This window comes from Symphalangus syndactylus, chromosome X (genome assembly GCF_028878055.3).
Source record: "Symphalangus syndactylus isolate Jambi chromosome X, NHGRI_mSymSyn1-v2.1_pri, whole genome shotgun sequence".
NCBI lineage: Eukaryota > Metazoa > Chordata > Mammalia > Primates > Hylobatidae > Symphalangus > Symphalangus syndactylus.
In genome coordinates this window covers 158049404-158193582 of record NC_072447.2, presented here as the reverse complement: position 1 = coordinate 158193582, position 144179 = coordinate 158049404, and the positions used below count along the sequence as shown (strand labels likewise).

At 42.3% G+C, this 144179-nt stretch overlaps 2 protein-coding genes, 1 long non-coding RNA gene and 1 pseudogene across 12 annotated transcripts; all 4 read right to left on the bottom strand.

Moving 5' to 3' along the window:
• Positions 1–22792: 22792 nt before the first annotated feature.
• Positions 22793–25186, bottom strand: LOC134736054 (uncharacterized). The gene is made up of 2 exons (XR_010119757.1): positions 24883–25186; positions 22793–23147 (listed from the first exon to the last, which is right to left on the bottom strand). It is a non-coding gene; the product is annotated as an uncharacterized lncRNA (long non-coding RNA).
• A 6199-nt stretch (positions 25187–31385) lies between these two features.
• LOC129475846 (large ribosomal subunit protein uL23-like) lies at positions 31386–31964 on the bottom strand (annotated as a pseudogene).
• Positions 31965–48173: 16209 nt separating this feature from the next.
• Positions 48174–61763, bottom strand: IL9R (interleukin 9 receptor). 7 transcript variants are annotated; one of them, XM_063634258.1, is made up of 10 exons: positions 61665–61683; positions 58700–58877; positions 57557–57694; positions 57016–57127; positions 56721–56899; positions 56006–56151; positions 55089–55290; positions 54424–54529; positions 53046–53130; positions 48174–51351 (listed from the first exon to the last, which is right to left on the bottom strand). In XM_063634258.1, the coding sequence occupies exons 2-10, from the start codon at positions 58743–58745 to the stop codon at positions 50779–50781; spliced, it is 1587 nt and encodes a 528-aa protein (XP_063490328.1). In that variant the 5' UTR covers positions 58746–58877; positions 61665–61683; the 3' UTR covers positions 48174–50778. The 7 variants fall into 7 exon arrangements, with proteins under 7 accessions (XP_063490328.1, XP_063490330.1, XP_063490329.1 ...); XM_063634260.1 differs by having other exon boundaries at positions 57557–57670; XM_063634259.1 differs by lacking the exon at positions 61665–61683 and adding an exon at positions 59309–59353 and having other exon boundaries at positions 58700–58799.
• Positions 61764–84876: 23113 nt separating this feature from the next.
• Positions 84877–142989, bottom strand: VAMP7 (vesicle associated membrane protein 7). Of its 4 annotated transcripts, none has more exons than XM_055267780.2 (8): positions 142866–142989; positions 134803–134892; positions 128728–128785; positions 126180–126317; positions 123855–123945; positions 108826–108893; positions 88879–88971; positions 84877–86755 (listed from the first exon to the last, which is right to left on the bottom strand). In XM_055267780.2, the coding sequence occupies exons 1-8, from the start codon at positions 142982–142984 to the stop codon at positions 86687–86689; spliced, it is 726 nt and encodes a 241-aa protein (XP_055123755.2). In that variant the 5' UTR covers positions 142985–142989; the 3' UTR covers positions 84877–86686. The 4 variants fall into 4 exon arrangements, with proteins under 4 accessions (XP_055123755.2, XP_055123754.1, XP_055123753.1 ...); XM_055267779.2 differs by having other exon boundaries at positions 134738–134892; positions 142866–142987; XM_055267778.2 differs by lacking the exon at positions 108826–108893 and having other exon boundaries at positions 134738–134892; positions 142866–142978.
• Positions 142990–144179: the final 1190 nt, after the last annotated feature.

Below are 144179 nucleotides of genomic sequence, written 5' to 3'. Positions count from 1 at the left end.
CATGTGGTTTTTGTCTTTGGTTCTGTTTATATGCTGGATTACATTTATTGATTTGCATATGTTGAACCAGCCTTGCATCCCAGGGATGAAGCCCACTTGATCATGGTGGATAAGCTTTTTGATGTGCTGCTGGATTCGGTTTGCCAGTATTTTATTGAGGATTTTTGCATCAATGTTCATCAAGGATATTGGTCTGAAATTCTCTTTTTTGGTTATGTCTCTGCCAGGTTTTGGTATCAGGACGATGCTGGCTTCGTAAAATGTGTTAGGGAGGATTCCCTCTTTTTCTATCGATTGGAATAGTTTCAGAAGGAATGGTACCAGTTCCTCCTTGTACCTCTGGTAGAATTCGGCTGTGAATCCATCAGGTCCTGGACTCTTTTTGGTTGGTAAGCTATTGATTATTGCCACAATTTCAGAACCTGTTATTGTTCTATTCAGAGATTCAACTTCTTCCTGGTTTAGTCTTGGGAGGGTGTATTTGTCGAGGAATTTATCCATTTCTTCTAGATTTTCTAGTTTATTTGCATAGAGGTGTTTGTAGTATTCTCTGATGGTAGATTGTATTTCTGTGGGATCGGTGGTGATATCCCCTTTTTCGTTTTTTATTGCATCTATTTGATTCTTCTCTCTTTTCTTCTTTATTAGTCTTGCTAGCGGTCCATCAATTTTGTTGATCTTTTCAAAAAACCAGCTCCTGGATTCATTAATTTTTTGAAGGGTTTTTTGTGTCTGTATTTCCTTCAGTTCTGCTCTGATTTTAGTTATTTCTAGCCTTCTGCTATCTTTTGAATGTGTTTGCTCTTGCTTTTCTAGTTCTTTTAATTGTGATGTTAGGCTGTCAATTTTGGATCTTTCCTGCTTTCTCTTGTGGGCATTTAGTGCTATAAATTTCCCTCTACACACTGCTTTGAACGTGTCCAGAGAGCCAAATCATGAGTGAACTCCCATTCACAATTGCTTCAAAGAGAATAATATACCTAGGAATCCAACTTACAAGGGATGTGAAGGACCTCTTCAAGGAGAACTACAAACCACTGCTCAATGAAATAAAAGAGGATACAAACAAATGGAAGAACATTCCATGCTCATGGGTTGGAAGAATCAATATCGTGAAAATGGCCATACTGCCCAAGGTAATTTATAGATTCAATGCCATCCCCATCAAGCTACCAATGACTTTCTTCACAGAATTGGAAAACACTACTTTAAAGTTCATATGGAACCAAAAAAGAGCCCGCATCGCCAAGTCAATCCTAAGCCAAAAGAACAAAGCTGGAGGCATCACACTACCTGACTTTAAACTATACTACAAGGCTACAGTAACCAAAACAGCATGGTACTGGTACCACAACAGAAACATAGATCAATGGAACAGAACAGAGCCCTCAGAAATGATGCCGCATAGCTACAACTATCTGATCTTTGACAAACCTGACAAAAACAAGAAATGGGGAAAGGATTCCCTATTTAATAAATGGTGCTGGGAAAACTGGCTAGACATATGTAGAAAGCTGCAACTGGATCCCTTCCTTACACCTTATAAAAAAATTAATTCAAGATGGATTAATAACTTAAATGTTAGACCTAAAACCATTAAAATCCTACAAGAAAACCTAGGCAATACCATTCAGGACATAGGCGTGGGCAAGGACTTCATGTCTAAAACACCAAAAGCAATGGCAACAGAAGCCAAAATCGACAAATGGGATCTCATTAAACTAAAGAGCTTCTGCACAGCAAAAGAAACTATCATCAGAGTGAACAGGCAACCTACACAATGGGAGAAAATTTTTGCAACCTACTCATCTGACAAAGGGCTAATATCCAGAATCTACAATGAACTCAAACAAATTTACAAGAAAAAAACAAACAACCCCATCAAAAATTGGGCAGAGGACATGAACAGACACTTCTCAAAAGAAGACATTTATGCAGCCAAAAAACACATGAAGAAATGCTCCTCATCACTGGCCATCAGAGAAATGCAAATCAAAACCACAGTGAGATACCATCTCACACCAGTTAGAATGGCCATTATTAAAAAATCAGGAAACAACAGGTGCTGGAGAGGATGTGGAGAAATAGGAACACTTTTACACTGTTGGTGGGACTGTAAACTAGTTCAACCATTGTGGAAGTCAGTGTGGCGATTCCTCAGGGATCTAGAACTAGAAATACCATTTGACCCAGCCATCCCATTACTGGGTATATACCCAAAGGACTATAAATCATGCTGCTATAAAGACACATGCACACGTATGTTTCATGCGGCACTATTCACAATAGCAAAGAGTTGGAACCAACCCAAATGTCCAACAACGATAGACTGGATTAAGAAAATGTGGCACATATACACCATGGAATACTATGCAGCCATAAAAAATGATGAGTTCGTGTCCTTTGTAGGGACATGGATGAAACTGGAAAACATCATTCTCAGTAAACTATCGCAAGGACAAAAAACCAAACACCGCATGTTCTCACTCATATGTGGGAATTGAACAATGAGAACTCATGGACACAGGAAGGGGAACATCACGCTCCGGAGACTGTTGTGGGGTGGGGGGAGGGGGGAGGGACAGCATTAGGAGATACACCTAATGCTAAATGACGAGTTAATGGGTGCAGGAAATCAACATGGCACATGGATACATATGTAACAAACCTGCACATTGTGCACATGTATCCTACAACCCTAAAGTATAATAAAAAAAATGTATATATAAAAAAAAAAATACCATTTCCCCTCCATTATACTGGCAAAAATAAAAAAAAAAGAAATTTAAAATAAAGTATTGTAAGCATATTCAAGGATTTAAGGAATAGACGATCATAAGAGTGAATATATGGAGAATCTCAACAGAGAAGTAAAAACGATAAAGAAATAATGGGACAAATTTTAGAACTGAGGGACAGAATATCTTATATAAAAATGACATCGTACGCACATACCAGTAAATTAAAGATGGCAGAAATAAACTATCAGTGAACTTAAAAAGAGATCAAGAACAATTTCCCAATACAGTTAAGAACACAGAGGAGGAAAAATAATAAAAATAGGGCCAGTCTAGAACTAATATAATTGGAGTCCTAGAAAGAGTAGAGAAGGAGAAAATGAGACAGAAAAAGCTATTTGAAAAAGTAAAGAACAAAAGTTTTCCTAATTGTCAGCATATATCAACTTACAGGTTTAAGAAACTCAAAGAACAGAATAAAAATAAAGAACCAAATGCAGACATATCATAGTCAGACCACTGGGCAAAAAAAGAGTAAATCCTGAAAGTAGCTAAAGGGAGGGAGAAAAATAATGTACACACATGGAAACAAATAGACAGATGACCTGTCATCAGAAATGACAGTTTAAAAAGCAATGAAACCACATCTTCAAAATAAAAAAAAAAGCCTGTCAACTCCAAATTCTATAACTAGAAAAAGTAATTCTTGAGAAAATAAAGATTTATTCAGATAAAAGAAAGCTTCGAACATCTGTCATTAGCAGACCTAAATACAAGAAATGCAAACGGAAATTTTTCAGGCTAAAGAAAGATAACAACAGATGGAAATTCTGAACTACAGGAAGCAAGGAGAAGCTCTAGGAATGGCAAGTGCATCAACATGAAAAACTAAGGCTTTTTTCTTTTAGTTTTATAACAAACAACTGATGGTTTAAATAAAAAATTAAGTGTACTGTTGATAATGTATGTAAACAATTCTAATTTAATAGCTCTGACAGGAGACTAAACGCAACAATTTTGCTGCAACATTTCTTTATGTTACATGAAAACGTTGACTGTTAACAGTAAGTGGACTGAGATAAGCCCAGGGTGCTGATTATAATCCCTAGAGAACCACCACATCATATGAAGACATTCTTCTAAAATGCCAATAAAGGAATTAAAATGGAATGCCGAATATTGTTCAGTTAATATAAAAAGGCATGAAAGAAAGAACAGAGGAGCAAAAAACGAGGGAACAAATAGAACATAAGAGCAAAATAGGTCGGGCGCGGTGGCTGACGCCTGTAATCCCAGCACTTTGGGAGGCCGAGGCGGGCGGATCACGAAGTCTGGAGATCGAGACCATCCTGGCTAACACGGTGAAACCCCGTCTCTACTAAAAATACAAAAAATTAGCCGGGCGTGGTGGCGGCACCTGTAGTCCCAGCTACTCGGGAGGCTGAGGCAGGATAATGGCGTGAACCCGGGAGGCGGAGCTTGCAGTGAGCTGAGATCGCGCCCCTGCACTCCAGCCTGGGCGACAGAGCGAGACTCCGTCTAAAAAAAAACAAAAAAGAAAAAAAGAAAAAAAAAGCAAAATAGCAGGCTTAAATCCAACCTTATCAATAATTATTTCAAATGTAATTTAAATACTCCAAATAAAACACAGATTGTCCATCAGTATATTCTGTTGTATGAATATACCACATTATCTTTATTCATCTGCCAATAGACATTAATAAAAGTACCTATAAGAGATGCATTCCAAATATTATGATATAGATAAGCTGAGAGTAAAATAATTTCCAAGTATACCATGGAAACAACAAGCACAAGTAATCTTATGTGGCTATATTAATAGAAGAAAAAGTAGACCTCCAAACAAGCAATATTACAACAGAAAGCTATTTCATAATGATCAAATGTCAAGTACTTATGAAGACATAATGCTATATTGCTAACTGATAGAATAACTAAAGAAAGTTAAGATAAAATAATTTTGACAACAGCTTGACCTAATCAATATTGACCAAGACGATAGAATATATGTTCTATTATGCTACACGTGAAACATTTCTCAATAGACTATAGACCACAAAATATCCCTCAAGAAGTTTCAAAACACTGTAATCATAGAAAGTATGCTTTCTGACCACAATGAAAATGAGTTGAAATGGGTAAAAACAAGCTACCCAGGAAAGTCTACACTACTGGAAGATTTAAATACACCTTAAAATGCCCTTTAGCTCAAGGAAGAAATCATGAGAAACACCTTAAAATACATTGAACTGAATACAAATAAAAATATCCTATATCAAAATGTGTGGGATAAAGTTAAGCAGACCCAGAGTAAAGTTTTTGTATAAATGCTTATTCTAAAAAAGAGAAGTTCAAAACAAGTGAACTAATTTTCTACCTTAAAAAGAAAATCTAAAACAAGAGAGCAAATTAAGTCCAAACAAAGTAGAAGAAAGGAAATAAAACAGAAATTAGAAATCAATGAGACAGAAAACAGACACAGGAGAAAATTCACATGGCCAAAAGTTAGTTCTGTGAGAAAGAAAGAAAACGCAAATTATAAATATCAGGGATTAATGAGATTGTACAGTTGTAGACACAAGGGACATTAACAAGATAATGGAATATTGTAAAACATTTTATACCAATTTTCATTACTTGGATGAAAGGGTGAATTCGTTGAAAAAAACTTATAAAAAAATTCACAAGATTAAATGGAACATATGAATTGACATTTATTAAAGTAATTAATTGTCAAATACTTGCACATAAAAACATAAAACTAAAGAAAATAAAAAAATAAGCAAACTCCAGATCCAAAGAGTTTTGCTGGTGAATTCTTTCAAACATTTAAAAAAAATAAAATGTTTAAATTATTTCAGAAATAAAGAATGGGGAAATTCCAAACTTGTTTTATGAGTCAGAATTCTGATACCAAAACTACAAAACGCAGGAATGCAAAACTGATTTCAGCTTAAAGAGCTATCACCATTCTAATCTGTGATTCTAATGAATTTGGCTATCTTAGATACTTTATACACGTGGAATCACACAGTTTGTCCTCCTGTGACTCATTTCCTTTACTTAGCATTAATGTCCTCTAGGTTCATCCATGTTGCATATTGCAGGGCTTTCTGTTTTTAAAGCTGAATAATACTCCGTTGCATGAATATACCACATTTTCTTTATCTATTGATCTGCCAATCGACATTAACCTTATTCCCACATTTTGATTTGTGTAAATAATGCTGCAATGAGCCTGAGAATCAGAGAATCATCCCAATTTCAATCCTTTCAGATAAATAACCTGAAGTGAGATTGCCAGATCATATAGTAGTTCTACTGTCTTAATTTTTTTGAGGAGCCACCGTACAGCTTTCCATAGAGGCTGCACAGTTTTACATTCCCAGAAACACTGTACAAGTGTTCCAATTTCTCCCCATTGTTAACACTCATTATCTTTTTCTTTTAATGAGACCATTCTAACAGGCTTGAGGCAATATCTCTGTGGTTTTGAATTACATTTCCCTGATGATTAGTGATGCTGAGCATCTTTTTCATGTACCTGTTGGTCATTTGGATATTTCATTTGGAGAAATATCTATTGCTGATTAAAAAAAGAAAAAACTCTCAGCAAGCTAGAAAAAGAAATTTTCTCGAAGTGATGGAAAGCATCCACAGCAAAACATATAAAAAATATTATATTTAATGGTGAAAGCGTCAATGTTTAAACCACACAGATTAGGACAAGAAAAGGATGTGTGTGTTCGTCACCTCTATTCAACATTGTATTGGTGATTCCAGATTTTGAGTATTAATATTTAGGGGACAACTGTTGTCACTGAAGCCCAAATCTTGCTCATCCTCAGAAAAAAAAAAAAAAAGTTGATTAGGTTGTATATAATCTAATTCTACTTGCTTTGGGCTTAATTTTAGAGAAATTCCATTAAGTTGCTTAATTTAAACAACTTTTGCTTAAATTAAGCAACTTAATGGAATTTCTCTAAAATTACAGCTTGTATCAACTCTAGAATTTATTGGGCACCTCCTAGGACATAAACACTGGAATTTGGTGAGAGACATCAGGTAGGAAAGAGCCTGGCTCTGACATAAATTCAACACACAGAGGGGGACACATGTTATGAGACTGACCTGCCTTCTCCATCTCATAAAAGGGGTTCTTGTTGCTGGTAACACAGATTAAACTATTTCAATTACATCCAAGATAAAAGGATTAGCAATTGTATGTAAGATGAAAAAATCACTCCACAGGAAGACAAAAGTCTCACAAAAGGATATTTAAACAAGCCAACACTTTGAAATTTAGGCAGAGATCGCGCTTTCTGGTGAACTAAAGTAGCAAGAACAAAGTAGAGGCTCCAATTCTAGGAAAAAGGGGCCCTAATAAGGTTTACGATCCAGAAAATCAAGAAATCTAGACAGAAGGATGCAGTCTCCGCATTCAAGGCAGTAGCAATACCTGGATTACGAAGCCAATCCCCAAAGCAGGAACTCATAAACACAAATTGGATTGAGGAAGAAGCTTGCCCACCAGAAGATTTAGGTTATTACAAGGTAGAATGTGATAGAGAAAACGAGCATGGGGCTGGAAACAAAAGGAGGAAGCCCCATGATTACAACTAGAATATAACTGTCAGAGATGGTGCAGAAACAAGCCTGAAGAGAGAACTCCTTAAACCCCACGTGCCTTACGTCAGGACTGATCCTGGACACAGGCTGGACAGCATAGCCTGCAAGTGCTGAGGGAGGAGGCGTGGGCTCAGCTGTGAGAAGGAGAAGGACATACATCTGAAAAGCAGATACGGGTCTTGAAATCGCGCAGAGGGTTTGGGCCTTTGTTGCTCTCTGCCAGCAGCTGCCAGTAGTTCTCACACTTTGGCTGGCATCAAAATCACCTGGGGCAGTGGTGGGGAGGGGGAGAGTGTTGTAAAACCACAAGTGACCAGGCAGAAAACACCTGTATGTTTTCCAATTCAGTAAGTACAGAAATCTTAATTGGAACAAGGTGGAGGTCAGACATTGATAGTGCTGTGGACTGCTCCAGGGACATAAGCATGATCTTTAGAGAAGTGGCTCTAACCAGTTGAGGGCAACCACTGGACAGAGAGAGGTCCAGACCAACCGTACACAGAGACATCATGCAATTACACTTTAGCAACCTCTCCAAATAACATGTCTCTTAGAGAAACTTGGCAGGTTGAAAACTAAACCATAAAATCCAGTGGCACTTATGTATCCTAGGCACTTATATTTGTCTGGTTCTTCCACCTTGCCTTTGCTTGGTTAGAATTTTGGGTAGATAAGAGGTGGACTTACATGTGCTAGTGTGAGAACTTTGATACACTCATTTAGACATTGACCTACTATCTTGATGTTTGAAAGCTACAACCCAAAGAAATTTGTCTTTTTACATAAAACAAATTCAGCCCTTGCCTTCCTTATAGATTACATCTTCCACTAGCAGTAATAAAAATGTAACAATATGCGTAAGTCAAAGTATCTTCTTAGATCCTCTGTACTGTTTTATTATTTAGTTGTGTGAATTAAAGTAACTCTCAAAATTTCAAGGATGCCTGAGAAGCAATTCATGTTCAAAGGCTGCCCTCTTGTGACAATGTGTTGTATGTTTTACTGTAAAAGTAATCTTATTTCACCTTATAACCTCTACAATCCAATTCATAACAGCATAAAAAGGAAATAAAACCTTACATAATTTTGAATTTTAGAAAGTACCTTGTTTATATGGCTCCTTTAGAGAATGAATAGTCAATTTGGTAAATATTCCAGTGAGTTGAAGGTTTGAATCCATCTCACTTAACTAGCTTGATGGATGTATTTCTAAACCTATACAACCCACTCCTCTGCTTCTAAAAAATTAAAGTTAGCTGTAGATTGAGATGTCAGTGACACAGTTTATAGAACATAACTTAGATTGTCATCTACATTACTGTAACTACAAATACCACCCTCAGATGGAAGAATCAGTTTTATCAGTAAACATCTCTAATTGAACTACAAATGGTGTATGTCTTCTGGCTTTTACAAGCTCTTGGTCTAACGCAGGGGATATATGATGTAAAAACTACGAAACAAGGCCACGCGCGGTGGCTCACGCCTGTAATCCCAGCACCTTGGGAGGCCGAGGCGGGTGGATCACAAGGTCAGGAGATCGAGACCATCCTGGCTAACACGGTGAAACCCATCTCTACTAAAAATACAAAAATTAGCTGGGTGTGGTGGCGGCGCCTGTAGTCCCAGCTACTCAGAAGGCTGAGGCAGGAGAATCGCTTGAACCCAAGACGCGGAGGTTGCAGTGAGCTGAGATTACATCACTGCACTGCAGCCTGGTGGCAGAACAAGATTCCATCTCAAAAATAAATAAATAAATAAATAAATAAATAAATAAATAAATAAATAAATATAAAATAACAGTGACTATAATGTTTTGTGATGTTAAACTTTGAGAGCTTTTTTTTTTTCTTTTCCCAAGTCCCTTTCCCAGTTTCAGGAGCAGTTATTCTAAGCTCATTGACGTAAAGGAATAGAAACAAAAGGTTTGGTGGAAAAAATAATAATCTGCTATCATTTCTGTCTTTTGTTTTTTAAAAGCTTGAGCATTTGGGAGAATTTGGAAAGATTGTGGAGTAAGTGCAAAGAAGGAATTCGCTAACAAAAATTATATAGGGTAAAATGACTTTTTTCCAGGTTAGAAAATACTCACTCCCTACATTCCTACCTTCCTTTCCCATAGTTAAGAAGAGGAAAAAGCAAAGGCCTCTTGGTGGCAGTGGTGACTTAGGCAGTTTCTTAGAAATATTCTAGAAGGCATAGTCATCTTTAAAAAAAATAGCTACAAGGATATGTCTAAGCAGAAGGGACCATGGGCCAAATTACGAGTAGACTTTTGCATTCCAGATATGGAAAAGAAGAAGCAGGAAGCCGGTGGGCCTAAACAGGCCACACAGAAATGGACAAGGAATAGGCCAGAAGCAGCTTGTGGGGACAAGATGTCAAGCCCCAAATGTTAAACCCACCATCCATCCTCCAAATTCTGGCTCTGTTTAACAAGGCTGTGGTCTGACACTAGGTGCCATCTCAGTGACTAAAGCATAATTCCCCGTCTCCTGCGAGTGTTGACAGCTGACTCCCGGCAACAACACTCACAGCACAGTAAAGTTCCTTCATCCAAGTTCATGTCCCTTCTCAAGGCATCCCACATCCGAGAACTGCTTGGTACACAAATATAATGGCCTGGCTTGCTTGCTCCAATTTGAGGTCATTAGGTAAACTCACCAAGATCCCTGTAGAGCGGGCTGCGGCCATGATAGTGATTGCATTGCAGCCAGCTTCCTGCTCTGCCCAATCCTATTGCTTTCACTCTTCGCAGGTGTTGGGAATATCCATTTGAACTTCCTTGCATGCAAATCTCCAACTCCGAGTCAGTTTCCTAGGACACCTGACTGGTGACATCTCTATCACTATCACAGTACTTAGAGGTGGAGCATCTTAAAATGATTTAAGGCTAACTGCCCTAAGAGCACAGACAGATGGTGGCTTAAAATAGAATTTAAGTGGCTTTAAAAAAAACATGAAAATAGTTGACATTGCACGCTCATATGAGCCTATGGATCAAACCATGCATATGAATTCTAAGATCCCTTGTGCAGTACATATTTGCACTGTTTATAAATGACATCCCCTTGAATTGAATTCAGTGTAATTCAAAACAGTAATTTGTGGGAAAAATTAGGTATGCAGATAGCCTAGACTCTACAGAGGCACACATCATTTGGAGAATAATAGTGAACTGGCTGGTCTATGAGGGAAGAAAACAGTGAATATAGACTATTAGTGAACAAGGATATTTTCCCATATATATTCAAATTAAGGTGAATTTCTTTACAGAATTATGCCTCAGAAAAAGTATTTCCCTATATATGAATCCTCACAAGTTTTCCCACGATGAGTACTTTTGTGATTATTTTGAATAACGAAGTAATATTTAAAGAAACTCTCTTGCCCCGAATGTACTTTATGTCAATTGATGTTGCATATAGAGATCATCAGAGTGAAGCTACAAGAAAAGGAGGAACATTACTTAGCAAAGACTTAGAGAATTAGTCCTAATAGTGTGAAATCAAAATTTCAAGTGAGGGAATAAATGCAGCTTTTAATGATTACTTAAATGAAGTTTAACTGTAGCAGGATCTACAAGAAATTGGCAACCTTTGGCTCCGGTAACAGAAACTCAGGATATACGCCTTTCAGGGCTTTTGGATTCTGCATCATGTTGAGAGAGACTCCTTTAAACAAGCAATAGGAGACTTCCTGTGACAACATAATAAATTCAAAAAGTTCTGTAACTCAGACAATGTAGATAGAAGTGAGGACTTTGGCCTAGACAGCCCTGTTCACTCTAAAGATGGATTAAACAAAGAAAAAGATATTGATATCAAAAATTCAATCGGGAATTTGATTAAAGCATTTCATTAAATGTGATAATTTCTTAGTATATTATCTCACATATGCAATTTCCATGTGTAACAAATTAAATACAAGTAAACATCTGACTATATTATCTGCAGCATAATTTACATATCAATTTACATATTCAGTTTTGCTCACGTGAAAACTTGGATCTTCTCAAGAAGAAAATTTGTGAAATCTTTAATTCCTCATCCCCAGAAATGTAAATAAGTCAATATCAATACTGTAAGTCAATGATTTGTTCCTAGGAAGACAGTAAAAGTTTTACAAAAATGCTTTAGAGCCCTTCTCATTGTAAACCTAGAAAACAGAGAAAGGCTCTCTGATGGAAAAAGACAGACCTTAGGGAGGAGGACATTGCAATGGGAACATGCCTGACAAAAGAAACTATGTAGATTCAAATGGTGAAGGAAGACAAGGTCTTTAACAGAAAAACGATCAACCTGGAAGCATGGGGGAGTAGAAACAAATAAAGGAAAAATGAAGAGGCTTATGTAATTGTTTCGATACAGTTATCTTCAACTATACAGATCAACAACAAGGTCGATGTCAGTTGAAGGTTGGGCAGGTGGTTGCTGGATAGATGTCCTCACAGAAGTGTATTTTGTGTAAGGTTGCTATGGCCTTTGTGCAAGGTTGTGGTTTTTGTGGTATTTTGTGATAGTTTTTGTTATCAGGCCTAGAAGCATGAGAACCCTCTCTTCAAGGCCTTCTCTGAATCTATTTGTCCAGGTGTTTTCTTTTCCTTTTAAACATTAGTGACAGTTTTGAATCTGATAACTTTCATATCATGATCCCTAATTTCAAAAAAAAATTAAACATGTAATTTGTTAGTGATGTATTTGATAGGCTTGGATTTGTGAGTCACCTCTACTATCTATAGTGGTAGATATATCTGAGCCTGCTTACACCAGATTTGCATCAGATTTTCTCTTCAGTGGAATTGGAAGAGGGGGTTTTGGAGAAGGGGATGAAGGAATTGTGCTGCATCAGAGGTCTCCCTCTAACACCACAGGGACTTTTCCTGTGCTCTTGCCAGGCTGTTGTATTAGGCTGATACAAAAGCAATTTTGGTTTCGTCATTGAAAGTAATGAGACCATGTGACTTACAATGTCTGTGCCATGACCAGCTTCTAATAGCCTCCGAGGACCCCTCTGCCCTGACACATACTGTCCTGGAACCACGTCTGCTCTGTAACACCTGAGGTAGCTGCCACCATGACCAATCCCTTCTCATCTTTACTCTTCATGCAGGTAACAGTTATAATTACATCTCTGTGTATTCACAGAACAGTTAGTACATCTAGGACTTCTACAAAATTTCCCTAGCTGATTTTGGTGTTTTGGTGTCCTGGCAGCTCTAGCCATGGAGGGATGATGCTTTATGAGCATTTCTGTTGAGTTTTTTGCTTTTCCTCAGAAACTGATTCCAATTTTCCCACATATGTTTGACAATTTGTTTGAACTCATTTATTCTAAACCCATTATTTTTTGTCTATTATTTAATAGGGAGGGGGGCGAGGGATAAAAGATTACAAATAGGGTGCATACAGCAGGAGGTGTACAGCCACCCTGGGATATGACTCCGAACATCCACGGAGAGGAGAGGCTGCTATTACTCCCAATATCGCAGGGGGTGTACATCCATTCTGTGACATTGTTCTTAATATTCCAAGGCAGAGAGGTTGATATTACTCCCAATATCACAGAAAGTGTACAAACCCGTGTGATATTGTTCCTATTATCCAAAAGAAGACAAGATGATATTACCCCCCATATCGCAGGAGGTGTACACCCACTCTGTGATATTTTTCGTAATATGCAGGGCGGGAGAGGCAGAGGGGCGAGGCGCCCCCCGCTAGGTGGGGACTGAGAGCCAGCCCCTCTGCCCCCCTGGCTCTTAGGACCCGCGGTGGACTCACAGCCTGTTTTCCATATTGTGACTAATATCTTCCCCTCTGGAAATTATCAACTATTTCACAGACGGGTGTACACCGGCTTTCTACAGAGGACGTACACCCGTCTGTATTCGAGTAACATCATCTTCTTCCTCCCTGAAGATTAACAACAGTATCACAGGGGTGTTTCTACTCCCTGCGATATTAATAACAATATCACAGAGTGGGTGAACACAGCCTGCGATGCTGGAATTATTATCATCCTCTCCCCCTCGGGATACTAGGAACAATATCACAAAAGGGGTGGACACTTCCTGCGATGTTGGGAGTAACGTCATACGCTTCTTCCGTGAATGTTAGCAGCAATATCACCGGGTGGCTCTACATTCATTGCTATGTTGCAGTCATGTCATACTCTACCCGCTGGATATTAGGATCAGTGTCACAGGGTGAGTGTACACCTACTGCGATATTAAAACTAATATCATGCTCTCCATCCCTGGATATCAGGAACAATATCACAGGCAGGTGTGCACCTCCTGCGGTATTAGGAGTCATAATATTGTGAATTATTAAACATCAGTCTCATTAATAACTATCAATGGTAATATTAATTCATAGTATAACGTTATTAATCAATGATTATTTTAAAGAGAGGATTATGCATGATTAGAATTATTACTATTAATGCCATTTTTAATATTAGTTATTAATCTTAATGTTTATCATTGTTTTATTACCAACATCGGGAATGAAATCACCCTGTGATATTGTTCTTCATATTATAGGGAGATATTGCTTCTAATATCACAGTGGGTGGACCCCTCGTGTGTATACTCTGTGACAGTGTTTTTTATATGCTAAGGAGGTATTACTCCTAATGTCACAGTGGGTGTTCACCCTGTGTTATCATTCTTATTTGACCTGACTGCCTTTTTTCACCCACACTACAGAAGGAATGGAACAGATAAAAAGATATGGAGATTGGACCGTGCTGCCGTGTGGCCGCTGCAGGACACCTTTACTATCCCTGTTTCTCAGGCTGTCGACGAAGGGGTTCAGCATGGGGGTGACCACCGTGTACATCACTGAGGCCACTGCAAACTTTCTGGGGGAAGAGGACACATCTGAACTGAGGTCCCCTCCAACGCCCCTTCCATAAACCCAGCAAACAACTGACAGGTGAGACCCACAGGTGGAGAAGGCTTTATACTTCCCACCTGACGATGACAGCCTCAGAATGGAGGAAACCATTTTATAGTAAGAGGAAAGGGTCCCCGAGATGGGAAGGAACCCAAATACGGCAGCAGGAAAATACATGATTATGCTATTGGTGAAGGTGTCACAACATGCAGGGTGGGGGAGTTGAGAAGGGTCACAGAAGAAATTAGGATTTTCCTCACCCTTGAAGCAGGTCGTTACCAAGGCAATCAAGTTGTGCAGCTGGGAGTCTAGAAGACTGAGAAGAAAAAAAAAAAAAAAAAGACAACCAAACTAGGAAGCCACAGAAACACGGGTTCATGATGGCCGAATGATATAGAGGGTGACAGATGGCTACAAACCGGTCATAGGCCATCACACTCAGGAGCGTGTCTCTCTTCCATGCTTCGAAAAATGGCAAACAGAGACATCTGAGTCAGGCGGCCTGCCTAGGAGATGACTCTGCCGTGAGATTGGATGTCCACAATCGTCTCGGGGACCGTGGTGGAGGTGAAACCCATGTCAGGCGAGGACAGGTTGGAGAGAAAGAAGTACATGGGGGTGTGGAGGTGGGAGTCAGGGCTGATGGCCAGGATGATGAGCAGGTTCCCCAGGACCGTGACCAGGCACATGGAAGGAACAGCCAGGCGAGGGTTGGCTGCAGTTCTGGATCCCCTGAGAGTTCTAGGAGGAGGAATCTAGAGACATCGGTTCGATTCTGTGGGTCTGCATGGTTTGGACACTTTTTGCCTAGAAAAGGGGGTTGAAAAATGGGAAACAAGTAAACCAACACGCGGCATTGTGTCTGCGTTTTGGATAGAAGCAATTCACAAGTAATGTTTTCAGATTTCAGAGCAATCCACGCTCAGCAATATTTTGCAGTTCTGACAAACTCACTTGTCTTCTAATGCTTTCATCATTGATTTCTGTGTTCTTCACTTCTTGCTGTACACGCCTGCCTTAGAGACGCTAGATTCAAGAATGTTCCAAGAACCAGATCATCATATATAACAAATGCGTAACTGCTAGAAAATACAGTCTATCTTGTCCTAAGAAAAATACGTAACAAAGCCGTTCTCTTCACTTGAAGAAAAAGGTTATCCTAATTAAAGGAAATTAAGAACTCAAATATTTTATTTTATTCTACTAGATCGATATAAATTCCCTTGATTAAGAACATTTATAAACACTGTATAGCAGCGGAGACCGGGCCGGGCGTGGTGGCTCACGCCTGTAATCCCAGCACTTTGGGAGGCTGAGGTGGGCGGATCACCTGAGGTCAGGAGTTCGAGACCAGCCTCAACGTGGGGAAACCCCGTCTCTACTAAAAATACAAAATTAGCCGGGCGTAGTGGTGCATGCCTGTAATCTCAGCTACTCGGGAGGCTGAGGCAGGAGAATTGCTTGAACCTGGGAGGCGGAGGTTGCGGTGAGCCGAGATCGAGCCATTACACTCCAGCCTGGGCAACAAGAGCAGAGAACATATCAGCTGGAAATGAAATGAAAGATGATAGTTCATAAGCAGAAAATAGTTCCACATGCCAGTTAGGTCCTAGTGATTTCATCGTTCCGTTTTCTGACTTTTCACCTTCAGCAGGAGAGTAATTGCTTCCTCAAATCGGTGGGTCTTCTTTGAAAATTCACGTCAGCTACAACTCCTGTCTTTAGCTTAGGTGGACTTAGAGTTTTCATCAGAAAGTTCGGCCGGACACGGTGGCTCACGCCTGTAATCCCAGCACTTTGGAAGGCCGAGGAGGGCGGATCACGGAGTCAGGAGATCCAGACCATCCTGGCCAACATGGTGAAACCCCGCCTCTACTAAAAATACAAAAACTTCTCCCGGTATGGCGGCGGACGCCTGTAGCCCCAACTACTCGGGAGGCTGAGGCAAGAGAATGGCTTGAACCTGGGAGGCAGAGGCTACGGTGAGCCGACATCACACCACTGCACTCCAGCCTAGGCAACGGGAGCAAAACTCCGTCTCAAAACACAAAAAACAAAAAGAATCAAGTAAGTCGAAGTCACACTGATGACAGCCAATGGTTGTGAACCAAGGAAGTGTCAATTCAAGAATTAACATAGATTTTGACTTTTCCTACCTCTTCTGTGCCAAGCAAGATACAGGCTCTGGGGAATCAGAAACAAAAGAGACTCACTTGTTCCTCTCACAATACTGAGTACTTACTGAGATAAGGACACAAGAAAATGTCCTGTCTGGAATGCAGGGAAACCGGAACTTCAGGTCAGGGGATATTTCCGTTGAACTGTATGGAGTTGAAGCTTAAAATATTAACGAGTGTATGGGAGATTCACTTTGCCTTGACTTTCCGCAGCCATCAGAGAGAGATCACGCAGCGGGCACCCACGATCAGTTTCATCATCGCTCGCTTCCATTAGATCAGCTAGAAATCAGCTCAGATGAGAGTGCTGAGTCTCAGAGGATGGACATCTCACCGCCTGCCATACAGAGAAGTAGAAAGGGTGGTATTCCAAATTCATGGCCAGACTCTAAGTCCCGGGTACTCTACTTCATGGTCTTCCAACTCTCAAAAAGTTGTGGTTTGGGTTTTGTTTTTGCTTTTTTGAGATGGAGTCTCGTTCTGTGGCCCAGGCTGGAGTGCAGTGGAGTGATCTCGGCTCACTGCAGCCTCCGCATCCCAGGTTCAAACTATTCTCCTGCCTCAGCCTGCCGAGCAGCTGAGAGGACAGGCGCCCACCACTACGCCTGGCTCCTTTTTTTCTATTTTTAGTAGAGACGGGGTTTCCCCATGTGATCCAGGCTGGTCTCGAACACCTGACCTTGTGATTCGCCTGCCTCAGCCTCCCAAAGTGCTGGGATTAGAGGGGTGAGCCACCGCGCCCAGCTTCCAAAAGTTGTAAGCAGAGCTCAGAGGTCTTAACCACGGGCAACTCTGAGGAGCATTTTTTGAAACGCTTTCCAGCTTCCTCAGTAGGAATGGAAGCCAAGGGCACAGTGAGCAGGGGCATCGGCCTGAGTGACAAGGATTTGAGAGTGCAGGATGGATGCAGGGAGAGGATCCGCCAAATGCCATGTGTCCGGACTTAGACTGCCTGGTTCAAATTGGACTTCACCCTTTTGGACTTCATGATCTGGTACAAGTCCTATGAAAATGCGTTGCTTCTTCTCTAGTCCGTAAAATCATCATGAAATGTGCACTCGTAACTGGGAAACTAGGCAGATGAAATGAAACAAGCTGCATAGAGCACAGAGCTCAGAGCCTGGCCTTTAGGAAGCCCTCAGTGAAGGTTCATGATGCCCTGGTGTCTGTCTTCATCCTCTTTATCCTCATCATCACCTTCATCATCTTTGTTGTTCTTAGGGAATAGTTTAGAGAGACTCATTCCCTGCTATCTTGGGTGAGGTGTCTATGAAAAGGACAACTCAGTGGGGGAGGAAGGCAAAAGTTTGAATAAGATTTCTGAGGCCCCCTCACCACAAGCAAGAACAGAAACTCCACAGTCTGCTGAGCTGACAGGTTGCAGCTTGGTCTCCTCCCATCTGCCCACCGCACTGTCCTGTTTGTCCTGAGGATGAGGAAACAAAGCGAGGCTCCCGAACGTCCCTCAGCTGAACTGCCCTTCCCCCCTGCCGGGCCATGACCGCGGAGAACAGGTCCACTGCCCTCCCTGCGTGGTGCACGATGGAGGCTCAGACTCCGTCCTCAAGGCTGGCAAGAAGACAGGGTGAGACATGAGCCTCCTGATACAGGTGACGGGTGTGGAGCCCCCAGGACTGGAACCTCAGACTGCAGGGCTGGAGGCACAGACTGAGTATTGACTATTCTATGGCCTGGGGGCTCAAGGCACAGAGCTCCTCATTAGCCAAAGTCGCCCAAGCTCCCCAATCTCTAAAGATTTCCTCATAAGACTGCAGGAAGAAGAAGAGAAAAGGGAGTGTCCATAGAAGCTTTGGGCTCTTCCTGTAATCAGGAGGAAGCTTGCGTGTATTCTTCGCTTCTTTCTTTTCTTTCTAAAGATCCAACTGCTTTCACTTTCATCTTTTATTATGGGAAAATATACCACGTATCAATACTAAAAGTTGTAAATAGATATGATTTCATCTAGAATGGCCGGTATAAACATTGACAATTTCCACTATTTTTCAGTTGACAGTTGAATGACATTAAGTACGTTCACATTGTTTAGCAACCATCACCGCCGTCATCTCCAGAACAGTTTTTTCTTTCAAAATGGAAATGGCACCCATTCACCAAACTCTCCATTCCTCTCTCTCGCCCACCCCGGGGGCCACCATTCTGATTTGCAACTCTATGAGTTTAACTACTCTAGGCACTTGATAGAAGTGGAATCATACCGTGTTGAATTAGTTTTTCTGTTTATTTATTTATTTATTTATTTTGGAGAGAGAGTCTTTCTCTGTCGCCCAGGCTGGAGTGCAGTGGCATGATCTCGGCTCACTGCAACATCCACATCGTAGGTTCAAGCGATTCTTGCGCCCCAGTCTCCCGAGTAGCTGGGATTACAAGCGTGCGCACCCACGCCCAGCTAATTTTTGTGTTTTTAACAGAGACGAGCTTTCAGCATATTGGCCAGGCTGCTCTCGAACTCCTGACCTTAAGGGATCCGCCTGCCTCAGCCTCCCAAAGCACTGGGGTTACAGGTGTGAGCCACTGAGCCTGGTCGTGTTTATCCTTTTGGGATTTCTTTATTTCACTGACGATAATGTCTTCAAGGTTCATCCATGTTGCAGCCTGTGTCAGAAGTGCCTGTCTGGTTTTGTTTTTTGGTTTTGTTTCATTTTGTTTTGTTTTGTGTTTACATGGAGTCTCACTGTCGCACAGGCTGGAGTGCAGTGGCACAATCTGGGCTCACTGCAACCTCCGCTTCCCGGGTTCAAGCGATTCTTGTGCCTCAGCCTCCCGAGTAGCTGGGACTATAGGCACACGCCACCACGCTGGGCTAATTTTTTGCATTGTCTTTTTTTTTTTTTTGAGACGGAGTCTCGCTCTGTCACCCAGGCTGGAGTGCAGTGGCACGATCTTGGCTCACTGCAAGCTCCACCTCCCAGTTTCACGCCATTCTCCTGCCTCAGCCTCCCAAGTAGCTGGGACTACAGCTGCCCACCACCACGCCCAGCTAATTTTTTGCATTTTTAGTAACACGGGGTTTCACCATGTTAGCCAGGATGGTCTCGATCTCCTGACCTCATGATCCGCCAGCCTTGGCCTCCCAAAGTGCTGGGATGACAGACCTGAGCAACCACATCTGGCCAAGATTTTCTTTTGTTCCCACATCTAAGTGAGGACATGTAATATTTGTCATTCTGTGCCTGCCTTACTTCACTTAACATACAGACCCTGCAGTCGCATCTATTTTTTCTGCAGTGGAGAGGATTTTATGCCTTTTTAGGCTGGATAATACCACATAGTGTGTGTATACCACAGTTTGTTCATTGAAACAAAATTCAAAAAAGCAAATATTTTTAAAATGTCTCGGAATGTGAAACTTTAGGGATACTGTGCCCATTTTATTCTTTTCTATTTCCCATTTTATTTATACATAAGTGTAGAATAAAGCAGCAATCAATGTGTGAAGAGATCTGTGACTTCAACAAATGTAAAATGAAAATGCTAAGTGGTGGATGGGCACCGTCACTCACGCCTGTAATCCCAGCAGTTTAGGAGGCCGAAGCAGGCGGATCACCTGAGGTCGGGAGTTCAAGACCAGCCTGACCAGTATGGAGAAACAATGTCTCTACTAAAAATACAAAAAAAAAAAAGAAAAGAAAAGAAAACTGAATGGGGCGTGGTAGCACATGCCTGTAATCCCAGCTACTCGGAAGGCTGGGACAGGAGAATCGTCTGAATACGGGAGGCAGAGGTTGCAGTGAGCCGAGATCGTGCCATCGCACTCCAGCCTGGGCAACAAGAGTGAAACTCTGTCTCAAAAAAAAGAAAAGAAAGAAAGAAAAAGAAAAAGAAAAGAAGAAAAAAAGAAAATATTACTCCCATTATCGCAGGGGGTGTTCAGCCCTGATGATATTGTTTTCTAATATCCAGGGAAGGAGAGTATGATATTACTCCCAGTATCACAGGGGGTGTACACCTTTTTGTGATATTGTGTCTAATATCCAAGGAAACAGAGGATGACATTACTCCCAATATCGCAGAGGGTGGGTAGCTTTAGCAGCAAAGAGCCGTGCTCTGTCAAAGAGACAGTGGCTCTCAGTTTGTTAAGCAAGTCCCTCCCCAACAAGGGCAAGGAACAGTCAGGCATGGACAAAAACTGATGAATCACTGTATGTCCTCCAACAGTGCAAGTCCCAGGCAAGCAGAAAGCTTGCTTTGCTGAAACCCCCGTGGCTCCGATGATGTCAATAGTCTTTCTGGAGAAGGGGGCGACCGGAGCGGTTACTAGCGAATTTCCCGCACCGGTATCTACGAGAAAATCAACACCTCTACCCCCGACGGTCATTCTGACCATAGGCTCTTTGGGGACACTTGAGCCCGCTCTCCCTCCGTCCAAGAACCCTTCTGCCAGGTTGAGCAGGGCCCCTTCCTCCTTGTCCAGGGCCTCCTGATCTGAGTCATCTTGTTTTCTTTTAAGCTGAGGGCATTTGTTCTTCCAATGTCCTATTTCTTTACAATAAGCACACTGGTTACGCTGCCAACTCTGACAGTCAAGCTGAGTTTCTTTCCCAGGGCCCCCCTTCCCTTGCCTCTTTGGGGGGACCCCTCTGATTCCTGAAGCTAACAGGCAGGTCGGTGTCGCCGGGCCTGACGTTCATTCTCTGTGCGGTGTTCCTTACGGCTTACTGCATCCCTGTTTACAAACACCTGCTTAGCTCTAATAATTGTGATGTATCCGTCCCTGCAAGCCCAGACTGTTTCTGCAGTTTTCTTCTCATGTCTTCTGTGCTTTGACGGACTCAAGCCATGTGAAGCATGTGCTGATTTTCAGGGCTATTGGGATCAAAGGGAGTATACATACGATAGGCCTCACACAATCTCTCATAGAATTGTCCTGGACTTGGCCGGGATCGGTGGCTCAAGCCTGTAATCCCGGCACTTTGGGAGGCTGAGGTGGGCAGATCACAAGGTCAGGAGATCGAGACCATCCTGGCTAACACGGTGAAACCCCGTCTCTACTAAAAATACAAAAAAAAATTAGCTGGGCGTGTTGGCGGGCGCCTGTAGTCCCAGCTACTTGGGAGGCTAAGGCAGGAGTATGGTGTGAACCCAGGAGGTGGAGCTTGCAGTGAGCCGAGATCGCGCCACTGCATTCCAGCCTGGGGGACAGAGAAAGACTCTGTCTCACTGTCTCAAAAAAAAAAAAAAAAAAAGAATTGTGCTGGACTTTCTTCTTTTCCCCAAATGACCTCAGAGACCTTGTTAACGTTTGTGGCCTTCTGAGCTCCCCTCTTGAATGCTTCCAAGAGAGCTTCCCTGTCTCAGTTTAGCCTTTGCATATCCTTTCATTTGGGTCCCACTGGGGGCCAGTTCCTGGTAACTGGGTCCTTCCATACTCTTGGGGGTTTTTATAATCAGCTGGTGCATGTTCCTCTAGCCACTTAGTTGCTGCTAGGAACACTCTCTGCCTTTCATCTCTGTGAAAGAGGAACATGAGCAACCGGTGGCAATCAGACCAGGTGGGGTTGTGGGTCTGGATAATAGTTTGGAGCAAATCAATTCGAGCTTGTGGCTTTTCGGTATAGGACGGGGTATGGTTTTTCCAGTTGAGAAGGTCGGCACAGGTGAAGGGCTGGTAGAGAAAAACACGCCTCTCCACCACGTGACCATCCTCAATCTATCCCAGTATACCGCTGCTCTGTCAGGGGCATCTGTATCCCTGTTCTGGGTCGTCAACGAGCTGCCAAGGGAGGGGTTTCTCCCGAGGCTTCCCCTCCTCTCTTGTCTACTCTGGGTGGCCTAGGGATACGCTTGTCTTGCGGAGGCACAAGCACTGTGGGCTCAAGAGTGGGGAGCCTCTTTCCCTGGTAAGGGGAGGGCACCACTGGGATCACTGGGGCCATCTCCTGCAATGCATCTTCTGACGTTGGGTCGAACAGAACTTGAGGAGTTGATTTCCCTGGGCGGGTGGAGCGGGATCCTTCCTCAGCTGTCTGTCCCTTGGCTACCAGTATTGCTGCTGCCTGCCCTCTTAGCCACTGTGGGGGTTCTAGCACTAGCTGTCACCAAGTGTCTATGTATGGGAAGTGGTCTAGGTATCCTTTCCCAGTTACCTTGTGCCACACTTGAGAAACAAGGGACCTGTCCAGGCTTCCTTCTGACGGCCAACCCACTTCTAATTTTGGGCAATCTATTTCCCATGAAGTTTGAAGTTCCCAGGTGGTCTGGTGGTCAGGAGTCGGCGCTCTCACCGCTGCGGCCCAGGTTCGATTCCTGGTCATGTGAACCAAAAAGTGGAGCAGGACGCGTCGTGGACACAAACCCCTCAAACGCCGGATTCAAGAAGGAAGAGGTTCCTTTTAATCGGCCGGGGGCGTCGGCAGACTCGCGTCTTAAGAGCCGAGCACCCCGAAGTAATACAGACTTCCTAGGCCTTTTCTCAGGGCTTACAACTCTAAGAGTTTCCACGTGAAAGGGTCCCGATGGATTCAGAGCACATGTGCTTAGAGTGGGGGAGGGGGGTTCATCTTTTCACCTCAGGCCGGCTCATCAGTGGCAGCGGCTGGTCTTGCCACTGACTTCAATCTTCTTGGTTTTCAACTTTTACTTCCTCCTCCTCTTCAGAGACAGGAGACAGAAAGAGAAATGCCTTCTCTCCTCAGGGCCACAGGATGATATGACTCCCAATAATACTGTGAGGAAGGTCGCAATATTACTTATCAAAATTAATAATATCAATTATTAATTGATATTAATAATTATCAATATGAATAACTGATCGTATAATTTTTAAAATCAATACCTATAATAATGATAATTAATATTCAAGAGTCATACTGACGATAACAATAAATTATTAATATTAGCTATTAATAACGCTTGATATTAATAACTGGGACTGATCATATTCATTAGAACACAGTAATATTAGCTCCTAATAATTAATATTAATAACCCGAAAACTTTTCATTAGCAATTATTTCTTAACATTTATATTGGTAATTCATATTAACGTGACTCGTAAATGAGTAACAAGTAATACTAATATGACTCCTAATACCGCAGTGGGTGTACCCCCACCTGCGATAGTGTTCCTAATGTCCAGGGACGGAGAGAGCATGGTATTACTTTCAATATCGCAATAGGTGTACACCCACCTGCCAATATTGATCCGAATAGAATCTCCAGGGGGTGGAGGACCCCCATCGCAGGGGGGCGAGGTGCCCCCCCGCGAGGCGGGGCGTAAGAGCCAGCCCCTCTGCCCCCCGAACTCTTAGGACCCCCATCACAGGAGGGCGAGGCGCCCCCCGCGAGGCGGGGCATAAGAGCCAGCCCCTCTGCCCCCAGGGTTCTTAGGACCCCCATCGCAGAGGGGCGAAGTGTAAGAGCCAGCCCCTCTGCCACCCTGGCTCTTAGGACCCGCGGTGGACTCACAGCCTGTTTACCATATTGTGAGTAATATCATCTACCCCTCTGGAAATTGTCAACTATTGCACAGACGGGTGTACACCGGCTTTGTACAGAGGACGTACACCTGTCTGTATTCGAGTAATATCATCCTCTTCCTCCCTGAAGATTAAGAACAGTATCAGAAGGGTGTTTCTACTCCTTGAGATATTGGGTGTCACGTCCTCCTCTCCCACGTTGCAATTAGAATGCTAACCCTAACCCTAACCCTAACCCTACACTAACCATAACCCTAACCCTTAACCCCAACCCCAACCCTTAACCCTAACCCTAGCCCTAACCCTAACCCCTAACCCCAACCCAACCCCAACCTAACCCTAACCCTACCCTAACCGTAATCCTAACCCTACCCCCTAACCCTAACCCCTAACCCTAACCCCTAACCCCTAATCCTAACCCTAACCCAACCCAAACCCTAAGCCCTAACCCTAACCCCTAACGCTAACCCCAATCCCTAACCCCTAACCCTAACCCTAACGCTAACCCAACCCTAACCCTAACCCCTAACACTAACCCTAACCCCAACCCCAACCCCAACCCTAACCCTAACCTGGGCCCTGACGACAACTCTAATCCTAACCCTAGGTTCCTTACTAAGTTTGTATGTACTTTGTTAATGTGGATTATTACGATTACTGTGTGAGGACTGCACAGCAGCATGGGGATTGCCAATCTTACGTTAATTTTTTTTATTGAGGCAGTGCATTAGCATTACAGGTGCTTGTGACATGAGTAATGTGGGTGTCATATTTTGGGTGTCATGTCTGCATTAGCAGTGCTGCATTTGTGTTTCGAAGCTGCAGTGTGGACCTGGCACTGTGGCCCCTTGCCTTCGCTTGGGAGAACTTTGGTGGGCAGGATTCAGAGGGACTTTTGGTTTCCCATTTTGCACACTGAACCCTTGTAACTGGTCTCTGAACTTGATTATTCAGGGCTGCAAACAGGAAGGATTTTACTCACCGTCGATGCTGCCCCGAGTTGTCCCAAAGCGAGGCAGCGCCCCCAACGTCTGTGCTGAGGAGAATGGTGCTCCGCCTTTGCGGTGTCCCCCAGGTCTGTGCTGAGCAGAACGCAGCTCCGCCCTCGCGGTGCCCCTGGCCCGCACGCCCAGGTCTGTGCTGAGAAGAACGCTGCTCCGCCTTCGCAGTACCCCGGAGTCTGCGCGGAGGAGAATGCAGCTCCGCCCTCGCGATGCCCTCTGGGTCTGTGCTGCGGCGAACGCAGCTCCGTCCTCGCAAAGGCACCGCGCCCGCGCAGGCGCAGAGAGGCGCACTACGCCCGCGCAGGCGCAGAGAGGCGCACTGCGCCCGCGCAGGCGCAGAGAGGCGCACTGCGCCCGCGCAGGCGCAGAGAGGCGCACTGCGCCCGCGCAGGCGCAGAGAGGCGCACTGCGCCCGCGCAGGCGCAGAGAGGCGCACTGCGCCCGCGCAGGCGCAGAGAGGCGCACTGCGCCCGCGCAGGCGCAGAGAGGCGCGGCGGGCCGTCGCTCCGCGGCGCAGGTGCAGAGATGTGCGGCAGCCCGGCCCCCGTGGGGAGGCGCGGCGCAGGGCAGAGATGCACAGCGGCGCGTCGCCGGTGGGGCGGGTGCGGCGCAGGCGCAGGCATGCACGCCGCCGGGCCGGGGGTTGGGGGGAGCGTTGCAGGCACACAGGTGCACATTCACACGCCGCCGGGCGGGGGTGGACGCGGTGTAGGCAGAGAGATGCACGTCGCCGGGGGTGCGGCGCAGAGACGGGTGGAACCTCAGTAATCTGAAAAGCCAGGCACTACAGGACCTGCTTGCTCACGTTGCTGTTCCACTGCGCCTCCTGCTGGCGCCTACGGCAACTGCAGCGCCCTCTTGCTTACACTGGTGGCCAGCGCCCCCTGCTGGCGCCGGGGCACGCAGGGCCCTTTTGCTCACAGTATAGTGGCAGCACGCCGCCTGCCGGCAGCTAGGGACGTTGCAGGGCCCTCTTGCTCACAGTGTAGTGGCAGCATGCTCGCCTGCTGGCAGCTGTGGACACTGCTGAGCCCTCTTGCTCCAAGTGTAGTGGCGACTGGCTCCCCTGCTGGCAGCTGGGGACACTGCTGGGCCCTCTTGCTTTTAGTGTAGTGCAGGCAAGCCCTCTTCTGGCACCTGCGGGCACTACAAGATCCTCTTGCTCCCAGTGTAGTGGCATCACGCCCCCTGCTGGCAACCAGGGCACTGCAGGATCCTCTTGCTCATGTTGTGGTACCCGTGCGCCACCTGCTGGCAGCTAAGGACACTGCAGGGCCCTCTTGCTCACAGTGTAGTGGTCGTATAGCCCTGCTGGCAGCTGGGGACTGCCAGGCCCTCTTGCTGGCAATGCCGTGGCAGCATGCCACCTGCAGGCAGATGGGAACTATGCAGGGCCCTCTTGCTCCCGGTGTGACGGCTGGGGTCCGCTACTGGCCACCTCCTGCACCACTTAAAGTCAGAGCGCCAGTTATTAAGCCCCATCAGTTCTGTAAATTCAAACTGAAATGGAGCTATTACTGGGGAGAGCTGATGTCCCAGTTCTTGTCTAACTTGGAAGAAAGATTTTCACCAAGAGGCAGTACAAAGACAGCAGATAACTTCATTCAAAAGAAATACAGTGTAAAGAGCTTATTGTAGAAAAATAGGGAGGAGTGGACTGATCGTGCATGAAAACAGCCTAAGAGTCCTGTGCAGGGAATTTTATTTTAGACTTCTTCACAGTCCTGCCTCTGTCTCAAGTCTCCACCTGTTTTCTTTGTCTGGTTTTCCTGCTACTGCCTTAGGTCCCCGACTTGCCCCACTTAGGCATGTGGGACCTCCTCGCTGTTGGTTGAGGTACATGTGTGGTGATCAATCCAAATCCACTCTGGCACCAGCCTCTTTCCCGCCATCACAGGCCGGCTGACAGCGGTCACGTTTGTACCTACTGCACTTGCCCATCTCTTTTGAATGTCCTTCTCTGCCCTAATCTGTACTTATGGTGCCAGGTTTCTCTTAAGAATGTCCCCTTTGTTGTTCTTATCAGCATGTACCTAGCAATATTCTGACATTTTTATTGCAGAACGAATGATGATTGGGGCATCTTAAGAAGAGTTCTAGGGTGTTTCTTTCTGCATAGGTACCTCTTCTCCCTCCTACCTACAATTGACAAGTGCCCATCCACTCCAGCACTAGAGATGCTACTAACGTGAATTTTTGGTGATCCCTCCAGGAGAGCCTTCCCAGGCTTTCCCTTTTTCAGGAGCTCCCCCTCCTGTTCATGTCTAGCTATCTATTCTAACGGAGCCCACTATCCTGTGTCCTTCCCAAAAATAGTGAGGGAATGATTAATTGGAAGCCATAAGAAATGACATCTGTGTAGATGAAAACTTTACAACTTACACAAATAATCACTCAAAATCATCCTTACACTAAAAATCAAAAACTATACCATTTCTAGAAGAAACTATAGAAGAAGAGCTATGTGCCTTTGGGTTTGGTAATGAATTTTAACAACTGACAGAAAAGGTTGATATACACAGAAGAAATGACAATGTGGATTTCTTAATATTCAAAGTTTATACTCTGGAAGAGACTTTGTTAAGAGAACAAAAAGAAAAGCCACATATTGAAGAAAATATTTGCAAAATACAGATCTCAGAATTTGTATTCAAAATATATAAAAATTGTTAAAACTAAACAATAAGTTAAACAGCCCAATTAAAAATGCACACAGATCTGAACAGACACCTCACCAAAGAAGATCTACAGATGCCAAGTAAACATACAAAAAGATACTCAACATAATAGAGAACTGAAAAGCGCAATGAGATAGCACAGCTGGTCTATATGTCTTAGAACTGCTAAACTCTTTAAAAAATGACAAATTGCTGGAGAAAAAACAAGAACTCTTTTCATTGCTGGTGGAACACAGTGTGTAAGACCAAAATATGCCACCCCAAAATATAATGGTAGGAAACCAGAATATGCAACCCCAATATATGTCCCTTCGGCTTAAGAATTATTCCAAGCTGATTATTTTGAAAAAAAAATTCTAACAAAGGAAGTTCTGAAAACAAAGTAGAAGTTACACTTGTGTAAGGAAAATTTACATCTATCAAGGAAATCCCCATTTAAAAGCTACCTCTCTTGACACCAAGAAGAGAAGGATAACTAAATCACTAAAGAGTCTTATCAATGGAGAACGCATGGACTTAACTCTGTATAACAAACCTCACCCTTGTCTACTGTGCATTTGCTGGTTAACTACTGCACCTCAAATCTTCTTTCTTTAAGTTAAAGATAGTATTTATGCTTGAATTGAAAGTCACTTGTGGGAGATTTACTCATTTTTCTGTGAGTATCTCCCATGTATCCATAAGGTATACATGTTTTTAAACTTTTCTGTTTTTCTCATTTTAATCTGTCAGTTTTTACAGAGGGTCCCATCTAAGAATTCCAAAAACATAGAAAATTTTTTTCCTCCCCATTACAAGTTGGGCAGTTTTTTCTAAAGCTAAACAAGTCTCACCTTACAATCCAAAAATCACATTCCTAAGTATTTTGACAACTACTTTGATGTTATTTCCAAACAAAAGCTACCACGCAATTACTTACAGAAGCCCTATTCATAATAACCAAAGGAAAAAAAAGGAATCAGAAAGTCTTACAATGGATGACTGTGTGGGAATCCACTCAGACATTAAAAGCTGTTATAAAGATTATGTAAATGAAAACATTTGAGATGCCAAAGATAAAGGAAGAAATCTTACCAGAACTTACTTTATCCAATTAAAGCAGAGCTCCCAGAAAAATACAACTGCCATTAACCCCGTCCAAGGAGTTTCTTGCAAATTCAGCTGCCATGGAGGCAGCATACTCTTTCCTATTAACACTGACAAATGAAAATGAAATCCTAAGCTCCCAATTGACTGAACAGACCCACTCTTGGCTGAAGGGACCCCAGAGTAACTTTCAAAACTGAGTTCTCAGCTTTGCTAGGATGGGATGATGGGGGTCAGATGCACATCGTTATACCCCCTCCTTTGCTAACCATGATGAGGCTTTCTTCCCTAAGGATTTAACAGAAACCAGCCCTTTCAAAGACTCCACCACTGATGTCAGCCTCTCCTTTCTTGTCTGATAAGAGACCACCCATGATGGAGAGGTTCTGGCCAGTGTACAGAGGATGCACAGAGCGAGTTTTCATGTCCTCTGCTTCACCTTTTAATGTCAGAGGGCTGAAAATTCCACCCTGGGATCATGCTAACACTACCATTTTTTTGTACATGGGACCCATGAAGAAGCAAGAAACTCAATTGTGCATGCATGCATTTCTCCTTCCATAAATATTCATGACTCCTCTTAGAGCTTATTAAATAAATGTATTTGGCCATTCCACTCAGCATAAATTACTATTTCCTTTACCTCCTCCTTGAAGCATCTGTTTCTGGCTTCTGGCTGGAGGCTATGCTTCCCAGCCTGTCAGAAGGACAACCCTGCAGGCTGCAACCCTTTATAGGAAATACATCTCTCACTGGGTGCGGTGGCTCATGCCTGTAATCCCAGCACTTTGGGAGGCCGAGGCGGGTGGATCACCTGAGGTCAGGAGTTTCAGACCAGCCTGTCCAACATGATGAAACCCTGTCTCTACTAAAAATACAAAAAATTAGCCTAAATTGACTAATTTAAAATTGACTAAATTCTCTGTTCTCAAACTTCTGCTGACTATGTGTTCCACCAATATGGAATTAATTCTACTTCCTTTCCTGTTTGGATGACTTTACTAAGAATTATTTCAAACTTTAATGGCTCCTTTGAGAAAATTTTTATCTTCAAAATTGCCTCCTTTTAGACCTTTCCTTTCCCAATTGAGTCTCTCAACTCCCTATAATCACTGAAATTTTAGGCACCCCGCTCCATGCCTTGGAGGCTCTCAATGTGCTGAAGAATCTGCAAAAGCAAACACCTGGGGCTGAAAAATAAAATAGAAAAAAAAAATAATTTCTCACCCTCCATAAGATTATACGTCAAAACAAAAAAAAAACCTTAAAAATCTCCAAAAATGCCGGTGAGAGAAAAGCTTTAGCCCTCATATGAAGAAGAAAAAAACTTGTTCCATTTTCCACATACAGAGTTATAATACAAATATAAAATGGGGCAAAGACAAAAACCAATTCTTCTATATAAACTAGTGAATTTTGTAGTTATTATAATCACATCAGTCAGGGTTCTCCAGAAAGGCAGAATCAATAGGATATATGTAGATAGACAGATGAGAGAAGATTCATTAGGGGAATTCGTTCACATAATTATGGAGGCTGAGAAGTTCCACAATAGCCTGTCTCCTAGTTGGAGAACCAAGAAAGCTGGTAGCATGGCTCACTCCAGACACAAAGGACTCAGAATCAGGGAAGCCAGTGATGTAACTCTGATTCTGAGGCCAAAGGTCTGAAACCCTGAAGTTCTGATGTCAAGGGCAGGAGAAGAAAGATGTTTCCATTTCAGAAGGAGATAATTCACCTTTCCTTTTCCTTTTCCTTGTTGTTCTATCTGGGCTCTCAACCAATTGGATGATGCCTGTATTCATCCATTTTTATACAGCTATGAAGAAATACCTGAGTCTGAGCAATCAATAAAGAACAAAGAGGTTTAATGGGCTGACAGTTCCACATGGCTGCAGGGGCCTCACAATCATGGCAGAAGGGGAAGCAAAGCTGTCCTTCTTCACATGGCAGCAACAAGGAGAAGTGCTGAGCCAAAGGGGAAAAGCCCCTTATAAAACCATCAGATCATGAGAACTCACTCACTGTCATGGGAACAGCATGGCAGTAACCACCACCGTGATTCAATCACCTCCCACTGGGTCCCTCCCATGACATGTAGGGATTATAGGAACTACAATTCGAGATGAGATCTGGGTGGGGACACAGCCAAATCACATCAGTGCCCATCCACATTGGGTCATGGTTATCTCAGTGTCTTCCAGAAACACCCTCACAGATATGCCCAGAAATTGTGTTTTACTAGCTATGTGTGTCTCTTAATCCAATTAAGTAGATATCTAAAATTAACCATCAGAATATTTATGCCCGATTCATGGCTGAAATTTCAGGATGAAAGCTATGAAATCTCTATTTGTGTTTGTATATCTATTAATGTATCTTATATATATGTGACATTTTCTTAACTCCAGATAGCATTGCAAAATTCATTTATAAAATCCTCTAAAAGTGCTCTATTCTAACTTGGCTTGGAAAAAAATAAGCATTTATAAAGAAATATTCACCAAACCCTAGAAATATAGGAAATGATCAAATGTTTTTTAAGTTAACACGATTTGGATAAAACTTAGTTAAATAAGATTAATATAATATTTTTGGTGTAATAAAACAACTACATCTTCAAAGTTATCACTATTGAATATAAAACAAACATAAATTCCTATTCTGCTTGAGTTCCAGTCCAATAAGCTAATATTATACTCACTAGAAACGTAAAATCTTAAAGCTTATAGATTTGATTCTAATTAATTTGTCATTCTTATGAAAAACGTTATTTTCTTATGGTGAAAAGATACACATATATTTAGAGTTAGCCAGCTGGACTCAGTTTAGATGATCCCAATTTTGTTGCAACATCCAAAGCATCACAATCAGGAGCCAGTCGAACATATGCCTTCTTCTCTTTATCAGGACAAATGAGGGTGGTGACCTTGGCCACATCACTGTCATAGCGCTTCTTCTTCACAGCCTGTTTGATCTGGCGCTTCTGGCTTTAACATCCACAATGAACACAAGCGTGTTGTTTTCTATCTTCTTCTGGCTGACTCAGCGGTCAGTGGAAACTTGATGACAGCACAGTGGTCAAGCTTGTTTCTCCTGGGGGTGCTCTTCCGAGGATATTTGGGCTGCCTCTGGAGTCGCAGTGTCTTGGGCTGCCTGAAGGTGAGTGACATGCGGATCTTCTTTTTTGCGTGTGGCTGTGGACACCTTAACACTGCCTTCGTGGCCTTTAAAGCCTTCGCTTTGGCTTCAGCTTTAGGAGGGGCAGGAGCTTCCTTCTTCGCTTTTGGTGCCATCTTGTGAAAAGCGAAAACCATTATTTCAAAAATAATCTGTTTACAGTAAATCTGCCTAACAGTAGTTTCCAAAGTACTTGTGGTAATTTTTAACATTACAGTTAAGCTAAGTAAAAGATTTGCCTTAAATATCTAGACCATTTATAAATAAGATACAATACTAAAACGTTAATTACTGAACATAAATAATTCACGTTTATATACTTTTGGCTTCCTATTTTTACAGAGAGACTAAAGATATTTTGGCCCATTAATAAACATCTTTTTTTCTGCCACAGTGAGAAATTGTATTATGAGGAAACACATCCCTCTAGATGTTGGGAGATGGTATATTCCTACATTTTCTAACCTACTATAGAATGCTAATATACGACAGTTTATAACTGTCTACTTCCTAGTTTTCTCTGGAAAATAAGAGATTAGTAAGTATTAAAATTATAATCAATATATGTAAATAAAACTACTAGAAATAGTAGAATAACTAGAAACAACTCTATGCAAAACATGCAAGAAAAGTAGGGCATGTTTCACAAGTAAAGTAGGATGTATTTTTTATAAGGAAAATGATACATAAGATACAAAAAAAAAGAGATACCTAACCTTCCCTGTGTTATATTTGTATGGGTAAAATGTTATGTTTTCAGAAATTATATAAAATTCCCAGAAATGTGTCAATGTCCTCCTTATCCGTGCTATGTGCCAGTATAGAGTAATGAGTCATAATTCCAATTATTATTTTAAATTTTGTGCCAGGTGCACTGGCTCATGCCTGTAATCCTAGCACTTTGGGAGGCTGAGGCGGGTGGATCACAAGGTCAGGAGATCCAGACCATCCTGGCTAACCCGGTGAATCCCCATCTCTATTAAAAATACAAAAACTAGCCAGGTGTGGTGGCGGGCGCCTGTAGTCCCACTCGGGAGGCTGAGGCAGGAGAATGGCGTGAACCCGGGAGACAGAGCTTGCAGTGAGCCAAGATCGCGCCACTGCACTCCAGCCTGGGTGACAGAGCAAGACTCTGTCTCTAAATAAATAAATGAATGTTGTATGCCACAGAAAAAATCGAATATCCTTGTCAGTTGTGGTATAATGAACTCTCATCAGATCTTTCATCACAGCCATTTCATTCTCTATGTTATTTAGATATTACTTCCCCCTGATGCTTTCCTGAAAGCTCCTGCAATCAGCTACAGGTCAGAATGTTCATCTCCAACACAGGACTCCCTCTGAGACTCACGGAAAAGCCCATGACAGGTACTCTGGTTATAGGCTTCTGATGATATTGCTTAAATAACTTTAAGACCATGCACTTGACTCAGCGAAGATCTCCAGAAGTCTGGTTGAGAAATTGATGGGTTCATGACACTGCTAACCCAAGATCCAGCAAGACTGGAATTGATTACATGGCACTGAATGAAGTGATGAAAATTGATTATAATTTTATAGCTTTTTGGAGCACTGCTGGTTCTTTAATGTTCTAGTTTCTGGATTTAAGAAATCTCTTTCTCTTAATCTAACTGTAACTTACAACAATTTAGTAGATTATACTTTTGTAAACAGAAATGAAGCATTTATCTTTTTTCCCTGCCTGATTTTTCCAGAATTTTGAAATCCTTACTGAATACTCTTATTTTCAGGATGATATAGTTGTTAGCAAAAGTCCAGTAAGAATCTATTCGCCTTATAACAGGACATAATTGGAAATTTTGGTTATTTTACTGGAATATCATATTTAGGAAGTGTACCTAAGATCAGTTATGACCAGCAATTTTAAGGAAGTAAGGTTGACTTTTATGGAGACAATGCTTACAAAGCACTGTGAGAAATGGGAAAGTTCTTCCTCAAAGATTATAAAGTCACAGCTATCCACTATTTTTACGTGTGTGTGTGTGTGCATGTGTGTGTATTCCAAACCAGTTGTCCTAGCTTGCTCCAGCAGGCCTGGACAGAACTAGACAAGCCCCAGCCCGTAGTGCAGGCCATTCCTTATTTGGAGATGCTTCCTTAACTATCCCTGGGCAACTTCCTTTTCTTTCTTTGTTCTATTCCCCTTACCTAATTAAGAAAGTTTTAAACTAACAGCCAATCAGGTAAAGTGTAAAATGTGAGGTCCTATTTCAGCCAATGGAAACTGGAAACAGCACTAGGGTAGACATATCAGGTTATAAGTAACTCTGTCTCCTTTGTTTGGTGTGCTCTTGTGGCTGGACAGCTATTGAGTAGCAGCCTTTATGCAGAAAGTAAAGCTTGCCTCGCTAAGAGATCATTTGTTTCCACGTTAATTCTTTTTTTTTTTTTTTTTTTTTGGAATACCAAAAACTTCATTCCCAACAGCACTCTGAGAAAAGCCAGCCTGATACCTAGATTACAGGGTTCGCGGCCTTACAGGTTAGTAAAGAAAGTCATTTCCTGGTAGGCCCAGGAATTTAGGGATATTTTGGGGGCTTCAAGAGGAGAGGAATTCACACAAAGCTATGAGGACTGCAGCTGAAATCTGATAGTATGTTCTTAGCTTGGCTTTTAGCCTGAATTAGACCTTTAAAAGTCAAATCTGAGATTCTGTATGAAAACTTCCAGCAAAGAAACTTGAAAGCACCTATGTGCTCATCTCCTGTTCTTGCTGCACTTATGTAAATAATCAGGCAAAATCTAACAAAACTAGACTTATTTTTAAAACAAGAATAGTCTTACTTTATCATCAAAAATGATGGTTACTACAGAGAGAAATTTTATGTTTCAATGGAAAACTACAACATGGCCGGGCATGGCAGCACATGCTTATAATTCCAGCACTTTGGGAGGCCAGGAGTTCAAGACCAGCCTGGGTGACATGGTGAAACCCCATCTCTACCAAGAATACAAAACTTAGATGGGCATGATGGCATGTGCCTGTAGTCCCAGCTAATCATGAGGCTGAGGAGGGAGGATCGCTTACACCCAGGAGGTAGAGGTTGCAGTGAGCTGTGACTGCACCTTTGCACTCCAGCCTGGGCGACAGAGCCAGACCCTGTCTCAAAAAACATTTTTTTAAAGGAAAACTATAGCTATTGTGGACTATCAGATTCTAGTCTTGTTTCTTGTTTTGGGGCTATTTTTACCTCTTTATAAACTGGATCCTGCCATCTGATGAATTTTGTCCCACAATGATACTTGTGGAATAAGAAGCCAAGTATTGTCTCTCCTACTAATATATCTATTGTCAGTTAATTTGAAGGTCTCCAGCCCTGGAACAAAGTTAGAAGAGGAAGGTTTTGCTCCCCATAATGCATAACCAAATTGTGGTACATTCATGCAATGGAATACTATTTAGCCATAGAAAGGAACAAACTATCAACTCACACAAAGACATGAGTGAATCTTGCATGCACATTGCTAAGTGGAAGAAGACAGTCTGAGGAGAATACACACAGTGTGACCTCATTTAATGAGACACTGGAGAAGGCAAACTACACAGATGGGAAGCCATTGGCTCCATGGGGTGGAGGTTTGAAGCATTCCATATGATACTTTAATAGTGGGATACCTGCCACAATGCATTTGTCAAAATATGCAGAATTTCATGGCCAAATGGGTAAATCAAACTCTATTCAAATTAAATAAAATTACTCAGGATGTGGAGTATCCCAGGACAGAATACATCATGTGAAAAAGAATTTATGCTACAAATTACTATGGTTTGGATGTGGTTTGTCCCCGCAAAACTAGTGTTGAAATTTGTCCCCCAATGTGGCAGTGTGGGGCTGTGGGGCCTAGTGGACAGTGTTTGGGTCATGGGGACGGATCCCTCATGAATAGATTAATGTCCTCCATGGGTGTGAGTGAGTTCTGCTCTCACAGGAATGGATTAATTCCTGCAGGAGTAGGTAATTAAAAAGAGTCTGGCTTCCTTAGCTTCCCTCTTGCTGTCGCTCTTGCTATGTGATCTCTGGTGCACCCCTTGCTCCCCTTCCACTTTCCACCATGAGGTGAAAAAGACTGAGGCCCCACCAAATGCAACTGCCCAATCTCAGACTTTCCAGCCACAAGTATTGTGAGCCAAATGAACTTTTTTTACTTATAAATTACCCAGCCTCAGGTATTCTGTTACAGAAGCACAAAATGGACTAAGACACAAATGTAGGTAAAAACTCACTGAAGATGCAGGGAAAATGGTGTTGACCTAAGTCACTTTGAAAATGAATAGAATCTGTAGGCTGAAGGCAAATGAACTATACTTCATCATTGGATTCCATTTTATAAAGTTCTTTCCGACAGAAGCAATTGTGAACAATTGTAAAACCACAGTGTCTGTATCTGGAATAAAACAATGACTTACATAAGTTGCAGATGGTGGGAACCAGATTTCTCACTGTTGAAGTGGGAGGTTACAAATTAGCAAGGCGAGAAGGCTAGAATGATTCCTGTGATAGTAGATCAGAGGTGGAGACATCCACGTAAACTTATGTTTAGTTTAATATAGATACACACAGTTCTACATAGAAAACTTTATAATTAGGTGTGTATAGGTAGGTTAGACACACGCATGTACTTCCTAGCATTGCTAATGAGGGACAAGATACAATGTGCTCATTCAGCAGCCAGATGTAAGTTTTCCCACCATTCTGAAAGAATCAGGCTCTTTGAAGAAATGTCTGATACTAGAACTGGGACAGTAAATATAGGAGCCAGGATAATCTGGAAGTATCTGAAAGTAAGTAAGTACAAAAAAATTAAAATATATCAAAGAAAAATGAGCCAATAAAAACAGCTACCGATGGCCAACACACGAATGAATTGTGCAACATAATGCTGCAGTGTTGAATACCAACTAAAGCTTAAAGTAATTATCTAGGTGTCTGTATTTGTATACATAGGTGAATAAGCAAATAGAGTTGCATAGAAATCTCCTTTGCAAAAGAATTCCAAATAGTTGATGTAGACACTCAGCCATCAAGAAGGTGGGGCCAACTCCTCACTCCATAAGTGTGGGCTCTGCATAGTGACTTGCTCCAAAAGAACACATGCAGTATGGACAAGGAGGAAAAATAACTTCACAGTGGAGAAACCTGACAAACGGTAGCTCTGCCAAATGATCCAAGTGAACATCAAACGTGACAGTTCACCTTGAGAACATGAAGTGACAATGGGGGACATTCTACAAAATTCCTGACCAATCCTCCTCAGCACTATCAAGGTCATCCTGAGATGGAAAGCCTGACAAACTGTCACAGCCAGGAAGAGCCTACTTGATGACTACATGTCATGCAGGATCCTGGATGGGATCCTGGGTCAGAGGAAGACAGAACTAAGGGAATGCAAATGAAATAGGAACTTTAGTTAACAATAGTCTATCAGTATTGGTTCATTAACTGTGACAAATTATGTAAGATATTAATGAGCCATGTGAGACACAAGGATAGAAGATGTTAATGAGAGGAAACTAGCTTGTGGCTACATGGGAAATCTCTGCTCTTTTTTTGGCAATTTCTATGTAAGTAAAAAAAATATGTAAAATAAAACTTTATTTAAAACACTGTTTTTTTAAACACTTCCTTGTTTAATTATTTATACCATGAATTACTAGTAATTGACACTGTTAGCTAGTCCTGTTTTTTTAAATAAGAGCGTTTATGACACAAAAAATTAAACAATGCAGACTGATATATAAATCAAAACAAATGTTCTTCACATGTTTTCTGTTACAGTAGTAACACATATGTGTTACTTTGTAAAAATATGTTCCAATGGCAAATTGATTCATTGTGATGGGATCACTTATTCCAAAGACTTCTTGTCTTTATTTTGTTCCCAAATTTTGTTCACAAAATTTATTTTGTTCCCAAATTTATTTTGTTGTATTATGGCTACCTTTTAGCCATAATACAATAGAATCAAATATTGGCCACTGAGAAAATATATTCAAAGAAAGAATGTGAACAGAACTTATGACCATGACGATTCAATGTTTTACCACAATGCTTTCTAAAACAGAAGAGTGTAAAAGGATATTCAAAGTCAATTTCCTCAGCGAGGCTTTGCAGAAAATGAGGAAACTACAAAAACAAAAATGGCAGGACATTCTATGGGTGATTTTAAATGTTGCTATGTTTTATGGGAAAAAAAAACTTTACCTTTTAAAGAATCACAAAGAATTATTGGAAACCCAAACTCTGGAATGTTTGCAAATTTAGTTGGGCTTCTATGTAATTATGTCTGTATAGGTAGCCATGAAGTTGATGATTTTTTTAAAAATCTGTGCCTTATTTGTGTAATAAAATACACAATGAATAATTAATGCTCATAGGAAAACCTTATGAAGGGAAAACAAATCTTGGGGACCCAAAATCACTAAGCTAAAGGGAAAAGTCAAGCTGGGAACTGCTTAGGGCAAATCTGCCTCCCATTCTATCCAAAGACACCCGTCTGCTCACCGAGATAAATGCATATCTGATTGCCTCATTTGGAGAGGGTAATCAGCAACGCAAAAGAATGAAACCATTTGTCTCTTACCTACCTATGACCTGGAAGCCCCCTCTCTGGCCTTCTCACCTTTCCAGACTGAACCCATGTACATCTTACCCATATTGATTGATGTCTCATGTCTCCCTAAAGTGTATAAAACCAAGCTGTGCCCCGACCATCTTGGGCCCATGTTGTCAGGACCTCCTGAGGAGGCATCATGGGCGCGCATCCTCAAGCTTGGCAAAATAAACTTTCTAAAAAATCTGAGAACTGTCTCAGATTTTCAGGGTTCACACATGTCAGGTAGGATGTCAATGTTTATAAAACAGACATTATTCTATCTACTATTAGAAATATGCTGCCAATTAACCTTAGACTTTGTCAACAAACTAAAAAATGTTGATGAGGTACAAATAATATATCTAAGCTTAAACAGTGTTGCTAGTTTTAATATACCTACTTTTCAATTTTTCAATACTATTTTTACTAATTTAACACTGTAAGAAAAATGAGTAACTAAAACATGAATAAAAGTGTTTACAGGGGGTGCACATGTTTCCTCCAGCCTCTGCCTATCCCCAGCTTTCATCCCAACTGTCCTGATGGTGGCTCTAAGCATCTCTCCTTTCTCTATACCAAGATCTCTCCCCAGAAACAAACCCAAATCTTACTATATGTTATGGCACGTTATGATGATGAGCAGCGATGAGCAGCCGAAGCCTCAAGGAAGGGATGCTTTTGTAAAACAAGACTTGTAGAACATAACGTGTGAAAGTAAAGCCCGTGGCAGAGCTCCCTCCTCAGCACACAGGGAGCAGACAGGAAGCTTTCGCCTCACCTTCCTCAATGGCCTGCAGCCATATTGGCATTCATGATAGTCATTGGTATTGTTCTCCAAATATTTTCAGTTCATTTTTTATGAATGCATTCTGACTGTTCCATCCCACCTACTTAAATTTTCCCATGGCCACATGACTTTTTTTTTTTTTTTGGTCAGTGGTGGTAAGAAGAAATACCATGTGACTTTTTCAGGAGAAATCTCCAAGAAACAGAGTTCCATTCTGCAGGCTTTTTTCTCTTTTCTATAGCAATTGGGATCTTATTGATAGTCCCTCCTTCCGTCTGGATTCCTGTGTTAGGATGACACAGCACAGAGCTACCTCTCACCTGACCCGTGATGAGATGTAAATAAATGAGGAATAAGATTTTTGAGCCACTGAAATTTGGAGGTTGTTTGTCACCACAGTTTAACCTAGCCCCCATTGACTGACGCATGGCTGAAGAATGAGTCCGAACTGGATCTGGACAAGACATGTGAAGAGCGCTCCAGGCTGAGTAACATTCAAGTGTTGTCTCAAAGATAACAGTGAGCACGGTATGTTATTGGGGTGGGTGTGGGATAAATAAGGTATATCAGGTGAGAATAATAAGAAACTCAACTTTAAAAGACGGTGCTGATTTGGACTGTGGAGAGATTCAAATGCCCTGCTTAGCATTTGAGATTGTGATGGATAAACAAACTAATTAAGAGCCCAAAATGAAAGCTTGGGATAAATATCTGAGGGTGTCTAATATACCAATTTTTCTTCCTAGAATGGGCAGAGTCCTTGACCCCCTTCTAGGGAGACTTCCAAAAGAAAAAAGACCTGCATTTCTTCAACAACCCACACTGAGAGACTTTCCTGCACTTTTGACCTGTGGCTAACACTCCTCACCTTTCATTCTGTCATCAGTGTTTTAGAGAAACACCTTTAACTCTCTATGATTTACAGGTTATTAAGTGGTCCTTACAATTCCCTCCAGAGGTGGAAAAGACTAATGATGAGGGTGTCTGAGCTCACGGCAGCAAGCAGGCATGTGTGCTCAGCAGCCACGTGGCTCATCTGCTAGGAGCTTACTAAAAACATTGCTTAACACAAGGGGAGATGCTGCTGACTCAGAGGGTTTAATTGCTCACCTACTTCTTTTTCTGCCCTCTTGGGCTCCTAAAATGAAAAGAACCCTGGGGTGATACAGTGAGTCAAAGGGGTGCCAGCCACATCACAGAAAAATAAATTCCTAAAAAATCCCTGGCCTAAGATGACAGCCTTGGCTGGATAAGTTTGAATGTGCTGATAGTGGACATGGTAGAATGAAGGTGGTTGAAATGTTCATATTAAAGAACTTCCACCCAGATTGCAAGAAAAGAGAGAGGAATGGAGATGGCAGCACGAGTCCCTACAATAAAAGCAGATGCTTTGAGATCAGTTATATTTCTTCTGATAAAAATTAAAGACAAAAACCAAAGTTTAGCCTGAGGCTACAATTAATTGGGCAATAAGCCAGAGGCACATATGGCATAGACAGACTTAAACATTTCTCCCTTATATTAATACAAATACTAAAATTACAAATACTTTGATTCCAAATAAAACAAATATTTTAAAAATTTAATGAATAAACACTGGGGTCTACAGTAGTATTTGAAGGAGATCTCACAAACAGGTTTTGTTTTTGAAGGTTAGAACTGGTGGTCGAGAGAATTCATTTCATTCCAGAGACAGAAAGAGAGGAATTTCTTGGGTTCCTTCAGGAATGCATCTAGCTTTGCCTCATCTTTGTTTGAACTATGGAGACTGCAGAAGAAAACATGAGGATTTCACAGATTTAAGGTGCGAAAAGTCACTGGGTTCTCTAAGAAGTCTGGAATTCTGCTGGAAAAATAAGTTTGTTGAGAAAAAAATGAGTTGGAAGAGGCTGTTATTGAAGTGAAGCAGAATTGTTTTTACTGATCTGCTTATTACCCATTCTGTAGTGTGGAAACAAATTATTCATGCACAAGGTCCTCTTACTGTTCCTAGAATGCAGTGGAAAGAGAACAGATTAGTTTTTCTCCCTCAGAACACAACCACTAGAAACATCCTACCTCAGATGAGATATTGCCTAATTATTTTCAAACAACAGTGAAAAATCAGGGATGTAAATATTTCTGCAAAATAAATACATGCTAGAAACAGAAGCATCTGGGTCACAGCTATATTAGAGCTACCTGTGTTCCCCTGTTACTGAGATTAAAACAAAAATGTACAATACAATCATTCACAGCGTGGGAGAGGGGAAGTTGAAGGATGGAAAGTCCAGGCATAAAAGGATTTCAGAATTTCAGTCCAGAGGGAAGTGGCTTTGTGCATTATCTGTTACTGTGTGCAAGGTGAAGTTTGGAGAATGAAAACGTGCAGTAACAAGGGCTCCTTTGTCCATCTCACTTCTCCAGATACCAAGTTTCAGACATGTTGCATTTTAATTGAAAGGTTGATATAACTTTTTTAAAAAGAACACTTGCAGTGTTCGAAATGACAAAGCCTGCTGTGAAAAAAGCAGGGAAAGGGAATTTTTTTTAAAAAAAAGCAAACAACAACAACAACAAAAACCCCACAGAACAGCAAACAACAAACAAACAAAAAACAGAGGAAGAAGTCGAACACCCTGGTCTATGACTACTTCCAGGAAGGGGCTACAAGAGGCAGTTGGAAATTCTATTTGCTTTGCAACTGTGGGTTTTCCAGCCTGCTTCCTTTCTAAAGTATATTACTCTGCTAAAGTATATTACTCTGCTTTTGGTTCATGAAGTTATCCATTTTTGGTTCATGAAGTTATCCATTTCAACATGGGGAAACCCCCATCTCCACTAAAAAAATAAACAAAAATGGCCAGGCACAGTGGCTCACGCCTGTAATCACAACACTTTGGGATCCAAGCCGGGTGGATCATGAAGTCAGGAGTTTGAGACCAGCCTATCAGCATGGTGAAACCCCATCTCTACTAAAAATACACAAAAATTAGCCGGGTGTGGTTGTGCTTCCCTGTAGTCCCAGCTACTCAGGAGGCTGAGGCAGGAGAATCACTTAAACCCAGGAGGCGGAGGTTGCAGTGAGTCAAGATCACACCACTGTGCTCCAGACTGGGCAATAGAGAAAGACTCTGTCTCAAAAACAAAAACTTTGAGAGGCTGAGGTGGGCGGATCACCTGAGGTAAGGAGTAATCCCAAGTAGCTGGGATTACAGGTGCGTGCCACCACGCCTGGATAAGTTTTGTATTTTTAGTAGGGATGGGGTTTTACCATGTTGGCCAGGCTGGTCTCAAACTCCTGGCCTCAAGTGATCTGCCTGCCTCACCCTTCCAAAGTGCTGGGATGACAAGTGTGAGCCACTGTGCCTGGCCTTTTTGTTGTTGTTGTTTTTGGTAATAGTTATTCTAATGGGTGTCAAGTGGTATCTTATTGTCGTTTTCATTTGCCTTTCCCTGATGGCTGGTGATGTTGAGCATCTTTTCATGTGCTATTTGTGTATCTTCTTTGGAGAAAAGTCTTTTCAAGTCTTCTTCCCATTATAAAATTGTGTTTTCTGTCTTTTTGTAGTTGAGTTCTTTATATGTTCTGGGTACTATACCTTTATCAGATATGACTTGTAATCTTTTTCTCCCATACAGTCGGTTTTCTTTTAGCTTTCTTGGTAGTGTCCTTTGATGTACATAAGTTTTAAATTCTGATGAATTCCAATGTATCTATTTTTTCTCTTATTTCTTGTGCTTTTGGTGTCATACCCAAGAAATCATTGCTAAATCCAATGCCAATAAACACATGAAAAGATACTTAACATCACTCGCCATTAGATAAGTGAAAATCAAAACCACAATGAGATACCATTTCATACCCATTGGAGTGACTATCTTTTTTTAAAATGGAAACTAACTGGTGTCACTGAGTATATGGAGAAATTGGAACCCTTGTGCATTGCTGGTGAGAATGTGAGATGATAGTGGTAATGGCTGCACAACAGTGTGAACACACATAGTGCCACTGAGCTACACACTTAAAAATGTTTAAAATGGTAAATATTATGTTATGTGTATTTCCCCAAAACAACAAATGCTTAAAATGGTAAATTATACCACACACAGCACAATCTTCTTCAGAACTGATCCTGAAATAGTTCCATGTGTGATGAAAGGAGATCCTTATCTCCCATAATGAGAAGTAGCCTTTTTGTTCACACTGCCACTGCATGTCCCAGGCTCTTCCACACTGACCAAGCACAATCTCACCAACCTGAGTCCACTCCCACCTGGCCCACTGTGGCTCCTTCCATCATCCTATTCCCCTATTTAACTCACCCCATCCCCTACAAACCACTGTCAATCACAGATCTTTATTTTGAGCCTATGTGTGTCTCTGCACATGAGATGGGTTTCCTGAATAAAGCACCCTGATGGGTCTTGACTCTTTATCCAATTTGCCAGTCTGTGTCTTTTAATTGGAGCATTGGAGCATTTAGCCCATTTACATAATAATAAATAAATAAAGGAAAATCAGGTGGTGCTGGGCGCGGTTGTTCACACCTGTAATCCCAGTGTGTTGGGAGGCTGAGGCTGGAGAATCTCTTGAACCCGGGAGCTGGAGGCTGAACTTGAGAGCTGTGATTACACCACTGCACTTCAGCATGGGTGACAGAGCGAGACCCTGTCTCTTAAAAAGAAAAGAAAGAAAATCAATTGAGTTTTGTCTACTGGCCATCTTCTTTTTTTTTTTGAGATGGAGTTTGGCTCTGTCACCCAGGTTGGTGTGCAGTGACACGATCTTGGCTCACTGCAACCTGCGCCTTCTGGGTTCAAGCAATTCTCCTGCCTCAGCCTCCTGAATAGCTGGGATTACAGGCACGTGCCACCATGCCCAGCTAATTTTTGTATTTTTAGTGTAGACGAGGTTTCACCATGTTAGCCGGGCTGGTCTTGAACTCCTGACCTCAAGTGATCCGCCCGCCTCGGCCTCCCAAAATTCTGGGATTACAGGCGTGAACTGGCCATCTTCTTTGCTTGCTAGCTCCATGAGTTCCGATCAAGGCATGGGATGGTGGGCTCCATTTCAGTCGTAATTTCCAAAATCTGCAGCATGGAAAAATCTAGACGCTGATTTTCAGAGACTCCCCAGGGCTGCCGCAAGGGGGCGCACGGCCCCTGGCAACTCGGAGCGCCGCGCACGCACCGCGTCTCATGCGCACGCGCACCGCGTCTCATCCACACAGCCGTGTCACTATGCGGCCACTGTGATGATTGAGCTTCCGCTCGTCAGGACCCGCATGGGAGAGGCCACGGCTTCGAGACACCTGGGGCCGCTTCCGCGGTGAGGACTGGGAGACGCTGCTGCATCTCCGGGACACCTGGGGCGGAGGCCAAGGTGAGGAAAAGGCTTCCCGCCCCCGCTGTGAGTGCGGCGGAGCGAGTGCGGCTGCGTTTCCCGTCGTGCCGTTTGTAGCAGGACCTCAATTTGTAGGAGTGTCCCTTCATGGAGGCTTGGGCGGGTCACCCCCAGCGCAGGCCAAGATGTGGGTTACGGATGTGAGTTTCTTTCTGGGAAGAGACCCTGGTACCTGGAGAGGAGGAGGAACGCGGAGACGCTGTCGGGAGATCAGGTACTGGTAGGCATCACAGCCTGAGGCCGAGGAAACAGGCCCCCCCCCGGGATCAGTGCTGGATGTTTGTTTTTGGTTTTGTTTTTTGTTTTTTTTTTGAGATGGCGTCTGGCTCTGTCGCCCAGGCTGGAGTGCAGTGACGCGATCTCCGCTCACTGCAACCTCTGCCTCCCTGGTTCAAGCGATTCTCCTGCCTCAGTCTCCCAAAGCTGCCACTACAGGAGCTTGCCACCACGCACAGCTAATTTTTTATGTTTTGTAGAGACGGGGTTTCACCATGTTGACCAGGGTGATCTCAATCTCCTGACCTCGTGATCTGCCCGCCTCCGCCTCCCAAAGTGCTGGGATTACAGTTGTGAGCCACCGCGCCCTGTCCTCTTTCTGAGAGGAAGCCTCACTCTGTCGACTAGGCTGGAGTGCAGGTGTGCAATCTCTGCTCATTGCAACCTCCGCTTCCTGGGCTCAAGCGATTCTCCTGCCTCAGCCTCCCAAGTAGCTGGGATTACAGGTGTGCGCCACGGCGCCCAGCTAATTTTTTTTTTTTTTTTTTGTATTTTTAGTAGAGATGGGGGTCTCACCATGTTGGCCAGGTTGGTCTCAAACTCATTGAGCTCAAGTGATCTTCCTGTCTCGGCCTCCCAAAGTGCTGAGATTACAGACGTGAACTGGCCGTCTTCTTTGCTTGCTGTCTCCATGGGTTTCGGTCAGGGCACGGGATGGTGGGCTCCATTTCAGTTGAAATTTCCAAAATCGTGGCATGGAAAAATCCAGACGCTAATTTTCAGGGATTCTCCAGGGCTGCCTTTAGGGGGCCTGGCCAAACCCAGAGCACCATGGTAGAACCGCATCTGATCCACACGGCGGCATCCCGGGGCATGAGGACTGTGACGATGGAATTTACTCTCCTCAGGACCCACCCAGGAGGGGCCATGGCTTCGAGACACCTGGGGACACCGGGGGCCGCGTCCGTGGTGAGGACATCTCCGGGACACCTGGGGCTGACCCTGGTACTGGGAGAGGAGGAGGAACACAGCGACGCCATCGTGAGGTCGGGGACCAGCAGGCACCACAGTCTAAGGCCAATGAAACAGGCGCCCCTGGATTAGTGCTCGGTGTTTGTTTTGTTTTCTTTTCTTTTGAGAAGGAGTTTTGCTCTTGTTCCCCAGGCTGGAGTGCGATGTCTCGATCTCGGCTCACTGCAACCTCTGCCTCCCGGGTTCAAGTGTTTCTCCTGCCTCAGCCTCCCGAGTAGCTGGGATTACAGTCATGCGCCATCACGCCCAGCTAATTTTGTAGTTTTAGTAGAGACAGGGTTTCTCCAGGTTGATCAGGCTGGTCTTGAACTGACCTCAGGTGATCCACCCACCTCAGCCTCCCAAAGTGCTGGAATTACAGGCGTGAGCCACTGCGCCCGGCCAGTGTTCTATGTTTTAAGGCTCTTTTGTTAACGCAGTGGAAACAACACAGGAAATGGAAAAGTAGGCACATTATCATGCTCGCCACTGCATTTAGTCTGGGCGACAGAGGGAGACCTTGTCTCAAAAAACAAAAACAAATGAAAACAAAAACAAACCATTTTGTGTGTCTAATGGAAGTGAACTCGTCAACAACAGTCTTTTGTTAAGAAAGTCTGTTTAACTGGCAGTGTATTTGTAATGGTACATAAAATGACGTCTGCTTTATAAGCATTCTCATTCCTATATTAGATGAAATGTATTAACTATATCAAGCTTTGATATTATACCACAAAATTACTTGAAGAAAGTAACTACTCTTTTTCTTCCTTTACCTTGACCATTTTAAATAAAATCATATTTTGTTAAGGTTAGTTAATACTGAACTGTAAATATGTATGGTCCTGGGGTCTTTTCTTTCTTTTTTCCTTTATTTTTTTTGAAACAGAGTCTCGCTCTGTCTCCTAGGCTGGAGTGCAGTGGTGCAATCTCGGCTCACCGCAACCTCCACCTCCTGGGTTCGAGCAATTCTCTGCCTCAGCCTCCTAAGTAGCTGGAATTATAGGAGTTTGCCACCATGCCTGGCTAATTTTTTTTTTTTTTTTTTGTATTTTTAGTAGAGATGGGATTTCACCATCTTGGCCAGGCTGGTATTGAACTCCTGACCTCATGATCCACCCGCGTCGGCCTCCCAAAGTGCTGGTATTACAGACATGCGCCACTGCTCCTGGCCTCTTTTCTTTTTTTGACATGGAGTCTCACTTTGTTGCCCAGGCTGGAGTGCAGTGGCGTGATCTCAGCTCAGTGCAACCTCTGCCTCCCAGATTCAAGCGATTCTCCTACTTCAGCCTCCCGAGTAGCTGAGATTACAGGCCTGAACCACCATGCCCAGCTAATTATTTTTGTATTTTTCGTAGAGATAGGGTTTCGCCATGTTGCCCAGACTGGTCTCAAACTTCTGGGCTCAAGCAGTCTGCTTGACTCAGCCTCCCAAAGTGCTGGGATTACAGGCATGAGCCACCACGCCTGGCCTGTCTCATTCCAATAAGGAATTATTAGCTTTTTCTGAGCACCACTGTGTGCAGGTGTCTTGCTCAGGTGAACTCACAGCAGTCTGCTAGGTATGGCTAGCACCCTGTGCAGAGGGGAGGGCCAGGCTTAGGTGACTGAGTGACTCACCTACGAATTACACAGCCTCCAGAGGCTCCACACTCAGGTTCCAGCCCAGAACCAGCTCTCCAGGGCCCACTCTGGGAAAGTTTATGAGTTGAATGAAGACGTGTCCAGGCCACACAGGAGAGGCATCCCAATTGTGGGTTCGTTTGTGTGATCATGAGGTAGCCCCTGTTATAAATACACTAGCCCGGGGCTCCCCAGAGCCCAGCTCCAGGAAGTGGATTCACACTAGTATTTTTATACTTGGTTAGAGCTGAGGATGCCTGTACCTCACTTCCGTCCACACCCCTCCCACTCTCTGGATGCTAAAGATACATTCTGGGGCCTGCGTCGCCCCCACAGACCAGGATCCAGCTCTGCTGAGGCTCCCCACAAAACCCCGGAAGCTCTGCAGGCATGCAGGGTGGAAGGGCTGCCTGTCTGAGCCAGAAGGGGCTTTTGCCTTTGGGGGCGTCAGGCTGCAGGTACTTCTTTCTGCTCAGGTTGCAGGGAGCATGAGAGCACTCAGAAGAGTTGCTCCCTGTACCTCAGGGCCCAGGGAGCGAACAGCCTCCATTTCATCCTGCCTTCAAAACTTCAGCGCTCCCAGCCCCAAAACACTCTTGATGCAGGAAAGGTGAGCCCAGAAATTGGGTTTAGCACAGGAGGGCTTTTGGCTTCGCCCAGGAAAGAATTCAAGGGCGAGTCGGTGGTATTAGAGAGCAACTTTTATTGAAGCAGCCGTGCACAGTGGCAGCAGAGGTACTGCTCCTTATGGAGCAGGGATGCCCCATAGGCAGTGAGCCCAGAGTAGCAGCTCAGAGGCAGTTCTGCACATATATTTATACCCACTTGTAATTATATGAAAATTAAGGAGGTTATTTAGAAATTTCTAGAAAAGGGGTGGTGACTTTCAGGTCATTGCCATGGAAAGGGGCAGTAATTTCCAGGTGTTGCCATGAGAACGGCAAACTCACTTGGCACCGGTGGGTGTGTCTTATGGAGGGGTGCTTTTGCCTGTTTCAGCTAGTCTGCAATCTGGTCCAGAATTCAAGCCCTGCTTCAGGAGTCAGGTCCCACCTCCTATCTCAGTCTGGTCACAGCGCTAACTAGGCAAATGATCCCAATGCCAGCCCAAAGCCCAGCAGTCAGGCCCTCCTGTGATCTGCCTGGGGCACCCAGGAAGGGGATGGGGCATGCTGGGAGGGGCCATGATGTGTGGGGCCAGCAGTCAGGCCCTCTAGGTTGAAGTCCTAACACCAGTAGCGGTGAATGTGACCTTATATGGAAATAGTGTCTTTGCAGATGATCAAGTTAAGATTAAATCGTTAGGGCCAGCCTTAATTCACTATTATTGTGATTTTAAAAAGGGGAAATTTGGACACAGAAATGCACACAAGGAAAAAGCCCTGTAAAGACTGGAACTTTGGCCAGGCGCGGTGGCTCACGCCTGTAATCCCAACACTTTGGGAGGCAGAGGCAGGTGGATCACTTGATATCAGGAGTTTGAGACCAGCCTGGCCAACATAACAAAACGCCGTCTCTACTAAAAATACAAAAAGTAGCCAGGCATGGTAGCAGGTGCCTGTAATCACAGCTACTCCAAAGGCTGAGGCAGAAGAATCGCTTGAACCTGGGAGGCGGAGGTTGCAGTGAGCCGAGATTGTGCCATTGCACTCCGGCCCGGGCGACAAGAGCAAAACTCCGTCTCAAAAACAAAACAAAAAAAAGATTACAGCTTTGGTGTCACAAGCCAAGAAACTAACAGAAGCTGAAGAGAGGACTGAAACTAATCCTTCCCTAGTGCCTTCAGAGGGAGCATGGCCCTGCTGAGACAGAGTAGAAATGGGACTCGGCCCACCCCCACTAACGTGTTGTTCCATACATGCCCACTGACCACTAGACCTTGCAGCACCACCCTCCAGGTGCCAGACTCGCTGACCAGACCTTGCCAACTGTCTGAAATAAACTAAGATAAGCAGCATCTCGCCGTAAGTCTTACTCAGGGGAGTTGACTCTATCACCTGCTTGTGCACAAGGCTAGGAGAATGACCCTGGCCTTATGATAATACTGAAGTCCTCACCCAGGGAGGGGCTTATCTGCCATTTTCTGATCATGCAACATATGTGTTAGCATGCATCTGAGCACCCTTCACTCCACCCCATACGTGTAATGACACTCACATAGCTCATAAATTATGCATGTCACCCTCCTTAAGACACCACAATGCATTCCCCTTGGGGAGTCAGCCAAGAATCCTTCCTCCTGCACTATCTCTCTTCTGCCCGACCTTTCGGGGCATAAGACTTAATAAAGCCTTGTCTGGGAAGCTTGCTTGGCCTCATATCAACTTCTGTTTTATGGGAGCCCAAGAACACGTGGTTGGGAACACTGCCAACATCTTTATTTCCAACTTCTGGACTTCGAAATTGTGAGACAACAAATCTCTGTGGTTCTAAGCTAACCATTTTGTGGCATTTTGTTATGGCAGCCCTAGGAAACAAATGCAGGCACGTTCTACTCCAACTGCCACTCTCTCCAGACCACAGCTCCTCCCCAAGCCCACCCCATGAGAGGCTGAGGACAGAAGCAGGACCCTTCACAGGCCACCATCACTGCTGGATGGTCACTTCCAGCCCTGACTGTCTGGAAGCTCCAGCCTCAGCTCTCAGTTTCCTGGAGCAAGTGGGAGGATGAGGACAAGGAGGAACAAGGGAGCTGGCCTCCCAGGAACTGTCCCTAAGCCTCCATCCTGCTGTCCCGAAGCTGCCCCTGAACCTCCACCTTGCTGTCCCCAGAACGGTCATTGAGCCTCCACTGTGCTATCTCTAGAGCCCGGAAAGCCCAGGGCTGGCCAAACCTCGCCCCTCACCCCTCCTCTGGCCCCTCTTCCCAGCCATCAGCACTTTGGAACAGCCATGAAGCCCCTTTTAATCTCTAGAAAGGTGCCTCAGGAAGGCACAGAGAGGTCACACCAGATGGTCATGGTGCCTTACCTGTGTCCACTGGGCCCAGGCTGGCCCTTGAAGGGGATGAGGGCAGAACAGCTGAGAGACCACACCCTACTTCTCAGAGAGGCCAGGGATAAAGAAAAGGGACAACGGAAGGAGGAACCTGTGGCTAGGATGCTGAGGGTAGAGGTTGCTCCCCACAGGCACTGAGCAGAGGGGTTGAGGGGGAGCTTCCAGCCTCCATCCAGACAGGACCTCTGACTGCTGCTAGGGGCCCCTTCTCAGGAGGTTCAGTCCCAGACAAGGGCTCCAGAGACTTCAGTCCATTTTCCCAAAATGGACATGATGCATCTGGTGAGTCAGGGACCTAGAATGTCCAGGACCGAGCCTTGCTGAGGACAGAAGGGAGCAACATGCCTTGGAGGTCCTCATGCAGCCCAGGCCTCTGGCACTGACCAGCCAGCACCCAGGCAACTCCTGGCTGGGTCTCCAGGCCCTGATGGTCACAGGAAAGGCCACAGGCCAGGGCTGGGAGGGGCCCAGGGCTCTGTGTGTTTCCTGGGAGGGCTGAGAGGTGCCATCCCCCATAGCAGCCCAAGGCACAGTAGTTGCTGCTGCTGCTGCTGCTGCTGCCCTCTGAGTCTGGGGGAGCAGGCCTAGTGAGGGACGTGGGGGCCCAGTCCTGTGGCAGATAGGCAAGCGTCTGTACCCTCCACTCCATACACCCTGCTGGCAGCACATCCTCTGAGCACAGGTTCCCTGGGAGCCTGGTCCCAGGGCCCTCCTGTTCCTCCTCCAGGGCCACAGATTTCCAAGGATGCGCTGGGCCACAGGTGAGCAGTGCAGTGGCCTCCTGGACGCAGGGCTCCAAGGCTCCTCGTGGGGTGCCAGCACAGTCCTGGCTCAACAGCACACCGGCCCTGTGGGCCCCCATCCAAGTCTGGAACAAAGCACGGGAGGAGGGAAGGGCTCAGGCAGCATGTTTAGAACTCATCATGGGAACAGCTGCCTCCTTTCTGGCAAGCCTACTCTCCCTCCTCCTCCAGAAAGCCCTCCTGAGGGCCATACCCAGAGGCCAAGCATCACCTGTGTCTTGAACATTCTGTCTTTCCTCTATGTGCCAGCCCAACCTCAACATGGGACCCTCAGTCCCTTCAGGCCCCTCACCACTCTGCCAGCACAGGGTCTGGTGCTCACAGCAGTTTGAACCAAGGTACAGATGGTGATATCTGCCCAGGACAGAGCCAACTCCTGACAGCATGTGCCTCAGAGCCTTTCAGCAGCTACAGAGACGGCACTCCCACCTGACACGCACACACACACACACACACACACACACGAGTCGCTGTCAGGACTGGTGACTTTCAAAGCGCTGGGCTATGGCCAGCAGACCTGATCCTTCTGTGGGGCCACAGGAGGCCCCCGCCTCCAAAAAGAAGCTGTTCCCTTGGTGGGACCAGGAGCTTCCATCCCATGCACCACACACACCACACCCTCCATCACTGCACTGCTCCCTGGAGACCAACCTATGGCACCAGATCCCTACCCGCGGGTCTAAATAACCCCTGGCAGGTGCCCTGGTTCTCTAGGGAAGGGCTGGTGCCTGCAACAGGATGACAGTCCAGGGGACAGTCACAATCTGACCTGCTCAGCCTTGTCATCAGCTGCCCAGGCTCTTGACAGTCACACCTACCACCTTGGGGAAAGAGGGAGACTCTGCCAAGAGCCAGATGCCCGGTTCATGGTTCAAATTATATTTTTGGACAAAAATCTTGAAAACTAGGCTCCTCATTGAGAGAGAAAAGGATTTTTCTGCATAGTAAGCTGGAACTGCAGTGTGAAGGGGATATCCTTGCTGCACAGGGCCCAGGGATGCCCTAGGGCACAGGGAGGGAAGATTCTGGAGAAGAGGGGTCAGCTTGGCCCAGACCCCAGGGAGGGGCCCTCACTGCATCTTGTCCTTTGCCCAAAGTGAGGAGTCAGAGGGGAACAACCAGAGACCACTCACTGGAGCCCCCCCTCCCCGTTCTCCCACCCAGGTGGCATGAACCACCAGCCCAGCAGGGAGGGGAGGGGCTGATGCAACCCCCAAGTTGCTCACTGGTGCCTGGGCTGTGGGAGCCCAACATGGGGGGAAGGGGGGAAAGTGCAGACCCCAATCCTCAGCTGTGGTGCCATCATGCGATCCGTAGGGACCAGGGGACCAGGCAGAGCAGGAGCCCAGAGGCAATGAGAGCCCCAAGGGCAGTGCACACACCACAGACCCTTCCCCACAGCCACAGGACAGACACCTTCGCAGAAGGAGGAGGTGAGGCACATGGTGGGTGCAGACAGCCACAAACCAGAGGGGACAGAGATAAGTCATGAGAAATTTACATTTTTTCCATCAACAATGGAACTGGAGACCTGAGAACAAAAAGAAATGAGCGATGGAAAGTAAAGCTAATTTTTCCCCATTTGAGACACGCGTATAAATTGAAATTCACTGAATATACAAAAAAGGCTCCAAGCACTGGCAAGCCTCCCATACTGGCCGCCAACTCTCATGAAAGCCAACATCTTGGGCAGGCCAGAGCTCTGGGCAACCCCTGCCCCCCCCCCCCCTCCCCGTCCTGCCGTGGTCTCTGCACACACCTGGAAGTTCCCATTGTGCACACTGTAGAGGGGCTGGAAGAACACCGCTGGAGAGGGCACGTTCTGGTAGAAGATTCTCTTCACCCTGAGGCCAAGAGAGGCCAGTCAGAGGCCTATGGCGACCCAGGTGGCCTGAGGTCACTGCAGAGGCTGAGCTTCCTTCCATCAGCAGGAGGTCCGCCCAGCTTGTTCCTGCCACTGCCTCTCTCCTATCTCATCACATTCCAACCCACTCTCAGGGTAGGACCCAACTGGGCCTCCTTGCTTAACGTCCACATAGAACTGATTTATACTGAGGCATGCATCCTTTACAGCGTGAGCTGCGATGGTGGATTCAGAATGGGGAGTTACCAGCTGGGTCCTCAGAGGGAGCCAGCAACCTCCAGGAACCCCGTCTTTGCCATCAGCAGAAGGTCTGTGGCTCCCACCCCACCCAGTGTCTCCCTGAGCACCAGACTTGCTGCCAAGGATCCACTGACCCTCCCATAAGGATGTCACCTGGGGCTCCAACCCAACAGGTGCAAATAGACTTCACCAACCTCCCCTCAAGGCTGTCCCCCACTTCCCCACCTCAGGGGTCACCACTCATATCTCATCCACCCACATGTCCCCTCTATTTCCCCTCATAAGACCCTACAATTCTCTCCACTTTTCTCTGTCTCCACTTCTTTCACTGGCTCATGCCAAATCGTCTCCTTGTGGGCACCCCACTGGCCCCCACTGGCCTCCAGCAGATCCCCCATGTCCCCTTGTCCCAGCAATCTATTCCTCAAAACAAAAACTAGGTTGTGTCACACAGTTTCACACTTTCCTTTGCTCCCAGGAGAAGCCAAGCACCCTCCCACTTAGCCCCACCCAACACCCCTCTCCCCACACCCTCTTCCTCACATCCACTGCCTGACATGGCCCCTGCACCCCATCTTCTAACCTTATGTGTAGTGCATGAGGCATGATGGTTTATTTAAGGAGGGCCCTTGTCCATCTTGTTCTGAGAACAGGGTCCTGAGCACACCAGGTGCCTCAACTGTCCTTTTGTAGAACATGTGAACGAATGAACAAACCAAGCTCCTCCAGAGGCAGGAGACTAGGACCTTGGGCTCTTGATCTCGGTGACTCTGGGTCTGGTCAGGACCAAGCTGCCCTTATCTTCAGCCTCTGCCTCAGATCCCCCTTCCCTTCTCTCCCCTGGCAACTTGAGAACTCTCTACTGGCCCAGAGCGGAGACTTGAGAAGCCCACCCCGTCCAGGACCAGGCCCTTGACTCCCCACCCACCACACACTCACACATGCACACAGTGACACATCACACATACACTAACACATGTACACCATTACCCACTCACACATGTACACACACACACACATATCAGCTACCTACCTGGGCGAAAGCTTGAACAGGAGGTAAGTCAGGCCAATCAGCAGGAGAAAGACGGACACAGCAACAAGGGTGTTGTCTGGCCACCCCAAGGGTGGGATCAGAGGGCCTGTGGGCAGGAAATGCCCAGGGCTGTGAGCAGCCTCAGTTCCAGGAGGCTCCCCACAAACCTACATGGCAAAGGTGCGCCGTTTAGTGCCCTGGGTCAAAGTGGAAGGTTTGTGATGGGCCGTGGAGGTTTGTGTCACCTGCTGAAGGACCTTGTGTGAGCCACACTCCTGGGCCTCACTCTTCCCATCTGCCACACAGTGGGTCATAAGGTCCATGGGCCGTCTCAGCACTGCAGTGCGCAAGGGTCAGCCCAGCCCTCATTAAGGACACTGAGGTCATGTCCAGCCTCCAGGCAGGAGCACCAGCCCTAGTGTGCAGCCCTGCCACCCTCACTCCTAACAGGAGCCACTGACTACGGGTTCCCAGGAAGCCCCAGAGTTGGCAGGTGTTTGTGTCCTCCCTACAGACCTCGGACCTTCAGAGGAAGGGGGTCAACTGGGGCATGGCTGCCTCAGGGAGGGGCTTCCAGGAGGCTGAAAGGGTGCGGGGGTGAGGGGATCAGGGGAGAGGATGCCCAGCCCAGACTCAGGAAGTGCAGCAGCCACAGCAGCGCCCACCTTGTCTCTGGGGAGCCTGGAAGCACACAGGCTGGCTCCACTCGCTCCACTGGCCTGTGTAACGCTCCTCCTCTACCACATCATCCTCCAGTGTGGCCATCTGGACACGCAGCCTGGCCTCATGGATAAAGCCAGGGTGCAGCTCAAAGGCTTCAAGTATGAGCCAGGTCACCCCGACAATGTGATCCCTGTGCTGGGCGTGCTGTGGGGGTGGGCACAGTTGGCAGGTGCTGAAGGTGGGGCTGGGTCCCTCAGCCCTCGAGAATACACACATGCATTATATGCTCATATAACACACTCATGAACAGACCTGTGTTCACACACAGGCACACTCACCACATTCACGTGCACACACACAGAGAAGGCACACTCACACTCACACACAGACGCAGCTGCGTTTGCCCACAAATACACATATGCACACACAGGCAAACATGTCTACAGGCACACTTTCACACTCATCACACTTGCATGCACACTCATAAACATAAGTGTGTGCACAGAAGCAACTCACCATACTCACATACACACTCATACACATAGGCATGCCCATGTGCACACTCACACAAACACAAGGTACAGGCACACTCATATGTACACTTACATATAAACACAAACACGGGCACACAAACATGTGAGTGTGCACACTTACATGTGTGCACACATAAACACATGCACACTCACCACACTTATGTGCACACACTCACAGAGACACAGGTGCACCCACCCTACTCCCATACACACACATAAAGCATACACATCTGCATGCCAGCATGTGTGTGTGCACACACACCCCGCTCTACTTCCTCCCCTCCTCATCACTACAAGTTAACATCTCTCTATGAAGAGAGGGGAGTTTGCCCTGGACTGCTGTTCCCAGTAGAGAGGCCCCCAGGGAAAGCCAGCCAAAGTGTTACCTCCCAGGCCTCTTCCTGCTTCTTGAAGGCCAACTCATAGCTGAGAAGTGTGGTCATTGGCTCCAAGGCAGGACTGATGCTCCAGGTCAGGATGCAGTGGCCAGAGCTGACGTTGCTCTGCAAGTCAGAGGGCGGGTCCAGCTTAACTGGAACAGAGTGAATCCATGTGAGGCCGAAGCCCCATGGGTCTGGGTGTGTCAGTCAGAACACACAAGACTGGGGTCTGAAAGATTCCCAAGGGGAATGGTCAAGGCCCTCTCAGACCAGGCAGCTCACTGGGAGACTGGTCCAGAAAAGCCCCAGGCCGGACAGGACAGCAATGACTTCCTCCGGCCTCTGCAGCTAGACTAGGTGGTTTCTAAATCTTGCTTTCCCTTTCCTTCACAGTCTGCTGCTGGAAGCTTTTCCCAGCATCTTATTGGAGCCCTTCCTGGTATGACTGAAGTGCATTTCACATGACTCAAGTGCCAGCCCCTGCCCCAACTAGCAGCCCTGCATGTTTATTTGCTGCCAAAACCCTGCTCCCGCAGTAACCATATGGGCCCTCCCCTCCCAGGGGCCAAGCCTGCCCCCAGCCCTGGATCTCACTTGGCAGGGACTGAGAACACTCACTGGGCCACAGGGGTCACAGGCTGCAGGGCCCTGCTCCCAACCCCCAAGCACCCAGGATGTTCTTGCGAAGGGGCCCCGCCCCAGACCTATAGCCGCTGCTCACCGTGTCTCCGGGGCAGGTACTCCGGGTCCACCAGGCTGACCTGCTCCCTCCCAGACATGCAGTGGTGGAAAGTGATGGTGAAATTGTCAGATGGCACGAGCACCGCCTCAGGTGGCAGCACGATGGTGCACTCACTGCCCCGCAAGATGCACTTATGTGTGCTGCCAGGAGCCTGGTTGCTGGAAAGGGCATTTGTCAGCACCACGGGGCTGCTACACTGTCCTGGCATAGCTGCTTCAATCCTGGGGACCTCACCCTCATCCCTCTCCAGGTGGGCATGGCCCTCCACGCTCACCTGGTGAAGAGGAGCCAGGGGCTGGAGCCCTGTCCCAGCTCTGGGGCAGACCAGTGGCAATCGATCCTGAGAATGTTGTTGGTGAGGCAGGTGAAGGTTCTAGCCCTTGGCCCTGGAGACAGTGACCATTGGGAGCCCACAGTAAGTACTTCAGGCCAGAGCTGAGCTGGGGGATTGGGGAGGATCTGACAGCTGACACCCTAGCAGGGTAGTCACCAGTAAATGATCCCAGAATCTGTCCAGGGAAGCACTGGGAGGCCTGGGAAGTGATGGGCTCTGACCCATGGTACATGGACAAGTCAGACCCAGAGAGGTGTCAAGAGGGTGAAGGAAGGGAGACTAGGGTGGGTCCAGGGACTGAAGGTGGGGAGGTAAAGGTAGGGAGACTAGAGACCGAGGTCCAGGCTGACCCCTAGAGGACATGCCCCAGCACAGTTTGGGCCAAACCTTTCCCTAGGGGCCCAACATCGGACAACCCAGTCCCCCAAACATGTCCTGGTTCTCCACCCACCTCATACAGACACTAGTGCCCAGCCCTCACCTTGTCTTTCCCCTGTGACAGAGACTCCCGAGCAGACACAGGTGCAGATGCAGGTGCAGGCCAGGAGCCAGGTGCCCATGTCTCGCCTCAGGGCCTCACTCTCCAAGGTCCAGCCTGCAAGGGACTGGGCTGAGGGCCCTGTGCAAATCATCCCTCTCTGGAGGGGTGTTCCCCATGAATTGCTCCCCAGCAGAGTGCTCCATGGGTCCCCACCTGCACTCACACAGTGTCCTGTGTCCTACCACTCTCACAGTGTCCAGCGTCCTGGACCACTGTCCAAGCTTTACTGATAAGGAACTGAAGCTCAGAAAGGCCATTTGACCCAGCCAAAGACTCATGGCTCACTGCAACCTCCACCTCCTGGGTTCAAGTGATTATCCTGCCTCAGCCTCCTGAGTAGCTGGGATTACAGGCATCTGCCGCCATGCCCAGCTAATTTTTTTTTTTTTTTTGTATTTTTAGTAGAGACAGGGTTTCACCATGTTGGCCAGGCTAGCCTTGAACTCCTGACCTCAAGGGATCCACCTGCCTAGGCCTCCCAAATTGTCAGGATTACAGGCATGAGCCACCAGACCCAGCCTCTATGCATTCTCTCTCCCTTTTGTCTTCTTAAATAAAGACCCATCCAAGTGTTCTGCCCCAGAAAGGTGGACGAGGGTGGCAGCAGGGTATCCATGCAACAGATGGCACTTTCTGAAGTCTGTCGCACTCCTGTTCCAAGGTACCTGCAAAGAAGAGCACCACCAGACGGGCAAAGCCCCCCAATGCTGGAGTGTGAGGCCTGAACCCCAGGATCCCTGGGGGAGCCAGAAATTGGCTAGAGATGAGGGGCTGGGTGTCAGGAAGTGCTTGGGTGTGGGAAGGCCGCTGATGCCCTATCACCCCATTTGCAACTCCAGATGGTACACCGATAGCCCCTAGGCAGGAAGCAGGGCCAGCCTGGTTATACAAGACTGATTACTGATAAGGAGGAGGAAAAAACCAGACACGCACGCAGACTACAGCACGCATGCCCTTAAGGAACCCGCACACCCTCAATGGGCATCAGGCACTACTCTAACCCCACTCTGCCCCACTCCCGGCAGCGTATCCAGGTACCCATAAGACAGTCCCCTGTTAAGACTGATGATCAGGAAGCCTCACCCTTTCTAGAATGGAGGGTGCAGCCTGGAACCACTGGCCGCAGCATGAAACACCGTGGCAAGTTCTCTGTAGCAGTGTCTGTCCCTTCTTGCAGCAGTTACTGGAAAGGTGGGAATGGGGAAGGCAGTCAGCCTGCTCTTGGGATATGTGAGGGCAGGGTTGGAGTCACCACCAGGACCTGGGGAAGCACAGGCACACCAGCCACAGCTGAGAGCTGACCCAGGCCCCAGAATGGACAACAACTGCCCCAGCAGTGGAGAAACACCCACATCTATGTAGAATCAAGCCAGGCCAGGCCAGCCACAAGCTAACCCAGGAGCAGATGGCTTGAGAGCAGGGAGTGGGATGGCTCCAAGCTCAGCAGGCCTCGTTTCTAGACAGGGAAGTGGGATGGTAGGGCAGGACCCACACGTGACACCTGAGAGCTACAAAGTAGCACTGCAGAGTTGGGTACAGTGACAAGGAGGTATGGCCATCTGAGGGGAAGGTCTCTGCTTTTCCTCTGCACTGAAAACTTACATCTGTACCTGGTAAGCTGAGCAGGGCAGGGTCACCACCCTCCTACAGATGAAGAAACTGATGCTCAGAGACCTGGGACCTGCCCAATACCTGGCTGCTGACACCTCTGTTCTTGGCCCATTCCCACCAGCTTCCACATAAGCCTGTGAACTTCCTGAGGGCAGTGCCTTCGAGGCACCACTCAGCACATGCCCCAACAGGGAAGGGTCCGGTTCTTCTGGACCATTCAGGAGGCTGGCATCCATATAGGTGGATAGGATGGAAGTTACTATTGTAGTGGACACTCGTCCAGCAAGGTCTTCTGTCTGCTGGGGGAAGAGGAAGAAATGCAGACTTTGGTACCCCAGAAGCAGCTGCAGCCTGGGGACACAGAGGCTGTGCCAGAAAATGGGGCTGGAAATGGGAGCAGGGGTCAGCTCCCTCTCTGGACCACATGAGGACTTCCTTCATCACAGTGGGAATCCCCAGTGCTGTTGGGCACAGAGTGTGTGAGGTGCCGACAGGGGTGGGGATGGGCAGGGGGCAGGAGGCAGGAGGGATGGGGTCAGAAAGGCCAGCTGGAGGCAAGCACAGAGACAATAGACACCTCATAGAGAAGGTGCAGAGAAGGCAGGGTGGGAGAGAGATGGCACCAAGAAGCATTTTCCACACACTTTCAGAGAAGAGGATGAGGGGCAGTGCTGCATCCGTGAGGCAGATATCTGTGGAAACGCTGGGCCACAGCTCAGGAAGAAGTCAGGGCTGGACTCTGCACTGCAGAGGTATTGGGTGGACAAAGGCACATACCCAGGGCAGAGGGGAGCAGGCTAGGGTGGGTGGGAGAAGCACAGAGAGGTGTGGAGGGTGGGTGGGAGAAGCACAGAGCACACGAGTAGGGGTGTGTGCACCTGCCCTGACTGCCTGGCCCTGTGGTCAAGGATGGGGGAAGACAGGTCTGCCTGTAGCTCCACCCCATTTATAAAGCACTGTGGTGCCTTCTGCTGGGGCATGTGCTGAGTGGTGCCTCGCAGGCACTGCCCTTGGGAAGTTCACAGGCTTATGTGGAAGCTGGTGGGAATGGGCCAAGAACAGAGGTGTCAGCAGCCAGAGACCCCTGCTGCTCTGCTTCCCACTGTCCCCTCTGCCACCTTCCCTCCCCATCACAGGCCTGGTCCTTCATGAGGCCTTCCCCCAGTCCCCTAGTAGGCCTCCCTAGCCGGACGGAACCCCTGAGCCTGAGCACAGGCAACTCTCTCCGGCATAGCCCTGAACTGACAGGGCCCAAGGGTTGAGCAGTGGCCATGGGCCAGGGCTGGAGTAAGGGTATTGGCACAGTTCTCTGGGAGTCTGGAGGCGAGACGGGAAAATGATGTCCGTGCTCTTCCTGCTGTCTTGGTGAAGACGTACCCACATTGCCTGCTGTGCCCAAAACGCCCCTCCCACAGCCTTGCTGCCCCACTGCAGTTGAAGGTCATCACTGTGCGGTGTCCCTACATGAGGCTCCTTGAGGCAAGACTCTGTTTGATCATATTGCATCCCCTGCAACCAACTCAACTGTTCGATAAATGTTTTCCAACCCCTGCCCCCCACACAGAGGCTGCCCTTGCTTCTGGACGGTGTTCATGTTGTGAGTACCCAGGAGCGGGGCTCTGGAATGCTACTTGAAGACACGCTGAGAGGATACCCACTCTTGATACTAATCTACCTCATGTAGCTAAGCTCTGGAAAGAGGGTGAGCCCAGAACACCATAAATCACAGGAAGAGAAAATGGGGGCAGGGAGGGGAGAGGAGGATCCAAGCAGGGCCCACATCCTCCAGCTCATCACAAGAACAGATTATCCAGACCCCAGGAAACTGAGAGGGCGATGCTCTTTCCAAAACAAACCCTCTCCTCCCCTTCCTCTGCTTGGCTGGGTTGACCCTCCCTCTGGAATCCCACCCACACCTCCCCATCCTCCTGGCTCCTCTTCTGCCCTAAAACACCCAAATGCCTCGGGGTTGTTAGAGGCTTTCCCAACCCTGGGCCTAGACCTCAGCTCCACCCCGTGGCCATCACAACTGAGGCCCAAGTACGCCCATTCTCACCCCACAAAGGCACCCCTACAAAGGTCAGTTTAATCACTGAGGAAGCAGAGTTCCTTCCATAATTAGAAATTATGCCTGACAAACTCAGTGCCCTTCCCTCCATCCAGTTGGAGCATGGCTACACTGGCCACAGTAGAACCCATGACCCCCACAGGACTGGAAATTAGTTTGTAATCCTTGAGGTCAGGGCTGCAAATTTTGCCATCTCTAAGAGATACCCAAGGACAGGACACCAGAGGAGGTAAAGCTAGGGTGGCGCTCTCAAACGCCACGCTTCCACAGTGGCTCCCTGGGCCCCGAGTTGGAGGGCCACATGTCCCTCTCTGCCTTCTGAATTTCATGCTGACTTGAGAGGCTGGGAAGCCCAAAGCACAGACTCACCTTCCCAGATGCATCTGCCCAGTCCCATCACAAGTCTGAGGCATCCCCAACCTGGAGGTGATTTGTCACCCAGCTGTCTCTGGGTGCACAGCAAAGACCCTCAGCCTGATTCAGGAGATAACTGCAGCAGTTGGTGACGTGAGCCTTGCATGACAGGTTCACACAGGCCGCCCACATCTGAAACCACAAGTGCATTACAGAGCTGCTGTCCCGAGCAGAGCTGAGAAGTGTCTGTCACCACTAATCTTGTAAGTCAGGGAACTGTGACACATGACAAGCTTACAGTCCCCATGACATTGAGAACTGCCAGACATGGACTTCAGTGATTTGTCTACTGACTGGCAATTGAGTGCCCACTGTGTTCTTCCCAAGAAACACCACTGAGATGCATTGAACTGACCCCAGGAGGCAAGAACCTGTGCAGGTGCAGAGCAGTGCCCTTGTCCCCTTCTACACTTTGCCAAAACCAGAGGTGCAGGTTCTCCTTGCACCAGCTAAAGCAACCTGTGAGCATCAGGGGTGGGGAGAGTATTAAATATAAAATTAATGCAGACTCAGTTGAAGAAAAACAATACAGAAGAAAAATTCTTTAACAGGGTCCCCTTTCACCTCCCCCAAGAAGTAGCCACTGTGAGTAGTTACATACAAGTCCATGCAGACACTTCTGTTTTTTGGGGATTTTGTTTGTTTGTTTGTTTTGTTTTCTTTTTTGAGATGGAGTCTTGCTCTGTCACCAGGCTGGAGTGCAGTGGCGTGATCTTGGCTCACTGCAACCTCCACCTCCTGGGTTCAAGCGATTCCCCTGCCTCAGCCTCCCAAGTAGCTGGGACTGCAGGTGTGAGCCACCACGCCCAGCTAATTTTTTGTATTTTAGTAGAGATGGGGTTTCACCATGTTGGCCAGGATGGTCTCGATCTCCTGACCTTGTGATCCTCCTGCCTAGGCCTCCCAAAGTGCTGGGATTACAGGCGTGAGCCACCTCGCACCCGGCCTTTTTTTTTTTTTTTTTTACCGAGTCTCACTCTGTCACTCAGGCTGGAGTGCAGTGGTGTGATCTAAGCTCACTGCAACCTCGGCCTCCCGGGCTCAGATGATTCTCCTGCCTCAGCTCCCAAGTAGCTGGGATTACAGCCACCAAGCCCAGCTAATTTCTTTGTAGTTTTAGTAGAGATGGGGATTCACCATGTTGACCAGGCTGGTCTTGAACTCCTAACCTCAAGTGATCCGCCCACCTAAGCCTCCTTAAGTGCTGGGATTACAGGTGCGAGCCACCATGCCCAGCCAGACACCTCTTAAACTGAAACAAATACCTATTTCTTAAAGACTCCCGCTGTGCTGCCATTTTGCAGCCTTCTTGTTCCCCTACGGTTTTGCACCATCTTTCTAGGTCGGCACATAAAACCTACCTCATACCTTTAATGGTAGTATACACCATGGTTTAATAATCCCTGCAATGTCTAGGCCCAGTGCCTCACACCTGTAATCCAAGAACTTTGGGAAGCAGAGGCTGGAGGATCTCTTGAGGATCCCAGGAGGTCAAGATTAGTCTGGGCAACAGAGTGACACCCTGCCTCTAAAAGAAAAACAATAATAATAATAATTTCTGCAATGAACATTTGGATTGTTGCCTGTATATGCTATTTTATTTATTTTTATTTTCATTTCTTTAGACACAGAGTCTTGCTCTGTCACCCAGGCTGAGCTGGAGTGCAGTGACACGATCATAGCTCATTGCAGCCTCAGACTCCTGGGCTCAAGCATATATGCTATTTTAAATGAATTTCGTGAATAATTCTGGGCACGGATCTTCAACCAACAGAGTGAGTCCTACTGTAGGATAAATTGCTAGGGGTGGAATTGTGGGGTCTCAGGGTTAGCATTTTAAAATATTGATAGATGCTGAGACATGGCCCTACATAAAAAGTGTTGCACAGACTTGCTCTCACCAACAATGTAAGAATGCCTATAACCTTCACCAACAGTAAACATTATCAGTCTTTTTCATCTTTGCCAATCTGATAGGCTAAGATATTTCAATGTGGTTCTAATTTGTACTTCCTTGAGTATTAGTCAAGATAAGCATCTTTTCATGTATTTATTACTTGTGTGTTCTTTGGGGTTGAATTTTAATCAGCTTGACTCCAGTCTTATCTGCTACAAGCATATACTGTTCTACTCACTGGAGCCATCCCTGCACTAGTGTCCTTACCAAGAGAGCTTCTTTCTGTCAGGTGTCTTCTATCTTGCTGAAGCCAGAATTTACTAACTCAAGACCAGCAGACCACACTACCCATATCATAACCTCAGAATCAGAGACCACAAGGGCTGGATAAGGAGAAAGGAAATTCTCAAATGAAAAACCAGAGAAGAGAGCCCCAAATTCTGCATGTAAATTCTACCCAAATCTCTGGATGACCTTTGAACTATACATCTGCCGGCTAACTCCAAGGAGCCCAGCTAAGATTAAATAACCTGAACAGAAGTTTCAGCTGTTCACCTCAGGACACAGAGTTTTCTGCCTGCTAAAATAACCAACAGAAAAAAACAAAATTAAAAAAAAATTTTTAAACACCCTCCAGAGAAATATAACAGAACACACAGTCTCAACAATGTATACCATTCACAATTTCTAAGATAAAAACAAAATTATCAAACACATGAAGAAATAGAACTATGTCACCCATGCTTAAGAGAAAAGATAATCAATGAAGATTGACTTCCAGGAATAAGTTGTTGGAAATAGCAAAGGTTTTGTAGCAGATACTCTAACTATGCTCAAATATATAAAGGAAAATATGCTCCCAATGAATAGATAGGAAATCTCGGAGGAGAAATAGAAACTATACAAAAGAACCAAGGCCAGGTGTGGTTCTGTACAAAAGAATCAAGGCCGAGGCAGATGGATCCCTTGAGGTCAGGAGTTCGAGACCAGCCTGACCAACATGGTAAAACCCTGTCTCTACTAAAAATACACAGATTAGCTGGGCATGGTGGTGCACACTTGTAATCCCAGCTACCTGGGAGGCTGAGGCAGGAGAATCACTTGAACTCAGGAGGCAGAGGTTGCAGTGAGCCAAGATCATACCAGTGCACTCCAACCTGGCCAACACAGAAAGATTCTGTCTCAAAAAAAAAAAAAAAAAGAAAAAAGAAAGAAAGAAAAAATATAAGCAAAAAGTGCATCTTAAATAAAAGGAATAGGCCAGGCATGATGGCTCATGCCTGTAATACCAGCACTTTGCGAGGCTGACGTGGGTGGATTGTTTGAGCCCAGGAGTTCAAGACCACCCTGGGCAACATGGTGAAATCCCATTTCTACAAAAAAAAAAAAAAAATACAAAAATTAGCCGGGCATCGTGGTATGCACCTGTAGTCCCAGTAGGAGGCTGAGGTAGGAGGATCACCTGAGCCCGGGGAGATTGAGGCTGCAGTAAGCCATGATCAGTCTACTGAACTCCAACCTGGGCAACAGAGTGAGACCCTGTCTCAAATATGGAATAAATTATAACAATGCATACAACAAGAAGAAACATTAACCTCTCTGAGCCTCAGTTTCCTTATCTGTAAGATGGATACAGAGAGGACTTGTTATGTGTTAAACTACATAAATTGTCACAGCCCTATGAGGTAGAACAGAGGTCAGCAAATGACACAGGCCAAATCTAGCCTAGTTTTTAAAACCTGTGAGCTAAGAATGGTTTATACATTTGTAAGGACCCAGCATGCTTCCACTGGTTTATACTTTTTTTTTTTTTGAGAAAGGCTGGAATGCAGTGATGCAATCATAACTCACTGCAGCCTCAAACACCTGGGTTCAAGTAATCCTCCTGCCTCAGCCTCCTGAATAGCTGGGTCTACAGGTGTGCACCACCACACCTGGCTAACTTTTTGCTTTTATTTTAGAGAATGGGTCTCACTGTGTTGCCCAGGCTGGTCTTGAACTCCTAGCCTGAGGTGATCCTCCTGTCTTGGCCTCCCAAAGTGCTGGAATTTCAGGCATGAGCCACCATGCTTGGCCATCTTAACCATTTTTAAGTGTACAGTTCAGTAATATTAACATATTAAGTACTAATATATTGTTGTGCAACCATCACCACCACCCACCTCCACAATCCTTTTCATCTTGCAAAACTGGAACTTTGTACCCTTAACCAACAACTCTCTATTCCCTCCTCCCCTCAACTTGACAACCACCTGTTAACCACCATTCTACTTTCTGTCTCTATGAATTTGACTATGCTAGGTACCTCATATAAGTGGACTTACACAGTATTAATTTTTTTTCCCAAGTCTTTTTTTTTTTTTTGAGACAGAGTCTCTGTCACCCAAGCTGGAGTACAGTGGCACGATCATGGCTTACTGCAAACTCCACCTCCCAGGTCCAAGTGATTCTTGTGCCTCAGCCTCCCGAGTAGCTGGGATTACAGGCGTTTGTCACCACACCCAGCTAATTTTTGTGTTTTTAGTAGAAACAGGGTTTCATCATGTTGGCCAGGCTGGTCTTGAACTCCTGGACTCAAGAGACCTGCCCGCCTCAGTCCCCCAAAGTGCTGGGATTCCAGGTGTGAGCCACCGCACTCGGCCCATACAGTATTAATCTTTCTGTGATTGGATTATTTATATATAGCAACTCCTGATCTCTTCTGGTTACTATCTGCATGACATCCTGGGCTCCAGTGATCCTCCCACCTCAGCCTTCTAAGTAGCTGGGACCACAAGTAGGCACCACCACACCTGGCTATTTTTTCTTTCTGTATTTTTTGTAGGGACAGGGTTTTGCCACATTGCCCAGGCTTGGATCATTTATTTAAGTGGTACATTGACAAATTATAGTTGTATATGTTTACGGAGTACAACGTTATATTAGAATTTAGGAATATAAGGTGAAATGATTAAATCAAAGTAGTTAACATACCCATCACCTCATATATTTTTTCTTTGTTGTGAGAACATTTACTCAACAATTTTGAAATGTGCAATAAATTACATTTATGGCTGGGCAGGAAGGCTCACGCCTGTAATCCTAACACTTTGGGAGGCCAAGGTGGGAGGACTACTTGAGGTGAGAAGTTCAAGGCCAGCCTGGTCAACACAGCAAAACCCCATCTCTTACAAAGTTAAAAATTAAAAAAACAGTCAGGTGTGGTGCCTATAGTCCCAGTTAGTCAAGAGGCTGAGGTGGGAGGATCCCTTGAGCTCATGAGTTCAACATTACAGTAAGCTGCAATTGTGTCATTGTACTCCAGCCTAAGCAAAATAGTGAGGCCTTGTTGCAAAAAGGGCAAAAAAAAAAAAAAAAGCAAACAAAACCCTACATTCACCATGATGTGCAATAAATTTCAAGTAAAACACTTTATTCCTCCCATCTGAAACTATACTCTTTGACCAATATCTTCCCCATTCCACCACCCACCTGGATCATGTTTTTTTAATCCATTCTGCCAATCTCTATCTTTTGATTGGAGAGTTTATCCACTTACATTCAAAATAATTACTGATAAGGAGAGACTCACTTATGTCATTTTGCTATGTGTTTTCTATATGCCCTATGGCTTTTTTTGTGGTCCCTTATATCCTGCATTACTGTCTTCTTTTGTGTTTAGTTGATTTTTTTTTTTCCGGGAAACATCTAAATTCTTTCTCATTTCATTTTGTGGATATTCTATAGCTAAGCTATTTTCTTTGTGGCTACCACGGGATTACATTTAACCTCCTAATATTAAGACACTCCAATTTGAATTTATATCACTTAACTTCAATAACATACAAAAACCAGGCTAGGAACAGTGGCTCACGCCTGTGAGAACTTTGGGAGCCCGAGGCGAGATGATCACTTGAGTCCAGGAGTTTGAGACCAGCCTGGGCAATATGGTGAAACCCCGTCTCTACTAAAAAATACAAATATTATCCAGGTGTGGTGGCATTCGCCTGTAATCCCAGCTACTCAGGAGGCTGAGGCATGAGAATCTTTTAGACCAGGGAGGTAGAGTTTGCTGTGAGCCAAGATCGCACCACTGCACTCCAGTCTGGGTGACAGAGTGAGATTCCATCGCAAAAAAAAAAAAAAAAGCAAAAACAATCAGCCAGGCATGATGATGCATGCCTGCAGTCCCAGCTATTCAGGAGGCTGAGGTGGGAGTATCAGCTGAGCCCGAGAGGTTCAGGTTGCGATGAGCCGTTAATGCATCACTGTACTCCAGCCTGGGTGATGGAGTGAGACCCTGTCTCCGAAAAAAAAAAAAACAAAAAATAAAAAACAACTATGCCCTATACAGTTCCATCCCCACTCCTTTTTAGTTACTGATGTTACAAAATTACATATTTATACATCATATGTCCACAAATATAAACTAATAAATTTAAATTCATTAATCTCCTACATTATGTAGAAGACAAAATGTGAAGTTACAAATCAGTTACAGTAATACTAGTTTTTACACTAATACTCATTTTTTCATGTATTAGGCTCTTAAATCAAGTAAAATAACAAAAAATAGAATTACAACCCAAAGTTAATAGTAGCTTTTATAACTGCTCATGTATTTACCTTTACTAAGATCTTTATTTCCGGCCAGGTGAGGTGGCTCATGCCTGTAATCCCAGCACTTTGGGAGGCCGAGGTGGGAGGATCACCTGAGGTCAGGAGTTCAAGACCAGCCTGGCCAATATGGCAAAACCCCATCTCCACTAAAAATACAAAAATTAGCTGGGTGCAGTGGCGCTACTCAGGAGGCTGAGACAGGAGAATTGCTTGAACCCGGGAGGTGGAAGTTGTGGTAAGCCAAAATCGCACCATTGCACTCCAGCTTGGGCAACAGAGCAAGACTCTGTCTCAAAAAAAAATTTTATTTCCTCTCATGGCTTCAAATTACTGACTAGTGTCCCTTCATTTCAACCTGAAGGACTCCTTTTGGCATTTTTTGCAGGGCAGGCCTAGTGGTAATGAACTCTCTCAGCTTTTGTTTCTGTGGGCATGTCTTAATTTCTCCCTCACCTCTTAAGTACAGTATTCTTGGTTGACAGCTATTTTCTTCCACTGCTTTAAATATATCAGCCCACTACCTTCTGTTCCCCAAAATTTATGATTAGAAATCTACTGATAGCCAGGTGCAGTGGCTCACACCTGTAATCCCAGAAATTTGGGAGGCCAAGGCAGGTGGATCATGTGAGGTCAGGAGTTTGAGAACAGCATGACCAACAAGGTGAAACCTGTCTCTACTAAAAATACAAAAAAAAAAAATTAGCCTGGCATGGTGGTGTGCACCTGTAATCTCAGCTACTCAGGAGGCTGAGGCTGGAGAATTGCTTAAACCCAGGAGGTGGAGGTTGCAGTGAGCCCATATCGCACCACTGCACTCCAGCCTGGGTGACAGAGCTAGACTCAGTATCAAAACAAACAAACAAACAAAACCAAAAACTCCATCTCTACAAAATTAAAAAAAAAACATAATAATTAGCCATTTGTGGTGGCAAGTCCACTTTCACTGAACACTCTGTAACCCATGCCTTGGAAACAATAATCTCAACTCTGCACATTCCACTGGTTGTGGACACAATTTTGAATTCAATATCAGAGGCACCACGTCCCAAGTTACTGGTGAGTTCTCCTTCACATTAGGTTTGAGTTGACCGCTCAAACAAGGTCAAGCCTTCTTTCCATGTTGGGACACCCCTGAATAGAGTGGGCCACAGGGAAAAGGGAGGTCCAAATCCCTCAAGGACACCTCAGGGATCTTGTAATCCCTTATCTAAACCCAACACGGGTCCAATTCGTTCTCCAATTCATTCATACTCGCCCTTGGGTTGCAGTCTTAAAAACTGACCTCATTTTAACCCACAAACTCCCAAAAAGAAGTGTATAATTTTTTTTGCATTCAGAGGTACCATATGTTCAGGTCTTTTTGGCTTTATCCCCAAACCCCCAAATAAAAATTATCATATATGCTTCCAAGGAACTTCCTCTCTCCCTGATTCTGATGTCTTAGACGATCCTTCCTTTTGCATACCACACTCTCCTCAGCCTGCTCCTGCTTCACCTATAACCTCTCCATCTGCTCCATCCCCCAATCAACCCTTCCCATAACCAGATACTTTATCCCCCTCACATACTCACTTGGGAGTCACATAAGCAACTCTTAAGATTCCTCCAAAAATCCCAAAAATGTTTTGCCTCTCCACAAGATGGCAAATAGAGATTTGGGAACAATTTGAGTTCATGTCCCTTTTCCAATGTCTGATCTTTCACAAATTCAACCCACATTGCATTCATTTAGCCAGGATCCCTCTAAGTTCACTCAAGAACTCCCTTGATTTAACCTGACAAGACATATTCATGCCATTCCCACAAAGAAAAATCACACATACGGTCTTTAGCTCAAGCGTAGACAAATAAAGCTCATGCTCATAATCCTAATGATAAAAGGGTTGGGGCAGAAGCTGTCCTCGACAGAGAACCCAATTGGCAATAACAAACATGAGGCAGATGAGATTATATAATAACGTCCTTGATGGAAGGAATGAAAAAGGCTGTGATAAAACCTGTTAATTTTTCTAAGTTACGAGAAATCACTCAGGAACCATCTGAGAACTCCACCCTTTTCCAAGCTGGACTGGTGGAGGCAATGCATAAATATACAAATTCAGACCCTGAAAGCCCTGAGGGCCAATCCATTCTGGCTGTACACCTTATAGGTCAGGCTTCCCCAGACATCAGACAAAAACTCCAAAAATTAGAGCAAGGCACTCACATTCCGTTTCCTACTTTATTAAATACAGCCTTTAAGGTTTTCAACGACTGGGAGGCAACCTCAAAAATAAAAAAAGGCTCAATTGGAGGAGGTACAGCAGTTCTATTCATAATGGTCAAAATGTAATCAGAATTTCCTTCAATAGCTGAATGCATAATCAAATTGGGGTGCATCTATGCAACGGAGTACCATTCATAAATAGAAAGGAATAAACTATCTATGCATGCAAAGACATGGGTAAATCTTCTATGTATACTGCTAAGTGAAGGAAGCCAGTCTGAAGAGGCTACCCACCATTTCACCCCATTTTATATGATATTTTGGAAAAGGCAAAATTACAGAGATAAACGAATCAGTGGTTACATAGGGTGGGTATTTGAAGTATTCTGTATGGTACTTTAATGGTGGATACCTGACACTATGCATTTTTTAAAACTGATATAATTTTACAGCCCAAACAATAAATCACAAGCTATACAAATTAAATCAAACATTTAGGGTGCAGTAGTATCCAAGGATAAAATATAGAATGGGATCAGGAATCTAACTGTATTACAAATTTATGGAAAAACTCACTACAGGTGATGGGCAGAAAGTGCTAACCTAAGTCACTTTGGAAATGAGTAGAATCTATAGACTAAAAGCAGAATATATTGAATATAAATAGTGGACTCTATTTTATAAAGTTCTCTCCCCCAGGGGTAATAGTCAATTTTGAAACTACTATATCTGTAAAAAGAAAAAAAACCTGTTTTTCATCTATACTCTCAATACTTCTGACACCAAATATATGAGGGGTTTTCCCATATCAACCAATTCTCCAACTTTCTGGACACCAGCTGGGTGTTAAATAGTTCAATTATGACATGAACTAACTGGAGTTATTACATACCTAATAGTTTAAGGGCTCAGTAACACTAGACTGCCCCCCCACTTCAGATGCCAACCACAACTAGTAAATCCCCAGTTTACTCATACTTCTGTATGACTTGGCTGCAAATTGAACAGTCCCACACCTCCTCCTCAGTATTGATAATTTGCTATGATGGCTCATAGAACTCAGGGAAACATTTACTTATGTTTACCGGTTAATATGATCTCAATGTTGGTGTCCCCCCAAAATTCATATGTTGAAACCTAACCTCCAAGAGGATGGTTTTAACAGGTAATTCATTGTCAAGTGTTGCGGGAAGTCAGAGACCCCAGAGGGACTGGCTGGAGCCATGGCAGAGGAACATAAATTGTGAAGATTTCATGGACATTTATCAGTTCCCAAATAATGCTTTTATACTTTCTTATGCCTGTCTTTACTTTAATCTCTTAATCCTGTTATCTTCGTAAGCTGAGGATGTACATCACCTCAGGACCACTGTGATAATTGTGTTAACTGTATAAATTGATTGTAAAACATGTGTGTTTGAACGATATGAAGTCAGTGCACCTTGAAAAATAACAGAATAACAGTGATTTTTAGGGAACAAGGGAAGACAACCCTAAGGTCTGACTGCCTGCGGGGTCAGGCAAAAAGAGCCATATTTTTCTTCTTGCAGAGATGCTATAAACAGACGTGCAAGTAGGAGAGATATCACTAAATTCTTTTCCTAGCAAGGAATATTAATATCAATACCCTGGGAAAGGAATGCATTCCTGGGGAAGGCCTATAAACGGCTGCTCTGGGAATGTCTGTCTTATGCAGTTGAGATAAGGAGTGAGATAGGCTCTGGTCTCCCGCAGTGCCCTCAGGCTTACTAGGGTGGGGAGAAACTTCACCCTGGTAAATTTGTGGTCAGACCGGTTCTCTGCTCTTGAACCCTATTTTCTGTTATTTAAGATGTTTATCAAGACAATACGTGCACCGCTGAACATAGACCCTTATCAGTATTTCTGCTTTTGCCCTTTGTCCTGTTCCCTCAGAAGCATGTGATCTTTGTTAGACCCTTACTAGTAGCACTGCTTTTTGCCTTTTGAAGCATGTGATCTTTGTACCTACTCCCTGTTCTTACACTCCCTCCCCTTTTGAAATCCTTAATAAAAACTTGCTGGTCTGAGACTTACGTGGACATCACAGTCCTACTGATATGTGATGTCACCCCCGGCAGCCCAGCTGTAAAATTCCTCTCTTTATACAGTCTCCCTTTGTTTCTCAGCCAGCTGACACTTATGAAAAATAGAAAGAACGTTGAAATATTGGGGGCAGGTTTCCCCAATAGTCAAGGCTCTGCCCTCATGAACGGCACAAGTGCCCTTATAAAAGAGTCTGTAGGGAGCCTGTTTCTCTATTCTGCCATATGAGGACATGGCTAGAAGGTAATATCTCTGAGAGATGAGCCCTCACCAGACATGGAATCTTCCAGTGCCTTGATCTTGGACTTTCCAGGCTCCAGAATTATATGCAACAAATTTATGTTGTTTAAAAGTTACCCAGTCTATGGTATTTTGTTATAGCAACCTGAAAGGACTAAGACCCCAGTTTATTATAAAGGATATGGTAAAGAAAACACATGAACAGCCAGATAAGGGGCTACACAAAGCAAGGTTTGGAAGTGCGGAAGCTCTGTCCTCATAGAGTTGGGGTTTGACATGCTCCCTGCACATGGATGTATTTAACAATTTAGAAACTCTTTAAACTCCATCTTTTAGGATTTTTTAAGAGACAAAGTCTTGCTCTATCCCAAGCCTGGAGTGCAGGGGTACAATTATAGCTTACTGCAACCTTGAACTCCTGCCCTCAAGCAATCCTTCTGCCTTAGTTTCCCGAGTAGCTGGGACTACATGTGCACACTACCACACCCAACTGTCTTATTTTCTGTAGAGATGGAGTCTCACTGTGTTGCCTAGGCAGGCCTCAAATTCCTGGCCTCAAGTGATCCTCCCACCTCTTTCAGGGATTTTTATGAAGGCTTTATCACATAGGCATGATTGATTATTAGCTCAATCTCCAGCCCCCTTTCCCCTCAGAGGATAGGATATGAAGCTGAAAGTTACAAGCTTCTAATCATGGCTTGGTATTTCTGGTGACCATGCCCCATCCTGAAGCCATCCAGGAGTGCACCAAGAGTCCTTAGCAGAGCAAAAGACATTCCTATTACCTGAGAGATTTTTAAGGCATTTAGGAACTCTGTGTCAGAAACCAGGGTCAAAGACCAAATATGAGAACAAAAAATGCTCCTAGCACCCCTATCACTCAAGAAATTGTAAGGGTTTTGGGAGCTCTGTACCAGGAAATAGAGGGTGGGGGGAGGGGGGAGGGATAGCATTAAGAGATATACCTAATGCTAAGTGACGAGTTAATGGGTGCAGCACACCAACATGGTACATGTATACATATGTAACAAACCTGCACGTTGTGCACATGTACCCTAAAACTTAAAGTATAATAATAATAAAATAAAATAAAATAAAATAAAATAAAATAATAAAATAAAGAAAATAAAATAATTGTTAAATTAAAAAAAAATTTTGTAGAGACAGGATCTCCTTGTCTTGCCCAGGCTGGTCTTGAACTCCTGGCTCAAGTGATCCTCCTGCCTTGTGAACCTCCCAAAGTTCTAGAATTACAGGCACTTACATGTGAGCTACTGCACCTGGCCCTATTTATATATTTTTTTTAATCCACCCATCTGCACACTGAGTGTGTGTGTGTGTGTGTGTGTGTGTGTGTGTGTGTATTTAATTATTTTTTATGCAGTTTCATGTTTTTAGATCTTAAGTTTAAATCTTTGGATTATTTAGCAATTTTTTTGGTTTAATGTGTTATATAAAAACCTTTATATAATGTGTTTATATAAAAAGTTTTATATAAAAACCTTTATATAATGTGTTTATATAAAAAGTTTTATATAAAAACCTTTATTTTTTCTGAACTATTAAAAAAAAAGAATTCTGTACAAAACTAGTAAGAGAAGAGAAATCAAAAGTTAAATAAAGAACCAAGTGTATCAAACTGGAAACCTGGAAGAAACAGGTGGTTTCCTAGTAAAAACACACATTAACAAAATGGACTCTGAAATAAGGAAACTATGAATATTAGCATAGAACAGCTTTGAATAGTGTTTAAAGATGTCCCATTGGAAAAGACCCCAGGACCATCTGTGTTCACAGCTTAATGTTAGCTGACCTTTTTAGCTAATTCTGATTTTACAGTCACACATCACATACATAGGATGGTGGTCCTATGAGATTATAATGGAGCTTAAAAATTTCTTTCTAACCATCTTGTTATAACCTCATGGCTCAGAGCATTCTTTTCTATGTTTAGATAGATACACAGATACTTCCCATTGTAGTAAAAACTGCATGCAGTATTCGGTACAGTACCATGCTGCACAGGTTTGTACCCTAGGAACAATAGGCTAGACCATATAGCCTAGGTGTGGCGAGGTGTAGGCTATACCACCTGGGTTTGTGCAAGTACGCTCCATGATGTTCGCACAGTGATAAAAGCACTTAAGGACACATTTCACAGAAAGCATCCCTCTCCTTAAGTGACATTTGAGTGTATTTTAAATGGCCAAAGCCTAGGAGAAAAGTGGGAGCTCAATTCATGTTACAGTTTAATAACAAAGCTTAATAGAGTTAACATTTCATATAATCTAAGATACCAATGATTATAAGACACACATTCATTTATGTACCATTACAAATATGCTGCCAATTAAACTGACTTTGTGAATAACAACAACAGTTTTGAGTTTACTTCTATTAATGCCAGGAAAGTAAAATGAAAATGAATTATGGTTTTGACATGTTAAAGCAAATAAGCAGGAGGTCATTATGCTGAGGTCTTCCTAAGCAAACGCAAACTTAACTTGGAGGCATTTCTAGTAACTCACTTTTAAAAAATCAACAAACCAACTGAAGTCAATCACAAAGAGCCCAGCACTTGGTTGGCTATATGCCTAGGGATGCCCACAGAACCATTCCCCAAATCAGGCAGTCATTTAGCTGGAGCCAATGAGGCCATTTCTTCACTTAGCTTCCACCTCTAAAATCTCGGCTTATTGTGCGAGCGTGGAGCCCATAATGCGTTTTCTGTTTTGGTGCTTCTCAATTCATGAATCATTCTTTTGCACAAATAAACTCTGTTTAAATTTATTTTGCCTAAAGTTCTTCTTTTAACAGACATAAGTATACTATTTACACTTAAAACAATGTTGTGAGTTTTAAGACACTTACTCTTCAAAATTTTCAAGCAGTTTAATACTGTAAGAAAAACGAGCCACTTAGACACAAATAAAAGCACGTCTGTGGAGTGTATGTCCTGGGGGCTCTGAGGGGATCCCCTGTGTTGCTCTCAGGGTTTCCCCTTTCTCTGTACCAGGATTTCCTCCAGAAGCAAATCCAAATATGGAAAAAAACACTTGGGCTTGCTGTGATGATGAATACCAAACCCTCAACGAAGGGATACTTTTGTAAAATAAAATAAATATAACGTTGATGGCAGTGGCAGGTTGTCTGGAGTGGCTGCTGCCATCACGCTGGCTGCAGCAGAGAGGTGCCAGTGGTGGTGGCAGGAGCGGCTCCAGGAGCAACAGTGGTGGCAGTGGAACCCCTGTGCCCTGTGTCCCCTGTGTCCCGCATCCCTGAGGCAGTCAAATGTGCTGCCTCCACCCTCACATGACCGGGTGGGACCTGCTCCCAGGCCCAGAGACTCTGCTGCTCAGGACCCTGGCGCCGTGTTGCTGCTCGCCCACCACCACTACGGGGAGGGCACACGGAGGAGGCGGAGCTGGGCCTGGGGCAGTGCTGCACTCCATGGAGCCAGTAGGAGTCAGGGACAAGCTGGTGCCCTCCTGGAGCCCGGTGCCCTGGGAGCTGCCACAATGGGGCCAGGCTGAGCTGCCTGCTGTCAGGGGAGCAGCACAGTCGGGCATGAAGGGGCAGGAAGAGAGGAGCCCAGCAAGGACCTGGAGCCCCCACCCCAAGCTGCAAGGAGGTGCAGCTGGGGCTGCCTGTACACTCCATTGAGCGAGTGGGAGCCCTACCCTCCTAGGCACAGGACCTGGGCATCTGCATTCTGCACCCTCTGCATTCTACCTTCGCAGGCTCAGGGGTGTCTGCTCCTGCTGCCTGGCTTGTCCTGGCTCCCAGCACCTGCTCCAATCTGCGAGGTGGATTGGGGCTGAGCTCAGGTGCTATCACAGCCCGGCTGGATGTGCACATACTAGGGGCAGCACTGACATGCCAGCCCCCAGCCACCTTGGCCCCTTCTGGACTTTGGGCACTGACAAGCGCTGGGGGGAAGCTGAAGGGGTGGGCTGAGGGTGGCTTGGTGTTGGCCTGTAGGTGCCCCTTAGTGCAAGCAGCCTGAGTGCTACGGATAGCAGCAGGAGGCAGAAAGGCTCCTGGGTGGAAGGGGGCGGTTCCCTAGTGAGGCCCCACCTTCAGGCCAGAGAGGGCCTGGAGGCTGGGGGCTGGGCTGCGATTCCTGCTGACCAGAGTGAGAACTTGTGGTGCCCATTCTGGGCCTACTCATGGCCACACATGGACCAATTGCTTGCACTTCCTCCCCTCTGAGGCCCATAAAAGTCCTGGGCTCAGCCAGAGCAGAGCAGACAATGGGACAACCAGCTGCAGAGAGGAGCTAGCCTCTCTGCTAGGAGCTGAACATTCTTCAGGACCCCCTAGCTGTGGAAAGGAGTTACCCCTGTGGGTCTCCTCTGATCTGTTCTATTGCTCATTAAAGCTCCTCTTTGTCTTGCTCACCCTCCACTTGTCTGCATACCTCACTCTTCCTGGTTGCAGAACAAGAACTTGGAACCCACCGAGTGGCAAGGCTAAAAGAGCTGTAACACAAACAGGGCTGAGACATGTTCCTTGCTCGCCACATTGTGAGCAAAGGGAAGGAGAGAAGAGCTGCAGCCCTTGGGGGAGCCCAGATCTGGGAGCTCCCCAAGCCAAGGCTGTGACTCCCTCTTTGGGGCCCTGTGATTCTCTGTGCCTCCAAGCTTCCGGTTGCCACCATGTTCCCTGGTGCCAGGTGGGGAAGCTGCTTGTGGTGTGCCTGGTCCAGCTACAGCCTTGCAGAGAGCCAGCACCCATGCCGGCACCTGGAGCTGCCTGCCCCCACTGCAGCAGCTGGAGTGTCTGACTGTGCAGTGGCTAGACCCTACACTCGCTCACATACCCCTCACCACTCCATGCCTGACTTGCTCTTGGCAGGTATGGGCTCCAGGCCAGTAGCATGAGCTGAGTACAGCCTACCAGGCCAAGTGGGTAGAACGAGTCCAGTGGGCCAGGGTAAAACTGTGGCAAAGGCTCCACTAGCCACAGAGGTTTCCGGCCACAAAAGTGACACCCCAAGGATCCCTAACAACATGAGAAAGTAAAACATACGGCAGCGTTCCCTCCTCTGCACTCGGCATGGACAGGAAGCTTCTTCCTCACCTTCAGGTGTCCTGAAGCCAGGGTGCTTCCCCAGGTCCCTCCTGAGCAGAAGGAGGCTTGGGTCCTCCCTGGACATGACCCCCAGGTGTTCCTTAGCCACAGAGGGGTCTCCCAGGTGGGTCCTGAGGAGAAGGAGATTTGGGTCCTCCCTGGGCATGGCCCCCAGCTGTCCTGTAGCCGCAGTGGCACCTCCTGGGTGAAACTTGAGATCAAAGCTTGGTCCTCACTGTGGAGGTGCCGGATGTCTGCGCGGGGAACATGGGGGCCTCGTGAGGGTCCAAAAAGGTGGGTTTGCGTGCCCCTACAGGCCGTTAGGGGCAGTGCAAGATGCTCAGGCGCTCGCAATTCAGGCCTCTCCTGCGGTCCCCATGAATCTCTGAAATCCATTGTTCTGATAATTCCATGTCATGATTTTGGAAATTAAAACTGAAAGAGACCCTACCATCCCTTGCCTTGACCGGAATGGATAGAGATAAAAAGCAAAGTAGATGGTCAATGGACAAAAGTCAATTGATAACCTATGTATCAGCAATTATGTATGGATAAAACTGGAATTTGAAAGCTGGAATACAGTATTTTAAAAAATCAATATCATTTACAACAGCAGGCCTCAAAATTAAAGTTCTTAAGTATAATTTTTTTAAAAAGGTACACATATGCATTCATAAAAACTAGAAACACAGTTAAAAGAAACAAAACGTAAATAAATGCAGAGATATTCCTTATTCACTATTGGTAGACTAGACATAGTTAAGATAAAAATTCCTTCAAAAAGTTGATCTATATATTCAGTGCAATCTCAATCAAATTCCCAGCAAACTGTTTCTAAACCTATAATAGACAACACTGAATAAACACAAACTTAAGGAACTCACACATCTGTACCCTAACACTTATTATAAAGCTAAACTAATGAGGAAAATGTGATAATGACCCTGACCCCAACACTGATCCAGAACCTAACCCTAACCCCTAAACTTAACCCTATGCTGACACTGACCTTGATCCAACCCTGACCCTGACCCCAACCCCTACCCAACCCAGATCCAGACACCAACCCCAACCCATATTTATAACCCCGACCCTGACCCTGACCCAATCTCTCACCCCTAACTCTGATCCTGATCTTTAACCTGACCTAGACATCTGACTCTAACCCTAACTCAATTTTCCCCAGTTCAACTTGAGTGCCTAAATCTGAAACCATAATCAAAACTCAATATTATCCCAAAGTGAAACTCAACATCAATTTCACCCTAACCCTAGTGGTAACACCCATCATAAGTCCTAAACCAGAATTGAGCTTGTATCCTGAAATTGTAACTGAACCCAGGTTCAGCTGCTTGCTACCTGAAAGACAAAACTCAAGAGACAGGAGGTGAGAGGAAAAGCAGGTTTATTAAGAAAGCCAGCAAACCTAGAAGATGACATGCTAGCATCCTAACGTACCATCTTAAGTCACTATAAATTTTAGGTTCTTTTAATGTTAAAGGCAAGAGGTAGAGGAAGGAGTTGGGATCTAGAAGTGGCCAACAACTTCAGACATCTGGGCGCCAGTGAGGGCCCGAGGAGGTTGGGAAATTCTTTGTCCTTGGTCAGGTCACAGTGCTCCCATAAGTCTTTTAACAAAACACAGTTAGTTGTTTACATGCTTTTTCTTTAATCTCAGAGTTAGTTTTAAAAGCTACGTGATTGCTGTTTTTCCATATTATCTCAGTGCTCTAAAATTATCCTAGCCAATGTGCAGGAATGGGTAAAGGTCCCTTAAACAAAAATAGAATTAGTTATGTTAGTTTTTTTGCTGTTTCACTGTTACAAAACCATCCCCATACTTGAACCCAAATCCAGAAATCTTGACACTTAATCCAAATGTAAACTAGGATACAACTGAAACCTCTTAACCCTATCCTGAGCCTAAGCCCAAGTCCCAACCACAATCCTAAACTCTTTATGTGACCTATTTGTGAATCATAACCGTGACCCCAATACAAAACCACAAATCCTATCCACATCTGAACCCTAGTCCTAAACACTAAACCTTAATCCAAATCGAGGCCAAAGTCCTATACCCTAAAATCCAGCCCAAGTCAAGAGTCTAATCCCAAACCCCAACCAGATTCCAGTGAGACACTGACACCAAACCTGATCCCATCCATAACACCAATACCAACCTGAAGTTGAACCAGAAGGTGAACTATGAACATGAACCAAAACCCTAATTCAACCCCCTAAACTCTAAAGTCAAGCTTCATTCAGAGCCTATGCACAAGCTAGGACATAAACTGCAATCCAAATCTGAATCAAACCCCAACTCCAATTCCAACCCTAACCCTTACCATAAACCTCAATCCCAAACTTGAACCCAAACCCAAACTCTGAATTCCAAACAGATCATGACCTGAACGCTGACCCCTACACCAGTCCAAAATCCTTAACCAGAATTGAACACAAACTCAAACATTAAACTGAATGTAATCTGACCCAAAACCTAAACTCTAAACCCAAGCTGAAACCTGAAGCCAAACATTGAAGCTGAATAAAACCTTAGTCCAAACGTCTAAACTTTAAAACCAAGCTTAAATCAGGACCCAAACCCAGGCATAAACCTGAACCATACCAAGCCCCAAAGTCAAAGCCAAACCCAAACCTGACTCCAATTACAACCATTACTGTACCTCTAATTTTAACCATAAACACTAATCCCAAACTCTAACCCAAGCCCAAACCCTTAACCATGAAACTGACATCTGGGCCTGTGGTTCTGCCCTCTTGGGGCATGGCTCATTCTTTTGTTCCCAGCTGCACCCACTGCTCCTCCATCTAAGGATGAGACTACTCACCCTGGGCCTGAACCTCAGGCCTCTGCCTATGCTCATGTGGCTCAGCCTTTTGTTTCCACAACTTCACCATTTGGGGCCAAGCTCTTTCCTGTAACTCCAGGGCAATGCCACCCTTTAAGCTCAGGATCCCGCCCCCTGCACTCTGGGTTAAATCTGTCCTCTACCATCGTGATCTTGGCTCTGGTCTCTGAACCAGCACACGAAACCTCCTATACATTGAAACTGAGCACAAGTGAGAGTCCAAGTTCAAGCTCAACCACAAGCCCCAATCAAACCCAAACCTGAACAAAAAATCCCCCAAAATCTTCAATCTGAGTATGAATCCAAACCTCAATGAAGTATTTCATTTCTTTTTCTTCTCAGACCATGTAGGCTCCAGAGGAAGCCCAAAACCTAACTCCTAGATTTTAAACTGGTAATCCTAATCCCCAACCTTAAACCCTAAAAACCCTGACACCTGATGAATTTATCCACTTACCATTATGAAACAATCTTCCCTATCCCTGGCAATATCCTTTGCTCTGACATCTACTGCAGTTTTCTCTTCATTACTGTCTGCATGGCATATTTTCCCATGCTTTTACTTTTAACCTGTATTAATGTTTTAAGTGAGTTTCTTAAAGAGTTGACTCTAAAAATACACTTTGACATTTAACACTTTATCTTTTAATTGGTGTGTTTCATTTGGAGAGTTTCTATTGCTTAGTCTTCAAGGTCAGTAATTTCTACTTCTGCTATGTCTACTAGGTCATTAATCCAATCCTGTGTATTTTACATCTCAGAAATCCTAGTCTTAATTTCTAGAAATTAAATGTGCCTTTTTATTTCATGTCTCTGCTTACCTTTTAGAACACATGGAATACAACATTAATAGCTGTTTTTATGTCTTTGCTAATCCTAACATGTCAGTTCTCCATTTATTTAAATTGATAAATTTTTTTACCTTATTGTTGGTCATATTTTCTTGCTTCTTTGTGTGACCGGTAATTTTGTATTTGCTGCCTTACACGTTGAATTTTAATTTGCGTGTTGTGTTTGTGTTTCCACAAATATATTCTTGAGGTTTCTTCTGGGATGCAGTTACCTGGAAAACAGTTTGATCCTCTCAGGTCTTACTTTTAAAATGTATCAAGCTGGATGAGAGGTGTGTTTAGTCTACAGCAATGGTTCTCAATCAGGGACAATTTTGTCTTCCCAACTTTGTGAAATAATTTGGAACGTTTTTGGTTGTCAGAACTGGGAAGACAGTGGCCCTGGCATCTGGTAGTTTGATGGCCAGGGATGCTGGCAAAATACTATAATACAATGCGCAGGACAGCCCCACATGACAAAAAATATCTGGCTCCAAATGCCAACAGTGCCAAGGTTGAGAAGCTCTGGCCTAGGGCTATTTGTCTCCGTTACTGAGGTAAGACCTTTCTGGGGACTTTATCAAATACTCTGTGACTCACGAAATTTTCCAGTTTGAATGCACATACAGGCACTACTTCTGGTCCTGCGTTGAGTGCAGGAAACTCTTCCCTCTAATCTTTTTTCGGGTGGTTCTTTCTCTGCCATTGAGTAGTTTCCTCAGATCTAGAGTCCTTTCTGTGCAGCTCTCTCCTCTCCCGTACTCTATCCTGCAAAGACATCTGTCTTGATCTTCCTGGAAATCTCAAGTCACATCTCAACCCAGAGAATCTGCCAGGCTCTGCCTGGGTTCCTCCTCATTGTATTATGACCTAGTTACTCTCTCAACAGAATAAGCTGGTACAATTGTAGGATTCAACTCTTCGAAATATCACTGTCCTTTGTTGCCTAGTGTCCAGTGTCTTGAAAACTGTTGCTTCATATATTTTGTCTTTCTGGGGGTGTTATTTCACGCAGGTAGGTAAATGCCCTGTCTCTGTTACTCCATCTTGGCCAGCAGTGAAAGTCTGTAAGTTGCAGTCTTGAGTTCAATATTCTCTGAGACTTTTTAAAGTTTTCTTTGTGCTTTTCTAAACTTGCAATGGGGATTTAAAAAGAAAAAACATGGTGTCAGCCCGTGCATGTTAGTTTTCTTATACAGAATATTGCCATGATTTTTTTTCTCTTTGGAAGAGATGTAAAAAGTCACAGCATTTTGGATTTAGATTGTTTGGGTTTAATAAATAGCACGAACCCAAAATAATTTTGTACAGTGTATTCTGACCAGAAGAATGCTTTAACTTACCAAAATTGTCTTGATAAAGCAGTAGAGCCAATACTATGAATGAGTCTAGAAGGAACTGGGCTATGCTAGACTGGCACCATTGTTTTTCCCAGAAGCTGAGAATTTCATAGAATCCCCTTACCCTAGATGGTTTTAGGGTTAGCTTTTCTCAGTGAGTTGCACTTATATGAGACTTGGAAAGCAGAACAAAAGTAGAGGCCACTACCCTTCAAAGGATACAAAGATGCTTAGGTGCCTGGTGTGTCACAGCTTTTCCTCAATCTTTTCCATTCCACATCCAACTCATTCTGTGGACTGTTAGTCATGCTAACCAACTGGGGCTGCAAGCCTACTACTTGGTACTTGGCATCAGATCTACTGAAGCTGTGGCTTCCATAAACCTTTCCACATGTCTCTCTTCACACACCAACTTTGGCAAGTGTATTAGTCTTCTTTCATACTACTGTACAGATACTACCCAAGACTGGGTAGTTAATAAAGGAAAGAGGTTCAATTGACTCACAGTTTCACATGGCTGGGGAGGCCTCAGGAAACTTACAATCATGGTGGAAGGGGAAGCAGCCACCTTCTTCACAAGGCATCAGGAGAGAGTGAGTGTGTGAAGGAGGAACTGTCAAACACTTATAAAACCATCAGATCTCATGAGAACTCCCTCACTATCATGAGAACAGCATGGAGGAAACTGCCCCCATGGTCCAATCACCTCCCACCAGGTCTCTTCCTTGACATGTGGGGATTATAGGGATTACAATTCAAGGTGAGATTTGGGTGGGGACACAGCAAAACCGTATCAGCAAGCAGACATACAGGGATACTTAGGTTTTCCAGCAAGCTCTGACCTGTCTGCCTATGTCACTGCCTCAAGTGAAAGCGCTAGGACTGTTCTTCTGATCTTCTGGTACCTGCCTTCCAGACCTTCACTTCCCAGTTTGTCACACATTTGTGTAACCTTGAATCCTATATTAAACCCTTTGTTTCCCTAACACTTGTCTTGGCTCTGCTGTCTTCACTGGATTCACACTGATATACATGGCAACCACAACCACTACTTCCACCCTGTTTATTATACTTGAGAAGACGGCATTGCAAGACATAGACTTGCTTCTAATGTAGAACACTTTGGTAGGGTCTAGGGTGCTGCTGTTATTGTTGTTACATTCATTTCCATCAAGATACCCTGGGAAGCAACCCAGTATCTTTTGTCTATCTTGAGGCCAGAAAAGACAGATACCAACAGAGTCAGTCAAGCAAGAAGAAACCATTATCTAAAGGCACCTACATTCACTATTAAGGAAACTTTTGGATTGTGACACTATTTTTTTTTTGCCAAGGGTTTGAAGTAAAGAGAAATAGCTGGTGTCACTTCTTTCTTTATTCATAACCAAATAAATAACCATCTTTTATTTTTCTCTAAGTGTCTGTTAGAAAGTGCATATTTCAGTTGAAATCTGGATAAAGCCTAGGGAGAACTTAAATAGGCTGTTTTTATGTTACTGCAGCCTGTACGAAAACATATCCTATACCTGACTTCAGCCACCTTACGTTCAGAGGTCCCAAGTGATTATTTTGTTGTGACCTATCTATTTGTATATTTGATTTGTGCCTGTTTTTCTTTTATTTCTGCTTAGGTAACCCTGTTTGCTATAATGAATTATTCCCTCCCACCATTATGCCTTCCCCTTGAGTCTCTTTCAGAACCAGTCATTTAACTTTAGATAGAAAGATTTTTCAGAATTGTGCTAAACTGGATGAAAATCCCTGGGGTTCTTTTTCAGTTCTGTCTAAATCATGAGCTCTGTGAAGGCTGTGTGATCATTTCAGAATCTTTCATTGGTTTCAGCATGGGCTATATATTTTTTAAGTTCATTTGTGTCTTTTGAAGAAATTCTACACACCTGAGACTATGCTACAGATCTTTACTGAAAGTCTCCAGGTAACGCTTCTTAATATATTTTCAGCATAAGTAAAATACTTTTGTTCTGTAAACAATGGCAAATGTCATCAGAAGAAATTAGGTTTCAGAAAGAACTTCTAAAACAAGCAAATCATTGTATTACTCTTAAATTTTATTAACGTCTTCAGTTTGTGTGTCATTTAAAATGAGACATGTGCTTTAAAAAGCATTCTTATACATAAATAGACCAAGGAACAGTTAGGTAATTGATCCCTAAAACATGCACATCAATTTTATTCAGGTGTGTATAAGAAAGGGAAATAAGCTTTAAACCTTTTTCTTTGGATTAAAAACATTTGGAAATTATTCAGGAATGCCAAATGTTTTTCTGGAACAGATGTATTTTCCAATAGGAAATGCTGATGCAATTAAGAGGCATTAGTGTTGATAAAGAAGACTGGAAAAACATTTGTGCTATGCTAGATAAACAAGAAAAGAGTTCAAGTGGGCCTAAGATCTATGTCAAATAAATGAATCAGTAGCATGAATTGAAAGGTTTGGATAGAAGAACAGGTACCATGAGCCAGATTATGGGACACATATATGTTCAAGGCACATGACCAGGCTAAACAGGTGGCTAGATTCTACAGACTAATTTGTTCATTCATTGAGAAAGTGTAAAATGTAATATAATTTCAATTTAATGGCACTTATTGATAAATAAATGCAATTGGATCTAGGGTAGAAAATGTCTTCCTTTCAGATACACACCAGAAATGCATACTAGATAACAGATGCCAGTAGCAATATGATGACAGTCCAATTTTCTTACACTGCAGTTAAATGGTTGTTAAACTGTTTTGTATTAATTCTATATGTCATACTGTCTATTCTCTTTCAAGTTTCACAAAAGAAGTCATCAAAACTAGGCAGATTTAAGAATTTATTTAACCACAAAGAATGCTCAAACTATTATTCAACAGGAGTCAAGCCCAAACCCTGGAGTTGACTGCTGACCGTATTCGGTTTGGGCTTTTCCCAGAATGGAAACACTTTTCCCACACTACCTCCCTTTGCACAGCTAAAATGCTAGCATATCCACTGTGGTTCCCTTCTTTCTTTGGCAAGTCAGAGGAATTTACCTCCCCACCCCCTCTACTACATATTCTATTAGCGACACGATCGCCCTAAATATTCACAGAAGAAAAAGGAACACATTTAAAAAACTGCAACCTTCAACAATATTTAAACCTTCATCTTCCCAAATCAACTGCAATGGGAAAACAGAAGATATCAAGCTATCCACTGTATTGTGAATGATCAGCACACAGAACTTTATTCCTGAAAGTCAATATTAGGAGGACAAGGATAATTATGTGTGCTTCTAATGGGCTACCAAAATGTTCCCCATCTAACTGAAATAAGAATGTTTCATACTTTACTTGTCTGAGCTCTTAGAAGGAAGCAGCACCAACGTCATTACAATTCCCCAAATAACAACTATTATCCATTTATATTGTTTTGAAGCACCTAAAACTTCTCAATAACAAAAGACATTAAGATGAGATGTTAGCAATACTGTCTCTTGAATACTTTTGTGTGCACATACAAAGTTTCTCCATAGTTTTAGTAGATAGCTCATAAGACTAGTCGCGACAGCTTTGTGCAATTAAGAACAAAAATGTTTCTCTAAATAGATGACACTAGTTAACAAACCAAAGAAACAAAAGCCTTTTTAAGGCTACTGCTGCAATGAATGGTTCAGTCTGAAGTTCACGGGAATAAATCGGTTGATAAGACAAAGATAAACCTGAAGGCATGGAACAAGATTTTAAAAAGTGAGAAGAGGGTTGAAGAGACTGGCAGATACCATCTGTCAGTAAGTGAAAGGCTTGAGTCACATGGATTGCTTTTAACTCCTTGTTCTCTCATATCCTTGGTTAATGATAACTTTTTCTTTCTTATTTCTTCACACAGCTTGGCCATGTAAATCCACCACAGAGAGGTGAAACAATGATATAGATGAACACCTGGAGGGAGGAGGAGAGCAATTTTATTTTCTTGAATCAATCATATTATTCTAAATAATATACATAGGAAAGTAGACCCTTATTAAGAAATACTCCTGATTCCATTAGAGTAGCAGTTATGTAGTAATGGAACACACTAATCAAGTATTTTCCAAGACAGAAGTGTAGTTAAAACTGTCCTTTTTGGTATAACTCACACCCACTTGAATTCTAGCGTTTCCTTCAATGGGAGAGAAAGCAGTGGGGTTGTTGCTCTTCACTGGTAACTCGGCAGAATCAAGGCTAAATGAGCAACTCATACTGATGTGTCATTAACAAGTCATAAAAAATTCACAAATAACCATAATTCTCCTGAAGTATGATTTCATTAATTATATTTTTAGGTTTTGCACATGAATTTTATTTTTGATTAATATAAGAATATATTTTAAAAGCCTGAGTAGAAGGCTTTCATCTATATCACTTATGAGCAAGAACACTGCTATGAACTGTTCAGTGCATAATGACACAATAATTACGATGACCAAAACAAAGAAAAGCAGATGATGTAAGTAACACTGCAAAAATACTGGTGCTATTACAGATGTGTTTGCTTTTTAATTCTAGATTATAATTTTAAATTATATTATAAAATAGTCACTACTTGTTCACATTATTGTATCACAAAAAATAGATTTTAAACATTAGGTTCACTGCATTAGTCACTATTTTATTTTTTTATTTTTTATTTTATTTTATTTTATATTTTATTTTATATTTTATTTTTTATTTTATTTTATTGTAGAGATAGGGTGTCACTATGTTGATCAGGCTGGCTTTAAACTCTTGGCCTCAAGCGATCCTCCTGCCTCAGCTTCCTAAAGTGCTGGGATTTCAGGCATAAGCCACTATGCCTGGCTTTATTTTGCTTTAAATTACAACTTTTTGAGATCTTTAAGTGACTGATTTCATTACTTGCAAGCTTGGAAAAGGATGCATTTATGAACTGCATGCCCTTTGCTCCAAAAGTGAGCAAAGCATTTTGCCTTGTAGGGAACTATAAATATTGCCAGGGTTGGGGGCAGATTACAGCAGATTCTGTTTATTAATGAATAGGTTGAACTTCTGACATCATATTCACACATACACACACATACTCACACATACACATGCCACAAATGTAAAGTTTACCAACTTGATGTAAAGTTGACTATTTGTCACAGCTGTAATATAAGGATTTTTCAAGCTGAAGTACATCTCGTTAGGTGACAACAGCTTTTGGCAAAGATTGATATTGCATTTAGAGCTGTGCTCTGCATGTAATAAGTAATCAGTAAATATATTCTGAATTTAACAATAATTCAGCTGCACAAATCAACCTAAACTCCCAGACCAAATAATAAGTAAGAAGCTAAGCTCAGGAGCCTAAAATGTGATATTAGGAAGAGAAACCTGAGCAAGGAACCATTCAAGGCCATAACAATTACTTCCAGTATAAAATCTACAGATCTATGACTGCTCTTCTCTTTTAGATAAATTCAGCTGTCTAAGGCAGAGGACCCTCAAGCTGTGGTAGAGGGGAAGCAGGGTCAGAGTTATCTGCTTGGAGGTAACTTTGGGCTTCTGGACATGACTGGAGGATGGGGAGGAAAGGCAACTTTATCTGACCATGAACAGGGTAAAGCACCCCCCACCAGTTAGCAATAGTTTTTAAAGTTGTGGTTTAGGACCTCTTTACACCCTCAAAAATTACTGAGGACTCCAAAGAGTTCTTGTTTAAGGGGGATTATAATTATCAGCATTTGCCATATTAGAAATTAAAACTTTAAAAATACATAATTAAAAATAAAAACAATAAACCCATTACATATAAACAGAAATGTCTTTATTTAAAATAACTACATTTCTGTGAGGTCAGTTTTATATGTCTCTTCATATATATAATAATTCTCAATAGGAAGGAGGGGTTTAAGTAGAGATATTTCATAGTGACTTCATAGGAAAGCCACTGCCTGGTCATGTGTTTCACTATTAAAAGACATATGTAGCCCATTTCAGAGTGTTAATCACTGAGAAATAATTCTAGTACCTAATTTCTTAGAGATTGAAAAATAAAGCCATACACTAAAAGGACAAAAACTTACAATTGATACGATGATGATGATAATAGTGAGCTTGAGGTTCTTCATACACATGGCTCGAGCAAGATTTCTGCTGGTAGTTTTGAAGGTGACAGACTAGAAAAGAGGCGAGAATTGTTTAACCCCTGGCACTGACTACATGAATGATTTGCAGTAACAACCTGCGAACATTTTACTTCCATTAATTCTGTTTAAGTCCAATGATCTCTCTTTACAAGTAGAGACCGGCCATTCATACTCACTAGTTGCCAAAAGCAAGACTCTGCCAGGCCTATCATAAGCAGTATCAGCCCAATGAAAAGGTTTCCCTCTTTTTTCTTCTCCACTGCAGCAATGCACATGATGTTGAGCACCAGAATTGGTTCTTCCCGCTAGTGGAAAAGCATTTTCCTCTCTATACTTCCAATAAGAAAGGCTCTTTTAACACCAGCTGACTGCAAGCACATTCGCCTATTCTGCCCAGTATAATTCTGGGGCTTTGAGCCATAAAAACCTGTTTGATTTCTGTAGGAAGATATGTATTTACTTTTGTGAGGGCCAAAACCCATAGAACTTCATTCCTTCTGCTATCCATTTTCTTTTGCATCATCAATTTCTCAGTATCTACTGAACAATTCAGACCAGGACACAAGGAGTTTAAAACAAAAAGGCAAACAACCAACCAACAAAACTCCCTAATAATCCAGCAATTCCACTCTGGGTATGTACCCAACAGATGTATGCACAAATTCACTAAAAGACATATAGAAAAACGTTTTGGACAGCACTACTTTTCATACCTTAAACTGGAAACCACCCAAATGCCCATCAACTGTACAATGCATAAATAAATTATAGGAGAGTCATAACATGGAATACAATACAGTAATGACAATTCACAATCTACTACTACATTTATACAATTTACCACAGATGAATCTCACATACATCATTTTGAGCAATAGAAACTTGACATAAAATACCTGGTATATTTTATTATTTATTTTGAGACACAGTCTTGCTCTGTCACCCAAGCTGGAGTGCAGTGGCACAATTACGACTCACTGCAGCTTTGACCTCCTGGGCTCAAACGATCCTCCCACCTCAGCCTCCTGAGCAGCTGGGACTATAGGTGTGTGCCACCACTCTCGGCCCCTGCTATGTTTTATTAATCTATGCGGAGAAATCAGGACAGCGGCCACCTTTGGAGAGGAGTAGTGACTAAATTAAGGCAGAAGGGAGCTTCTGGGGTACTGTTCGTGCTCTAGTTCTTAATTTGGGTATTGGTTCTACATGGTATGTTCACTTTGTGAAAACACAACAGGTTGTATGCTTACAGTTGATGCACTTATGTATATTATACTTCAACATATTGGTTTTAAAAAATCCACTCCCTTAACCATAGATTCATCTCCAACCACATACTCCACAAAGTCTCTGCAGTAGAACAACTGACAGGGGCACCAGTCTTTGGGTTTCGCTTGATGAAGAGTGCACAGGATGCCACCTGGAGGCACAGACCAAAACTGATTACATCTAGAGCTAAATATATATGTTGAATAGAATATATGCATTGACTAGAACTTTTGAGAAGAAACAGCAGTTAAAGTGAGGAGACAAAAACAGCAATGGGGGCAAACAGTCCTTAATGGAACAAAGTTAATATGGGAAAAAAGATAGAATAATAGTAATAAAACAATTTCTAATAAGTATCCTCAGATACAAGACATAATTGCACTAATTTTAAACAAAGTCATGAGAGGACATAAAAAATTAGATAACATAAGACAACATTCCAAAAACTATATTTTAATAAAATGGCATAATTTTTTAAAAGCAGAACATAAATGAGCAAAAGCAGCTTCTGCAGTAACAATTCAAAAAATTTGCTCTGAAAACAGCAAAATGTCTAGGTTGTAAATTATGAAAGAAGATGTAAGATACATGGAAAACTGATCAAGCAAATCCAGGATCAATTTATACGATCAACAGATATTTAACATGTGCTTATTATGTGCCTGGTACTGATTTACGCACCTATTAGCAGTCACAGGAGAGAATACAGCCAAAAGAGAAGGATCAATAATCAAGGGACTAACTGAAGAAAATATCCCCCAAATAAGAAAGACTTGAATCTTCAGACTAAAAGGACCTACCCATCATGTGGCAAGAATATTGAAAAAAGGCAAATGTTTAGTAACATTTAGTAACCTCCGAGCTTTTGTTTCAACTCTAATTTTATTTTTTTCTGCCTTAAAGTATAATTGGCAAATAAAAATGGTATATATTCAAGGTATACAATGTGATATTCTGATATATGTATACATTGTGAAATTATTACCATAATCAAGCTAAGTAAAATATCCATCACCTCACATAGTTACTTTTTTGGGTATGTGGTGAGAATGCTTAAGATCTATTCTTATAGCATATTTCAAATATTCAATACATTATTATTAACTATAGTTGCCATGCTGTATGTCTGGTATCCAGAACTTATTCATCTTATAACTGTAAGTTCATACACTTTGACCAACATCTCTCCATGTCTCCCACCCCCTGGCAACCACTGTTTTACTCTCTGCTTTTATGAACTGAACATTTTTTTTAGATTCCATATATAAGTGAAATCATACAGTATTTATCTATCTGTGTCTAGCATATTTCACTTAATATAATGTCTTCTAGTTTCACCCACATTTTAGAATTTTTTTTTCTATTCTGTGAAAAATGCCATTGGAATTTCAATAGGGATTGTGTTGAATCTGTGTATTGCTTCAGGCAGTATGAACATTTTAATAATATTGATTCTTCCAATCCATAAACATAAGGTATCTTTCCATTGATTTGTGTCTTCTTCAATTTCTTTTATCAATGTTTTATAATTTTCAGTGTGCACATTATTACATCCTTGGTTAAATTTATTCCTAACTCTTGTACTCTTTTTGATGCTATCACAAATGGGATTTTTAAAAAATTTCCTTTGATTCCTGTTCCAAGATGGCCAAATAGGAACAGCTCCAGTCTACAGCTCCCAGCGTGAGTGACGCAGAAGACCGGTGATTTCTGCATTTCCAACTGAGATACCGGGTTCATCTCACTGGGGCTTGTCAGACAGTGGGTGCAGGACAGTGGGTGCAGCCCACTGAGCGTGAGCCAAAGCAGGGTGAGGCATCGCCTCGCTTGGGAAGCGTAAGGGGTCAGGGAATTCCCTTTCCTAGCAAGGTAAGCTGTGACAGATGGCACCTGGAAAATTGCATCACTCCCACCCTAATACTGTGCTTTTCCAACGGTCTTAGTAAATGGCACACCAGGAGATTATATCCCGCGCCTGGCTCGGAGGGTCCCACACCCACAGAGCCTCGCTCATTGCTAGCACAGCAGTCTGAGATCGAACTGCAAGGTGGCAGCGAGGCTGGGGGAGGGGCGCCCGCCATTGCTGAGGCTTGAGTAGGTAAAGTGGCCAGGAAGCTCGAACTGGGTGGAGCCCCCCACAGCTCAAGGAGGCCTGCCTGCCTCTATAGACTCCACCTCTGGGGGCAGGGCACAGACAAACAAAAGACAGCAGTAACCTCTGCAGACTTAAATGTCCCTGTCTGACAGCTTTGAAGAGAGTAGTGGTTCTCCCAGCACAGAGTTTGAGATCTGAGAACACACAGACTGCCTCCTCAAGTGGGTCCCTGACACCTGAGTAGCTATCTGGGAGGTACCCCCCAGTAGGGGCAGACTGACACCTCACATGGCCGGGTACCCCTCTGAGACAAAACCTCCAGAGGAATGATCAGACAGCAACATTTGCTGTTCAGCAATATTCACTGTTCTGCAGCCTCTGCTGCTGATACCTAGGCAAACAGGGTCTGGAGTGGCCCTCTGGCAAACTCCAACAGACCTGCAGCTGAGGGTCCTGTCTGTTAGAAGGAAAACTAACGAACAGAAAGGACATCTACATAAAAACCCCACCTGTACGTCACCATCATCAAAGACCAAAGGTAGATAAAACTACAAAGATAGGGAAAAAACAGCAGAAAAACTGAAAATTCTAAAAATCAGAGCGCCTCTCCTCCTCCAAAGGAACGCAGCTCCTCACCAGCAACAGAACAAAGGTAGACAGAGAATGACTTTGACGAGTTGAGAAAAGAAGGCTTCAGACGATCAAACTTCTCCGAGCTAAAGGAGGAAGTTCGAACCCAGCACAAAGAAGCTAAGAACCTTGAAAAAAGATTAGATGAATGGCTAACTAGAATAACCAATGTAGAGAAGTCCTTAAAGGACCTGATGGAGCTGAAAACCATGGCACGAGAACTACGTGACAAATGCACAAACTTCAGTAGCCGATTCGATCAACTGGAAAAAAGGGTATCAGAGATTGAAGTTCAAATGAATGAAATGAAGCGAGAACAGAAGTTTAGAGAAAAAAGAATAAAAAGAAATGAACAAAGCCTCCAAGAAATATGGGACTATGTGAAAAGACCAAATCTACGTTTGATTGGTGTACCTGAAAGTGACAGGGAGAATGGAACCAAGTAGGAAAACACTGCAGGATATTATCCAGGAGGACTTCCCCAACCTAGCAAGGCAGGCCAACATTCAAATTCAGGAAATACAGAGAATGCCACAAAGATACTCCTCGAGAAGAGGAACTCCAAGACACATAATTGTCAGATTCACCAAAGTTGAAGTGAAGGAAAAAATGTTAAGGGCAGCCAGAGAGAAAGGTCGGGTTACCCACAAAGGCAAGCCCATCAGACTAACAGCTGATCTCTCAGCAGAAACTCTACAAGCCAGAAGAGAGTGGGGGCCAATATCCAACATTCTTAATGAAAAGAACTTTCAACCCAGAATTTCATATCCAGCCAAACTAAGCTTCATAAGTGAAGGAAAAATAAAATCCTTTACAGACAAGCAAATGCTGAGAGATTTTGTCACCACCAGGCCTGCCTTACAAGAGCTCCTGAAGGAAGCACTAAACATGGAAAGGAACAAACAGTACCAGCCACTGCAAAAACATGCCAAATTGTAAAGACCATCGAGGCTAGGAAGAAACTGCATCAACTAATGAGCAAAATAACCAGCTACATCATAAGGACAGGATCAAATTCACACATAACAATATTAACCTTAAATGTAAATGGGCTAAATGCTCCAATTAAAAGACACAGACTGGCAAACTGGATAAAGAGTAAAGACCCACCAGTGTGCTGTATTCAGCAAACCCATCTCACGTGCAGAGGCGCACATAGGCTCAAAATAAAGGGATGGAGGAAGATCTACCAAGCAAATGGAAAACAAAAAAAGGCAGGGGTTGCAATCCTAGTCTCTGATAAAACAGACTTTAAACCAACAAAAATCAAAAGAGACAAAGAAGGCCATTACATAATGGTAAAGGGATCAATTCAACAAGAAGAGCTAACTATCCTAAATATATATGCACCCAATATAGGAGCACCCAGAATCACAAAGCAAGTCCTTGGAGACCTACAAAGAGACTTAGACTCCCACACAATAATAATGGGAGACTTTAACACCCCACTGTCAACATTAGACAGATCAATGAGACAGAAAGTTAACAAGGATATCCAGGAATTGAACTCAGCTCTGCACCAAGCAGACCTAACAGACATCCACAGAACTCTCCAGGCCAAATCAACACAATATACATTCTTCTCGGCACATCACACTTATTCCAAAATTGACCAGATAGTTGGAAGTAAAGCACTCTTCAGCAAATGTAAAAGAACAGAAATTATAACAAACTGTCTCATAGACCACAGTGCAATCAAATGAGAACTCAAGATTAAGAAACTCACTCAAAACCGCTCAGCTACATGGAAGCTGAACAACCTGCTCCTGAATGACTACTGGGTACATAACAAAATGAAGGCAGAAATAAAGATGTTCTTTGAAACCAACGAGAACAAAGACACAACATACCAGAATCTCTGGGACACATTTAAAGCAGTGTGTAGAGGGAAATTTATAGCACTAGATGCCCACAAGAGAAAGCAGAAAAGATCTAAAATTGACACCCTAACATCACAATTAAAGGAACTAGAGAAGTAAGAGCAAACACATTCAAAAGCTAGCAGAAGGCAAGAAATAACTAAGATCAGAGCAGAACTGAAGGAAATAGAGACACAAAAAACCCTTCAAGAAATCAATGAACCCAGGAGCTGGTTTTTTGAAAAGATCAACAAAATTGATAGACCTCTAGCAAGACTGATAAAGAAGAAAAGAGAGAACAATCAAATAGATGCAATAAGAAATGATAAAAGGGGGTATCACCACCAATCCCACAGAAATACAAACTACCATCAGAGAATACTATAAACACCTCTATGCAAATAAACTAGAAAATCTAGAAGAAATGGATAAATTCCTGGACACATAAACCCTCCCAAGACTAAACCAGGAAGAAGCTGAATCTCTGAATAGACCAATAACAGGCTCTGAAATTGAGGCAATAATTAATAGCCTACCAACCAAAAAAAGTCCAGGACCAGATGGATTCACAGCCGAATTCTACCAGAGGTACAAGGAGGAGCTGGTACCATTCCTTCTGAAACTATTCCAATCAATAGAAAAAGAGGGAATCCTCCCTAACTCATTTTATGAGGCCAGCATCATCCGGATACCAAAGCCTGGCAGAGACACAACACAAAAAGAGAATTTTAGACCAATATCCCTGATGAACATTCATGCAAAAATCCTCAATAAAATACTGGCAAATCGAATCCAGCAGCACATCAAAAAGCTTATCCACCATGATCAAGCGGGCTTCATCCCTGGGATGCAAGGCTGGTTCAACATACGAAAATCAATAAACGTAATCCAGCATATAAAAAGAATCAAAGACAAAAACCACATTATCTCAACAGATGCAGAAAAGGCCTTTGACAAAACTGAACAGCCCTTCATGCTAAAAACTCTCAATAAATTAGGTATTGATGGGACCTATCTAAAAATAATAAGAGCTATTTATGACAAACCCACAGCCAATATCATACTGAATGGGCAAAAACTGGAAGCATTCCCTTTGAAAACTGGCACAAGATAGGGATGCCCTCTCTCACCACTCCTATTCAACATAGTGTTGGAAGTTCTGGCCAGGGTAATCAGGCAAGAGAAAGAAATAAAGCGTATTCAGTTATGAAAAGAGGAAATCAAATTGTCCCTGTTTGCGGATGACATGATTGTATATCTAGAAAACCCCATCGCCTAAGCCCCAAATCTCCTTAAGCTGATAAGCAACTCCAGCAAAGTCTCAGGATACAAAATCAATGTGCAAAAATCACAAGCATTCTTATACACCAATAACAGACAAACAGAGAGCCAAAATCATGAGTGAACTCCCACTCACAATTGCTTCAAAGAGAATAAAATACCTAGGAATACAACTTACAAGGGATGTGAAGGACCTCTTTAAGGAGAACTACAAACTACTGTTCAACGAAATAAAAGAGGACACAAACAAATGGAAGAACATTCCATGCTCATGGATAGGAAGAATCAATATCATGAAAATGGCCATACTGCCCAAGGTAATTTACAGATTCAATGCCATCCCCATCAAGCTACCAATGACTTTCTTCACAGAACTGGAAAAAACTACTTTAAAGTTCATGTGGAGCCAAAAAAGAGCCTGCATTGCCAAGTCAATCCTAAGCCAAAAGAACAAAGCTGGAGGCATCATGCTACCTGACTTCAAACTATACTACAAGGCTACAGTAACCAAAACAGCATGGTAATGGTACTAAAACAGCATGGTACTGGTACCAAAACAGAGATATAGACCAAGGGAACAGAACAGAGGCCTCCGAAATAATACCACACATCTACAACCATGTCATCTTTGACAAACCTGACAAAAACAAGAAATGGGGCAAGGATTCCCTATTTAATAAATGGTGCTGGGAAAACTGGCTAGCCATATGTAGAAAGCTGAAACTGGATCCCTTCCTTACACCTTATACAAAAATTAATTCAAGACAGATTAAAGACTTACATGTTAGACCTAAAACCATAAAAACCCTAGAAGAAAACCTAGGTAATACCATTCAGGACATAGGCATGGGCAAGGACTTCATGTCTAAAACACCAAAAGCAATGGCAACAAAAGCCAAAATTGACCAATGGGATCTAATTAAACTAAAGAGCTTCTGCACAGCAAAAGAAACCACCATCAGAGTGAACAGGCAACCTACAGAATGGGAGAAAATTTTTGCAGTCTACTCATCTGACAAAGGGCTAACATCCAGAATCTACAAAGAACTCAAACAAATTTACAAGAAAAAACCAAACAACCCCATCAACAAGTGGGCGAAGGATATGAACAGACATTTCTCAAAAGAAGACATTTATGCAGCCAACAGACACATGAAAAAATGCTCATCATCACTGGCCATCAGAGAAATGCAAATCAAAACCACAATGAGATACCATCTCACACCAGTTAGAATGGCCATCATTAAAAAGTCAGGAAACAACAGGTGATGGAGAGGATGTGGAGAAACAGGAACACTTTTACACTGTTGGTCGGACTGTAAACTAGTTCAGCCACTGTGAAAGACAGTGTGGCGATTCCTCAGGGATCTAGAACTAGAAATACCATTTGACCCAGCCATCCCATTACTGGGTATATACCCAAAGGACTATAAATCATGCTGCTATCAAGACACATAGACACATGTTTATTGTGGCACTATTCACAATAGCAAAGACTTGGAACCAACCCAAATGTCCATCAATGATAGACTGGATTAAGAAAATGTGGCACATATACACCATGGAATACTATGCAGCCATAAAGAAGGATGAGTTCATGTCCTTTGTAGGGACATGGATGAAGGTGGAAACCATCATTCTGAGCAAACTATCGCAAGGACAAAAAACCAAACACTGCATGTTCTCACTCATAGGTGGGAACTGAACAATGAGAACACCTGGACACAGGAAGGGGAACATCTCACACTGGGGCCTGTTGTGGGGTGGTGGGAGGCAGGAGGGATAGCATTAGGAGAAATACCTAATGTAAATGACGAGTTAATGGGTGCAGCACACCAACATGACACATGTTTACATATGTAACAAACCTGCACATTGTGCACATGTACCCTAGAACTTAAAGTATAATAAAAAATATATATATTTATTAAAAAAATTAAAAATAAAGAAAAAAGAATTAAAAGAAAAAATTTCTTTTCTTTTTTTTTTTTTTGAGATGGAGGTCACCCCTCTGTAACCCAGCCTGGAGTGCAGTGGTGTGATCATAGCTCTCTGCAGCTCTGAATTCCTGGGTTCAAGCAATTCTCCATCTTCAGCCTCCCAAGTAGCTAGGACTACAGGTGCACCCAATCACAGCTATTTTTTTTTTTTTGGTTTTGTAGAGATAAGGTCTCACTTTGTTGCCCAGGCTGGTCTTGAACTTCTGGATTTTAGAGATCTTTCAGCTTTGGCCTCCCAAAGTATAAGTATTAGGATTATAGGTATGAGCTACCATGCACAGCCTTGATTTATTTTTCTAATAGATTGCAATCTACATAGTAACAATGTGATTTAGGGTGGGGAAAAGACACTCCAGAAAAAATAACTATGTGATTTAGGAGGCTTTGGATCACACCAAGTGGAGCTGGAGATTGAGATAAAGCCAGAGGGCAGTCAGTCAACAATGCCTAGATAATGAAACCCCAATAAAAACTCTGAACACTAAGGCTTGGGTAAGCTTCCCTGTTAGGCAATGCTGTGTACATTTTGTCACACATTGATGCCAAGAGAGCAACGTGTCCTGACTCCATGGGAAGAGGACAACAGAAGCTCTACATCTGGTATCTTCCCAAACTCCACCCTGTGCACTTTTTTTCCCTTGGCTGGTCTTACTATGTATAATTTGCCTGTAATAAACCATAACTGTGAGTATAATAGTGTTCACAGAGTATTATAAATCCTTCCAATGAACTATCAAATCTGAGGGTGGTTTGGGGAATCCCCAAACTTGCAGTTGGTGTCATTAAGTGAGGGTGGACTTGAGTAAACTGTATAGTTGTTCATGCCATGGCTCCAGCGTGAGTGGATGGCTTGACTGAGATCCTGTTGCTCTGCCCCTCTGTGTTGCCAATCAATTTGGCCTTGAAACCTCACTAAGTTCTGTAAGCCATAGTACCTTTTTTACCTCTTTCCATCCAACATGGGACAAGAATATCTGGGAATAAGCCTCCCCAGTGACATGGGATAAACTTACATCTAAAATGCTGATCATCAATGCTTTCAGAAGAGAAAAATTTTGATCAAAAGGGGGAAATGAGAAAAGAAAAACAGCTCAGAGCAGCCTGAGCTATGTGAGGTATATAAAATTTATCAGACCCAGAAGACATGAGTACGGAGACTTCAGTCACACTCCCAACACAATGCCCAGGGGGGCAACTGCTTAAAGGCATTTTGTTGCTGACTAGCTGCCTCAACCATTATCTTCATGTTCCTGGAATCTGTGATACAAAGGACAATGTATAGCCAATCAATAGCTTATGCTATTTTAATGTAAATTCTTGGTAAACAAATTAGATACTGCCTCTCCTTTTTTTCCTGTAAAAACCTACTTGTAACTGCTGCAAATTAGAACATATATTCAGAGCAACTTGAATCTATGCTCCTGGGTTGCAGTCCTCAAACTTGGCCCAAATAAAAAACGTGTAAACTGTATAGTTGTTGAACTTCTCAGACACCTAAACTCTTCATGCACTGAAATGCAGCAATATTCAGGGAATTTTGAGAGAAAATGACCTTAACCCTAGAATTCTACACCAGTCACAACATTGTTCAAATATGAGACCAAAATAACACTTTTTTTCTTGAAGGGATTATCATCCACAAACTCATATGAAGAAAATGTGTGAGGATATACTACAAACAAAGACTAATTCACAATAAATAATTCAAGAAAGAGAAGGATGATGTAGATGAGAAAAAGCAGTGAGGAATGAAACTAACAACTCTGAACATAGTTGTGTGATTCAACAGGTTGTAATGGAGATTCCTCCACCACCCTCAGGTCAACATCTGAACACTGACAAACCAACTGTTTAAAACAAGTTCACCTATAAAGAACAATTGTTAGATGTTGCCCTAAGATATGCCTGTGTCCTAATCCCTGTGAATGTGACATATGTGATATTATCTGGAAAAGGGGTCTTTACAGATGTGATTATGTCAAGAATCTTGAGATGAAGAGAGTATCCCGGATTATCCATATGATCCCTAAATGACATCACAAATGTCTCTAGAGGAGGAAAGTAGATGGAGGCTTGACACACATGCAAAGGAGAAGGTGATGTGAACATGGAGGCAGAGACTACAATGATACAGTCACAAGCCAAGAAATACTGGCAGCCACCTGAAGCTGGAAGAGGCATGGAACGGATGCTCTCCTAGAGCCTCTGGAAGGAGTGTAGCCCTGCTAACACCTTAATCTCAGCCCAGTTAAACTGATTTTGAACTTCTGAAATCCAGTAGTGGGAGAAAATAAATTTTTGTTGTTTTAAACCACCAAGTTTGTGATAATTTGTGATAGCAGCCACAGAAAGCTAATAACCATATATAAAAAGTTGAAAACCAAATATAAAAAGACACTCTTAAAACCAGCCAAAGGGGGCCAGGTGTGGTGGCTCATGCCTGTATTTCCAGCACTTTGGGAAGCCAAGGTGGGAGGATCACTTGAGCCTGGGCATTTGAGACCAGCCAGAGCAACACAGGGAGACCCCTGTCTCTAAGAAAAATTTAAAAAATTAGCTAAGTGTGATGGCGCATGCCTGTGGTCCTACTTGGGAGGCTGAGGCAAGGCAGGAGGATCACTTGAACCTGGGAGGTGGAGGCAACAGTAAGCTGTGATCGTGCCACTACACTCCAGCCTGGGTGACAGAGAGAGACTCTGTCTTAAAAAAACAAAACAAACAACAACAACAACAACAATAAAAACAGCCAAAGGTGGGCTAAGAATCATTATTTTTCAAGCAAGACTAAGAGAGATGACAATCTCTTCGAGAACATATGAAAACCAAAGAAAAATGGAATGGCATTTTTAAAGCACTGAAATTAAAAAACAAAAAACTGCCATTGTGAAAAACTAAAAAACCATATGCAAAGAAAATATTCTTTAAAAAAATGATGAAACAGATTTTCAGACAAAAGCTTAGAGAATCTCTCATCAGTAGATCAACATTACAAGAAACAATAAAAGAACTTCTTCAGTTTGAAGCAAACAAAATCGTACACTGAAACAGAACTGCAGAAAACAATAAACAACAACAGAAAGAATTATAGGCATATCTCCTTTTATTGTACTTCACATTATCGCACTTCATGGATGCTGGGTTTTTTTTTGTTTTTTTTTTGGCAAATCGAAGGTCTGTGGAAACCCCATGATGAGACTAGCAGCACCATTTTTCTGGTTTTTTTTTTTTTGGTTTTTTTGTTTGTTTGTTTTTCTGCTTGGCCTGCACTTTTTGTTTCTTTTTATTATTATTATTATTACACTTTAAGTTCTAGGATACACATGCAGAACGTGCAGGTTTCTTACACAGGTATACACGTGACATGGTGGTTTGTTGTACCCATCAACTCATTATCTACATTAGGTATTTCTCCTAATGCTATCCCTCCCCTAGCCACCACTCCCCGACAGGCCCCAGTGTGTGATGTTCCGCTCACTGTGTCCATGTGTTCTCATTGTTCAACTCCCACTTATGAGTGAGAACATGCAGCAGCACCATTTTTCTAACAGCATGTGGTCACTTCATGTCTGTGTTTTGGTAATTCTTATAACATTTCAAACTTTTCATTATTTTCATTCTATCTGTTATGACGATCTGTGACCTTTGATGTTACTATTGTGATTGTTTTCGGGTGCCATACACTGTGCCTATATAAGATGATGGAGCTAACGGATAAATGTTGTATGTCCTAACTGTTCCACTGACCAGCTATTCTCTTATCTCTCTCCCTCTCAGGCCTCCCTATTTGCCGAGACACAGTATTGAAATTTGGCCAATTAATAACCTTACAATGGCATCTATGTATTCAAGTGAAAGGAAAAGTCACACATCCCTTGCTTTAAATCAAAAGATAAAAATAATTAAGCTTAGTGAGTAAGGCATGTCGAAAGCTGAGATGGGCCTAAAGCTAGGTGTCCTGTGACAAACGGTTAACCAAATTGTGAATGCAAAGAACAGTTCTTGAAGGAAATCAGGAGAGCTACTCCAGTGAACACACAAATAAGAAAGCAAAACAGCCTTACTGCTGATATGGAGACTGTTTTACAGGTCTGGATAGAAGATTAAACCAGCTATAACATTTCCTTAGTCCAAAGCCTAATCCAGAGCAAGGCCCTAACTCTTCAACTCTATGAAGGCTGAGAGAGGCGAGGAAGGTGCAGAAGAAAAGTTTAAAGCTAGCAGAAGTTGGTTCATGAGGTTTAAGGAAAGAAGCCATCTCTATAACATAAAAGTACAAGGTGAAGCAGCAAGTGCTGAGAGAGAAGCCACAGTAAGTTACCCAGGAGACCTAGCTAAGATCATTGATAAAGGTGGCTATACTAAACAACAGATTTTTCAATGTAAACAAAACACCCTTCTTTTGGAAGAAGATGCCATCTAGGACTTTCACAGAGAGAAGCCAATGCCTGGCTTCAAAGCTTCAAAGGATAAGCTGACTCTTATTAGGGACCGATGCAGCTGATGACTTTAAGTTGAAGCCAATGGTAATTTACCATTCTGAAAATCTAGGGCCCTTAAGAATTATGCTAAATATACTCTGCCTGTGCTCTTGAAATGGAACAACAAACCTGGAAGATAGCACATCTGTTTACAGGATGGTGTACAGAAGATCTGTGGAGATCCGCTGCTCAAAAAGAAAAGATTCCTTTCAAAGTATTACTGCTCTTTGACAATGAACCTAGTCACTCAAGAGCTCTGATGGAGACTTATGAGGAGATAAATGTTGTTTTCATGCCTGTGTGAAAGGAAAATAAATCTTGGGGCCCCCAAATCACTAAGCTAAAGGGAAAAGTCAAGCTGGGAACTGCTTATGGCCAACCTGCCTCCCATTCTATTCAGTCACCCCTCTGCTCACTGAGATAAATGCCTATCTGATTGCCTCCTTTGGAGAGGCTCATCAGAAACTCAAAAGAATACAACCATTTGTCTCTTATCTATCTAAGACCTGGAGGCCCCCTCCCCACTTCGAGCCTTCCTGCCTTTGCTTCGAGTTGTTCCACCTTTCCAGGCCGAACCAATGTTCATCTTGCATATGTTGACTGATGTCTCATGTCTCCCTAGAATGTATAAAACCAAACTGGGCTTTGACCACCTTGGGCATATGTTGTCAGGACCTCCTGAGGCTGTGTCACGGGTGCGCACTCTCAACTTTGGCAAAATAAACTTTCTAAATCAACTGAAACCTGTCTCAGACTTTCGGGGTTCACACCTGCTAATACAACATCCATTCTGCTGCCCATGAATCAAGGAGTGATTTCAACTTTCAAGTCTTATTATTTAAGAAAAACATTTAATATAGCTGCCATAGATAATGATTCCTCTGATGGATCTGGGCAAAGTAAATTGAAGACCTTCTAGAAAGGATTGACCATTCTAGATGCCATTAAGAACATTCATGATTTGTGGGAGGAAGTCAAAATATAAACATTAACAGATGTTTGGAAGAAGCTGATTACAACCCTCACAAATGACTTTGAGGGGTTCAAGACTTCAGTGGAGTGAGTAACTGCAGATGTGCTAGAAATAGAAGAGAACTAGAGTTAGAACTGGAGCCTGAAGACATGACTGAACTGCTGCAGTTTCTTGATAAAGCTTTAATGAATGAGGAGTTGCTTCTTATGCATGGGCAAGGAAAGTGGTTTCTTGAGATGGCAACTATTCCTGGTGAAGATGCTGTGAACACTGTTGAAATGACAACAAAAGATTTAGAAAATTACATCAACTCAGCTGATGAAGCAGTAGCAGGGTTTGAGAGGATTGGCTCCAATTTTGAAAGAAGTTCTATTGCCAGTAAATTGCTATCAAACAGCAACACATGCTACAGAGAAATCTTTTGTGAAAGAGCCAATCAGTGTGGTAAACTTCACTGTTGTCTTATTTTAAGAAATTGCCACAGCCACCACAACCTTCAGCAACCACCAGCCTGATCGATCAGTCAGTAGCCATCAAGATCAAGGTGAGACCGTCCACCAGCAAAAAGATTAAGACTCACTGAAGCCTCAGGTGATTGTTAGCATTTTTTTAAGCAATAAATTATTATGCTTAGTGAAGTAAGCTAGACACAAAAGGGCAAATTTTGTATGATCCCACTTGTATGACATATCTAGAATAGGCAAATTCACAGAGACAGACAGTAGATTAGAGTTACCAGGGGCTGAGAGTAAGGGGAATGAGGAGTTATTATTACTTAATGGTTACAGAGTTTTTGTTAGGGGGTGATAAAGTTTTGGAAATAGCTAGTAGTGATGGATGCACAACATTGTGGATGTAATTAACACCACTGAATTGTGCACTTTAAAAAGGTTAAAATGGCAAAATTTTATGCTATACATATTTTACCACAATTTTAATAATGTAATATACTAAATTCCACTGAAGTGTACCCATTAAATGGGCAATTTGTATGGCCTGTGAGTTATTTCTCAATAGAGGTGTTAAAAAACAAATAGAGATGGTTAAAAAAAAAACAATTTAAAAAGTACTTGAGTAATCAAAATAAAAAAAAGAAGAGGATGGGGATGGGGCAAATAAAAAACAAAGAGCAAGATACCTACACCTAACTCTATTAAAATTTGCATTACATGTAAGTGGAATAAGCACTTCAATTATAAATATACTTCATATACTCAAGAAGGTAGAGGAAAGTATGCACATGTTAAGGAGACACATGGAAGATATAAAAAGATCCAAAACAAACTTGTAAAGATGAAGCATACACAAAGACAGAAACAGCAGATTGCAAACTGCAGAAGAAAAGGTAAGTAAACATGAAGACATAGCAATAGAAAGTATTCTAAATGAAACACAGTGGAAAAAAGACTTAAAAATGAACAAAGCATCAGTGAGTTGTGGGACAGCTTCAAGTGGCTTAATACAGATGTAACTGGAAGCCTAGAAAGAGCTAAACATTTTCATAATTTGATGAAAACTACAACAAACTCAAAGCCAAAGAAACATAAAGAAATATATACCAAGGCATATATATTATAATCAAATTTCTTAGAACCAATGATAAAGAGAAAATCTTTAAAGCATCCAGAAGAAAAAGAAATACACTTTATGTATGTAAGAATGACAGCAGAATTCTTGTCAGAAACAATGTAAAAGACAGTGATGAACCACCGTTCATCAAGTATTAAAAGAAAAAAAAATTAAGTGAAAAAAGGAAGTGAAATAAAAACTTCTCAGACATAGCAAACCTGAAAGAATTCATTTCCAGTAGACCTACACACTTGAACTACAATGGAAGATTATATGTTAAATTAAAGCATACAGGCAGAAAGAAAATAACATCAGATAGAAACTCGGCCTACACAAAAGAATTAAGAGCACTGAAATGGTAGCTACATGGGTAAATAGAAAAGACTTCCCTTATTATTTAAATCGCTTTAAAAGATAATCAACTCTTTAAACAAAAACATTAACAATGTATTCTGAAGTTTTTAATACATGTGTAAATAAAAATATGTCAACAATAGTATAAAGGCCAAGAAGAAACAGATAGAAGTATACTATTATAAGGTTCTTATCTATTCATGAAGTGGAAAAATGCCACTTTAAGGGAGATTATAAATCAAAGACATACTGTAAACCCTAAAGCAATCAGAAAGGGACAAAATGGAGCTATACCTAATAAACTGACAAAGGAGACATAATGGAATAACAAATGTACTAAATCCAATGGAAGGCAGAAAAAAAAAGGGAACAAAGACTAGATGGGACAAATAGGAAACAAACAGCAAGATGGCAGATTTTAAATTTTCCAACAAAGAAAACTCGAGGCCCAATCTGCTTTACTAGTAAATTCTTCCAAACATCTAAGACAGATAATACCAATAGTACCCAAACTCAGAAGATAGACAGGTAAGATTTCCCAACTTGTTTAATGAGGCCAGCATATTCCTGATACCAAAACCTAAAGAGAAAAATAAATTACAGACCACTATCTCTTATAAACATAGATGCCAAATTCCTGAACAAAACAATAGCAAATCCAATAAAGTGTTATATAAGAAGGATAATAAGTCATGACCTTGCAGGAATGCAAAGTTGGTTTAACACTGAAAAATCAATGTAATTTGCCATACTAACTGAATAAAGGAGAAAAACCAAAGATCTCAATAACTGGAGAAAAAGCATTTGATAAAATCATGAATACAACTCTCAAATGAGGAATTAAAGGGAATTCTTCCACCTATTAAAGGGTACCTACAAAAAATCTACAGTTAACCACAAACTTAACACTGAATTTATTTTTTTCAAAAAGTATTGAATTTTTCCCCACAAGATGGTCAATAGGCAAGGATGTTCACTGTTATCACTTGTATTCAGTATTGTGTAGAAGGTTCTAGCCAGAATAAGGCAAGGAAAATAAAAGGCAGGAATGTACAAAACAGTAACCAGAACTGGTAAATGAATTTTTCTAAGGTTGCATAATACAAACAAGGTCAATATACAATAACCAACTTTATTTCCATATACTAGCAATAAAGAATTAGAAACAAAATTAAAAAATTTGTTACACAATACAAAAGCATGGTATTCTCAAGGGTAAATTTAACAAATATGTGCAAGACCTATACACCAAAAACTAAAAAACACTGCTGAGAAAAATTTTTAAAATCCTAAGCAAAAGCAGAGATATGTCATGTTCACGGACCAAAAAACTCTATACTGTCAAGATACCAATGTTCCCTAAACTGACCTATATATTAAATGCAGTCACAAAGATACACATTGTTGTGGGGTTAAGAGATGGAAAACAAGCTTATTCTAAAACATATATGGAAATGCAAAGCACCTAAAAGAGTGAAGACAATACTGGACAACAAGAATATAGTTGGAAGACTTACACTACTTACTTTCAAGAATTCTATTAAGTTATACTAATCAACACAGTGTGGTACTGGCATAAAGGTAGACAAACTGACCAGTGGAACAAAATAGAGAATCCAGAAATAAAGCCCCACAGAGAAGAACGGATAAACAAATTGTGGTAGATTTGTATAATGGAATAATACAAAACAATAAAAAAGATAAGTGATTACTGTAATAAAAAACGTGGATGAATTTCCCAGGCATAATGGTGAGTGAAAGACGCCAGACACAAATAAATTTTAAGAACAGGCAAAACACTATCTATGGTGATATAAGTCAGAGACATAATTACATCTATTGGGGATTATTAACTGGAAGGGGTACAAGGCAGCCTTCTGGGGTGTTGGTAATGTTTTCTATCTAGATCTGGGTGGTGGTTACATGGGTATAGATATACATAAAAAATAATTGAGCTATACACTTAAAAGTAGTACACTTGATACAATTTGCTGCACGTATGTTATTCTACCATAAAGAGAGATACCTGTTAGTTCATTAGTACCTTCTATTTTCAGTCATGAAGTCAACAAAATTAAGACATTTATTTGGAAAGTACAGATTATACTACTATTGGTCAAAGACAGACCATTCCAGCTAAGCAGGGTAATCCTCAAGAATTAAGAATAACTAAGAGACAGCCTGGAAGTATCAAAGAAATTGGTCTGCAGATCTGTAATAAGATACTTCTCTGTTTTCTTTGCTCCCCAGCAATGGGTCACAAAGTGAGATCTAGAACCCAGGTGTTTTGACTTCCTGTATGGTAGTATCCTTCCTCCAATTACCACATGCTTTGATGAAAAAACTGTTTATAAACTTCTAGAAAACCTGATAGTAGACTGTATATCCTAAAACCTGCTGCTAATAGATGTCCCTGTAAAATTAACAATAATGATGAACATTTAAATAGCTCTTACTATGTATCAAATACTGTGTTAGGCACTTTACATGCATTATCTGATTTAATCCTTAAAATGCTCTGAAGTGGGTACATCTTCATTTTACAGAAGATGATGACTGAGGCACAAAGAGATTAAGTCATCTGCTTAAGGTCACAAAACTAGTAAGTAGCAGAGGTGGGATTCAAATCCAGGCAACCTGATATTAGAGCCTGTGTTCTTAACCACTACAATCCAGCTGTCAGTCACAACGAACATAATCAATCACTGTTTTGCTTCAAGGTGTAAACCTGTACTGTACATTTAAATTTATAATTGTGTAGACCCAAATTGTAGCTGATCTCTGCCCTCCTTCTGTTCACCATGTATCTGTCATCTTTCTTTAAAACTTTCATCCACAGTAACTGCATTGAAAATGTGAGGACATACGGAACCATAGTATAAGCAGCTCACAAGGACACACTGTCTCCTTTAAGGCTTATTGGCCCTTTCCAATCCATGTCTCTTGATTGATACAAGGCAAGATGAAACTATCAGTGTAAGCAAGAAAGTGAATTGTCCAGTTTTCAGGATTCATACTGGGTCACAAACGGCTTTCACATTTGTTTCATGTTTTACAAATTTGTAAAGTGAACAGACTGGTACATGCAGTTGAGGTGCTAAATTATATAGGCCTCAATACAAAGCTTTAGAAAATTGTTTCTGTATACTGAGTATGTTTCCCAAACCAAAGCTACCTTAATGGCTACTAGGGGATGACGTTTTTTTTCTATGCCTCATTGTTATCCTCATTATTACAAAGTAATCACATAATGGAAATGAGAAAGGAAAAAAAACCACCAATTTTTTGAATTTAAGGTATTTCCCAATTATGTTAGCCATCATCCATAGTTTCTCCACTTTACATCAGATTCCATATTATCAGATTCTATACTTACAGAATCCACGAGATTTTCTGTTTTGTCAATCAATAATTCCAATCTTTCTCCTCGCTGAGCTACCAGATCTGAAAATATTGGAAAAATAGAAAAGGTCAAGTTTTACATTGTAGAATAAAATCAACGTTTTTAAAAAAAAGTAATATAACTTAATGAATACACTGTCCTGGGGCCAAAGGACAGGCATGCTTCACCCACTGGTGACACCACTCGAAAACAAGGACTAGCCCACCTGGAGTCCCCATGCCCATCAAAACTTCACCACAGCCTCCATAACAACTACACCCTAAGCCACTAAGAAAAATACAGACATGGTTGATGCTGTTTATAGCTGAAGAAATTATACAGACTACACTACTGAATGTATCCGTAATCAAAGTCAAAGTGCCCTGCCCAACCAACACCATAGATACATCCTCAAGAAAAAGTCCTTGCATATTAAAGCAAATCTAAAAATTGGAAGAAGTGACCACAGAAATATTATTAACAACTATATGCTAATAAACTGGAATACCCAGAAGAAATGGATAAATCCCAGGACACATGCAACCTACCAAGACTGAATCAGGAAGAAATAGAAAACCTGAACAGGCCAGTAATGAGTAATAGGATTGAATTAGTAATAAAGTATAATCAGTAATAAAGTCTCCCAACAAAACCAAAACAATGCCCAGAATCAGCTGGCTTCACTGCAGAACTCCATGAAACTTACAGAGAAGAACTAATATCACTTCTCAAACTATGCCAAAAAATTCAAGAGGAGGGAATTCTCCCTACTCATTCTATAAGGCCAGCATTATCCTGATACCAAAACCTGACAAGGACTCAACAAAAAAACAAAACTGCAGGCCAACATCCCTGATGATCACAGATGCAAAATCCTCAACAAAATACTAGCAAACCAAATCAAACATCACATCAAAAAGATAATACACCATGATCAAGTGGGATTTATCCCAGGGATGCAATGATGATTCAATGCACGCAAATCAATAAACATGAAACATTCCATCAATAGAATAAAGAACAAAAGCCACATGACCACCTTAATAGATGCAGAGAAAGCATCTGATAAAAAAAGCATTTGATAAAATTCAACATCTCAGGGTGGTTGGCAAGATGACCAAATAGAAACAGCTCTGGTCTGCACCTCCCAGTGAAATCAATGCAGAAGATGGGTAATTTCTGCATTTCCAACTGAGGTACCTGGCTCATCTCACTGGGACTGGTTAGACAGTGGGTGCGGCCCACGGAGGGTGAGCCAAAGCAGGGTGGGGCGTTGCCTCATCCAGGAAGCACAAGGGGTCAGGGAACTCCCTCCCCTAACCAAGGGAAGCCTTGACGGACTGTGCCGTGAGGAATGGTGCACTCTGGCCCAGATACTATGCTTTTCCCACAGTCTTCGCAATCTGCAGACCAGGAGATTCCCTTGGGTACCTATGCCACCAGGGCCCTGGGTTTCAAGCACAAAACTGGGCGGCCGTTTGGGCAGACACCGAGCTAGCTGCAGGAGTTTTTTTTTCATACCCCAGTGGTGCCTGGAATGCCAGTGAGACATAACTGTTCACTCCCCTGGAAAGGGGGCTGAAGCCAGGGAGGCAAGTGGTCTAGCTCAGTATATTCCACCTCCACGGAGCCCAGCAAGCTAACATCCACTGGCTTGAAATTCTCACTGCCAGCACAGCAGTCTGAAGTCGACCTGGGACACTTGAGCTTGGTGGAGGGAGGGGCGTCTGCCATTACTGAGGCTTGAGTAGGCAGTTTTCCCCTCACTGTGTAAACAAAGCGGCCAGGAAGTTTGAACTGGGCGGAGCCCACCGCAACTCCGCAAAGTCCCTGTAGCCAGACTGCCTCTCTAGATTCCTCCTCTCTGGGCAGCGCATCTCTGAAAGAAAGGCAGCAGCCCCAGCCAGGGGCTTATAGATAAAACTCCTATCTCCTTGGGACCGAGCACCTGGGGGAAGGGGTGGCTGTGGGCTCAGCTTCAGCAGACTTAAACGTTCCTGCCTGCCAGTTCTGAAGAGAGCAGTGGCTCTTCTAGCACAGTGCTGGAGCTCTGCTACAGTATAGACTGCCTCCTCAAGTGGGTCCCTGAGCTCCATGCCTCCTGACTGGGAGATACCTCCCAGCAGGGGTCAACAGACATCTCATACAGGAGCGCTCCGGCTGGCATCTGGAAGGTGCCCCTCTGGGACGAAGCTTCCAGAGGAAGGAACAGGCAGCAACCTTTGCTGTTCTGCAGCCTCCGCTGGTGATACCCAGGCAAACAGGGTCTGGAGTGGACCTCCAACAAACTCCAGCAGACCTGCAGCAGAGGGGCCTGTTAGAAGGAAAACTAACAAACAGAAAGGAATAGCATCAACATCAACAAAAAGGACATCCACATAGAAACCCCATCCGACGGTCACCAACATCAAAGACTAAAGGCAGATAAATCCACGAAGATGAGGAAAAACCAGTGCAAAAAGGCTGAAAATTCCAAGAGAACAAACTGGACAGAGAATGAGTTTGACAAATTGACAGAAGCAGGCTTCAGGAGGTGGATAATAACAAACTCCTCCAAGCTAAAGGAGAATGTTCTAACCCCATGCAAGGAAACTAAGAACCTTGAAAAAAGGTTAGAGGAATTGCTAACTAGAATAACCAGTTTAGAGAAGAACATAAATGACCTGATGGGACTGAAAAACACGGCACAAGAACTTTGCGAAGCATACACAAGTATCAATAGCCCAACTGATCAGGTGGAAGAAAGGATATCAGAGATTGAAGATCAACTTAATGAAATAAAGTGTGAAGACAAGACTAGAGAAAAAATAATCAATAAGGAATAACAAAGGCTCCAAGACATATGGGACTATATGAAAAGACCAAACCTATGTTTGATTGGTGTACTTGAAAGTGACAGGGAGAATGGAACCAAGTTGGAAAACATTCTTTAGGATATTATCCAGGAGAACTTCCCCAGCCTAGCAAGACAGGTCAACATTCAAATTTGGGAAATACAGAGACCACCAAAAAGATACTCCTCGAGGAGAGCAACCCCAAGACACATAATCGTCAGATTCACCAAGGATGAAATGAAGGAAAAAATGTTAAGGGCAGCCAGAGAGAAAGGTCAGGCTACCCACAAAGGGAAGCCCATCAGACTAACAGTGGATCTCTCGACAGAAACCCTATAAGCCAGAAGAGAGTGGGGGCCAATATTCAACATTCTTAAAGAAAAGAATTTTCAACCCAGAATTTCATATTCAACCAAACTAAGTTTTATAAGCAAAGGAGAAATAAAATCCTTATAGACATGCAAACGCTGAGAGATTTTGTCACCACCAGGCCTGCCTTACAAGAGGTCCTGAAGGAAGCACTAAATATGGAAAGGAAAAACGAGTACCAGCCACTACAAAAACATATCAAACTGTAAAGACCATCGACACTATGAAGAAACTGCATCAACTAACAAGCAAAATAACCAACTAGCATTATAATGACAGGATCAAATTCACACATAACAATATTAACCTTAAATGTAAATAGGGTAAATGCCCCAAATAAAAGACACAGACTGGCAAATTGAATAAAGAATCAAGACCCACCTGTGTGCTGCATTCAGGAGACCCATCTCATGTGCAAAGACACACACAGTCTCAAAATAAAGGGATAGAGGACTGTTTACTAAGCAAATGGAAAACAAAAAAAGCAGTGGTTGCAATCCTAGTCTCTGATAAAACAGACTTTAAACCAACAAAGATCAAAAAAGACAAAGAAGGGCATTACATAATGGTAAAGGGATCAATGCAACAAGAAGAGCTAACTATCCTAAATATACATGCATCCAATACAGGAGCACCCAGATTCATAAAGCAAGTTCTTAGAGACCTACAAAGAGACTCAGACTCCCACACAATAATAGGAGACTTTAATACCGCACTGTCAATATTAGATTGAGACAGAAAATTAACAAGGATATTCAGGACTTGAACTCAGCTCTGGACCAAGAGGACCTAATAGACATCTACAGAACTCTCCAAGCCAAATCAACAGAATATACATTCTTCTCAGCACCACATCGCCCTTATTCTAAAGTTGATCACATAATTGGAAGTAAAACACTCCTCAGCAAATGCGAAAAATGGAAATCGTAACCAACAGTCTCTCAGACCACAGTGCAATCAAAGTAGAACTCAGGATTAAGAAACTCACTCAAAACTGCACAACTACATGGAAAATGAACAACCTGTTCCTGAATGACTACTGGGTAAATAACTAAATTAAGGCAGAAATAAATAAGTTTTTTGAAACCAATGAGAACAAAGGACACAACGTACCGGAATCTCTGGGACATAGCTAAAGCAGTATTTAGAGGGAAATTTATAGCACTAAATGCCCACAGCAAAAAGTGGGAAAGATTTAAAATAGACACCCTAACATCACAATTAGAAGAACTAGAGAAGCAAGAGCAAACAAATTCAAAGCTAGCAGAAGACAAGAAATAACTAAGATCAGAGCAGAACTGAAGGAGAAAGAGACATGAAAAACCCTTCAAAAAGAATCAATGAATCCAGGAGCTGGTTTTTTGAAAAGATTAACAAAATAGATAGACTGCTAGCGAGACTAATAAGAAAAGAGAGAAGAATCAAACAGACACAATAAAAAATAATAAAGGGGATATCACCACTGATCCCACAGAAATACAAACTACCATCAGAGAATACTATAAACATCTCTATGCAAGTAAACTAGAAAATCTGGAAGAAATGCATAAATTCCTGGACACATACACCCTCCCAAGACTGAACCAGGAAGAAGTCAAATCCCTGAATACAACAATAACAAGTTCTGAACTTGAGGCAGTAATTAATAGCCTACCAAACGAAAAAGGTCCAGGATCAGAAGGATTCACAGCCGAATTCCACCAGAGGTATAAAGAGGGGCTGGTACCACTCCTTCTGAAACTATTCCAAACAACAGAAAAAGAGGGAATCCTCCCTAATTCATTTTATGAGGCCAGCATCATCCTGATACCAAAACCTGGCAGAGACACAACAAAAAAAGAAAATTTCAGGCCAATATCCCTGATGAACACTGATGCAAAAATCCTCAATAAAATACTGGCAAACCGAACCCATCAGCACATCAAAAAGCTTATCCACCACGATCAGGTCAGCTTCAACACTGGGACGCAAGACTGGTTCAACATACACAAATCAATAAACGTAATCCGTCACATAAAAAGAACCAATGACAAAAACCACATGATTATCTCAATAGATGCAGAAAAGGCCTTTGATAAAATTCAACACCACTTTATGCTAAAATCTCTCAATAAACTAGGTATTGATGGAACGTATCTCAAAATAATAAGAACTATTTATGACAAACCCACAGCCAATATCACACTGAATGGGCAAAAGCTGGAAGCATTCCCTTTGAAAACCAGCACAAGACAAGGATGCCCTCTCTCACCACTCCTATTCAACATAGTATTGGAAGTTCTGTCCAGGGCAATCAGGCAAGAGAAAGAAATAAGGCGTATTCAAATAGGAGGAGAGGAAGTCAAATTGTCTCTCTTTGCAGATGACATGATCGTATATTTAGAAAACCCCATTGTCTCAGCCCAAAATCTCCTTAAGCTGATAAGCAACTTCAGCAAAGTATCAGAATGCAAAATCAATGTGCAAAAATCACAAGCATTCCTATATACCAATAAAAGACAAACAGCCAAATCATGAGTGAACTCCCATTCACAATTGCTACAAAGAGAATAAAATACCTAGAAATACAACTTACAAGGGATGTGAAGGACCTCTTCAAGAAGAACTACAAACCACTGCTCAAGGAAATAAGAGAGGACACAAATGAACGGAAAAACATTCCATGCTCATGGATAGGAAGAATATGGCCAAACTGCCCAAAGTAATTTATAGATTCAATGCTATCCCCATTCAGCTACCACTGACTTTCTTCACAGAATTAGGAAAAACTACTTTAAATTTCATTTGGAACCAAAAAAGCCCATATAGCCAAGACAATCCTAAGCAAGAAGAACAAAGCCGGAGACATCACGCTACCTGACTTCAAACTATACTACAAGGCTACAGTAAACAAAACAGCATGGTACTGGTACCAAAACAGATACATAGACCAATGGAACAGAACAGAGGCCTCAGAAATAACGCCACACATCTACAACCATCTGATCTTTGACAAACCTGACAAAAACAAGCAATGGGGAAAGGATTCCCTATTTAATAAATGGTGTTAGGAAAACTGGCTAGCCACATGCAGAAAACCGAAACTGGCCCCCTTCCTTACACCTTATACAAAAATTAATTCAAGATGGATTAAAGACTTAAACGTAAGACCTAAAACCATAAAATGCCTAGAAGAAAACCTAGGCAATACCATTCAGGACATAGGCATGGGCAAAGACTTCATGACTAAAACACCAAAAGCAATGGCAACAAAAGCCAAAATTGACAAATGGGATCTAATTAAAGAGTTTTTGCATAGCAAAAGAAACTATCATCAGAGTGAACAGGCAACCTACAGAATGGGAAAAAATTTGCAATCTATCCATCTGACAAAGGGCTAATATCCAGAATCTACAAGGAACTTAAACAAATTTACAAGAAAAAAACAACCCCATCAAAAAGTGTGTGAAGGATATGAAAAGACACTTCTCAAAAGAAGACATTTATGTGGCCAACAAGCATATGAAAAAAAGCTCATCATCACTGGTCATTAGAGAAATGCAAATCAAAACCATAATGAGATACCCTCTCACACCAGTAAGAATGGTGATCGTTAAATGGCAATCATTAAAAAGTCAGGAAACAACAGATGCTGGAGAGGATGTGGAGCAATAGGAATGCTTTTACACTGTTGGTGGAAGTGTAAATTAGTTCAACCATTGTCAAAGACAGTGTGGCGATTCCTCAAGGATCTAGAACCAGAAATACCATTTGACCCAGCAATCCCATTACTGGGTATATACCAAAGGATTATAAATCATGCTGCTATCAAGACACATGCACACGTATGTTTACTGCAGCACTGTTCACAATAGCAAAGACTTGGAACCAACCCAAATGCCCATCAATGATAGACTGGATAAAGAAAATGTGGCACATATACACAATGGAATACTATGCAGCCATAAAAAAGGAGGAGTTCATGTCCTTTGCAGGGACATGGATGAAGCTGGAAACCATCATTCTCAGCAAGGTAAGAAAGGAACAGAAAACCAAACACCACATGTTCTCACTCATAAGTGGGAGTTGAACAATGAGAACACATGGACACAGGGAGGGGAACATCACACACTGGGGCCTGTTGGGGGGTAGGGGGGGCTAGGGGAGAAATAGCATTAGGAGAAATACCTAATGTAGATGATGGGTTAATGGGTGCAGCAAAGCACCATGGCACATGTATACCTATGTAACAAAGCTACACATTCTGCCCATGTATCCCAGAACTTAAAGTATAATAAAAAAAAAAGTGCAAATGTGTGACATAGAAATTGCAATGGGTCAGGTTGAAGTATTTCCATTTTCATCCATAATTTTAGCAGTATGATGACACAGCTCAAAAGGAAAATAGGATATTCTACCTTTATATATTCAAATAAAAATATATAGTTCGAGGTATCAAAAAAAATTCAACATCTCTTCATGATAAAAACTCTCAAAAAACTAGGCATAGAAGGAATATCCCTCAACATGATAAAGGCCATTTATGACAAACCCACAGCTAACAACATACTGAATGGGAAAAACTAAAAGCCTTTCCTCTAAGAACTGGAAAACTCTCACCACTCCTATTCAACACAGTACTGGAAGGATGCCCAGTTTCACTACTCCTATTCAACGCAATACTGGAAGTCCTAGCCAGAACAATCAGGCAAGAGAAAGAAATAAAGGGCATCCAAATTGAAAAAGAGGAAGTCAAATTATCCCTCTTTGCAGATGATATGATCTTATGTCTAAAAGACCCAAAGACTCCACCAAAAAACTCCTAGATCTGATAAATATATTCAGTAAAGTTGCAGGATACAGAATCAACATACAAATATCTGTAATGTTTCTATGCATCAATAATGAACTTGGTGAAATAAAACTTTATGAAATCAAGAAGGCAATCCCATTTATAATAGTTATGAACATATAAAATATTGAAGAATAAATTTAACGAGGAGGTGAAAGACTCCTACAAGTAAAACTACAAAACACTGATGAAAAAAACTGAAGATGACACAAAGATACAGAAAGACATCTTATGGTCATGGATCATAAGAATGTATATTATTAAAATGACCATAAGCCCAAAGCAATCTACAGATTCAATGCAATCTCTATCAAAGTACCAATGTCATTTTTCACAGAAACAGAAAAAACAATCCTAAAATTAGTATTTCAGGAACCAAAAAAGAGTCCAAATAGCCAAAGCAATCCTGAGCAAAATGAACAAAGCTGGAGGCATCACACTACCTGACTTCAAAACATATTACAAGGCTACAGTAACAAAAACAGCATGATTTGGTATAAAAACAGACACAAGGTCGATGGAATAGAATAGAAAAGCCAGACGTTGATCCACGTATGTATAGCCACACATATATAGGCAACTGATTTTCAACAAAGGTGCCAAGAATGTACACTGGGGAAAGGACACTGTCTTCAACAAATGGTATTGGGAGAACTGGATGTCCGTATGTGGAAGAATTAAACTGGACCTCTGTCTCTCATCACATACAAAAATCAACCAAGGTAGACTAAGACTTAAATTTCAGACCCAGAACTATAAACCTACTAGAAAAAAACATAGGGGAAACACTTCAGAACACTGCTCTAGGAAAAGATTTTATGGCTAACGCCTCAAAAGGACAGGTAACGAAAAGAAAAATAGACAAATAGGACTATATTAAACAAAAAAGCTTTTGCACAGCAAAGGAAATAATCAACAGAATGAAGAGACAACCAGTTGAATGGGAGAAAATAGTTGCAAACTATTCATTTGATAAGGGAATAATATCCAGAATATATAATGAACTCAACAGGAGATATACAAATAATCCCCTTAAAAAGTGGGCAGAGGACATGAATAGCCATTTCTCAAAAGAAGACACACAAATGGCCAAAAGGTATATGAAAAAAATGCTCAGCATCATAGAAATGCAAATAAAAGCCAAAATGAGATATCATGTTACCCCAGTTAGAATGGTTACTAAAAAGATACAAAATAACAGATGCTGGCTAGGATAAGAAAAAAAAAAAAAACACACTTACACACTGTTGGTGGGAAAGTAAACTAGTGCAGCTACTATGGAAACCAGTGTGGAGATTACCCCAAAAACTGAAAATTAAACTACCATATGATCCAGCAATCCTACTGCTGGGTATTTATGCAAAGGAAAAGAAATCAGTGTATAAAAGGGATATCTGCACTTGCATATTTATTGCATCCCTATTCACAATAGCAAAGATATGGAGTCAACCTAAGTGTCCATGAATGGATGAATGGATAAAGAAAATGTGGTCTATAAACACAATGGAATACTATTTGACCATGAAAAAGAATGAAGTCATGTCATTTACAGCAACATGGATGTAACTGGAGGTTATTATGTTTCGTGATATAAGGCAGGCATGGAAAGACAAATATTACATGTTCTTACTCACATGTGGGAACTAAAACAGTTGATCTCATGGAGATAGACAATAGCGAAATAGATACCAGAGGCTACAAAGAGTGTGGGTATGTGGGGCGGAGCAGGGAATATGAGAGGATGGTTAATAGGTACAAACATATGGTTAGATAGAAGGAATAAGTTCTAATGTTTGATAGCAGAGTAGGGTGACTAAAGTTAACAATAGTGTATTATATATTTCAAAATAGCTAGAAGAGAGAATTTGAAATGTTCCCATGACAGAGAAATAAATTCTTGAGCTGATGGACACCCCAAATATCCTGACTTGATCATTACACAGCCTTTGCATGTAACAAAATATCACACGTACCCCATAAACGTGTACAAATATTATGTATCAATTAAAGACACTAGACAGCTAGCTCTCTTTTCCTTGCCCTATGGGAGAACAGAGGGAGAAGATGCTGTCTGCAAGCCAGGAAGAGAGCCCTTACCAGAACTGGCACCGTGATCTTGGACTTCTAGCCTCCAGAAATGTGAGAAAATAAACTTCTGTTGTTTAAGCCACTACGTCTATGGAATTTTGTTATGGCAGCCTGAGCTAAGACAAATGATCTCAAATTAATAACCTAACAACTTAACTTTTCACCTTATAGATCTAGAAAAGAAGGGTAAACTAAATCTAAAGCTAGCAATGGGAAGGAAATAAATATTAGGGTGAACAAATTAAATAGAGAACAGAAAAACTATAGACAAAAAAATCTATGAAACCAGAAGTTGGTTCTTTAGAAAGATCAATAAAATTGACAAACCCTTACGTAGAATGGCCAAGTAAAACAGAGAAAAAACTTACATTACTAAAATCAGGAATGAAAGAGGAGACATCACCACCAAACTTACAAAATGAAAAGGATCTTAGGGGAATTCTATAAACAGGAACATGTAAATAAATTAGGTAACTTAGATGAAATGCACAAATTCCTAGAAAGATACAAACTGCTAAACAGACTCAAGAAGAAATAAAAAATCTGAATAGAGCTACAGCAAGTATAGAGACTAAATCAATAATTTTAAAACTTCAGGCCAGGCATGGAGGCTCATGCCTGTAATCCTAGCACTTTGGTAGGCTGAGGCAGGTGGATTGCTTAAGCCCAGGAGTTTGAGACTAGCCTGGGCAACATGGCAAGACCTTGTCCCTACAAAAAAACCGAAAAACAAAAATTAGCCAGGCGTGCTGGCACATGCCTGCAGTCCCAGCTGCTTGGAAGGCTGAGGTGGGAAGATTACCTGAGCCCAGGAGGTCAAGGCTGCAGGTAACCCTCCCACCAAGGGAATGAAAGAGGAATTAGAGAGGATCGTGTCACTGCACTCCAGCCTGGGTGACAGACAGACCCCATCTCAAAAAACAAAAACAGAACCAAAAAAGCTTCACACAAAGAAAAGCCCAAGCCCAGGTGGCTTCAAAGGTGAATTCTACCAAACATTTCAAGAAGAATTAATAAAAAAACTTTCACAAATCTTTCTAAAATAGAAGAAAGGGAGAACACTTCTTGACTCATTCCATGAGCCCAGCATTACCCTGGTATCAAAACCAAACAAAGACATCACAAGAAAAGAAAATGATAGACCAACAACTCTTAAAAATACAGACATTTAACAAATCCTCAACAGACTACTGGCAGGATGAATCCAATAATATGCAAAAAGGACTATACACCATGATGCAGTGGGATTCATTTCAGAAACACAAGGTTGATTAAATATCTGAAAATCAATTATTATAATACATCATATTAATAAAGAACAAAAACCATCATTTCAATAGATGTAAAAAAAATTGACAAAATCCAACACTGTTTAATGATAAAACCACTCAACAAACAAGAAAAAGAAACTTCCTCAACCTGATAAAGGACATCTATGAAAAACGCACAGCTAACCTCATACTTAATTGTGGAAGATTCTTCAAGATCTCCCTAAGAGCAGGAATAAGATAATGATGTCCACTCTTACCACTTCTATTCAACATTATACTAGAGGTTCTAGCTAGGGCAATTAAGCAATAAAAAGAAATGAAAAGCATCCAGATTGAAAAGGAAGAATTAAAACTATCTCTATTTGCAAGTAGCATGATTCTATATAGAGAAAATCCTAAGGAAACTATTAAAAAGCTATTAGAGCTCATAAATGAGAACAAGGTTGTATAATACAACACCAATTTATAAAAATCAATAAAATTTCTATACATTAGTACTGAACAATCCAAAAATGAAAGAGAAAAATTCCATTTACAATAGCATAAAAAATACTTAGGAACAAGGCAAGAAGGATGTTAGAAGAGATGTTGTTAAAGAAAAATTATTCTGACACTGGTTAAAAAATGGTAAAGGCAGATTTTGAGATTACTGCAATAGGGGTCAAGGCTATCACAATTGAGGGGAGAGATTGAGCTCAACTCCTAATGCGACCAAGACCAGTGGGGATTTGTGGCCAATGAACAGAGGGGGTCAGAGGATGGAAAATTACTAAGAGGAGACATCAACGGCAAGGGGATTCTCTTTAAACTGGCCTAACAGGATTCCTGCTAAAAGCTGGCTGGACTTATATATCAAATATAGGGGACGAGGAACTTGATCAAGGGTGGGGTATTAGCAGGATTCTTTGCTAAGACTTCCTTAGGTAGGCCAAGGACAGAGCCCAAGGATGAGACGTAGTGTAACAGAGTGCTCAGAGGAGCTTGTCTAAAATTTGGTGAGGCAGAGTCTTTGTCATGTAAGACTTGCACACTGAAAACTACAAAACATGGTTGGAAAAAATTAAAGAAAACCTAAATGAATAGAAAGAAAGCCCATGTTCATGGATCAGAAGTTTAATATTGTTAAAATGGCTCCCCTAATTGATCTACAGATTCAGCACAATCCCTATCAAAATCCCAGATAGCCTTTTTTGCAGAAATTGACAAGCTCATCCTAAAGTTCATGAAAATGAAAGGTACCCAGAATAGTCAAAAGCAATTTTGAGAAAGAATAAAGTTGGAAGACGAATATTTCCTGATTTTAAAACCTACTACAAAGCTATAATAATCATGACAGTCTGGTACTGGCATACAGATAAATTGAACAGAACTGAAGGTCCAGAAACAAAGCCATACATCCATTGATAACTAATTTTTGATAAGAATGCGAAGATCATTCAACAGGGAAAGAAAAGCCTTTTCAGCAAATGGTTCTGGAACAACTGTATATACATATTCAACAGACATAAGTTGGATCTCTTCTTTATTCCATACATAAACATTAACTCAAAATAGATCATAGATAGAAATGTAAGAGCTAAAACTAGTCTTAGAAGAAAACAGAGGAGTAAATCTTCGTGATCTTGGCTTAGGCGACGATTTCTTAGATATGATATTCAAAGCACAAACAACTAAAGAAAAAAATAAATCGGACTTCATAAAAACTGTTGTGCTTCAAAGAACACCACCAAGAAAATGAAAAGACAACTCACAGAATAGAGCAAAATATTTGAAAATCATGTATCTGATAAGGGTCTAGTATCCAGAATATATGAAGTACTGTTATAGCTCAACCATAAAAAGACAACCCACTTAAAAACAACAAAGTATTTTTAAATAGACATTTCTCCCAAGGTAAAGAAAATATACAAATGGCCTATAAGCACATGAAAAAATGCTCAACATCATTAGTCATCAGGGAAATGCAAATCAAAATAACAATAAAGTACCATTTCATTTCACTAGACTGGGTATAATCAAAAAAGATACGTTTTGGCAAGGATGTAGAGAAATCAGAATCCTCATACATTGCTATTAGGAAGGTATAAATGGTACAGTCACTTTAGAAAGTTTGGCCCTTCCTAAAAATGTTATAGAGTTGCCATGTGATCCAGCAATTCTATTCCTAGGTATGTAAGCAAGAGAACCAAAAACATATATATATGCTCACACAAAAACTTGTACACAAATGTTCATAGCAGCATTATTTACAATAACCAGACCATGAACTAATGAGTAGACATATAAAATGCATTAATGCATTGGAATTATTAGTCATAAAAAAGAATTAAGTATTGATTTATGCTACGACATGAATGAACCTCACAATCATTACGCTAAGTGAACGAAGACACAAAAGGCCACATATTACAAGATTCCATTTATACGAAATGTCCAGAATAGGCAAATTTATGAAGATGAAAAGGGAATTAATTGTTGCTTAGGTCTGAGAGTTGAGGAGAAATGAGGAGCAACTGCAAATGGGTACAGGGTTTCATTTAGGGATGATAAAAATGTTACAAAATTGATTGCAGCAATGGTTGTACAATTCTGTGAATATACTAACCACTGACTGTATACTTTAAATGGGTGAATTATATGATATGTGAATTATATTTCAATTAAGCTTTTAAAAAAATTAAAGGGAATTAACTGGGAATGTTCTTGTCACATTTTAAATTTGCTGTTTCTATAACTCTAAAAATAAGTCATTTAAAAGGAGTCGATTAAAAATGTTGATTTTTCTGGAAACTTTATGCATCTGCAATAAATAATACTGTAGCAATTGTCTGCCTCCACTTTCGGGCAAAATAAATACATTTGGTGACAAAAAAAGAGTAAAAATAAGTAGTCATTGTCTCAACAGATTCTCTAGTCTCTATCTAGATATATAATTAAAACTAAAATCAATCAAAGGAAATCACTTTAAATAGCTGAGACGTACATATCAAGAACCATGAAAATGTTTGCGCATTTTGATTATTAATCCCATTCCTGACAATTAATCTCAAGAAAATAAGAAAAACATAATAGGCACAAAAATATAACAGTACTGTTACTGTAGGATAAACTTCTAAACCAGTCCTACTTAAGCGTGTTTGCAACTGGTTGACTAAGTCTCTAAGCATACTGTTCAGTCCAATTGACATTTTCATAGCAAGAGGGCCTCAGTGAAGGAAGCACAACATTGACATTCTTCAGCAAGCTCCTTATCTGGTTGCAAAACAGCACTCTGAGTAACACTGTGCTAAAGAACCTATGCGTCCAAAATTCAGGCAAGGTTAGGTAACCCGTGATACATTAACTCAGTGAAATACTGTACAATCAAACTGACCAAATTATTCTAAACTGCTGAATTATCATAAGGTTCTTAGAAATTAGTCTTGCTAAGCAAACTAGTAAATTTAGAATGAAGAATAGTTGCAAGGACAAAGAAGAAGCCATTTGCACAAGCAGACAGTATCATAGGTGTCTCAGCTGACAATTAAGTTCCAATGGTAAGAATAAGGAAGTGCTATTTTGGCTTCTCTAGAATAATTTGACCCCAGTCAAGTAATCTTTATCATTTTTGCCCACATGCATGAAACATACCTATGTTTCTGACCATGATTCCTTTCAGTTCATCCACTTGGGCTTGAGTCTCCATCACTTTGTCTAGGCCCTTATTCTCAGAGTGATGCTTCTATAAGAAAATAAGTTTTAACTTATGGTACCCAGACATTATTTACAATAGGAAAACAAAACTAAGGGGAATGACAATTTACACTGAGGAATGCTATAAAATTATGTCTCTATTGATATAAAAGATACATGTCACTTCACTGGAAAAATGTTACAATACCCAGGAAAAAATATGGGCAGCATTAAAAAATGCTTCTATACAAACTGTAAGTATGTAGTCTAAAAATTACCTTATTTTAAATAAAAATAAACATTATATCAAACATACATGTGACTTGTGGGGCAGAGATTGGGGGAGATATATAATCTGTGCTCAGACAAGGAAGAAAGGAGAAAAAGAAGACTGTAGTTGCGGCAGTGGGGGAAGAATGCTGCAAAACTGTTCCCCACTTCTTGAGTATGATGAGGTAGGGGCTGGCCCAGCTTCTCAGCATCTGTTCTTGTATCTGCCAGGATCACAGCATATAAACTATTTTTATTGGCTTCTCACAGGATCTAGAATCTAAGACACTGATAATATATATTTTGAAATTATTTATCCATAGCTAGCAATTATGGGCTGCTTAATACACAATGTTCCAGTCATTTCATTGTGTTAAGTGCTTTAAACGGGATATTATTTAATCCATCCTAAAACTCTATGAAACGATGCTATTATTATCTCTATTTACAGATGAAAGAACAGGTAGAGATTTTGTTCAGAAGGTCACACAGATCTGGAGCTAATGATAAACTGGTTAATTTGAAAGTTTTGTTTCTAGCTGACCCTATTTATTTTTGACTAAGTACTGGTATTTTTGTTGTTGGTAGTGTTTTATACAGTTTTACATAGATGAACATTTCCTAGTGGGGAGTATGAAACAAACCAACTGTTTGAATAATAAAGGTTTACAAGTAACCAATTTAAAGGGACTTTATTGCCAGAAGAGAGTGTGTGTGTGTGTGTGTGTGTGTGTGTGTGTGTGTGTTAAATTTAGAAATGTAATACCCAGAGTATTAAAACCACAGGAGAAGTGAAAGTATTCAATTACAATACAGCTTTTTTTTTTTTTTAACTCACAACAAAATCATAGCTAGAGCTTAGGTCTTAATACTCAAATAGTTTCATGGATAAAAGGGAAGCATTTTGAAAGGTGTCTGACATCATGAAAACATAAAACCACAATGAGATACCATTACACATCAACTGGAATGGCAAAATTTAAGACCACATCAAGTATTGGCAAGGATGCAGAGACACTGGAACTGCTGATGAGAATATAAAATGTTACAAACACTTTGGAAAAAAAAGTGGTGATTTTTTTTTTCAATTACACATCACCTACCATATGACCCAGCAATTCCATTCCTAGGTATTTATCAAAGAGAAATAAAAACATATGTCCACACAAAGACTTATACATGGAGGTTAACAGCAGCTTTATTCATGATAGCTGAAAACTGGAAGCAACCCAAATATCCAGCAACAGGTGAATGGATAATCAAATTGTGGTATATGCATATACTACTGCTTAGCAAAAAGGGGAAAAAACTACTGATTTATACAACATGGAAGAGTATCAACAGCCTTACACTGACTGAAACAAGCAAGACACAAAAAAGTACATACTTTTTGATTCTATTTACAGAAAGTTCTATAAAAGACAAAACTAATTTATAGTGATAGAAAACAGATCAGTGGTTGCCTGGGGCAAAGTGTGGGGGAGGGGACCAACTGAAAAGGGATATGAGGGAAATTTTTAGGGTGATTAAAATGCTGTCTTGAGTACAGTGGTATTTCACAGGTATATACACATGTAAAACCTCACTAAGCTGACAATTAGGGATTCATACGGATGAAGAGAGTTTCAAATTATTAATTTGGGTTGTTAGAAAATTAAATTTCCCTCATAGAAGGGTAGAAGGTTTATGTGCACGTTAAAAGATCATTTGGCATGTTGAACACATTTAAGCATCAGATGGGTAGTTGAACTAGATGATCTTTAATGCTCTTCCAATCATGAGACACTGTGACCACTATTAATAGAGAATACAGAGATAATAAAGAATATCACTGTTTTCTACCCTAAAATGGCCCCTTTACATTTTTTTTTAATCAGGGAAGTTTTATTATGTTGACTTACAGTAACACAATCAGAAAACTATATTGCAGGTCAGGGCCCCCTAGATTCATAGTGTTTGAAGGTAAATAAAGAAGATATAAATCAAAATACCTTATCCTGAGAAAGATCTTACCAGCTGTGCAGCCAAGACACTTGAGAACTCGCTATTCATGGCATATGGAAGTGCTGTCTGTGCTCTTGAACCATAAGTAGTCTGGAACCTCTTCTTTATCTCATTCAGAAAATTAAAGGCTCGGGAACGTTCAAAATCCTGAAAAGAGATCAACACAGAACTCACATTTAGAAAGTAAACAAAGATGATGTGAGTGATTAAGAACAACAATAAAAAACAGCTAACATTTACTGAGCAATGATTCTCTGAGGAGGAACTAGCATTGATCCTATCTTAAAGATAAGTAAAGGAACGCTCTGAAAAAGTAACTAACTTGTCCAAAGGTCCAACAACCAGTAAATGAAAGAGCTGAGAGTGAATCCAGATATATCTGGTCATTGACAACTGAAGATAATGATACCTAGGTTATCAACTTCTTGACATCAGGAATTGGATTTTACTTCCTCCATATATTTCATAGGATCTATTAGAAGGCCCAGCACAAGAATATGTTTAATAAATCCCATAATAATCATAGAGTCTTTCACACATACAGCTAATACTACTGATATTAACTTCAAATTGAATTTTTTCAATAGTGGTGGTATATTTGAAAAGATCAAGTGACATACTCATGTCTAATCCCAGCCAGCCAAAAAGTATGTGTGTTCTCTAGAAGAATACCTTAGAGGAAAAAAATGAATGTGTATGTGTGTTTATGTATATATGTGTATGTGTGTATCAAACTATACCTCAAGAAATATGAGGCTCGACTCTATCCCAGATTTCATTATTATTTTTCTTCTACTCCAAGCTCTTTCACATCAGTAATTTCACATATAGCTGGATTTTTTTGTACTTTTGGAAAATATTGTGAAGCCAGAGATAAAAGTCATTGTGATGCTCACTATGGTTGACAGTCATTTCCCTTTCACCCAAGATGTTTAGTCTAAGCCAAGGGTTCTTAAATTGGGGTCAATGGTCCAAATTCAAGGGGCCTTTGAACTTGGATAGAAAAAAAGAAAATCACATCATTATTTTTATCAATCGTTAACTTATATTTCAATTGTGAATATAGGTAGTATATTCATAATTGAGGTAGTATTAAACAGTACCTGTAACTGTCACCAACAGAAATCTTTTTTCATATACCATCACAGTTATAGATATCTCAAAATATTGTCAACACCCATCACATCAAGATTATTAGTTATTAGACCCATGACTAGATCTTGTTAATGAGTTCATAAAGAAGCATATATATTACTACATCAAATTTTTAAAATATTTTGAATACTATATATATATATTTCAATATAATTGGCTTTGTTAGAATTGTGTTTTATGCATTTAAAAGCATTCTGGAAAAGGAAAATTAAAAAAAGAAAACAAAAACATTCTGGGAGTGTCCCACAAGTGACGAGTCTGTGATACAATAAAGATTAGGAACCCTGATCTATGGCAACCATGCCAATTCCAAGTCTCTTTGTCAGTAGGCAGTTTAGAAATGAGCATGCAGCCAATAAGACATGAAAGGAAGTTCACTTTGAAAGCAGGGGGAGGGGAGGGCATGCAGCTGGGAAAAGCTTCCTCATTCCTACAATAAGACACTCAAGAAGACACAGTCCCTCTTCTCTCGACATGAATAAATAACTATGTAGCTCTACGTAACCATAATGGCAACCTGTCTGGGAAGAAGGAGACACGGAGGAAAGCAGAGAAGAGAAAGGACCTTAATGACATCATTAAGTTACTGAGAATTTTGGGCTGAGAGCCGAAAAATAGTCATACCTAACCAATGTAAACTACAGGTTTATATACCTGATCATAATGTATTGTAATTTTGTTTTTCCAAAGTTCACATACATTAAAGAATTCATTAACTACTGATAGAAGGAATGACATTATCTAATTTAACATTCCAGGTAAACAATTTTTGAGAGGTTTTGATATCAAAGAATTATAATTATGAACATCAATTCTCACTACAAAATAGAATAAATATAGAAGTTGCAAGAGGCTAAGCTAAAACTCTACCAAAATTGAGTTGATTTGCACATACGCCAGTATCAAGTTTTCTTAACATTTGCTGCTGTATATGACAAATGCAAAATATTAACAATTCCAGCTATGTAAAGTTCGCATCACCTTTGCCCATCAGCAGTCCCCAACCTTTTTGGCACCAGGGACCGGTTTTGTAGAAGACAATTTTTCCAAGGACTGGGGGAGGGGGAATGGTTTCGGGATTAAATTGTTCCACCTCAGATCATCAGGCATTAGTTAGATTCTCATAAGGAGCATGCAATCTAGATCCCTCGGATGCATAGTTCACAACAGGGTTCGCACTCATATGAGAATCTAATGCTGTTGCTGATCTGACAGGAGGCGGAACTCAGATGGTAATGCTCATAGGCCGCTCACCTCCTGCTATGTGGCCTGGTTCCTAACAAGCCACAGACCTGTACCGGTCTGCAGCCTGGGGGTTGGGGACCCCTGGTATAGATAATTAAGAACTGGCTGTATTAACAGTACACATAGTTAAATAGCAATATGTCTTCAAGTTACTTACATCATCAGTGATACAAAGATATACAATCCTGTCTTGACAGATGTAATGAAACAAATAACTGTAGAATAAAAGATATAAAACTTACTGTGGTTATAAGCAACATCACTTTTACTTCTATCTTCTATCTACGTATAAGCACGTTCAGTACTGCCAATGTCACCATATTACTTATGGATACAGTCTATTCTCCCTCTTCCCCTTCCCAATATACCTGTTTCTTTCAAGTCAAACTGGTAGAAGTACGTAAGAAATAAAAAGAAGATCTCTATTCTAGCTACGTAGCACAACAGCATGTGTATTACCCATTAGAACGATAGCTGCAAAAGCATAATTGGACTCTTAAAGCATGAACAAGAGATGATATCTTAGGAGGAGCATGTAATTAAGATTAACCCCCAATAGGCCATATGGTTTTTTTTTTTTGCTTTTTCCTAAGTTCTTAAAGCAAACATCTTTTCTACCAAATTCTCAACACTTGAGTATCCACTTTGAGTTAGTTACTGTGCTGGATGCTGAGGATACAAAAAAGCAAAACCACCAAGTCCCAGTCTTCACAGGGATCACAGTGTAAGGAATTACAGTGCAGCATGGCAAACAGGATGACAGGAAAGTTAAAGGCAGTACATGGTGCTCTGGGGACATATTAACAGATGAGGCACGAAATGGAGATTTGCCAAAGGGTAACCAGAAAGACTTCCCAGAACAAGTGATGTCTGATTTAAGACCTAAAGAATAAGTAACAGATGGCAAGGTAAAGAGTGAGCGAAAGGCCAGGCGTGGTGGCTCATGCCTGTAATCCTAGCACTTTGGGAGGCTGAGGCGGGCAGATTGCTTGAGCTCAGGAGTTCAAGACCAGCCTGGGCAACATGGCAAAACCCCGTCTCTACACAAAATACAAAAATTAGCCTATAGTCCCAGCTACTTGGGAGGCTGAGGCAGGAGGATCGCTGGAACCCAGGAGGTTGAGGCTGTAGTAAGCTGAGATTGCACCACTGCACCCCAGCCTGGGTAACAAAGTGAGACCTTGTTTCAAAAAAAAAAAAAAAAACAAACAAAAAAAGTGAGCTAAGAGTTTTTCCAGAAAGGAAGCAGCAAGCATAAGGGCCTAGAGGTAAAACAGCACGTAATAGATTTAGGAAAGTAAAATTGGCTCACATGACTAGAGTACAGAATGTGAAGAAAAAGTAAATTATCTGGACAGACGAGGCTGGAGAAGTAAGCAAAAACCAGGTTATACAAGACTTTATAAACCACACTGTGCATTATCCTAAGAATAATGAATAAACATCCAAAGGTTTTAGCATACAGAGGGCGTGATCAGATTTGCACTTTAAAAAGGACACATTAAAAAAAAAAAAGGACACATTGGCTAGAGTGTGGAAAACTGACTCAAAAGAGGACCAGACAGGAGACTACTGCAGTATACCAGGTAAGAAATGAGGAGGGAAATAAACTAAGTAGAATGGGTAATAAAGAAAAAGGGACAGAGAAGAGAGATAGGAGGTAGCATTTATAGAACTTGGTGACCGGCACGAGACAGGTTAACTGAATTTTGCCTCCCACATTTGTACCTTGGGTAATAAACTGGATAGACAGGGGTACCTGTTGAATTATATTAATGTTCACAGAGGACTGACATGAATTACAAGGAGATATAGGAACTCATGCAAAATCTTTTCCTCCAATCCTCTAAAACTATTTGCACCATTTCCACCAATGACTTCCACATTGCCATATCCAGTGGCTCTCTCTGAAACATACGGTAGTGTTGACCACTTCCTTTTGGAAAATGTTTTATCTTCCCTAGATTTCTTGACATCAGGCTTGCCTGGTGCTATAGACTGAACTGTGTCCTTTTGAAATTCATGTTACAGTGTGACTATATTTGGAGACAAGGCCTTTGGGAGGCACTTAAGATTAGATGAGGTCATGAGGGTGGGGTCCTCATGATGGGATTAGTGGCTTTAAAAGAGGAAGAAAGAGATTACTCTCTTTCCACCACCTGAGAACACAGCAAGAAGGTGGCCATCTGCCAGCCAGGAAGAAGGCCCTCATCAAGAACTGAATTAGCAGGCACCTCACCCAGTTTCCAAAACTGTGAGAAACAAGTATCTGTTGTTCAAGCCACTCAGTGTATGGTATTTTGTTATAGCAGCCCAAGCAGGCTAATATACCTGGTTTATATCATAGTCCCTTTCCCTCTACACTAATGTTTTCTAGCTTCCTTAGCCTCCTGCTTTTTTCACACTTACTCTCTGGAGGGCAGCATGCACTCTCATGTTTTGTTGTAGTTTGTTTTCAGCTACCACAATTATGCTAATGATTCCCAAATCTACATCTGACCTATCTCCTGAGCTCCAGGACTACCTACACTACTGTCTACTAGACATATCCAACTGGACATACCATAGACAGCTTAAACATGACATGCCCAAAATGAAAGTCATCACTTTCCCCATAAAATTTGTTTCTCCTAAACCAGACTTGTGAGTCACTTGGTGCACAGGCCACAAAAGGTAACAAGGTATGATCCCTGCCATCAAGAAGCCTACAGTCACAGTATAGAAATAAACAATCATTTCAACTATAATACAGTCTGAGGCCAGGCACGGTGGCTCACGCCTGTAATCCCAGCACTTTGCGAGGCCGAGGTGGGCGGATCGCCTGAGGTCAAGAGTTCGAGACCTGCCTGGCCAACATGGTGAAACCCCATCTCTATTAAAAATACAAAAATTAGCCAGGCGTGGTGGCGTGTGCCTGTCATCCCAGTTACTCGGGAGGCTAAGGCAGGATAATCACCTGAACCCAGGAAGTGGAGGTTGCGGTGAGCTGAGATCGCGCCATTGCACTCCAGCCTGGGCAACAAGAGCGAAACTCCATCTCAATAATTAATAATAATAATAATAATAATAATAATAATACAGTGTGAAAAGTGTTACAATATGAACAAACTAGATGCTACTGACTCAGTGTTAATGTTCAGGGGTTTCCGGAAAAGGAAACATCTAAGCTCAGGAACACAAAGTGAGATTTTTAAAAAATTAAGTAGATAAATACATTCCAGTAAAAGGTAACAGCTATTGCAAAGGCTAGGAAGAGAGAAAGAACCTAGCATTGAACTGTAAATGGCTAAGTATGAAGTATGGCTGGAAAGCAAAACTGAGGACTAAAGTAGTAAAAGATGAGTCCAGAGAAGGAAAAAGCGTCAGATCTTGAATAATATTCCAAGTCCCGTTAAGGAATTTTACCTTGAGGGTAGACAGTATCTGCCAAAGGAAGGAACATGATCAGAACTGCCCTTTTCTAAAAGGCATTAAAGTACAAATTAAGAAAGTATTTCACTTGGGACCTGTAAAGTGCGCAAAAGTTTACAAGGAGGCTTAGGAGGAGAACAGCATTCCCAGAAGATAACAAAAGCATGAAACAAAGGTACCAAAGCTCGAAATAACACAGCTAGATCAGAGACACAGGCAGAGGCATGGCAGACAGTAACATCTCCTTTTACTATAACTGCATTTTAATTGGATTCCATGTTCTATACTCTCTTAAAGCTACATATGGCTGTGACTAAATTCTGGCTCATAATACATGAGTGGAAGATATATGCCCTATTTCCCAGTCTTGCCTCTAAAAGGACGACTACATGTGCTTTCCCTGGACATTTTCCCAGGAACTGCCTAGAAACACACAGATTGTAAGTCTAATACATTTTTAGAGAAAGTATAAAGCCAAAATCCTAAGAGGATAAGATTATTTAACCCCTAACCTCTAGGCCCACAAACCTACGCTGGCAGCAAGAGGACTACAAAATGTGTACAATTCTCAAAGATGATATACTCTCTAACTACCATTTTGGATGTGACCAGAAAGGAAGAACTTCCTGGAGAACAAAGCCAGGAGTCAGGGAAAAAAGGTGAGGGAGTTCCTCCAAGAAAGCAGAACCACTAACCACTTCCTGGTCAGAACAGGGAGTCTTTGAAATTGTGTGAGGCAATTATTTGATCATTACTGTAAAGCAACGACTTCTACATGTTTCTCATTCTTCCCTTTTCCAAATGGGAGTTTGTAACTCTCACTGTGATGATCCTTTTCTTATTTCACCATTGTCTACTGGGTTAGGCTGGGAAAACAGGGAAAACATATGACTTATCTTTTACTTTATGGTCAGTGGACCACAGGAGCCACACCAGGGCCTGATGGAGAGGACTGTGTACCACCTAGACATGCTGGACTTGGAGCCAAACACAGTGACTAGATAGGTCTTTGGAGCTACCTCTCTCAGAGAAGAGACGTATTCTATGTTTGGGAAGAAAGGTTCACTGAAATACCTGGGTGGCCAGAAGAGTAGACTGGAAGACTGCAAGTCATCTCCTGATATCCTATAACTTCCTCCAGAGTAACAGTGTTTTAGTTGAGCCTACGACTGCATAGCCAGAGATGACAATTCCTGGCCTCCCTTCTAGCTATGCTAGCTACATGACTGTGTAGTGAACAGTAAGATATAAGTGGAAACTTCTCAACATATCAGGCCACTTCTGGGCCCTGCCTTTAAAATTACTGGGCAAGCACTGGGATATAACAAGCACCAAAGGAGCTGCCTTGGCCAGAAGTGGAAAGCACTAATTGCTTTGGGAATTAGGGAACTGGAAACGGCAGAGCCACCCCAACATCCCAAACCACTCATCTCTGGACTATCTGATTAAAATTAATACTGTATCTTGGGGGTCTCTCTCATAGTAGCTTAGAGTGGACTTTAAACTGTATAAGGGGTTAGCCATAGAAAGTAATAAGGACCTCATTCTGAGATAAGAACTAAGGAAGTAAGGCTGGGTTAAGTAAGAAAAGATTTTTAAGTGCCAATGGGGAAGGCTGAGGCACTTTTCAAAACTAATTACTAAGATTTCCCATCTATGGCCACTCTAATAAGCCACCAGAGCGATCTTTCTAAAGCAAAAACTGTGGGTCAGGCACGGTGGCTCACGACTATAATCCCAATACTTTGGGAGGCCAAGGCAGGCGAATCACCTCAGGTCAGGAGCTTGAGACCAGCCTGGCCAACATGGTGAAGCCCCATCTCTACTAAAAATACAAAAATTAGCTGGGCATGGTGGTGCACGCCTGTAATCCCAGCTACTCAGGAGGCTAAGGCACGAGAATCATCTGAACCTGGGAGATGGAGGTTGCAGTGAGCCAAGATCACACCACTGCACTCCCAGCCTGGGTTACAGAGTGAGACTCTGCCTCTAAATAAATAAATAAATAAATAAATAAATAAATAAAACCTGAATGTGCCACACCCTGGCTGAAAATCTTCAATGCCTTCCCACTGCCCACAGGGTAAAGTCCAAGCTCTTAATACAGCCTACAAGGCCCTACATGACTTTTCTTCTACCCATCTCTCTAGCTTTATTTTCAGCATCCTGGGCACCAGTCACAGAGAACGGTCTGCAGTTCCCTAAATATGCCCGCCCTATGATCTCTTGCCTCCATACTTCTCTACCTGCTGTTCCTTCTACTTGGAATACCATCCTCCTATCTACTACTTCCCACCCCCCAACCCTTGACATCGTGGATTTGACTTTCTCCCTCATTAAACTATAACCCTTATGAGGGCAAATACTACATATCTTGTTATATCCCCAGCACCAAGCAAAGTGCCTGGCAATAGTTAAGTGCTCAGTAAATATTTACTGAAAGAATGAACAAAGGAACATTATCTATCTTATCTGAATTATTTCACGTATCACACAGCTCTAGAGCAAAGTCATTTTTACATTTAACATTTTCATATCTTTCTTCAAAATATCACTTCGATAATAGAATAAAATAATTACAAGTTAAATTTATAAGTAACAAAACCAGATATATTTTCTAAGTTGGTGAAGGTTACTATTCTGTCAGCTTATTCAAATTATGTACCTAGAAGCTTGTTTTCTACTTTTCTGCCATTCTGATTAGAGTAACAGAATTCCCTTCTTTCATCCCTTACCACATGCAGAACAGAACTCACTTGCCATGTGAGTACGTTAGTTTGTTATTTTCAGAAGGTATCTTAGCCAGAATCTGCTCTGTCACCTCCAGGAAGTTTCCTCCACACCAAGCATGTTTGGCAAGAATAGTGGTCCCCCTGGCAACAACAGCAAAAAGAATCGCCATGGCTTCAGTCTATCAAAAGGAAAAAGACACAGATTTAGAATGTTTCTTTGACATAATCTTTCAAAAGTAACTTACTATCATTTATCAACATACTACCTGGAGATAGTATCTAACGAGGTACTATAACATGAAACTTAACAACAGAGTTAAGAGCAGGCTTAAAAAGAAGGTCAAAGTTTTCTACAAACTTACAACCTAAGCCATGCTCGTATACATTCATATAAAGAGACATACAAAACACATATACACACACACACCATTGATGGATTGCATTTACAAATTATTACAGCACAAACAGATATCACCCTTTTGAAAAGCAATGACTATAGATAGCAAAGGGACATAAAGATGTCTTCATTCTTTAATGTAGAAATTCCATCCTGAAAATTTATCCTAGAGAAATAGTTCAACAGAAGTCAAGACTCTAGATTCACAAAGATAACTATTAACAATAAAAATAGCCTATATTTATTGTTTACTATGTGCCAGGTACCATTTAAAGTACTTTATAATTATTAATCCATTTAATCCTCATAACTCAATGAGATTATACACTATTATGATACTTCTATTATAGATGAGAAAACTGAAGCACAGATGACTTAAAATACTTTCCCCCAAATTACAGAGCTAGTAAGTGTGGAGCTGCAATTTAAACCTAGGCAGTACGGTTCTAGAGCTCATAATCTTAGCCTTTTACTGTACACTGCCAGTAGAAAGGCATTATCCATAACAGAAACAAAGTGAAAATAACTCAAAGCTTCCACAAGAAAGGAATGGTAAGACCCTTCATAAACAAAACATTACTAAAACGATATGGCATGAGTTTAAAATTATTTTCCTTATGTCTGCCTATGAATATGTGCTATTATTTCCCACCTAACAAACCCAGCTTCTCTTATTTAATGGCATAAACATAAAAAGAGATGAACAAATCCTTTACTAGTCTTCAATTAACTGTTAAACCTACTCTTATTTGTTAACATGCTCAGTACCCAACATACCAGTGGTTATCAAACTGTAGTGGGAATACGAATCGTCTTGTGTGGCAGAGTATGAGTCACTTGCTAAAAATTCAAACTCTTGGCATCACTTCCTGAAATTCTGATTCCCTAGGCCTGAGGTAGGGCCCTGGAATCTGTATTTAATACAAGTCTGTCTGGATGCAGGTGACTCACACAAACATACTTTGTGAAACACAATAGCAAACTATAAACTGCTTGAGATCAAGGAATGTGCAGATTCCTTATTGCAATCCCAGCATGGAAGGACAGCACACAGAGCAGAAGGTGCTCATCTGTCTCTTGGGCTGAATGTCTTTTGGGGGTCTCTTTTTCATTCCTACTCTCTAATTGAAGTTGTTCCCCAGCGTTGTGATCTCAGCCATCTTCTTTCTAGGATTCTCCTTACACATACATAATAAGTTATAGTTTCCAAATTGCTGTCTTATACTTTATCTCCCTTGATCCTAAAGCCTCCCTAACTGTGGATCCTACTGTTCTGTTTCTTTTCATTTTTTTTTTTTTTTTTTTTGAGACAGGGTCTTGCTCTGTCACCCAAGCTCCAGGCTAGAGTGCAGTGGCACAATCTTGGCTCACTACAGCCTCCACTTCTCAGGCTCAAGTGATCCTCCTACCTCAGCCTCCGGAGTATCTGGGACTACAGGTGTGTGCCACCATGCCCGGCTATTTTTGTATTTTTTTGTACAGACAGGGTTTCACCATGTCACCCAGGCTGGTCTTGAACTCCTGGGCTCAAGCGATCCACCTGCCTTGGCCTCCCAAAGTGCTGGGATTACAGGTGTGAGCCACCGTGCCTGGCCCTGTTCTGTTTCTTCAAAGCATTGTTACGCATTATCTCTGCTCCTCTGACTCCTTTTAACTCTTCTATTTACTATAATCTGGCTTTTGCCCTTAGAACTCCAGAAAACCATGCTTCCTAAGGTCACCAACAGCCTCTATATTGCAAAATACAGTGGTTGCTTCTCTATTCTTACCTTACTTGATCTCTCAGGCACAGTCCAACCCTCCTTCTTGAAATGCTCCTACATCTCCGGCTGCTCTTTCTGTCTTCTTGCTGACTCTTCCTCCTCTACCTGACCTCTAAATGTTGACTTTCCTCCGGGACTGATTCTGTGCCCTTTTATTCCTAGATTAGCTCAGTTAGATCTGCCATTTTAAACATGATTTATTTGCTGAAGATATATTGCATACAGAAAAAAAACGAATAGTGCCGAAGATAAAACCCAAAGCACAACCAACAGTTGAGGGAATGGTAGATAAGTAGAGACTCACAAAGACTGAGGAGGACCAAATGGGAAAGCCAAAAGTGTGGTGGCCCAGAAGCCGAAAGGAAAGAAAGAGAATGAAGACTGTAAAACAATCAGTGAAATTTCATAACAAGGAAGGAGGTCATTGCTTAGGGTCAAAGAGACACAGTAGAGAGGAAAAAAAACACAAAGAGAAACATAGATAAGAAATCATATGGTCTCTGGAACAGAGAGATGAAAAAGTAGCAGCCTCAGTCCCTGTGCAGGTTCAAGAAGAAAACTGAGCTTGGCAACAATTAATACAAAAAGATCTAGTGTTTCAGTGGACCGTAAGTTCATTATGAACCAACGGTATGCGATATTGCTTAAAAATGCTTACATAATCTCAAAGTACACTAAGAAATAGGGTGTCTTGACCTGTTTAAGTACTAGTCCCATTACACTCTGTGCTGGTTAGAACATATGTAAAATACTGAATTCAATTCTGGGTAGAATATTTAACGATTGGACAAAAGGGAGGCACTATGGGTGAGAGACACGGAGATTGTGTCATCTGAAGACTGGCTGGAGGAACTAGAGATATGTAACATGAGAAAGAGAGGACTTGGAGGGAACATGACAATAGTTTTTGAGTTTATATAAAGTACAGTCACCTGCAACAGGGAGCACATTATTCGGAATATAACTAGAACAATGGATATAAGTTATAGGCAAGTAGTGTTTTGTTCAATAAAAGCAGTCCCCAACTTAAAAATGACTGTTAAACAGTGGGTACATGGCAACAGAAACTTTACTTTCCTTCTAGATGTCACTAACAGGAATTCCTTCCTCTCTCCTATACTGCTAAAAATCCCACCTATGAAGTCTTACCTGCCCCCATTGTAAGTGTCTTGTAATAGAATCCATAACGTCTTGATGAGTATTGGGATAACAGAAACAATTGTGGCACAATGAACACTGCACTTGAAGTTAGAAAACCTGGCTCTGCTAATTATTAGCAGTATGTAAATGCCCAATAAACCATAAGGTGCTATATAAAGATAAGATCCAAGAAGAAAAGGAATGAAAAGATAAGCCAGAGAGAGAAGGGAAGAAAAAAAGATAATGCAACATAAAGGAAAGCCCCATACAACACTGTTCCTCTTTGTTCTCCTATTCACTCCTCACTTGGTCCCACAGCCATCATCCCAATTCTACTTCATTCCTGCTAAGAATCCTGTGTATTAGTTTCCCGTAGCTGCAGTAATAAAGTACCAAAAACTTGGTTGCTTAAAACAACAGAAATGTATCGCCTACCAGTTCTGAGGGTTAAAAGTCCAAAATCAAGATGTTGGCAGGGCTATGCTCCCTCTGAAACCTGTAGGGGAGAACCTTTCCTTATCTCTTTCTAGCTTCTGATAGTTTGGTGGCAATCCTTGGTGTTCCTTGGCTTGGAGGTGCAGCACTTCAATCTTTACCTCTGCAGTCACATGGTGTTCTCTGTATCTGTGTCTTCACACTGCATTCTCTCTGTCTCTCTTCTCTTCTTTTATATGGATGCCAGTCATATTGGATCAAGGACCCACTCTACTCCAGTATGACCTCCTTTTCAATTACATCTTAATTACATCTGCAAAGATCCTATTTCTAAATAAGATCCCATTCACAGGTACCACGGGTTAGGACTTCAACACAGCTTTCTGGATGACACAATTCAACCCACAATAAACCCCCATTTTAAACCGATACTATACCTGATCTTAGCCAAACGGCTGACAAGCAATGCAAACTTCCATTTTAGAAACTCACTGTTCATCCCAAATAAATCCTACCCTTCCCTTTCCAGATACTCATATCACCCAACTTGCCTCCCTCTCTAAAACCTCTGTCCCTTCTTTTTCCTTGCTCATATTGGAGGACTGTCCTTAGAGCTAAGGGCTAGAAGGGTCACCCACAACAGCTTGGACTTAGAAAAGCCTGTTTTTACTACATTAAGGGACTAAAGAAAAGATATTTTTGTTCTAGTTGTTGGGTTTCTAAAAAAAAAAGATATGCTATAAGGGAATTCAAATGAGAATTATAAATGCAGTTTTTTAATAGAGGAATTATTGTAAATTGTGGGGAAGGTCTTCGAGTCCACTAAATTAAAAGTTAATAAAATGATACTGGTTGGCATAACAATGTAAATATCATGGATAGCATTATTTATAGAAGAAAATGCATCCAGCGTTCCAAACAATAAGCTTACAACAGTACTTTTAGAATATATCCATTTGTAAGTAAGAAATTGCCTGTATAAAAAAATTTGGTAATAAAATAGAACAGCAATGATGAAAATGCTCCTCCTCAGCAGAAGCATCTTCAAGTAGAGGCTGAAGACAGTTTCAGGTAACTGAGTAAGGGGAAAGGCCAAGTCCATGTGTTTTGAGAAATCTTTTAATTCTGCATTTGTATTTTGATAACACTGAAAAATGTATAAGAATATTCTGGATCATCTACATGTGTATCTTATAAATGAGCAATGGCACACAATTCAGTACTGCACTTCCATTCCTGTCTATAAAGAAATAGGTATCAATAAATCACCTAAAATGACAATGCTTAATGTTTACATCTTAGAAGCATCTGGCTGATCTTAGGTTGGCACATCCTAAATTCATGGCAGTCATGACTCAAGCACTCTTGTACTGCTGTTGTTTTTAATCAGTTATAAAGACAAAATTTGTCTTTTGCAGTAATGATTTACAATTGAAAGACATCTGCATGGAATAAGACTTTAATTTTGGCTGGGCGCAGTGGTTCATGCCTGTAATCCCAGCACTTTGGGAGGCTGAGGCGGGCAGATCACCCAAGGTCGGGAGTTTGAGACCAGCCTGACCAACACGGAGAAACCCCGTTTCTACTAAAAATACAAAATTAGCCAGGTGTGGTGGCGCACGCCTGTAATTCCAGCTACTCAGGAGGCTGAGGCAGGAGAATCGCTTGAACCCAGGAGGTGAAGGCTGAGGTAAGCCAAGATCACGCCATTGCACTCCAGGCTAGGCAACAAGGGCAAAACTCTGTCTCAAAAAACAAACAAAAAAAAAACTTTAATTTTAATATTTGAGGCTTTTATCTGACATCCTGAAAATGACAATGTGGCAGAATAACATTACCACTTAAATTACCTCAGGCTAAGGAGAAAGTAATACTCAAAGATGTGTTTCTTGGCCGGGCATGGTGGCTCATGCCTGTAATCCCAGCACTTTGGGAGGCCGAGGTGGATCACCTGAGGTCAGGAGTTCGAGACCAGCCTGACCAAAAATGGTGAAACCCCGTCTCTAATAAAAATACAAAAAAAAATTAGGGTGCGCGCCTGTAATCCCAGCTACTCAGGGGGCTGAGGCAGGAGAACTGCTTGAACCTGGGAGGCGGAGGTTGCAGTGAGCCGAGATCGTGCCGCTGCACTCCAGCGCGGGTGACAGAGTGAGACTCCGTCTCCAAAAAAAAAAAAAAAAAAAAAAAGATGTGTTTCTACCAAGTAGAAACCAAATGATATCAAAACACGCTGTGTGAACAGAGGTTATACAACTGTTCAAATAAAGTAGTAGAATTAACTCATTACATAGCACATGGTGATAGTCAATGTAAAATTTTTAAAGTATTCTGTATCATTATTTATATTATTGCAGAAGGATCTATTATGTTAATTCTTGCAAGAGTTCATTGGCAGAATGTTTCATAGGAAATATAAAAAGGAAATTAATTTCCACCCCTGTATCATGAGATTATTAAATTAACTGGCCCACTAAATTAATGGAAGGAGGTACACAAGGTGCTTGGGAAGAGATGGGAGATCCTTTTAGGAGGGATAGATGGAAGAAGAGAAGGTATAGAGGTGAGAACAAGGTAAAGAAGGTACATAAGCTAGCCTGATAAGATGGAATGGTCCACCTTTGGTGAATGAGAAGGTTGTGGAATACGGCTGATGGCCTTACATAAAGAAGGCCTTGTACAAATCATGTCATTTAAACTTGATCAAATAGGGAGTCTTTCTATTTCAGTTCAACACGTATGTACTGGTGGGTTACTATATGACAGTCAAAATAGACACTAGAGGTATAAAGTTAAGGAAGAAGGGACTCCTATACTTGAGGGAGCCATAGAACAATGGGAAAGACAGATATAAATAAATGCAATAAAGTATAATAAGTGAATAATCTAAGAATGTCCACAATTGCTCAGGAAATGTCTTAATGTTTTGTGATGATCTCACCTCGGATGAAGAACAGGAATGCAGGTGTCAGCCTATGCCTTAGGAATTTCCTCAGTATATTGTTAGGATTATTTCTCCTTGGAAGAGAGGTCAAAGTGTCTATTTTACCCTATTTTCCCAGTGCTCAGCACAGTGCCTACCATCTAATATTCCCTCAAATATTTGTTGAATAAATGAGTGAACATTGAGCATATTTTGGTTTTAAATATACTATAAATGGTAGATAACTTTATATTCAGAAGGACCTGGTAAGAATAATATTTTCACAACCAGACTATCTTTCTAAGTAAGATAAAGCAGTTGAGCTAATAGTAATCCAAACCCCCACTCTTCCCTCTGGGTCTTGGAAGGAATAAACCAACTACAGATAAACCATGAATTCTGATGCAATAACCTTGGAGGAGATAGAAGAATGAAGAATAAACACTGCTTAGACAGGGGGAAAGAAAAGGTGTTTACGAAAAGTCATGTTACAGATCAAGATTACTCCTGTTGGTCTTACAACTATTCTTTCTGGACGATGCCCTGAGACCCAGTCCGATCCCTCTGACTTTCTTAGGATAGGATCCCACCCTTTCAAGTCAACCACCTGTTTTATTCTGCATTAACCAATATAAAACATAATCCTGATTATTCCTGTTTTCCCCTCTAGACACAAACATGTAAGTTCCTGAGAGTAGCAACCTCCTAAGTCTTGTTTACAGCTGTATCCCCCGCACTTAAAAGAGTGTCAAGCATATACTAGCCATTCAATAAATATGTGTTAAATATATGAATGGATCTGCTCTCAGCCACAGGTATTGAAAGGGAATTAATATCCCAAACATGACTGTATCCTCTCTTTGTGAGAGTTATGGGAGAGGGAGATGTAAAGCATTTACCAAAGTACGCGGTCAGAATTTGATAAACAAACATTGGCCATTAATAAAAACACCAAACAGGTCTGAAGCTGAGGAAACGGGTCTAGGCAGAAATGCAGCTCCTGAACAGAGGAAGAAGGGGACTGTCAATCCTGAGCAGTGGAAGAAGGGCGAATAAGGGGCTAGGAACCCACGAAAGAGCATAAACAGCCAGAAGTAGAAGGTGAAGCAGAAAGTGACGTCATCGAACAAGGACGCAGAGAGTTTTTAGAAGACTCGGGCGATCTCAAGAGATTTAAATGCTACAGAAAGGTCTTGTAGAATGCAAACTGAGAGAAAGTTAACATTTTTTTTTTCCCCTCCTGTAATGACAGCTTCAGTGACGCATTCTGACACTCTTTAACTCAAGGCCTTTCCAGTGGCCTAAGACGCACCTCGCCAAAACTGGTCCTGCCCGACAACTGGAACCGTCCCGACACCAGAGAAGACCAAGTCACCCCTTGCACTGCCTCCTCGCTCCACCCCAGCACCTTTCCGTCGACACCTCCGCCCTCCCTCCCTCCCTCCCTCCGCAGTTCTCTCCCCGCCTCCCGCAGGGCGCGCCCCACACTCTATTTACCTGTCCGGGCACCCTCTGAGGGCGCGCGGGCTCGGGACGGAAGGGGCGCGGGTCAGCGCAGAGTCGCCAACTGCCAGCTCCCAGAGGAGGCTGGGACCGGAAACCGCTGACTTCCGCATGAAGCGCCCCCGCCTACGCGTGGCCTCTTGGGAGTGGGTGCGCTCCTCCAATGGCAGCGGGCGACAGGGCTAGACCTGCTGCGTTCCCAGCACCCCCCGCACTTCCCAGGAGCCGTACTGCATTCTGGGAGTAGTAGTTCCGACTGGAGTATCACTGAGTGTCTCACGTTCGTTCGACAGCTCTTGTGGTAAACAGCGTCAAATGCCCTATAGGGATCCAGGAAAATGAGAGGATGCAGAGTCAGTGTGGCGATTCCTCAGGGATCTAGAACTAGAAATACCATTTGACCCAGCCATCCCATTACTGGGTATATACCCAAAGGACTATAAATCATGCTGCTATAAAGACACATGCACACGTATGTTTATTGTGGCACTATTCACAATAGCAAAGAGTTGGAACCAACCCAAATGTCCAACAATGATAGACTGGATTAAGAAAATGTGGCACATATACACCATGGAATACTATGCAGCCATAAAAAAGGATGAGTTTGGGTCCTTTGTAGGGACATGGATGAAACTGGAAAACATCATTCTCAGTAAACTATCGCAAGGACAAAAAACCAAACACCGCATGTTCTCACTCATAGGTGGGAATTGAACAATGAGAACTCATGGACACAGAAAGGGGAACATCACACTCCGGGGACTGTTGTGGGGTGGGGGGAGGGGGGAGGGACAGCATTAGGAGATATACCTAATGCTAAATGACGAGTTAATGGGTGCAGGAAATCAACATGGCACATGGATACATATGTAACAAACCTGCACATTGTGCACATGTACCCTAAAACCCTAAAGTATAATTAAAAAAAAAAAAAAAAGAAATATACCTCCCTAGGGTTGCCCACTTCTTGCTGGTAAGCAAATACTAAGTTATACTTAGAAAATCCATCTAACTGGGGACCTGATATTTTAGTGCAATAAATGTATTATTAACCACCCCCCCCCAAAAAAAAAGAATCTACCAGCAATGAGTAGGCGGCATAAACGGAGAGCCAAGCTTAGTCTCAGTAGGCAGCGTTGCCTGTTTCCTCACAGACAAAATAGAATTCATCTGAGAGGAACTGCCTCTACTTTCGCCATGAAATTTTCTAATTTTCTTGTACCCCTCACCAATCCTTTCTCCTATTCTTTTTGCAATAATAATAATAATAATAATAATAATAATAACAAACGACTACTCTCCTTT

Excerpts from the sequence above, each read along its gene's own strand:
- IL9R (XM_063634258.1), bottom strand. The coding sequence starts at position 58,745 with ATGCTGCGGCCAGTGGTTCCAGGCTGCACCCTCCATTCTAGAAAGG. Across the intron at positions 56,152-56,720 it reads GTACCTGCCCCGGAGACACG|TTAAGCTGGACCCGCCCTCT; the intron begins GTGAGCAGCGGC and ends ACTCTGTTCCAG. Across the intron at positions 51,352-53,045 it reads TGCACAATGGGAACTTCCAG|ACTTGGATGGGGGCCCACAG; the intron begins GTGTGTGCAGAG and ends GCTTTGTTCCAG.
- VAMP7 (XM_055267778.2), bottom strand. The coding sequence starts at position 134,883 with ATGGCGATTCTTTTTGCTGTTGTTGCCAGGGGGACCACTATTCTTGCC. Across the intron at positions 128,786-134,737 it reads CTAACGTACTCACATGGCAA|TTATTTGTTTCATTACATCT; the intron begins GTGAGTTCTGTT and ends TTTATTCTACAG. Across the intron at positions 123,946-126,179 it reads GTGTCTTGGCTGCACAGCTG|AAGCATCACTCTGAGAATAA; the intron begins GTAAGATCTTTC and ends ATTTTCTTATAG.